The sequence below is a fragment of the Quercus robur genome, chromosome 3 (assembly GCF_932294415.1).
Source record: "Quercus robur chromosome 3, dhQueRobu3.1, whole genome shotgun sequence".
Taxonomy (NCBI): Eukaryota; Viridiplantae; Streptophyta; class Magnoliopsida; order Fagales; family Fagaceae; genus Quercus; species Quercus robur.
Window position 1 is genome coordinate 64593013 of NC_065536.1, and position 125375 is coordinate 64718387.

Sequence of the window (125375 nt, forward strand, 5' to 3'; positions counted from 1 at the left end):
TTCCATCAAATAAATGAGGAATCAAAAGAGATTGTCCACGATCCATGACAACAGGGGTCAAGGATCACACTCAGGAAATTAAACCAATCAAAGTGTACTCACTCTGATACCACTTGTTGGGAAATTTAGATCTCGGTTGATAGAATTAACAAGTTTTAAACCCAAGTTGTTAATTAGACTTATTGTGAATAAAACTTGTTAAAACAAACAGACATCAATATCATGTCAAAATCATACACAGCGGAAAAGTAAATAAGACAAGATATGATGACTTAAGAAAACCAATGAAACAAACTAGTTTCACAGTAAAAAACCTAGGGGGAAACCTTCCCGAAAAATAATCCACTATACTAAAGAGAAGTTTCAGATATAGTACAAAACATTTGTCCCTAGACTCTACAATCCCCGTAGATGAACTTATAACAGAAACCTTTTACCACTTTAGAACCTCTGAACTCTTCAATATATGAATCCCACCCTTTTTGCACAAATCCCAGTACATGACTAACCAATGATGCACGGCTCCCAGTACGTGACTAACACACCAACTTGAAGAAGACGTTGGCTGCAAAGTTCTTCACTTCATTAACAATGAAGATCAAGAACCACTTGGTTACAAAACCTTAAGGCACAAAGACGCAGTAGCTTCTTTCAAAGAGAATAAGGCATCGGTCACCTTTTGCATATGTTCTCCTTATATTCACTTATGTGACAGCCTCTAAAATAAGTCTTATATATGTCTAGAGTTGTGAGAAAAAAAACCCTACACAAATACATAAGCATATGCCAAAAAATTAGATATGAAAATCTGAATTCTCGTAACCCTGATAGATACCTCGATAGATAGTATCTGTCAAGCCTCATTAAACCTCGATAGATAGCTATCTATCGAGCAGCTGTCGAGCTATCTGTCCGCAGGTATCAAGCTATCTGTCCAGCTTTAGTGAACAACTTTTCTTCACTTGTTTCTTGGTCCAATCTTCATGGTTTTAATATTAGACTTGAACAACATGTTTCTTGAAGTATTAAACACATCCTAGATCTACCCAAATACAAGTAAAGTGCGTTTTGTCAAAGGATTAGCCAAATACACAAAATATGTCCTTAACAAAAATTATTATAATAATCTAATTTCATAGTTAGAAAAAAAAATATAAGTTAGATAATTTTTTTTTTAATTTTACTTGATTGCATAATATTGTACAACAAAACCTTTTCATGCCTTTCAATTTTGCACATTATTATTCTAACATAAACTATATAATTAAGTGCATATTTAAATTTTACTCTATATTTAAACCCCTGTTAAAATATTTTCATATTATATTTTCTTTAAAAGATATATGTGATAACTTTATATACAAACACAACAATAATAAATGTTATTATATTAATAATTGCCATAATTATTAAATTTTATATTTGTACCAAATATAAATGAGAGAATCTAATCTTACAATACTTTATGGCATATTTCACTAGTTGAAAAAATGATTGTTAGGGTACTTTATTTTTACACCTAATTTTATTTAAGTTATACCTATTTACTTTTAAATACACACATCCTATTCTATTTAAAGTCCAAGAATACTTATGCTTGGCAATATTTGGAAAGCCCATGATTCGAGTCCATGGCAAAACAATTTTATCAATGGAATCCAAATCAATAATCAGAGCCCATGATTTAAACCCATGGCAATTTATCTATCCAAAAGCCCAATTCACATTGGCAATATCAAAAGCTCAATTCTTATTGGCAATATCAAAGCCTAATTCTCATTGGCAACATCAAAACCCAATTCTCATTGGCAAAATCAAAGCCCAATTCTCATTGGTAATATCAAATCCCAATTTTCATTGGCACTATTTTGTCAAAAAAGAGCCCAAGATGATATACTTGGCAAAGAAAAAATATCATGGTAAAATATTACCATGGCAAAAACCATGGCAATCGTCTTATAAAAAAACTCATTGGGAGTTATCTTGATGTTCTCATATTATAAACCCATGAAATACATGGACATCATTTGCATCGTGACATCCATAATATATGCCTTCAACACTCATGGTAAACATTCAAACTCACAAGATCATCATATGATGCGATTATTAGAAACCATGAACATTATTGCAACATGGAATTCATCAAAGTAAATATTATTTTCAAAAGTATTTTGAAACTTGTCCTATTGTTTCAAACATTACAACTAATTGCCCAAAGGCCCATTGCAAGTATTTATTAAAAACCTAAAAATATTTACTAATAAAAGTCCATGAGGAATGAAAACCCATGGCAGCATGTGCACACAACCCAACCCATGTGAGCAAGCCCAAGCAAAAAGCACTAACAGGAGGCAAAGGAGAGTGGGCAAATAGCCCTTGTTCATTCCTAACCAAAAAAAAAAAAAAAAAACAACTAGGGACTCATACAAGGGAACCAAGCCTTTAAGAATGGACTAAGGGCTGTCCCATTAGTTTTCTGCCACCCTCTACCTGACGTAAACAGTGCCCAAGGGCTATCCCATTAGTTTTCTGCCACCCTCTACCTGACGTGAACAGTGCCCAAGGGCTGTCATATCAGCTGAAGTCAAATGGATGAAGGGACTCCATCATCTTCCTCAAGACTGCACCTCCAGCGAAAAAGGAGTTGAAACCAAATTATACAAACTTCAACAAATTGATGTTATAAATGTTAAAAAACGTTCAAGATGTGATTCATGTGCCAAGCCCATGAATCCTAAAGGGGAAAAAATTGGGAACATATGGTTTGGAGGGCATAAAGGAATCTCTAACGGAACCCTCTGAAATGGGCTTAAACTTTGACACCTGGCTTGGGGTGTTGAATCCTATTTCCTAGGGTCTAAATCTCAGTTACAGCACTAGGATTCTTCCTTAATACTTGCCTTAATCCCATTGGCTAAACACAATCTTAAAAATCTTAGCATTTAATGCAAGATTACTCCAAATACTACCTTACCCAAAGAAGCAAAACAGCCACAAAAGCAAATCTCCCATTTTTAGGCCAAATCTAGGTTATTAATTCAGCTAACCTGCTCCCCTGAATGAGACCTACATTTTTTTGGATGCTTGTTAATTAATGCTTCTCTAAACTTCATTATAAAAGAATAAGCACCTTAGCCCACAAAGCGACAACCACCCCCTTCTGAGACTTTGGGGTTCATTTGCCATTTTTGCTGGTGGTTTAGCTCTCCTTAAGCTCACCACTCACCATCTTTAGCCTATACTCATCTAATCCCAGATATTCTTCTCCCCCCTTTACACAATCACAGCTCAAAAATGTCCTCCAACTAGTCATAAACAGTCCATTACTCACAAAAAGCTTCAATCTCAGTATTAATCCTATCTTACTCTCTCAAAACAACCCACATTCACCTCATTCATGCGTTATGCACACATACTCACCAAAATCTTAGTTTAATACTTGCTGCACTAAGCTGGAGATCTTTCTCTCCCTTCATTCCATCCTATTTTTCCTATTTTATTTGTAACTATGAAGCCTTTAATCCTTGTTTATTATTATGATGAAGGCCATAATGTTTTAGAAACTATGGAAGTTCTCCTTCATGTTGACTTAATAATAATAATAGAAAAAAAAAAAATATGACTTTTACCATGTAAACACACTTATTAACCTAAAATTACCCTACTGCTGAAGATAATACCGTACCACTAGAGGACTGATTTGAACTATCGGACCAGGACCATTAATGTACTAATTAAGTATTGTAACGTGTTTTTCATTGGACTTTTGTTGCTGTTTTGTCATGTACAGCCTTTGTTTCTTACTTGGATAGGCTTTGTCATCACACCGAAAGCCTTCAGGTATCATTTCAAGAGCTCATAGTCGAGTTTCGACTTGACTTCCCAACATCTTAGATAGAGGCATCAATTTCTCCCTCAACAATGATCAAACAAAATTTATTCTTGCCATATGTTCATGCAATGTCTCCATATATTTAAGAGTAGTCATTCACTACCCAATCGCACCTTGTCTCACTTCTCTTTCATTGGCAAGATTCATCAATAGACCTAAATCATGAGAACTTTCTCTACCTATATCCTTTGTATGCTTCTTCTCTTCATTTCTTGTTTGTACGCAATACATTCAAAATTTCATGCTCTTCTACTTTGCTAGTTTACATATAGTTTTGATATTTTCTGTTATTTAAAGATCAACCATCATATCTCTTTACCTTTTTAATTTTATAGGACCATCATATCTTCGTGATATTTCTCATCTTTTGTTCCTCTGTATAATTGTGGCTGTAAGAAAACTATATCATCTTATAAATAATAAATATATGAGTGTATAATTTTAATCAAGGCAAAACACTTACTTGGTACTTATATGCTGTTTCTATTTTTTATTTGGACCTCAAGTTTTCCTAACTTTCACTTTTTTTCTACTTTTTTAAAATTAGCAATCATTTTTAAAAAAATTCTTTGACACCACCGCATTGCGTCAATATCCACCATGGCAGCCCTATCTACACCACTAGGCTCCATCCTCCACCACCGCACTCCGATCTCCATGAAAGGTCTGTGTGAGAGAGAAAGAGAGAGAGAACCAAGAGAGCAGGGAGTATTAGACGGTAAGGGGAATAGAGAATGAGAGAGAAGAGAGAATAAAATAGTGATAAATAAGGAGAGAGAAAATAAAATATCATATTTTAGGTTTACCCATCTGCTACAATAAGTTGTATATGTAAGTATTTATTGTTCACAGTTGCTAAATTTTTTTAGGAACCCATACCCGGATGTAGCATATTTTTAAGGATCTAGGTTGTAAAATAGCAACTGGAGGATTTTTACACCCCCAATACTAGTGCTCTTATTGTTCATGGTTGTAAACATAAATATAAATATTTCATTTTCTCTCTCATACTTAAATCTCTCTCACTCTTAGACCCTCTCTCTCCTCTTCTCTTACACGTAGACTCCTTATCTCTCCTCTCTCTGCCTCATCCCCCTCTCTAGCTCTCTCTATCAGTCTTGTGTTCTCCATCCAATTTGGATGACCAGAGGAGAGGTGGGTGCTCCTAGGGAGTGTCGGAGCCATGTCCACCTATCTCCCCAAGGGCTCTGATTTAGATTTCCTCTCCATGGCACAACAGATTTCCTTTCCAATAAACTTTTCAACCTCACGCTTACCTTTTTGTCTCAAACAATTCTTGATCTTCCACAAACCACATAGTGGTGGGGTGGGTTTTGATCAGTGGCAAAATGTGTGTTTTGGTGGTTGTTGATGTTTGTGGTGGATGGTTATGGTGAGTTGCAACAGTAGTGGATGGTGATGGATAGCAATTTTGATTTGTTTTTGTTTATTTTTGGTTTGTGGGTATGGATATGTGATTTTGGTGGTTGTTGATGTTGGTGGTGGATGGCGATGGTAAGTCTGTTTTTTTGTGGCTGTGAGTTACAATGGTGATGGTGGTGGGTAGGTACCAGTTCCAATTTGGGTTTGGGTTTGGATTTAGGTTTTTTTTTTTTTTTTTTTTTTTGGCTATTGGGATGGGTGGTTACTTGGTTTTAATTGTTGTGGTTTGGATTTACAGTGGTAGTGGTTGGTGGTGGCAATTTTTTTTTTTTTTGGGTTATTTAATTTGGTGGTGACAAATTGGGGTTTGTGGCTAAGTTTTGGTGAAAGGTGGTTGTGTGGGTTTACTAGAGAGAGAGAGAGAGAGAGAAAGAGGAAGAAAAGGAAAGAGAGATGGAAGAGAAAAGAGAGAAACATAATTTTTTATTATTATTATTTGATTGTGTAGTTTATATTATTTTAGTGAGTTGTAAATAAAAATAGAAACTGAGATTTTGGGTGAGTTGTAAAATGAGATGATAAAATAAATAAAATAAGTTTCGAGGGTATAAAATAGAGACTGGTATGCATCCAAGATGCTAGTGCTAAAATACTTAACAAAAAAAAGTTCTACTTCTAGGTTTTGAATATTCAATTATGTACACCCAACATTAACCCATCACATAATGGTTTAATTGTTATCCCTATTCCAAGACAAAGGATGTTGCTGTAAAAGCCTATAACTTCTATTCTTTAATAAAAATGAGTATATAAATTGTGAGGTGTAAGTCAGATATTTGTTTTAATGGTTAAATACAACAACCAAACCACAGGCAACCAATTTCGAGAAGGCAACAATTTTTAGGAGCAAAAGTCAGTTATTCAAGTGAGTAAAGAATGGCTCCATAGAGGATATTTGCACGGTGCACCAACTCTCTCGAAGAGAGATTTGGGACACTCATTGTTAAGGATTTGAGAGAATGCATTAAGCCATTAGTGGAGCTCTTAAACGAGACAACTTCACTAGATCATCATCATTCTTCTTTAGAGTGTATCAATTGGGGAGGCAAGGCTAGCACCATTGTGCTAAGCCAACCAAGAGCAAAGCTAACAAAGAAACAATCCTGAAATCATATCGAAAATGTATGAGATGAACCGCTCACCACAAACCTTACGGTTATTTAATGAATTTGTGTTGAAAGCATATCAGCAATAGTTTAAAAATTGTTTACACATGCAAGACTTTTTATAAAATTTTTTTTTTTTTGGGGTAAATTACAAGTTCAGTCCCTAACAAAAAAATTTTGGGTTCCATTTGCATTTAGGTGAGGTGGAGCTCAGCTAAACTTTTAATTGACTCGGCAAGTTTAGACCACTTGGTAGTGTATACTGTATATGGCATTCTATCTGACATAAAAATAATGTTTTATTTTTACCGTTACTAGCCATGTTAGTATTTTTCATCCATCACTTAATGGTAAGGACTACTTTTATACAGTATCGAAAATTTAGAGGCTAAATTAACACATTTAAAACATTATAAACCAAATTGATACATAGCGTACACCTTAGAAACTAAACCCATAATTTACCCATTTTTTTCTAGCAATTGAATCCCCAAGGGTTAGTGGTACTATTAAGCATGAATAATATATACCTTATAAAAGATATAAGTTTTTTTTTTTTTTTTTGGTAAAATAAAATGGGGGGATTTATGGTTATATTACACCCCCGAGCAGGACACCGCCGGTAATTAGCCGACGTGTGGGAGGGTCAACTCCCACCTAGGATGCCCACCAACAGAAACCTGCAGGCAGCGAGACTCGAACCTAGGTGTGGTGCACGAAGCGCCCGAGCCTTACCCACTCAGCCAAGCCTCTGCTGGCTATAAGTTATTAGTCTGAATCTGTTCTTTCGCTTCCCTTTGTGCAAACCCAATAAACAATAAAAAAATTATATATGAGGCCAATCATGCGCAGTCATATAAATCTGTTTGATTGGAGATTTCTAATACCGTGATATGAAAACTGTAATTTAGAAAGTATATTAAAAACACATGTTTAAAATAATTATTATAATGCAAAAAAAAAAAAAATGGACCTACAATTTTCAGTATTCAAACACTAAAAACTATTATTTGAAATAACCAACTATAAGGCCCATAAGTTCTTAGGAATGACAAAATGTGTATCTTTGTGGAATGATAAAATTTAGGTATAGTACTTAGGTACTGTTTTTTATATTCTCCTTTTAAAATTCAGTCATATGAATTTTTGCATATAGAATGAAAGTATATTATTTAGTTAAATAAATATATAACTAAATTTTAAAAAGATAATTTAAGAAATAGCACTTAAAGTACTGTACTTAAATTTTATCCCTTTAGGAACTAGAGATAATTCAATTTTATTATCTAAAAACGAAATTACTTATTACATTTGATAATTATAACATATGATTTGCATTTATTACGTGGGATTTGACGTGGGGTCCTTGATTATTTGGTTATTTATTGTTCATCGAGATCTGCGCTTTTAAAACATCTTCGTACATTTGACTATTTGTGTACAGTTTTCGTTTTTAAAATAAGGATATTAATTTTTTTTTTTTACTTTTGTTAATGAAAATAATATTTTTATATACTTTTATAAAAAGAAAATCTGATTTTGTACAAATATCTAAAAAAATAAACACGATTATATCAAATTTATGCCGATATATCAATAACGTATTAAAAAACATAATCAATTTTTCAAAAAATACATATTACGACTTATAATTAAATATTTATTATGTGCCCTTACAACAACCTAATTTTTTTGATAAAAAGAAAACTAAGTGTGTTAATTAGAAAATGGCAAAAGTTGACAACATTTTTTAGAAATAGATGCAGATGTGATTTATTTATTTGCTTTCAATTATGTTGTGTATAAACCTTATATTTTTTGAGAGAATTTCAACTTATGGCGTCTGTTCTTGATGATAGCACTTTGTCATCAGACCAATACACTAATCAATTTTTTGTGTAGGCGGGGATTGAACTCCAGATCTCTTATACAACCATCAGAAACTTTACTAGTTGAACTAATTAGAACCCACTCTATAAACCTTATATTGAAACAGTAAAACCCCTTTTAATAAATTACGTAACTCTTGTAAAATGCACACATATTAATGTCTTAAATAGGTCTCATTTGGTAAAAAATTCAATCTTGACATAAAAAATATAAACATGGATAGATGTCTATTGGAAATATTGACACGTGTGTATTTTTACAGAAGTTACTACAATTTAATTTATAGTCAATCCTTACTTTTTATTTTATTTTATTTTATTTTAGAAAAATGTTAACAAATGCTCTTAGAACTATTTTTATAGAAACATTTTATAATAAAATAATAAAATAATTAATTTTTTTAACAACTTTTTAATAGAGTATTGTTCTGTAATTAATATTATGAGCATGTTTTTAACTTAAAAAAATTGAATAAAGTTTGGTGCTCTACTTTTATTTATTTTAGACATTAATATTCGTGGTTGAAATTAATGGGGGATGTCGGAGGTTGAGTTTTTTTTTTTTTTTTTTTTTGATAACCAGCTCTTGTCAGCTGCTTTCATTAACTAGAAATAAAATTACATTGAGCTACATCCAACTGAACCTGATCAGCTATACTGGGAGGAGTATCCTCAACCCAGATATTACACATATTCAAACATTTGGCTTGCCTAGCCAGAATATGAGCAGCATTGTTGCCGCTCCTACAGGTATGATTGACATCCCATGCATTGAACTTTCTTAAGTCCACCAAAATTCCTTCGACCACCTTTCTTATAGAATTCGGCATTTCACTCTGTTCCCCCAAAGAGTTTGTCACCAACTGAGCATCGCTTTCAATAATGATATCTTTTAGACCAAGGTCCCAAGCTAAGGCCACACCTTCCTCCACAGCCTTTGCCTCTGCTTCCAGACCACCCAAAGGCAGCTCAAAACTCTTGCTTAGAGCCCCCATTAATTCACCTCTTTCATTTCTGATGACCACCCCGACTCCACAGCTCTTTATGTCTTCGAATGTAGCCCCATCGGTATTAACTTTGTACCAACCCCCCTTTGGTGGCTTCCACGTTATCACCTGAGGAACATTGTAGTTTTTAGTGGGCTGGTTTGCTGCCTGGAATTCCTTTAAATACTCAGTCGCCTCCTTTACTATCACTTCGTGCCTCTTACATTGTCCCCCATGACGCACTTGGTTTCGATTATTCCATAAACCCCACACAGTAGTAGCAAACAGCTCCCAGTTGACCCCTAAACACCTTTCTTTGATTTCCCACACAATGTCCAAAAAGTCTCTAGGGGGGTCTTGAAAGCAGGGAAGTTTTAACCGGGTACCACACCAAACTTTCTCAGCCAAACTGCAGCTCCACAATGCGTGCCCCGACGTCTCCTCCAAACCACACATATCACACCTACCATCCTTACCTACACCCCGGGTTTTCAGGCTAAGTTTTGTGGGTAGTATGTTTTTACATGCCCTCCAAAGAAATTGCTTGATCTTGTTTGGACAATTCAAACGCCACACCATCTTCCATATTCCTCTCATTCTCGAGCTATCTGAGCTGCCCCCTTCATCCCCCCTTCCTCCACCTTCTTTCAACACTTTTTGGGCCACAATGTAAGCACTTTTAACTGTGAACTTACCATTGGAAGTCCATGCCCATGTGAGTGAGTCTTCCGGCAGCTTGGAGCTAATGGGAATACTCAAGATCAAATCAGCCTCATGAGGAAGAAACATGTTTTTCACTTTCCCAACATCCCAACCCCTTCTCTCCTTATCCACCAAAACCGACACCCTTTCCCACTCCAAATGGGAACCAACTGGGCTTGTCACTTGGAAAGAATCCGGAGACGGGATCCATCTATCTTTCCAAATCCTAACTCCTTCCCCGTTTCCAATACACCACCTAGAGCCCCTATCAACCACCTTTTTTGCATTCCATATACTTCTCCATGCATATGAAGGCCTTCGACCCAACTCCGCTTCACTCGCCACACCATTCGGAAAATATTTCGCTTTAAGAACTCTATGTACAAGAGAGTTTGGATTTTTCTGCATTCGCCACCACTGTTTAGCAAGAAGCGCCATATTGAAAGCTTTTAAGTCTCTAAACCCCATCCCCCCTTCCGCCTTTGGGATGCACATCTTCTCCCAAGCGACCCAAGCCATTTTCCTTTCCTTCTCCTTTTGACCCCACCAGAAATTTCTCATAAGGGAATTCAGCTCTTTGCACAACGTATCCGGGAGTTTGAAGCAGCTCATCGTGTACGTTGGCGTTGCTTGAGCTACCGCCTTGATAAGGATTTCCCTTCCTGCATGAGAAAGGAGCCTACCCTTCCAACTTGCTATCTTCCTCCCCACTTGGTCCTTGATTCGACTAAAGGCCTTTCTTTTCCCTCTCCCCACAAGTGGAGGCAGCCCCAAATACTTTTCATGGTGTTGAACAACTCTTGCTCCGAACTTCTCTTGTACATACTCCCTTATCACCCTACTAGTATTCTTACTAAAATAGAGGGATGTTTTTTCCTTATTGAGTTTTTGCCCCGAGTCCCCTTCATAGTCTTCAAGAACTTTTATGATCCTATCACAATCATCCCTCGTGGCTCTACAAAAAACAATGCTATCGTCGGCAAATAACATATGGGTTATGCTTGGGGCTCTTCTACTCACTGCTATCCCCTTTAAATGCCCCATCCTTTCCTCCTTTTTAAACATAGCCGATAGCCCCTCCGCACATAGTAAGAACAAGTATGGAGATATTGGGTCACCTTGTCGTAAACCCCTTGATGGAATGATTTTCCCTTTTGGCTCACCATTAATTAACACCGAGTATGAAACCGTGGTTACACACATCATTATTAGGGAAATCCACCTCTCATCAAATCCCATCTTTTTCATCATAGCTTCGAGATACACCCATTCAACTCTGTCATATGCCTTACTCATGTCGAGCTTTATGGCCATAAGCGCTTCCTTCCCTTTCTTCCTTTGATCAATACTATGCATAGTTTCAAAAGCAACTAGCACATTATCCGTTATAAGTCTACCCGGGACAAAAGCACTTTGCGTCTCATCAATCACCGCATCCAACACCTTTTTCAGTCTATTAGCTAGGACTTTTGAGATTAGTTTATACACCACATTGCATAAACTAATTGGCCTAAACTCCGTGATCTTTTGAGGAGATTTCACCTTTGGGATGAGGCAGATATATGTGTCATTCAGTTTACAAGGCAGCCTGCCAGAATTAAGGGCAGAAAGAACACAATTGACCACATCGGGCCCAACAATATTCCAATAGTGTTTAAAGAAGATTGGTGACATACCATCCAGACCGGGGGCTTTTGTTGGGTGCATTTGCTTGAGAGCAAACCAGACTTCCTCAGCCCTGAATTCTGCAAGCAAAACTTCATTCATATCTGGAGAAACCCGGGTAGTGATTGCACTTAAACTAGCTTCGAACTTGGTTGGCTGGTCGGACTTGAATATGGTCTCAAAATATTCCACAATGGATCGCTCTATCTCTTCTTCACCCTCCTGCCAAACTCCCTCCCGGTTTTCCAACCCTACAATCCAGTTTTTCCTACGCCTTTGACTTGCCGTGGCGTGGAAAAACTTTGTATTTTTATCTCCCCCTTTCAGCCACAGCGCTCTTGACCTTTGATTCCACATCATTTCTTCCCTAATCTGAATCTCATTAATCTCATATTTCACCCTCTTAATTTCCTCTATCTTCCCATGTAAACTGTCCCATAACACCAGCTGCTGAAGTCTCTCTTTTTTTTTGTTTCAACACCTTATTGACATTACCGAACTCAGCCCAATTCCATTTCAGAAGTTGTTCCTGACATCTTTTAAGTCTTCCCATAATGCCAACCCCCACCTCCATTCGCCCCGGATTCCATGCCCCTTCTATTATTTCTCTACACCTTTCATCCCTTATCCACATTACTTCAAAGAAGAAACGTTTTTTCCCCTGTTTTTTGGGCTGCCTTCTTGAGAGAGAGAGCATTAATAAACAATGATCCGATATGGACATCGCTACATGCCTCACACTCGCCTCCGGGAATAACCTCATCCACTCCTCATTCGCAACCATTCTATCCAACCTGACCTTAGTCCGCTGCTAACCCCCCCTTTCATTGCACCATGTGTATTTCTGACCTATGAAGCCTAAATCAACTAGTTCACAACGGTTTAGACAATCTCTAAAATCCGCCATCTGATTTGCATCCCTATCTAACCACCCACTTTTCTCATTTGACCACATAATTTCATTGAAATCCCCAAACACTATCCATGGCATAGTATTCAGATTTTTAAGGAAATCAAGTAATTACCAAGAGATGAAACGTTTACCTACATCAGGATGCCCATAGAACCCCGTTGCTCTCCATGGTGTTGCTGCCGATCCCTCATGGATTTCCACATCAATGTGGGAGTTGGAACAGCTTCTCAGCCTGATATCTGATCCTTCTTTCCACATCATGGCTAGCCCTCCGCTTCTTCCATCACTCGGCACTGTTATACCCTGCGTGTACCTCACCTTATTTCTAATTCCTTTCATTTTACTCTCCCCTGTCTTCGTTTCTGTTAAGAAGACTAGCAGCGGGTCTTTTGCTCTCACCTCATCGGCGAGAATCCTCCCTGCCAAGGCCGACCCCATGCCTCGGCAGTTCCAGGCCAAGATCGTCATGAGGCTCGGCGGTGCTGTCTCGCAGCAACCGCCTCTCCGCCATCCATTTTCTTTTCCCCCTTTGAGCTACTTCCATTTTTTTTACCGTCGATTCTCTCTTCTTTCCTGTGTTTGGTGTCCATCACATTTGGGTCTAAATCACATAAGGGAGTTGGGCCCTCCCTTTTCAAGCAGTTAGGCCCTTTGTCCTCACCTTTTAACTCCTTTTTAACCTCACGGGCCAGACGTTTCCAATGTCTGCTGTTAAGGCCCAATTTCTCCCCACTCCATCCCTTTTCATCATCATATATCATGGCTATAGGGCCCGGATTGATCTCCAGCCCATTTGTGCTTTCTAGTCCGTTTGTAGGCCCAACACTTGGAGCCATATTTTCATCCGACTCTGCCTTTTTCCTCTGGTCAACGTCTTTTTCCCACGTCATGCTCTCTGTCTCCAATATCTGGGATTTTACGTGATCTGCTTCCATCCCTACCCGGATTGACTTCTTGCCCACTTTCTTTTCAGACTTCTCATCACACTTCCCTTTTCTGTGTAACAGATCTTGCTGGATTTTGGCATGGTTCGATGCTTCCCCTGTCAAAACCAGTCCCTTCTCAACTTTTCCTTCAGCCATCCCGTCCCCCCTTCCTTTTTCGTGTAAGACATTTGACACTTTTACACCTTCCCCATCTTTTCCTCTGTTCTGTGTCAGCGGGTTCACCGCCCAGCCTTGCTGACTCGAACCATGCGCCCCACCAACCCCCACTGAGATCTCATCCAGCCTGGAAATTACCTTTCTTTTTTCCGTTTCAGCTCCGGCGTTCCACCGGTGTGTGTCTGCATCCATTCCTCTTCCCGTGCCCATTTTATATTGATCTTGCGCAGCTCTTCTCATAATATCGCCTCTCAACCAAGCTCCGTATTGAAGCATCTCCCCATCTTTTCCATGATTTCCTACACCGTTTTCTGGGCAATCCCTTAATGCGTGGTTCAGCAGTCCGCACCGATAGCAGAAGTTCGGCAAGCGTTCGTACTTAAAGTTGACCCATCTGCACTCCCCCCCCCCTCTACAGTGATCTTTTTTCCCCTCACCAATCTCTTAGTCACATCTACACACACCTTCACCCTCAAACACGTTCCCCATTGAACCCCCGACTCCTGAACATCAATCTCCAACACTTGCCACCGATTGCTTGTCCTATCTCCTTCGTCCTACAGTTCAATGGAAGGTTGAAGATTTGGACCCAAAAAGGTGCCCACTTCATCTCAACCTCTCTCGGGGTAAGTTTTCCGTCGAACTCATGGAGAAGGACCAGCTGCTTTTCATAACTCCAGGGACACATATCCAACACTTTTTTCTTGTCCCTACCATCCCCAAATTCCACCAGGAATAGATCTTCATCCACCTCAGATATCTGCACATTCTTGTTTGGTTTCCAAAGCATTCTCATATTTTTCCTAAGTGCTTCGATGCTAATACTTTTGTGGGCTAGTATTTTCATTAACACACAGTTCTTTCCAATCTCCCTAGCTGTCCTGGTACAGTTGGAATCTATTTCAATACCTTCATCCTCTTCCTCCGTAAAGGACAACTTTCTCCAGAGCCTTTCCAGTTCCTCCGCCATCCTATGTTACTACTTGATAGAAGATCAGCTATTCTAAACACCAGAAGATTCCTCTCAAAACAGGAGAGGACCACCACACACCCTCACTCACGGGGGTACACAACCTCTTGCAAGTGGCTGCAAGACATCAACTGCATCTACATGCGCCAAGGCACGAGAGCACCCGCGTCGGAGGTTGAGTTGACAATGAAGGAAGCAGCAGTTTCTTCTCATAAATATGAAAATAAAAACCAGTCAAACTCCAACTCCAAAAAGAAGCTTCAATCCTTCATCAACAGCAAAACTAGTACCATCTCTTAATGCCTTCCTGCCTTTTTTGTCCACCCCGCTGGTACGAACCCCTCCACACCACACTTTATAAATGGAGTATTAGATTATGATTGGATTGAGTTTTTTTAAATTACTGACATTACCCCCCACGCGCTTTGAATTACTAGGTAAGTATTTTGTGCGAAGAGACTTTTTTTTTTTATTTTATATTTAATATCAAAAATTTCCAGAAAAATAAAAAAGAAAGAAACAACTAAAAATTATATACAATAATCAAAATCATATGGGTTATTTCTATCAAAAAGAATAATCTTATGAGCAATGAAATGATGAAAAATAGCACTAAAAGAATTGCTTTGGTAAGAAATGATCACTCCTCCTTATGAGAGACAAAGAAATAGTTTTTTATTTTTTATTTTTTAATGATTAAACAAAGAGAGGTGGTACGTCCACAATATTTTCACAACAAATTATAAATAATAAGTTGTTATTGGTAATACTTTGAATCCACAACTTAAATTACATTTTTGCTCACCTATAACGATCGATAACAACCTACTAATACCACTTATGATTTATTATAAAAATGTTACCCTCTATAAACAAAAGAAGAGATATATCTATTTAGGTTTGATTTTAATAACTTGCTTACCGTTCGAAGAGTGAATAAAGAAAAATGAAAGTGGCTAATTTTAAGGGCTGTGGATAAGGGGTTATGATTGAATTAAAATAAGTTAGCTAAAAAAAACTTATATAAGAGAGATAGAGTGAGAAAAACTTTAATTTATTTAAAATTTAGGAGTATTTAAATTAATAATTTTAGATATTTAACCTTATTATTTAAACTTTCTAAACATTTGAATTTGAATTTGAGAGTATTTTAATATCCTAAATAATAAAATCTAAATATATTAGTATTTAGTAGTTTAAATTATTATTTTTATAAATAAAAAGTCTGTAAGTTAAAACTAAAAAGTTGCTAGATGTTCCTTTAAAATAATGGTCCATATGTGATATGATTATCCAGATAAAAAAAAAAAAAACCTCCTTATAAAAGGTGTCAGATAGAATCTCCTTTTTTTTTTTTTTTAACGTTTAAATTGACTATGACAAAAGATTGAAACAATTGAGTATTGTTGTAGTATTATTTGTATAGAAAATTATACTGCCAAGTCCAGGACCATCCATCCGCTACAAAAATGTCTACATCTCGATTTACAAATCATTATCAAGATAGATAGATCGGCACCCTTTCCGCCATTTCATTTGCCTTTGTTATTTGAATTTGAAAAGCTATATGTTACAATACGAGACACAGCGTGTACTATAATTGTTATTTATTTGTGAATTTCAAATTTCCAATAAGCTAATTTGAACGCTATAAGTTAAAATTTAATATTAAAAGTCTTGAAATTTAATTAGCATTGCGCTATTCACTATATAGAAAGTGCTTGAAGGTAGGGGTGTCAATTCGGGTTAGCGTGTCAGGTTCGTGTCGTGTCGAGGTAGGGGTATTCGACTAAATGACTTAACCATAACCCGACCCATTTAATAATCGTGTCATGATCTTTCAACCCTAACCCGACCTGTTAAGAAGGCGGGTTGGCCTGATCTGTTAAGAAGGCGAGTTGACCTGACCTAACCCATTTGACACGCTTAATAAACGAGTCATGTTGGGTTGACACGAATGTAACACAATCCATTTCAACCTGCAAAAATCAATGCATACACTTCAAGTCTTCAACCCACATTCAAAATAATATAGTTCAACAAAAATATAACATTCATCTAGAAATAAGTTCTTTACACTCCAAAAGAAGTGTATACACTTCAACCCAAATTCAAAATAAAAAAGTTTAACAAAAATAAAATAACATAGTTCAACAAAAATATAATATTCTTGGAACTCGCTAAATGCTAAGTATCAATATTGAAAAACTTTGAGCAAACAGTAAACTAATCTTGATTATGACCACGATTATCATCCATAGATTCTTTGTTGATGTCCAAATTCATAACATCTTCCACAAGTTTATCCAATTTCATTTGTGCAAGTTCTATGCCAAAAAAAAAAAAGTATTAGTAGTTATAGGGTCTGTAAAGTTTTAATTTCCAATTATATCCCTTGTAAATTTTTGTAATTAATCATTTTTCTTTACAAATTTAAAATATATGTTAGATATAAAATGTATTTGACAAATCTAAAATAAAATAAATATTTATTTATTATACGAGTTAAACAGGTTGTATTAAGTGGGTCATTTCGGGTTGACACAAATAAATTGATGTGTCAAACGTGTCTATTGCGGGTTATGCGGGTTGACCCGCTTATGACACGTTTCTTATCGTGTCGCTTTTGGGTCGACCCATTTATGACCCAAACCCATTAAGGCCCAACCTTAACCCGAAAAAACCCATGTCGGTTCGTGTCGTGTTCACGGGTTAGGTCGAACATTGACACCTCTACTTGAAGGTCTAAAAAAAAAAGGATTTGAGTTGCAAAATTAGCAGCATTGATATCAATTTACCAAATTTGTTTTCCTATTTTAGAATAAGATTTTATTTTCTCTATTTTAAATTTTCCTTTTTACCACATTAAATTTTCATTTTGAACCTTATTTTAGGGCATATATTAATCATTTATTTTATGAAATTTTTTAAGAGAAATTGAGAAAATTATCAAAAAATTAGTTATATTTTCATTTTTTTCATAAAAATAATTTACTAATATATACCCTTTACATGTTAGTAAAACCCATATGAAAATAGACGGATAATCTAATGTGAGTTTTTTTTTCTTTTTCTTTGTCTTGTGATTTTTGGTTTTTCTATATTTATTTATTTATTTATGAAACTAGTTTTTCTTTACCTGTAATGTATAAAAAATAATCCAAGTCCGTTTGCATTACCCATTGTGTTTAAACTTTTTAAAATTTGAATGAATAATCCCAAAGTATGTACTATTATATGTGTGTGAAAATGGGATTTTTTTGTTCAATGAATAAGACTAATCAATACCAAAACACATGAGCTTAACAATCTCTCTCTTTGTCAATTCATGACAAAACCTCAAGTACGAAAATAATTATAAGCCCAATACAATAATAACCCAAATACAATGAATGATCCCATATTCAAATACACTAGCCTATCTAAAAACAACTAGTCTTGAGAAACCATAGCATGAACTAGGATTGGCTATTTTGATTGGCTTCATACCTATCTTTTCTGAAATCACTTAACAAACATGCTATGCGCACCATGTGGAAAACAATGACAAATAATAAACAAGTAAATTGTATTTTGTCATAGGATAGGCCAATTTCATAAAAATATGAACCTAATAATCTCCTTCTTTGGCAATTTGTGACAAAACCACAAGAATACATTGATTACAAAATAAGTCTAGTCTAAAAGATCTGAACCTTGGAAGTTGCTACAAGAAGGAGGCTTGGAATCTTGATTTAGGTTTAATTTGTCTTTCCTGAAAGGCATTAAACAAGACGCATCAAGGTACAATGTGGAAAATAATGACAAGTTAAATAAACAAGAAACATGTGTATAAAGTGAGAAAAGAAACAACACATATAAGATAAAGAGTGAAACACATACATCATCATCATATATAGAAACAACTCATGATGTATGTAAATGGCTACAAAACCAAAAGATGAACAACACAAAAAATTTCAATATTTTTTTTGATAACCTTCAATATATTCCATTAAACAGAAAGAGACAAAGCATGGACATCTCCCAAACAAACAGAAGTCACAGAGGCTGGGAGATTGTCTGCACAAAAAGAAAAAGAAGAACAAGACTGAATTGTGTACTTTGCTGCTTCATAAGCAGCAGCGTTTCCACTTCTTTTAACCCAAAAAACAAACAAGAAACAAAATATTTTTCTAATAGCCAAATATCAGAAACAAGAGAGGAGATAGCCCATTGGTGGCTGGCTGTGTGGTCAAGGATAGAGTCAATACAGATTTTTGAGTCACTTTCCACAATGATCTTCCTCCATTTCTTGCCATTGGCTAGGTGCAATGCCCACAAGATAGCTTCCGCTTCCGCTGCAATTGGAGACCTCTTTGGCATAATCTTGGACCAGGCCATCAGAACCGCTCCTTGTTCATTTCTGGCTACTACTGCAAGCGCTGAGGTGTTTTGAGCAATAGCTGCATCCACATTGAGCTTGATAAATTTCGGAGGGGGTGGGGACCAACGGATCACAGGTTGTGCCATTTTAGAGTTTTAAGGATGAGAAAATACTCTTGTACATTCTTTAAACTTTTCCCCAATTCTGCCAATGGATGCCTTAAGGTCAATGGTACCTTTTTGATGAATGACTGCATTACGGATGTACCATATCTCCTTTAGAGTGAGCGCCATCTTAAGTGATACCAGCCAGCGATCTTGTGCTTGACAAGAGGTTTTTGGTGGTTCTAGTATGAGCTTAATGATGTCCCAAGGTTGTACTAACTGAACATCCTCTGATCTGAAGCCCCAACATGCTGTAAACCAGAGCGCCTTTGCAGCAGGGCATTTGAAAAATAGGTGAGAAGCAGATTCCACCTCCTGATTACAGAGTACACACCATGGCTCAGTAATGTCCATACGGGTCATCAAATTTTCCCTTGTAGGAAGTGTATTGGCAACAAATCTCCAAAGAAACATTTTGATTCTTTCGGGACCCCTTATTTTCCAAATTTTGGACCAAATTACAGCAAAGGATGCTTAGGAAGGGGTGTTTGATATCATCTGATTATAGGCTAATTTGATAGAAAATAAACCTTTGGAGTCCGTAATCCACATGAGCTTGTCTGGGCACGGTGTGGAAGGGATGCGGATGGAGAGAATAGCTTGAGCTGATGGAGGGTTGAAGATATTTCGTAACAAGGATGTTCTCCAGGTATGCTGTTCAAAGTCAATGAGCTGAGCTACCTTCATTTCCGATTGGACAATTGATCCATCTTTTGGTGTGGGGATGAAGCCATTTAACCAGGGTACCCATGGGTCCAGCCATACATCAACTGATTCCCCGTCACCAATAATCCCTTCCGAACCACTTCCCTAGCTTTCTCTATAGCTTTCCAAACAGGGGAGGCATGTCTAGCTACATCTGATCTCAACCATTCATCTTTTACCCTATATTTTGCTCTGAGAATCCTCATACAAAGGCTATCTCTTTTGGTTGCGATCATCCAAGCCAACTTTGCCAGTAAGGCAAAATTCATGGTTTTTGATTTTTTGAACCCTAAACCACCCTCACTTCTTGGACAGCATAAGCTATCCCAATCTTTCCATGCTAGAAATCTGCCTTCACGTTTGTTTGGGTTCCACCAGAACCTTCGTGTTAGGGCATCCATTCTGTTACACACCTTGTTTGGAATAGAGAAAGAGGACATAGAGTAGATTGGTGTTGACAGCACCACCGAGTTTATCAAAGTCCTTCTCCCTGCCCAAGAAAGGCATTTGCTCCTCCAACTTGATAGTTTCGCTTCAATCTTATCCTCTAGGAATGCAAAGTCCTTAGAAGGTGCCCTTGACATGAACATTGGCACTCCTAGATAGACTGCTTCCTTTTTTAGATTTTTAACTTGGAGGATGCCTTTTATGGACCTTCGAACATGGCTATGGGTATGCTTTGAGAAAAAAACCCCCGACTTCCTTCTGTTGATAGCTTGGCCTGACCACCTACAGTACTTCTCCAATATTTTCACTAGGCTTTCTACATCTTTTCTGGAGGCTTTTGAGAACAACACAATGTCGTCGGCATACATAACATGAGAAATAGTGGGACCACTGATACTAGTCTTTATGCCAGCAACATTTTTAAGCCTGAGATTGTGCTCTTTAAGTCTGGATAACATTTCTTGTCCCAATATGAAAAGGTAAGGGGATAGTGGATCCCCTTGCCTAAGCCCCCTACTAGGCTTGAATCCCGCAGACTTGCCCCCATTTACAACCACTTCAAATGTGACTGAAGATACACAAGACATGATCCAATTTGTGAAAGTTTCATTGAATCCAAAGTGAAGAAGTACAGTAAACAGGAATTTCCAATTCACTCTATCATATCCCTTTTGAAGGTCAAGCTTGATCACCATGAGACCTGGCTTTGTCTTGTGGGTCTTGAAGCTGTGGAGTAATTTCTGAATAATGATTTGGTTTTCCGCTATCCACCTATTTGGTATAAAAGCCGATTGGGAGGGGGAGATCAACTTATCCAGTAGAGGTCGAAGCTTTTCCACAAAAAATTTCAATATCAAAGTGTATTAAACTAACTCTCCCCCTAAGTTAGTTACATCAAAAAAATTTCTTCCCTTTAACATGAAGTTCTCCCCCTAAATCTATTACTCCCCCTGAGGAATGACATTCAAATCTCAAATTTCTCCCCCTTTTTGACATGATTGTCATAGGACGTAAAAAACCAAAAAAAACTTGACCGGAGATAGATTGAAAACTGACCTAGAAGGAACAAGGATAACAAGGAACCATAGACCTACAAGAAGAACATGACAACAAGATGCTATGGACACAAAAGAAAAAAAAAATGCAAAACTCAAATCTCCAAAAGACTTTTTAAAGCAAAAACACGAAAAAAAAAAAATTGCTTTTTTTTTTAAATACTCACACTAGTTCAAGAGTAACTTTAAATTATCAAATCATATTGTACCTGTACATTATATCAAGAGTAGCAAAAAGAATGTGTGTTGTGTGTGAAACTTTTGCAAGAAAGCATAAGTCTCATTATAAACACAATTTGGCATGGTTGACAATACCAAAACACATGACCCTAACAATCTTCCCCTTTGTCAATCCATGACAAAACCTCAAGTATGAAATTAAGCCCAATACAATAATAACCCGAATAAAATGAACAAACCCATATTCAAATATACTAGCCTATCTAAAAACAACCAATCTTGAGAACCATAGCATGAACTAGGATGGACTGTTTTGACTGGCTTCATACCTATCTTTTTTGAAAGCACTTAACAAACATGTTATGTGCACCTTGTGGAAAACAATGACAAATAATAAACAAATAAATTTTGTTTTGTCATAGGATATGTCAATTACATAAAAATATGAACCTAACATACAGGATGGTGCACCTAGCACCCCACCATGTCAGATGAGATGCAAATATTGTATATGTCAAAATATGAATGGATCCTAAAAGGTTTCTCCACATTCACAATAACATGACCATCCTTTTTAATTGTCACATGGTAGGACCGTAGGAGGTAATTCTTATAAATGTCATGCATAAAGAGATTAGGTTTTTTTTTTGAGAATGATTAGATTTGTTTTAATTGTTGGTGATAGGTGCATGAAAATTAGGTCTTCCAAGTGAATGGATGATCTAATATTGGGTTGACATGTGACTTGATACATTCTCAAATTTCTTTTTAAAAAAATCAGACCTTGAAATATCATTAATGTTGTTTACGAAAAAAGAAATTGAACATTTTTTTTAATTTTGGCAAATAATTTCACAAACAGCTTGCTTCCAATATAAAAGGGTGCATCAAAAGGAAGATGCCTATTATCGTTGTTGATGCTTTCCTTCTGAGTCAGTGTTAATGTATCATGGGATGTAACTTAAAAACGTTTGGTTTAGAATTGGCATATTCTTTCACAAAAATGAGTTTTAAGTTGTGTTTGTTTCGACGAAAATTGATTTCCAAAAAAAAAAAAAAAAAAATTCCTCATTTGAAAATGTTAATTTGGGACAACTAAAATTGTTGATCAATCAGAAACTTTTTTTTTTTTTTTTACCGTAAAATAAAAGCAGTTCTAGCGGAAAATGTTTTACACTTTTATTACTTTTATTTGCAGTCCTTTCTTTTTTCATCTTACTCAAAACTCATCAACCAAACCTCCACCCTCACTATTAGTCATCCAACCATCATCCACTGGCACCACTAATGTCCCAAGTCACTTACCATTGCCGCCGATCATAATTATTTTGATCTAAAAATCTCATTTTTGTTATATATGTGCTTGGAAGATGAGAAAATGTGAAATAGTAGTAGAAAATATATTTTTCGTAACATTTTCAAGAATGCAACCAAATACTTTAAAATATTTTCTTTTTCAAAAAATATTGTCACTTGAAAATATTTTATGGTTGGAAATTTTTTTTCCATAAAACCAAACACAACCTTAATTTAATCTCTTGATTTGATGACTTTTCAGGCTTGTATCCACTGATATGATGATGAAATGCTTGGAAAGGAATATCAAACTAATACTATTTCATCAAGGCTAGTTCATACTCATCTAGACGGGATATTCATGAATCATATCCTTGAATCAATGTCAACAACATTGTAGGGAGAAATAAAAAACTTTTTGGCTCATTGTTTTGACTTTCATAGAATTCAATAGCAACACAAAATTCAAGAATGAGGTTTTATAAATTCAAACAAAAGTGCACACATTATAATTATAAGTTGTAACCAAATACAAACAAGTTTTTTCTAACTCAAATCAATTGGGACAAGTATAATTTTGGTTAGCAATGCTAGAATTTTTATTATTTTATTCTTAATGAACAAGTTGATTGGTTGATTTGAGGCTATGAGCTCTTTCTTGAAATAGGTGAATCTAAATTATACATTTTACACTAAGTAATTTGCTGCAAGATATACTAAGTCAGAAATACATGTTTTTCTCTTTAAAAAAACATGTGAAAAAAATAAGGGTCAACCCTAACCCAACCCATTTATAACTCATTTAAGATGATCCATTTTTACCTGAAACTGATTGGCCTCATTTGCTACGTCATTTTTACTTGACTAAGTTCAGGGACAGGCTCAGGATTTCAAGTTAGAGGGGGCTAGAGTATAAGAAAAAAATACTCCAAATAGACATCCATATAGTATTAACAAATTATAAATATACAAAATCGTTATTTCTTAATACATTGAGATGCAATCATCTACCAACAAAGATAAAATAATAATAATAATAATAATAATAATAATAATAATGTTTTTTTAATACTAGGTTGGCTAGGATTTTTTATTTTTACTTTTGAAATTAGAGCATTCACAATAGTGGTGTGCACCTCAAAATGCTATTTTATCTATTTTACCACCTCACTTTACAATACAATCAACATCAAATGTTCTATTTTTTAATAAAAGAAGAGAGAGAATTTGAGTTTTTTAATTAAAGGAAAAAAGATAATCTTAATAAAATATTTTATTTTATTTTATTTTATTTTTAACAACTTACTATAGTCAATTGGTATTATACCAGTTTACTTACTATAGTCAATTGGTATTATACCAGTTTACTGTAGTTGCAAAAAAATTAGTTTTAACTTCTCTAATAACACATGATTTTTTTATACTTTGGTGGTAAAATAATTTTTTTTATAAAAAATTAATGTGACTACATAATATAGTCTACATCTCAATTCTCAGCATCTCCCAAGAAAATGAAGAAAAAAAAAATCTATTGTAGTTTCTAGAAAATTTTAACTTTCTTATTTCTCTTTAGTCAATTGTCTCCTGTAATTTTACTTGACTATGTCCGCAGTTTGTCTGCTAGTGAGTGGTGTCCAAGTCTGGTCCTCGTTACCTACCAACTTTTTCTTGTAGCTAGGGGGCTTAATTTAGGGATTTAGGTTGAGATTATACCTAATAGGACTGGCCGTTTGACACAAGTCATATCCAATTGAGTGAATTCCTCCTATCATTAATAAGACTTAACAAAATTGGACCCGATCTGAAAATTCATCCTAAACCCAAAGGAAAAATACCCAATACAAATTCGAAATTTTAAATTTAGGGTCTGTTTGAGATCCGTATATTTTGCTAAAACTGAAAAATTTTTGCTAAAAGTACTACAGATAAAGGTAAATGTTAGTTGAAATAGTGCAATGAGACCCATGAATAGTATCAAAAAATGTAGTAGGACCTATAAATAACAGCAAAAAAAAGTTGAATAGTAAAATAAGTTGGCAAAAAATAAGCTAGCCAAACAGACATTTAGTGCACGTTTGGATAGCGTTTTTAACAATGCGTTGCGCATTTGTGTCTCCACAGTGGGTTTCATGCACTATTCACAGGACTCACAAACCTCTTTTTTTAACAAATTTTTTATTAAAACTAGGTCTTACAACATTATTCAAATATTTAAAAATTATTTTGCTACAGTATTTTCAATTTTCAGCAATAAGCGTTATCCAAACAGACTTTTAGTGTAAAAACGAGTTGACCTATGACTTGATACATTTTTTTTTTAAATTGTAGGTTTTTTTTTTTAATAATAAATTCAGCCTTGAAATATCATTAACTTTATTTATGAAGAACAAAGTGAACATTTAAAAAAAAAAATTGGTAAATAATTTCATAAATAGCTTGCTTCCAATGTAAAAGGGAGCATCAAAAAGAAGATGCCTACTGTTATTGTTGGTGATGTCCTTTTGAGTTATTGTTAATATATTATGGGATGTAACCTATAAAAGTTTGATTTAGAATTGACATGTTCTTTCACTAAAATGTGTTTTAGGCTGTGTTTGTTACGATGGAATTGGATTTATGGAAATAAATAAATAAATAAAATTAAAGAAAAATACTGCATTTACAAGTGTTAATTTGGAGCAACTAAAATTATTGGCCAATTGGAAATTGTTTTTTGTAAAATAAAAGCACTTCTAGCAGAAAAATATTTTACACTTTCATTTGCGGTCCTTTCATTTTCTACCCCACCCAAAATTTATTAACCGAACCTCCACCTTTCCCCTGCCCCCACTGTCAACCACCTAACCACCACCCCCTGCTAACGTCCTTAATTGCCAACCATTGTCACCAGTCGCCAATCTCTTTTTTTTTTTTATCTAAAATTTATTTATTTAGTTATTTATTATATATATGCTTGGGAGATGAGAAAACGTGGAAAAGTAGTAGAAAATATGTTTTCGATAGCATTTTCATGAATGAGAAAAAAAAAAAAAGCAATTGAAAATATTTTCCAAACCATTTTCAAGAACTCAACCAAACAGTTGAAAATATTTTCTTTCTCAAAAATATTTTCTCCTGTCGAACCAAATGTAGCCTTAATTTAATATCTTGAAATTAGGTGACTTTTCCAGGCTTGTATCTATTGATATGAAGATGAAATACTTTGGAAACGAATATCAAACTAATATTTCATCAAGGCTCATACTAATCCAGATAAGGGATATCCATGAATCAATGTCAACAAAATTGTAACAACAAAAAACAACTTTTTGGCCTATTGTTTTAACTCTCATAGAGTTCAATAGCAAATCTACCTTTCCAGTCAAAAAAAAAAAAAAAAAAAATAGAGTTCAATAGCAACACAAAATTCAAGAATGAGATTTCATAAATTTTAACAGAAAAGTGCATGCATTATAATTTGTTTACTAAGTAGCAAATACATGTTATATAAATATATATATATATATATATATATTTATTTATTTATTTATTTATATCATGTGAAAAAAAAAATAAGGACACAGCATAACCGAACCTATTTATAACCCATTAAAGATTACACGTGGAATAGTTTCGCCTTTTTACTTGACAAGGTTCGGTGTTGTCTGCTTGTGTCATAGTATGTGAAGGGAGGAATACATTCATAATAGTGTAGAACAACCTTAGTAAAAAAAAAGCAAAATTTTTGTTACAATTTTTTTTATGAGGTCAGGTAAATTCCAAGAATTATGGGTTCTTGTAATGTAAGATTAAAATCTATTACTATTATTTAGGAAAAAAAAAACATAATAATTCAATTTATCAACATAAATACATCATGTGAGACTGTCATGGTCATGGACTGTCTTCACAAAAAAATTAATGCGCCTCCATCTCAATTCTCAACATCTCCCAAGAAAAAATGGAAAAAAAAAAAAAAAAAAAAAATCCACTGTAGTTTCTAGAATAATTTGAACTTTCCTTGTTTCCCTTAATCTTTTATATATATATATATATATATATATATATATATATGCACAGATGTATTGTAAATGAAAATAATGTAAAGAACTTGAAAGTAAATAGCTTTAAAGTAAATGACTTGAATGTAAGAACAATATTAAGGCGGTAGAACCAGCCAAGCAGTATATCAAAATAATTTAAAGTAAATAAGGACAATAGTTCAAAATAAATGAAAGCAATTTAGAACCATCCGGTATGGCGGTAATCCGTCCAAGGTGGTGGTAGCAATAAGTAAAGTAATGAACATAGAACTGAAAATACTTGTTATTGAAAGTAGGATAAACACTTACAGTAGTAGTAGTCAATACAAGATCTCAACAGTTATGGGTTAACAAGTACAAAGCTTGAACTAGTCCTAGTTACAAGGTTTGTAGGATTACAAAGTTTGTAGTAAACAAGGATGAGTAGTAGAAGTAGGGTGAGTTCTTTCTCTAAGAAGGCTAGTTCTAAGGGAAAGGAAATCAGAAACCAAACTTGACTTGAGAAGCCCTAAGGGACAACCCCCCTTTAATAGGCAATATTTTTTTAAGTAAACAGTACTTGTGAATAGTGAAAGTTAACAGTGAAAAGTGAAAGTTAATCTTGATGTGACTAAAAGTCGCGGGAAACATGGAGCATCATCTTTTCAGAGCATTGCACGGGAAACATGGAGAATCATTATCATTAGTGGTAGAAATCAACAGTAGATTAATATCAGACCATTGCATCATTTTTGGCCATTATGCAGGCCAGACAAATAGGGGAATCAATCTTCCAATCAATCATTTGCTAAGTCATCAGCATCTTCTTCATCATGACCAAACAACTCTTGATTGTAAGGGTAGTAAGGGTCTTTTGAAACAGAGGCTTGAGAGGATCGCTCATCATCTGAATCAGCAGTTTCTTCTTTAATCATTTTAGAGAGCAGGGCATATAAAGCATCAGGGTCTTTGCGGATTGCATTCAAAGGAGAACTCTTCTTCTTATTCTTTGCAGGTGGCTTACCCCCTTTAGCGGATGAGGAAGCATGTGTGTCAATTACCGCGTTTTGCATGGGAGTAGTGATTCGTAATGGGGAAGCACCCGGGGAAGGGAAATCTCTGGCAACATTGGTAATGATGGATTGGGTATGGGCAAACTTATCCCACCATTTAACATAACAACAGCGAGTGAGAACATCACCATCTTTAACATACTGCCATTTTAGAATCCAAGGAACCTTGTATTTTTTAGTGAAATGAAGTAGGGGAGTGAACTTAGCTCCATGATCATCAGTTCTGAATCTTAATGTAAAATTTTGGAAAGAATCCTTCAATGGCACAGGGAATATTTCAATAATTGAACCAAACTGGGTCCACCAACGGAAGAACCAGAGGGGGAGTTCAGAATCAAACTCTTTGTCAAAATTAATAAACCATGAATGGGACATATTTTCATTTTGGTGGAGCATGAATCTGAACCAGGCAGTAACATAATCATGATATGAATAGGGAATAGAGAAATTTGGTAAACTTCTTGTGGCGGCAGGATTGGAGCCCCACATTTCTTCTGAAATAATATTTTTGATGTAAGCACTGTGATAAATAATTCTATTGTTATTATTAGCCCTATCAGTTATGGCTTTGATAACAATAGAATTCTCATGTCGAAGCATTTCAGAATAATATTGGACAGTCTTTTGGCTATGTTCTGGAATCCAATGGAAATCTGGAGGAAAATAACTGGTGGCAAGCCTAAAAGGGTTAGTGATGGAGGCCCTATTTGGCTCTACGGAGAACAGGTTTTGGATATATTGTTTTCTAACATACTGGGAAGCATTGGAAGCATTAGGGTAAATAGTTCTAACAGGTTGGTGAACAGTGGTTAAAGCATAAGGATCATAATGTGAAGCTAAAACAGAAGAATAATTAGGTTTGGGAATGGTACCTAGGGGAGTAAAACGGTTAACAATATCCAAAGAGGAAACAGGTTCTTTTTTAACAATTGAATTAGAAGTGGCAGGTGACTTGTCATTCGACCTTCTACTTGCCATTGGGACACTGCAGAAATTCACGGGTAAGGAAATCAGGGATAGCATTTTGAGATCCTTTAATATATTCAATATCAAAATCAAAAACACTTAAAATAGCTTGCCATCGGGCAAAAATATGTTTTGAAGCAATATTTTCAACATCTTTTTCAATAACATATTTAGCACTTTTGCAATCAATACGTAACAGAAACCTTTGGTTTAACAAATCACTTTAAAATTTTGAAATACATAGTACTATAGATAAAATTTCCTTTTTAATAGTACTATAATTTAACTGTGCATTATTCCAAATACCAGAATAAAAACGAACAATTTGTTCAGGTGACTCAGAAGAAACTCTTTGTTTTAGAATACCACCATAACCAACGTCAGAGGCATCGGTTTCAACAATTTTGAAGGCACCGACAGTAGGAATACCAAGACAAGGCAATGTCTTAACATGAGATTTGATTTGTTTAACAAGAGAAGTATGAACATCAGACCAAAGAGGAGGATTACTTTTTAACCGATCAAACAAAGGTTTGCATTGTTTCCTCATATCTTTGTAAAAATCCGCAACATAGTTTAATGATCCAAGAAATCTTTGGAGCTGTGTTTTGTCAATGATAACATCAGGAAACTTGTCAGCAAATTGGATAGCTCTATCTATAGGGCGAATTTGTCCTTCAGAGATATCATAGCCAAGAAAACGAACTTTGGTTTGAAATAGTTTAATTTTCTTGGCTGAAACAACAAGACCATTTCTTTTAATAATGTCTAGAAACGAATTCAAATGTTTCCAGTGTTCGTCAATGGAGCTAGAGTAAACAAGGACATCGTCAATATAAACAATGGTGAAGTGACTGAAAGAGTTAAAAATGTCATTCATGATATTCTGAAATTCACTTGGAGCATTTTTAAGGCCAAATGGCATAACATTCCACTCATAATGACCAAAAGGAGTGGTAAAAGCAGTTTTATACCTATCATCTTCACTAATCTGAATTTGCCAGAACCCAGATTTCATGTCAAACTTGGAGAACACAACAGCTCCACTTAGCCTATGGACAAGGTCATTCTTATTGGGAATAGGATACCGAATCCATTCTAAAACCTTATTCAAAGGTTTGTAGTTAATGACTAATCTAGGGGTTCCTCTTTCAATCTCGGCATTTTTTTGGACATAAAAAGCTGAACAAGACCAGGGGGACTTGCTATTCCTAATCAATTTTTTCTGCAACAAATCGTTGATTTCTGTTTTGCAAAATTCAACAGTTTCAACATTCATTTGGATAGGACGGGCTTTAGTGGGAATATTTTTCTCATCAAAATCTTTGACGTATGGTAAATTAACAATATGTTTCTTCCTATGCCAGAAAGCATTAGGAACATCTGAGCAAACATCATCAATCAACATTTTCTGAAAATTACCAATTTTGGAATGCAACAATTTATCAGAAATCTGTTCAGCAATTTTCTTGTATCTTACCTCTTGCTGGAGAAATTTAAGATGTTTAATTTTAGCATGAATCATGTTTGAAGTAGTATTAGTATCAATATCAAACTTTGAAGCAAATTTGAACTTTACTTTTTGTCCAAAAGGATCAGTAGTAATTCCATCATGTTCAACAAGAAAGGGATATAAAGCTTTTATAAAAGGCAAACCAAGAATCACTTTATCAGTCATATTCTTAACAAGAACAGATGGAATCTTGAAACAGACATTAGCATGGCATACATGAGCATTATTCAATTCATACTTTATTTGCATTTGCGAACCATTAGCAGAAACTAATCTTTCAGTAGATTTTTCAAAATATTTTGAAGGAACCAGTCCTTCTTGGATACAGTTCATATCCGCCCCCGAATCTATCATAGCAATAACAGTAAAATGATAATCAGGAGAAACAACAATTTTAACTTTTGTAAACCATTTTGGAGGAACTATTTTATTAACAAGAGCAAGTTGAGAAATAGTGACATCATCATAAATACTTTTACTGGAAAGAAGAGTTTGTTGACAAGATTCATCTCCATCTTTATGCTCAAGTTCTTGTTTAAGGTTATCTTTGTCACTTTTAATAGCTTTAGAATCATGTTTTAATTCGCTTATCTCATGTTTAACAATATTAATTTCATGTTGTAAATCATTAACAGTCAGTTCTTTAGATTTCTTATTATTGAATTTTTTTTAAAGTTTTATCCTCTTTATTCTTGGTGAGGACATTGGTTTTAATAACATTGCAGCAAGAACCTCTACCACTAATTTTAACATTAGGAGAATTATCAATATTGAATTTGTTTTTTAAATTACTAGGTTTACAATTTTTATTAAAGCATCCAGATTTTCCGTAGTTAACACGTCTCTTCTTAACATAGAAATAATTAGGTTTAACAAAGTTATGTCCGTACCTTAATTGGTGTTTTAACAATTTTTTAGTATTACACCTATTGGTACTAAGTTTTTTAATAGTACTGAAAATATCTTCATAGGTTAAATTATTATAATTAATAGAATCATTTTTAGCTATTAATTCTTGTTTTACCTTATGAGCAAAGATAGGAGGCAGACCATCAATAAACTTTTCTTTCCAATAATACTTATGACAGTCTTTCCGGAGCATTACTCTGGAAATAAAAACATCTTGATACCATTTGTATTCAGACATAGTTGAACAACCCAAATCATTTAAATAATCATGAGATGAAATATTGGATGGAGTACCAACAAAGTGTTTGAGAATAGTGTAGATCAAGGTATTGACGCTATTACAAACAATACTTTCATCAAGAATAGGCAAACATTCATCATTCTTATTAACAGTATGTTTAATAGATTCTCTGGATTCTTCAGTGAGATAAGAATTCCACCATCCACTAAGAGCACCAGAAAAACCAGTAACAAGCAAGTTAATAATATCAGGTTGATCAAGATCATGGTTATTTTGATAAGCAATACTAACCATAGACATGTGAATCATTTTATTAACGATTTCTAGTTCAGTCAAACCATCAATATTCCATTCATAAAGTTCATCAGTAGACACAGTATCAGAATCTGTATTTTCTTCAGGAACACTTTCTTTTTTGGAAATAATTTGAGTAGTTGGAATACTTGTAGAAGTATCGCCAGTTTTAACTTTTAAATCAGAAAGCATTTTTTCAACAATTTCAAGGGTAGTCAAAGGTTTCTCGGTTTTAGCAAGAACAGATTTTTCATCAATTTTTTCTTCAATACGGTCAAGCTGTTGACTAATAGTATGCAAAGATTGATTAATGAAATTGTTTTGTTCAATAAGGCTATCAATGGAAGTTTTATCAGTCTTAACTAAATTTGATTTTTTTATCACATTCAAATGTTGTTTTGAAACCTCATTATGTGGAACATAATAGTTTTCAAGAAAATCAAAAAACAAAATATGTTTTTTCAATTGATTCATCATTTCCAACCATTTTCTTTTAACACGGTCTTTATCAGACTGAGCAAAACTATCTTGGAAATATTTTCTCTTGGTTTTGTTTGAAGTAAGCATAAACTCATTGTACAAAGAATCCCAATCAATTTCAAAATCATCATTTAAATTAGTCAAAACTCTTAATTGATTTTGGTAAACAGGAGGAGTTTCAATAGGGGATTCAAAATCAGATGGATTAAGAGAAACAGTATCTTCCTCATCTTCATTAGCAGTTTTACTAAATGGAGTGGAAGTTTCAGGTTTAGTTGAATAGTAAACAGAGCTAAATTGGGATTTATCACTTGAAATACCTTTTAGTTTTAAATCAGAGGATGTTTCCAAATTCTTTTTCAAAAATTCATTGATCTCGTGATCTCTTTTTGAAATACTTTCAGATCCAGCAAAGGAATGTCTTCCTTCGTTGATCCTCAAAGGTGGATTGTTTTGAAAACTTATTTTAACAGTACTGATGACGTCGAAAATTGTCACCAATGGGTCACACCGTACTCGCGACTCGAATCGAACCTGCACGACAAGAACAATCGACGGACGTCCTTCACAGGGCACCGGTGTGGTGCCGGCCAAAGGTTCTCCGACGGTCAAGTTAGAATTATTCTTGTTTTTACTTAGAGCGTTAGAGAGGGTCAATTAAAGCGTACCTCGATTACTGTGGGTATTAGACCTTTTATAGTGATAGAGGGTTGACTTTTCCTTTTTGGTTTTCACATCTTTTCAATGTGGGACTCTAGTCCCAATTCTTCTAAGCGTGGTGAGCAAGGATTCCCGTTTCCGGATCATGGGCCCTTATTGGGCCTGTCAGCGATGGACCTTCAACGCGCGTGGGATAGCCCTTGCACAGGCCCAACAGTCCCAACCCGTCAGGCCCGTTCAGGTAGCCCTTCAAGAACGGCCGTCAGGCCCGTTCAGGCGGGCCCGTCAATCAGGGCCGTCATGCCCGTTCAGGTGGACCCGTCAAGCAGGGACGTCATGCCCGTCCAGGTGGTAACGTCATGTATTCCGCATTTATAACCGTCTTCAGTTGCCCCCTTCACCCCAATGGTCCGCCAGTTTTTAGGATATAGGATCAATGGGGTGACGATCCTAAAGTGAGGGTATGACGGGTATTTTTACGACGGAAGGAGGCTCATGTGATGGGGAGTTCAAAGTTGTCATAATGGGTTTGACGGATCAACACAAGATAGGATGACGGTTCAAATGAGGAGTCCGTCGATTACACCAATTACAGACAGGCTGTACGAAGGTAATTAATGCCGATGACACGTGTTGCAAGCTGATTGGACCTTGTCTCGGATCGAAGCGACGCTTCGACTTCCGTGCATCTCTCTTATAAATAATGGAGAGATTCCTCTCATTTCTTCAGATTCAGTAGAAATCAAGCTGTCAGAGCTCACCCGTCACCCTTGTCAGAGCGTACCCGTCGTAATTTGCTGATCCGTTCATTTACCTTAGTCGTCAACGCCGTCCTTCGTCACTTCGTTGGGAAAACAGGTAAGTGCTCTTCTTAAAACTCATACTTGTTTTAATTTTCCTTACAATCCACATCCGTTATAGACACATAGACCGTCAGAGTCTTAGGCTCTTGTCATTTCGTGTAGGAAATGTCTAGTGCGTCGAGTAATCAGTCAGTTATTCGTGACGGGGTGGATTACGAGGAAGTATATCCGTCCAGTCAACGAGAACAAGGTAGTCCAGATGATAGTAGTCCGTCCACATCTTCCTCGTCCTCAACATATGAGGATCTGGAGGTGGTTGATCCAGACGAGGGACGTGGTGTTGGTGAGGATCAAGTTGTCAGATCCGTCATTGGTGCTGATGGGCTTAGGAAGTTCGTCATGCTACCAGAGTGGACGGTGAATTTCTTCACGTCCGTTATCAAGGAAAAGCACTTTAAGACATTTAGAGATAATTACCAACTTCCAGAGAATGTTACGATCCGTCTACCCTACAAATCAGAGAGGTGTTACTATGACGGGGTAGAGGGAGTCGGGGTGTATGAGCAAATGTTGAAGGCCGGACTTAGATTTCCATTGAGTTCGCTTCATCGTTTGCTCCTCCGTCAGCTGGGGTTATCTGTGAACCAGATTTCCCCTAACGCTTGGAGAGTTTTTATAGCGATGGAGGTACTGTACGGTGCCATGTCCAACGGAGAAAGGAGGCTGACGGTTAGGGAGTTTTTCCACTACTACCGTCCGGACGAGATTGACAAATCCAGGGGGATTTATAGCTTCGTCCCTAGGAGTCCGTTACTGAAAGTAATCTATGATACGCCGGACTCGAATAGGGATTGGAAGAGTCGGTTCTTCTTCCTAGAAGGCGACGGTTGGATGGGTCGTCCTGGGGAGACAGATTTCATGCCCGTCGACACTACTTGGGGCATATTGGATCCGTCTAGTATGGACTATCCTCCAAACTCTAACATTACTAAGTTTCTTTTTTTTTTTTTTTTTTTTTTTTTTTTTTGAATATAATCTAACCGTCCTCTTTCTTCTTTTGCAGTTAGACGACGGCCCCAAATTGATCTTGAGGAGTTTGCTTTTATTGAGAAAATCCTTAAAAAGACCAAGCCGGAGGAAAGGACTTGGGCGAAGCTGGTAACACTAAATACCATTCACTGGTATTGCGACGGACCGGAACCTACAGCGGCTGCCGTCAAGTACGAAACACAGATAAGGAGACGTAAGTTCGTCACCCTTTAGTTAAAGAAATTGTGCATTTTATTTTTTGTTAATTAACTCCCCCGTCCACGTTTCAGAGATGGACGATGCCAAGAGAAGAGCCTTGATTCGGTCAAAGGCTGCAAAGAAGACTGCTGACGACACTCCTCCTGCGACGGGCCCAAGCAATCCATCTGCTAAGCGGAAGACTCAGCCCAAAGCGGACCGTCAGGCCAAGAAGGCAAAAGTGTCTCTAGATCCCGTCGTGGGACTCATGGCGGAGCCCCCGAAGACGGTCACTCCAACCAAGCACGGGGTTGGCAAGGGTTTGATGAAAGGCCCGTCGAAGGTTGACGAGAAGCCGCCCGTCCTTCTTCGAGAGGATTCTAAGCATGCCTTAGAACAGATTTCCTCCATCATCTCGGCGGAGGATTATGAAGACTTAGGCAACCACTCGACGGAGGCCATGGGGGAGACGGGCCTGTTTGCCATCACACAGGTAAGATAGTTCGTCTACTATTCAAATGCAACTTAAATCATCTGTCGAAAGTTTGTTTTATAACTGTTGTGATTTTTCAGGCAATGGTCATGATGAAGGGGCTGATGGGACGGTGCCTCAGCCAAGAGACGGCCTTGGATCGTGTACGGGCCAAGGCGGAGAAGACGGGGGAGGAACTCCTCCAACTGCGAAACTGGAGACCTAAAATAGAGAAAAAGCTTGAGCTGTCGGAGAAGGCAAGGAAGAGCCTTGAACAGACGACGGAGGAGGCAAAGAAGGCTCTAGAGAGCAAGGACAAAGAAATAGCCGAGCTGAAGAACGAAGTCCGTCAGGCTAAGGACGCGGCGGTCCGTGAATACCGTGACTCCGACGCCCTAATCACTGAGCTGGGCGATTCTTTCCATCAGGGCTTCATGGATGCCCTCCGTCAAGTCAGGCAAGCTTATCCAGACGTGGACCCTTCCAAGTTCAAAGTTGAAGACCCGGTCCAGTCATCCGTCGTGCCTGTTGCCTCTGAGGATACAGACGACCTCTTTGATGTCGACGACGCCGTTGTTGACGGGGCGCCTGCACCAGCAAAAGATGACCAAGCTGAGGCTGACACGGAGACAGTTCCACAGCCCGTCGATAACGCGGACAAGGCTCAGTAGAAGGATTTTTATTTTTATTTTATTATTTTTCTTTTTGGAACAATTCTCATCTGTTGTTGATGATGTGTAAACATTGCCGTTTAATGGCCTATTTTGTTAAATGAATCCGTGCACTTAATTTTATATGTTTTGTCGTTGCTTGACCTTTTTACATCTGCTTGCGTATGAGTATGCTTTTGATCTTAAAAACTTATTCTTTGCAAGACCTGTGGAATGCTCCGTCCATCTTTTTGATACTACTTTGTTATGTAAGATGATTAGTCCGTCTTCTTTGCTTCATCTTAATTCCGTCCACGTTGTGGACGATCCGTCCAACCTGTGAACTTTAAGTGGTCATTTTGTGGACTAAGTTATCCCCATTTAGTATAGTCCGTCCACCTTATGGTGATCGTCCATGTAGGATGATCCGTCCATCTTGTGGACTTAAGGTGGATTTGAAGTGGTCGTCCATGCAGGATGATCTGTCCCTCTTGTGGACATAAAGCGATCGTCCTAGCAGGATGGTCCGTCCAGCTCGTGGACTTATATTTTTCATCCGTCCATCTTGTGGACTTAAGGCTATCATCCGTGTAGGATGATCCGTCCACCTTGTGGATTTAAGGTTGTCATCCCTGTGGGATGATCCGTCCACCTTGTGGACTTAAGGTTGTCATCCCTGTGGGATGATCCGTCCACCTTGTGGACTTAGGGTGATCGTCCTTGTAGGATGATCCGTCCATATTGTGGACTTCATATTGTATCCGTCCATCTTGTGGACTTTAAGGTTATCATCCATGTAGGATGATCCGTCCACCTTGCGGACTTAGGGAGATCGTCCACGTAGGACGATCCGTCCATTTTGCGGACTTCATAGTTTATCCGTCCATCTTGTGGACTTAAGGTTATCATTCCTGTTGGATGATCCGTCCACCTTGTGGACTTAGGGTGATCGTCCCTGTAGGACGATCCGTCCATCTTGTGGACTTCATAGTGCATCCGTCCATCTTGTGGACTTTATTTTCTGCTCGTCCATCTTGTGGACTTATGGTTATCACCCCTGTAGGATGATCCGTCCACCTTGTGGAATTAGGGTGATCGTCCTTGTAGGACGATCCGTCCATCTTGTGGACTTCATAGTGCATCCGTCCATCTTGTGGACTTTATTTTCTGCTCGTCCATCTTGTGGACTTATGGTTATCACCCCTGTAGGATGATCCGTCCACCTTGTGGACTTCATTTTGTTTCCGTTAACTTTGTGGACAATCGCAATGACATACATTCAAGTAGAAGATCAAAATTGCATCTGACTATAGAAATGCGTAAAGGAAAAGTGCCTGCCCCCTTGGGCTTAAAAAAGGCACGTCAATATTGTAGCAAAAATATAGTTAAGCAGTTGAAAGAAAAGTTAATAATGCCAAAAAGTCTTAAAAGAAAAACTGGTTGTCGTGTCGCTATCACTGGTAGTATTTCCTCAAGTGCTCGGCATTCCACGGATGTGGTAGCTTTTCTCCGTCTATTGTCTCCAGGTGGTATGTCCCTTTCCTTTTCCACGACGTAACTCTGTAGGGTCCTTCCCAGTTGGGGCCTAGTTTTCCCTGTGTAGGGTCTCTAGTTGTACCCATGACCCTCCTGAGTACGAGGTCTCCTACTTGGAAGCTTCTCTGTCGGACCCGGGAGTTGAAATGTCTGGACATGCGATCCTGGTATCTAGCGATCCTCTGCTCTGCTGCCGACCTGACCTCATCTATAAGGTCCAGCTGTAGCCTCATGGATTTGTCATTCCTTCCCTCGTCGTGGTTGTGAACCCTGTAGCTTGTGAGCCCAACTTCCGCTGGGATGACTGCCTCGCTCCCGTATGTCAGTCGAAACGGTGTCTCTCCTGTCGGAGTCCTCGCCGTTGTCCTATATGCCCACAGTATGCTTGGCAGTTCTTCTGGCCATATGCCCTTTGCCCCCTCGAGCCGAGTCTTGATAATCTTTAGCAGGGATCGGTTTGTGACCTCAACCTGACCGTTAGCCTGAGGATGGGCGGGGGACGAGTAGTGGTTTTTTATTCCTAGCTGTGAGCAGAAATCACGGAAGGGGCCGTTATCGAACTGCCTCCCGTTATCTGAGACAAGGACTCTAGGAATACCAAACCTACATACTATGTTTCGCCAGACAAAACTTCTAATGTTCTTTTCTGTAATGGTGGCCAAGGCTTCCGCTTCTACCCATTTCGTGAAGTAGTCAATGCCCACTACCAAGAACTTTAGCTGCCTTATCGCCGTTGGGAAAGGTCCCATGATGTCCAGTCCCCACTGAGCGAACGGCCATGGAGCCGTTATGGGGGTTAGCTCTTCAGCTGGCTGTCCGATAAAATTGCTGAACCTCTGGCATTTGTCGCATCTTTTAACGTAGGACTCAGCATCCTTTTGCATGGTCGGCCAGTAATACCCAGCTCGTAACAGTTTGTGCACCAATGACCGCGATCCAGAATGATTCCCGCATATTCCTTCGTGTACTTCCCTCATCACGTAGTCTGCCTCTTCAACCCCGAGACATCTTAGGTAAGGACGGGAGAAACCTCTCTTGTAAAGAATGTCTTTTATCAAGACGAACCTTGCCGCTCGGACTTTTAACTTTCTCGCTGCCTCCTTCTCTTCAGGCAATATCCCGTCCTTTAGGTATGAAGTTATCTGCGTAGTCCAGTTTCTTTCGGAGCGTATCTCCTGCATGTTGTCGGGGTCTATTAGCGGAAAGATTTGAACAAAGGAAAGCACATTACCCGGTGTTATCATATGTTCTGCTGAAGCGGCTTTGGCTAGCCGATCAGCGGGCTCATTGTCTCCCCTGGGGATCTGGACGAATATTGCTTTTAGCCCGTCGACTCTAGCCCTCACTTGATCAAGATATCTCTTCAACCTTTCCCCTTTGCATTCATAATCTCCATTTACTTGATTGGTCACGACTTGAGAGTCGCAATGCACGACCACACTTTCAGCTCCGGCGGCTTTGACTAGGTCGAGTCCTGCTGCCACCGCTTCGTATTCTGCTTCGTTGTTGGTAATGGGGAAGTCGAGACGGACCATAGATTCAATCTCGTCTCCTTCAGGTGACAGCAATATTATGCCGGCTCCTCCAACTCGCTTATTGGATGATCCGTCGGTGTAGATGTTCCACTGGGGGGGTTCTTCTGCCCCCTTGTCCGCGTCATGCGTAAACTCTGCTATGAAGTCGGCTACAGCTTGTCCTTTAAAGGCCACACGTGGGCGGTATTTGATGTCAAACTCACTCAATTCTATTGCCCACAGCGTCAGTCGACCTGCGGCCTCAGGATTACTTAGTGCCCTTCGCAAGGGCTTGTCGGTCATTACGTTCACGGTATGGGCTTGAAAGTAGGGCTTGAGCTTGCGAGCCGCCGTGACCAACGCAAAAGCGAGTTTCTCCATAGGTTGGTATCTTTCCTCGGCACCGCGGAGCGCCCGGCTGGCGTAATACACGGGCTTCTGTGCCCTGTCCTCCTCTCTGATTAAGGCCGCGCTGACGGCCACAGTGGAAACGGCCAAATAGAGGAAGAGCTCTTCACCTGGTTGCGAGGGGCTCAGTAGAGGTGGTGAAGATAGATAGGTTTTTAACTCCTCGAATGCTCGTTGACACTCGTCCGTCCACTCGAATGACTTTTTCAATGTTCGGAAGAAAGGTAAACATTTGTCCGTCGCTCTCGACACGAATCTATTCAATGCCGCTACCTTGCCGTTAAGGCTCTGTACTTCCTTCACGTTTCTCGGGGGGGCCATCTCCATTATGGCTCGGATTTTGTCCGGGTTAGCTTCAATCCCCCTTTGAGATACCATGAATCCTAGGAATTTTCCTGCCGTTACACCAAACGCGCACTTTCCTGGATTGAGCTTCATGTTGTAGGATCGAAGTGTGCCGAATGTTTCCTTGAGATCTTCCAAATGGTCTTCCTCCTTCCGGCTCTTCACCAGCATGTCGTCGACATAAACTTGGACGTTCCTCCCTATTTGCTGTGCGAACATCTTGTTCATTAGTCTCTGATATGTTGCCCCTGCATTCTTCAGACCGAATGGCATTACTTTGTAACAGAAGAGACCTTGACTGGTTACAAACGAAGTCTTCTCCTGGTCGTCCTCGTGCATGCGGATCTGGTTATAACCCGAGAAAGCATCCATGAAGCTTAACAATTGGTGTTGAGCCGTCGAGTCCACTAGGATGTCGACCCTTGGAAGGGGATAGCTATCTTTGGGGCATGCTTTGTTAAGATCGGTGAAGTCCACGCACATCCGCCATTTGCCACTCGTTTTCTTCACCATTACCACATTCGCCAGCCAATCGGGGTAGTAGACTTCCCTGATGAAGCTTGCATCTTGGAGTTTGCGGACCTCTTCCGCTATTGCTTGGTCTCGTTCCGGGGCGAATACTCTCTTCTTTTGTCGGACGAGTGGAAACGAGGGCAACACGTTCAACTTATGTACCATGACCGAGGGATCGATTCCTGGCATATCGTCATGGCTCCAGGCGAACACATCCTTATTGCTTCTCAAGAAAGCCACGAGCTCTTGACGGATTGCGGGTTTTGCAAGCGTTCCGATCCTGGTGGTTCGGTCTGGATTGGAACCGTCGAGAGTAATCTCCTCTAGCTTCTCTGTAGTTTCTGTCGTCGTTCGGTGTTCTTCTATGTTCAAAGCCTGGATCTGGTCTTCCACCTCCATCATAGCTACGTAGCATTCTCGTGCGGCAATTTGACTTCCGCGTAGCTCTCCTACCCCATACTCTGTTGGGAACTTGATCATCAGGTGGTAAGTTGATGTTGCCGCCTTCCACGAGTTGAGCGTGGGTCGCCCAATAATAGCATTGTAGGCTGACGAGCAATCGACCACCAAGAATGTTACGTCCTTGGTGATTTGTTGTGGGTAATCTCCTACCGTCACCGATAACGTGACCGCGCCCAAAGGGAATATTCTACTCCCTCCGAAACCAACGAGCGGGGTGTTTGTTGGTATCAGCAGCTCCCTATCAATCCTCATTTGTTGGAACGCCGGATAATACAAGATGTCGGCCGAACTACCGTTGTCGACCAACACTCGGTGGATGTTGTAATTGCCTGCCCGCAAGGTGACGACGAGGGCATCGTCGTGTGGATGGTGTAGGCGCCTTGCATCCTCTTCCGAGAACCCGATGATAGGGCCTTCCCTTCTTGCCATCTTTGGCACTGTGCCTGCTAATTGGACATTCTGTACCATCCGAAGATATGTTTTGCGAGCCTTTTTTGACGATCCGGCCGCACCTGTTCCTCCAATTATCATCCTTATGTCCCCCAATGGGGGCCTTGGTCGCTCGTTCTCTCGGCGGGGGTGTTGTTCTTGTGGGGGTTGATCCGTTCTCTCCTTACTAACGAACTTCTTCAATTTCCCTTGTCGGATAAGGGTTTCGATTTGTTGCTTCAAATCATAGCAGTCGGCCGTGTCGTGACCATGGTCACGGTGGAAGCGGCAATATTTGTCTCTGGACCTTTTGTTGGGATCACTCTTCAGCTTTCCCGGAAACGTCAGGGATCCTTCGTCCTTAATCTGCATTAGGACTTGGTCTATCGGGGCGGTCAACGGAGTGAAACTTGTGAACCTTCCGCCCATTGGTTTTGGGCGTCTCTCCTCCTTTCGGTCTCCCATCCGTCCTCTCTTCCGCCCCTGGTCCTGTCGGGGGTCCTCTTGTCTGTCCCTTTTCTTGGGTCTGTCTTCTCGGGCTAACAATGCGTCTTCAGCGTTCATGTACTTGGTGGCCCTGTAAAGCACCTCTGACATGGTCTTTGGGTCGTTTTTGTATAGGGAGAACAAAAACTTACCCCCTTTCAGCCCGTTCGTGAACGCTGCCACCAATATCTTGTCGTCGGCTTCGTCGATCGTGAGCGCTTCTTTATTGAAGCGTGATATGTAGGCCCGTAACGTCTCCTCCTCTCTCTGCTTGATATTCATTAAACAAGCTGTGGACTTCTTATACCGATGTCCTCCGATGAAGTGCGTAGTGAACTGAGCGCTCAGCTCCCTGAAGGTGCCGATGGAGTTTGGTGTCAGCCGGCTGAACCAAATCCTTGCCGCGCCCTTCAGGGTTGTAGGGAATGCCCTACACATAATTGCGTCCGCCACTCCCTGAAGGTGCATCAGGGTCTTGAAGGTCTCTAGGTGATCGAGGGGGTCCTTGATTCCGTCATAGCTTTCCATGCTCGGCATGCGGAACTTACTCGGCAGGGGGAAGGAGTTGACGGACGCCGTAAATGGCGAGTCAGTCCGGTTGACAAGGTCGTCAAGATCGCTGGACACTCGCCCCTTGAGAGCGTTCATCAGGACTTCCATCTGTTCCTTCATCGCCTGCATCTCCGCGATGATGGGTTGTGGAGCTGTGTCCGTCACTGAGGGGATGCTAGCGTCCCGTCGCACTTGTTTGCTCGGGGCGTTACTCTCCTGTGGTCCGTCATTATTTCTCCTTTCCTCACTGTTCCCTTCTTGATCTTCTCCTTGGCTATTCACCGCTGCACTCTTTTGATTCAGCTGCTCTGTCAGGTCGTGGTTTTGTTTGGTGAGGCGCTCCACGGCTGCGGCGAGCGTCTTGACCTGTCTCTCAAGGGCAGTCGTAGGGACTTCTTCTTGGACGTCATTTGTGGTTGCCATCGAGCCCGTGAGTACCATGTAACTCCTTTATCTAGGAAATGTTACCGTATCCGGTCGTCGTCCCCACAGACGGCGCCAACTGATGACGTCGAAAATTGTCACCAATGGGTCACACCGTACTCGCGACTCGAATCGAACCTACACGACAAGAACAATCGACGGACGTCCTTCACAGGGCACCGGTGTGGTGCCGGCCAAAGGTTCTCCGACGGTCAAGTTAGAATTATTCTTGTTTTTACTTAGAGCGTTAGAGAGGGTCAATTAAAGCGTACCTCGATTACTGTGGGTATTAGACCTTTTATAGTGATAGAGGGTTGACTTTTCCTTTTTGGTTTTCACATCTTTTCAATGTGGGACTCTAGTCCCAATTCTTCTAAGCGTGGTGAGCAAGGATTCCCGTTTCCGGATCATGGGCCCTTATTGGGCCTGTCAGCGATGGACCTTCAACGCGCGTGGGATAGCCCTTGCACAGGCCCAACAGTCCCAACCCGTCAGGCCCGTTCAGGTAGCCCTTCAAGAACGGCCGTCAGGCCCGTTCAGGCGGGCCCGTCAATCAGGGCCGTCATGCCCGTTCAGGTGGACCCGTCAAGCAGGGACGTCATGCCCGTCCAGGTGGTAACGTCATGTATTCCGCATTTATAACCGTCTTCAAGTACCATCAAGATATTGTTGAATATGGGTGAGATCAAGCTCATCAAAAATGGGTTTAGTAGGAGGGGTTTCATGTTCTAACAACCAATCCTTAGGAAGATTAATATCTTGCCATTGAATCATTTTTGGAACTTGGATTTTAGCATCAGGAGTTGAACATTGAATTAACATGGTTTTACCTGAAGGTTCTCTAGGCATTAAAGCACAAGGATTCATTTGAGTACCCATTAGTTTGTAATAAATGCGATAAATCAAAGCAAAAGGCTTACTACCCTCTTCCATGTAATATCCAGATGAAGCAATATTCAAAGTTAAAGCTTTAACAATATTAGGATCATCCAAAGCAAGAGTAAGATCAGGATAACAATTGAAATAAACAGGACCATCATACAAAGAAGCAGTGATCATTCCAAGAATGATATCTTTAAAAATCTTAAATCTAGCATCTCTTAAACACATAAGAACAGAAGCATTAATGCCCTTGCGGGTGAGTGGTTTAATAGCAACTTGAACCATACCAATATGCAAATAATAGAATTTTTTAGCAGCAAGGAAGTCATTAATATTCTTTTTAGTGAATAAGCAACATTTTTCATGAACTTTCGAAATAGAGAAAATTTGTTCAACAGTTCTAGCTTTATAAGCAGAATGAAAAGTACTTTCAACAAAACTAGTTTTATAAATGGTTTTAGTATCAACTTTAGGAATAGTCCATTTACGAAAATCAGGAATCATCTCATTATCATCAATAGTGTGATCTTCTTCATTTACAATATCGGGAGGACAACTAGTCCTGGAGCTGATAGAGGAGTTGGATCTCCACAACTTATCCATACTATCCTAGGTTCAACACTCAGTTATCATGTTTTTCTCACAACCGTTGCATTTCGTAACACATACCCCAATCAACCTCATACTCTCATGCCCTACACGCCCTCTCTTGGCTCAAACGGGCCTTACAGCTAGGTCCTAGGAATTCACTTTACAACTAGGGTGGCGCCAACGACGGTAAGAAGGGAACACAACAACGGAATATCATGCGTTCGGGTAGACACGGACAAGAAACAAAGAACACAACCACACTACAACCGGCCAGAAAAGAGTGGCTCTGATACCATAAAGGGGGAAGGGGACGCACAGATGAAGAGAAGGAGAAGGAAGCACAGATGTATTGTAAATGGAAATAATGTAAAGAACTTGAAAGTAAATAGCTTTAAAGTAAATGACTTGAATGTAAGAACAATATTAAGGCGGTAGAACCAGCCAAGCAGTATATCAAAATAATTTAAAGTAAATAAGGACAATAGTTCAAAATAAATGAAAGCAATTTAGAACCATCCGGTATGGCGGTAATCCGTCCAAGGTGGTGGTAGCAATAAGTAAAGTAATGAACATAGAACTGAAAATACTTGTTATTGAAAGTAGGATAAACACTTACAGTAGTAGTAGTCAATACAAGATCTCAACAGTTATGGGTTAACAAGTACAAAGCTTGAACTAGTCCTAGTTACAAGGTTTGTAGGATTACAAAGTTTGTAGTAAACAAGGATGAGTAGTAGAAGTAGGGTGAGTTCTTTCTCTAAGAAGGCTAGTTCTAAGGGAAAGGAAATCAGAAACCAAACTTGACTTGAAGAGCCTTAAAATTTAAGGGACAACCCCCCTTAAATAGGCAAAATTTCGGAGTGAACAGTGTCATGAACAGTAAAAGTGAACAGTGATCTGTGAACAGTAATCCGTGAACAGTAATCAGTGAACAGTAATTAGTGAACAGTAATCAGTGAACAGTAATCAGTGAACAGTTATTTTTTTCCACTTTTTGAAATAAAAACTTCTGAGCTTTTGGCTTCCATTTGGTCCAACATGTCAGGAGAATCATGGCAAAAGGCAAAAGGAAAGCATGCATGTCTTCCACCAAGTACTTGGATGCTTCATTCTTTTCTAAAAAGACTCCAAAGGTGGCATGGTTGGTCAAAAGGAGGCATCATATCTTCACAATCTTCACAACCATCATGGCTTGTGTCTTTCAATTCTGAATATTGTAATAGATGTGGCCGTTGTTGTGTAGGCTAGAGAAATAGTGGCCGTTGTGCAGGCTAGACAAATAGTGGCCTTTGTGCAGGCTAGACAAATAGGGGAATCAAAATCTTCCGCAAAATCCGGAATATCACGAGTTAGTTCCGGATTTTCCGCAACATATTTGTGAATGACAATAAAATATTTTGGCTGTTGTGCAAGCCAGACAAATAAAGTAACACCAGTCTAGAAATAGTAGTGACCTCATCAATCAGTAGAGGGAGCATCGGAGGGATAACCATCAAAGGGATCAAAAGGACCTTGTGGAGAATCACATACATGATCGTGGTAAATAGCATACTTATTACAGAATCCACAATATAAAATTGGCTCAAGCTTTGGAGTTTTTCCTGGGATGAGGAGACTGTTTAGATTAGGATGATCTTTTGTTTGTAGGTGAACAAAGGCGTCAGCATAGGGTTTGGGGCCAAAAACAGCAATTCTACTTGTGCTTCCTATGAAATGATAATTTTTCCATAGATTATGAGCAACTTCACGAATTTGATTATTAAAGTAATTTCTCCAGCATTTTGCAAGAGTGGCTTTAAGGGACAACTGAGAATTTCCCTCGAACCATGGCCCTTGGTGGGTATAGCCATTAATGAGGATGAGATGCTTTAAGGGTTTAACATTCATCCAGTTATTTTTCTCCCATTTTGGTAGAGTGCTCCAGCATCTGATGGTAACAAAAGGTCTAGTGGAAGAGTTTTCAAACCCTTTAATAGCATTCTGAATGATCTGTGGAAGTTGGCTTGCCTGTTTATGACTTGTCAATTTTACAAACCTAACAAAGCCATATTCAAACATTTGGGAAAGCCAGCTAGAATTAGGATCCTCATCATCACTATCATCTGAATCTTCATCAGTGAAATATGAACCAGTATCAAAATTAATAAGGAGACCAGGAAATGGATGTTTCTTTTCATATACTCTGAGACTGCTCCCAAAGTGGTCTTCCCATTCAAGCTGAATAAAGACATTATCACCTTCGTCTATTTCATTAGGGTCAGGAATAGTAGCAGTAACAAGTTTTCTGAAATATTTGGACCATCGGTCAAAAGACCGAGACATAGCCTTGCAATCCAGAATACGAGATTGTAAATCTGAAGGCAAGTTGGCAACAGCACTTCTTAACATAGACTGGGTCTTAAGACTCAATCTAGCATAATCGGTGCCCATTATAGTCGTTGTATCCGTGGAATGGATTTCCTCTTTGCCAAAGAGTTGACTAATGTAGGTTTTAAGACGGCTCACAAGAGCCTCATTTTCTGAAACAAGGTTATTTTCTGGAACAAAGTCAATATTTGAAGCAATGTCATTATTTGGAATAAGGTTATTGTAATGGCTCATGTAAATTTCGTTTTGAGCAGTAAGGTTAACAAGGTGGATTTCAAGGGCTCTAAGGGTTTTATGAAAAACATTACTGTGGTTTTTGGTGAAAGCAAACTGAAGGTTATCAAGAATGAATTTAATGGAATCTGGTAATTCTGAGTAGGTACCATTGTGGAATTGTAGATTTTTTGACAAGACTTCTTGTAAAACAATTAATATATCACCATTGGAGTATGTCACCTCTGCCGGGACATCTCCTTGAAGGGATGTTGATCCACTGGGTTTTATACCAGAAGATACGCCTTCATGCATTTTAAAAGGTCGTCCCGCTGGGAACCTTTTGCTTTGGGAATAGTCATGCGCAGGAGCTTTTCCCTTGTTTTTTCTTTCCATGATAATCCACTTACTAGTGGTATAGATATGAATATTATTATTATCCCACTTATTAGTGGTTTTTATCCACGTATCATTATCCGATTCCTGCAAAGAATCATTAATATTGTTAGGATAATGGATAGGTTTTAATATTTTAGTGTTATGAAAATCACCTTTAAAATCATCAGAATTCATTATCAATTCTTGAACAAGGTCATTCATGGGAGAGTCTTTCTTATAAGACAGATTATCAATATCAATTTCAAACTTTGAAGCAAATTTGAATTTTACTTTCTGTCCAAATGGATCAGTAGTAATTCCATCATGTTCAACAAGAAAGGGATACAAAGAGTTAATAAATGGCAGACCAAGAATCACTTTATCAGTCATATTTTTGACAAGAACAGAAGGAATCTTGAAACAAACATCATCATGGCACACTTGAGCATTATTCAATTCATACTTAATTTTCATTTGAGAACCATTAGCAGAAACCAATCTTTCAGTAGATTTCTCAAAATATTTTGAGGGAATTAATCCTTCTTGGATACAGTTCATATCTGCACCAGAATCAATCATAGCAATAACAGTGAAATGATAATCAGGAGAAACAACAATTTTAACTTTTGTAAACCATTTTGGAGGAAATAATTTATTAACAAAAGCAAGTTGGGGATTAGTGAAAGTATCAGGAGTACCTTTATCAGGAAGAAGAGCCTGTTGACTGGAATCATTTCCATCACTGTGCTCATTTTGTTCGTTACTGGATTTATTAAGATCTTTATCAAGTTTTAGCATTGTTAATTCTTGTTTGAGATTATGATTATCACTTTTCATGCTTTTAAATTCATGTTTTAATTCATTTATTTCTTGTTTAACAATATGAATTTCATTTTGGAGATCATTAACAGTTAAATCTTTAGATTTCTTTTTATTAAATCTTTCCAAAGTTTCTTCAAAACTTATGGTTGATTTTGGTTTTTTACTAATTTCATCTCTTATCAAGTTTTTCTTAAATCTGTCCAAATAATCTTTCTGGAGTTCAGGGTTTTGAATTTGATTTATTAGCTGAATTATCAGTTTTTCATCTTCTTCACTTTTTGTGAGAGTATTAATAACATTGCAACAGGAATCTCTACAACCAATTTTAATATTAGGAGAATCAGAAGAATCATCAGCAGATTGATAGCAAGAATCAGATGAAGAAGAAAAATCATCTTCCAAAGAATCAGACGGATTGTTTGATTCAAGGATTCTAAATAATTCTTCTTGCACATTATCATCAATGTTTAACATGTTGAACTTGTTTTTTAACTTACCAGGTTTTTCTTTACAATCTTTACTAAAGTGTCCCGGTTTACCACAGTTAAAGCATTTACCTTTACTTGGGTTTTGTTTAACATGTTTTTTAGAAACATTTTTCTTCTTAGCATAGAAATTATTAGGTTTGAAAGTATTTCTGTATTTTTTATGGCTTTTATCATGTTTTTTACTTTTCTGCCTAGAAGGAGCAATAGGAGGCAAACCATATTGTTCACAGAAATTTCCCATTTCATATTTAGCTTTTCTTTTATTCTTTAATTGGTGTTTTAACAATTTTTCATCATTGCACATATTAATACCAAGTTTTTTAATAGTACTGAACATATCACCATAAGTTAAATTATCATAATCAATAGAATCATTTTTACCCATTAATTCTTGTTTTACCTTATGAGCAAAGATAGGAGGCAGACCGTCAATAAACTTTTCTTTCCAATAAGGCTTATGGCAATCTTTCCGGAGCATCACCCTGGAAGTAAAAACATCTTGATACCATCTGTAATCAGACATAGTTGGACAACTCAAATTATTTAGATAATCAGAAACACGGGATGAAATATTGGATGGAGTACCAACAAAATGTTTGAGAATGGTATAGATCAAGGTATTAACACCATCAGGAATACCACGACCAATACTTTCATCAAAAATAGGCAAACCTTCTTCATTCTTTTTAACAGCATGTTTAATAGACTCTTTGGATTCTTCAGTGATGTAAGAATCCCACCACCCACGAAGAGTACCAGAAAAACCAGTAAGAAGCAAGTTAACAATTTCAGGTTGATCAAGATTATGGTTGTTTTGATAAGCAATACCAACCATAGACATGTGGCTCATTTTATTAATGATTTCCTGTTCAGACAAACCATCAATATTCCATTCATAGAGTTTATCAGCAGAGACAGAAAACTGTGTTTGAAAAGATCTTTCTTCAAACTGCATATCAGGAGGAGTGGGTTTTGGATACCAATTTTTTGTAAAAAACATGGGTTTGGAGTTTCCAACAAATCTTTTAATTTCTGGGAAATCATTATCAAAGATTCTTTTTGCAGGAACCGAAGAAACAGAAGAAACAGTATCAGAATCTGTATTTTCATCATAAATAATTTCTTTTTTGGAAATAGTGAGAGCAGTTGGAGTTCTTGTAGAAGTACTAGTACCCTCAGATTTAATCTTTAGATCAGAAAGCATTTTGTCAACAATTTCAAGAGTCTTGGACTGAGAGGTTTTAAACATAACTTTTTCTCTTTGACTGGGTAAATCAATCAAAGGTTTCTCAGTTTTAACAGTAACAGATTTTTCAGAAGTAGAAACAGATTTTTCAACAAATTTTTCTTCAATACGGTCAAGCTGTTGACCAATAATATGCAAAGATTGATTAGTAAAATTATTTTGTTCAATAAGGCTAACAATAGGAGTTTGATCATCAGCAATTTTGAAAGGAGAGGCCTTCACTTCCTCTTTTGTCACTTCATCTTTCTTAGTTGTTATCAAAATTGAATCAAGAGGAGGATGACTGGACCTAACAATGGTTTTATCAATCTTAACAAAATTTGATTTCTTTATCACATATAAATGTTGTTTTGAAACCTCATTATTTGGAACATAATGGTTTTCGAGAAAATCAAAAAACAAAATATGTTTTTTCAATTGATTCATCATTTCCAACCATTTTCCTTTAGCATGGTCTTTATCAGACTGAGCAAAATTATCTTGGAAATATTTTCTCTTGGTTTTGTTGAAGCAAGCATAAACTCATTGTACAGAGAATCCCAATCAATTTCAAAATCATCATTTAAAATAGTCAAAACTCTTAATTGATTTTGGTAAACAGGAGGAGTTTCAATAGGAGATTCAAAATCAGATGGAGTAAGAGAAACATTATCTTCCTCATCTTCATTAGCAGTTTTACTAAATGGAGTGGAAGTTTCAGGTTTAGTTGAATAATAAACAGAGCTAAATTGGGATTTATCACTTGAAATACCTTTTAGCTTTAAATCAGAGGATGTTTCCAAATTCTTTTTCAAAAACTCATTGATGTCGCGATCTCTTTTTGAAATACTTTCAGATCCACCAAAGGAATGTCTTCCTTCGTTGATCCTCAAAGGTGGATTGTTTTGAAAACTTATTTTAACAGTACCATCAAGATATTGTTGAATATGGGTGAGATCAAGCTCATCAAAAATGGGTTTAGTAGGAGGGGTTTCATGTTCTAACAACCAATCCTTAGGAAGATTAATATCTTGCCATTGAATCATTTTTGGAACTTGGATTTTAGCATCAGGAGTTGAACATTGAATTAACATGGTTTTACCTGAAGGTTCTCTAGGCATTAAAGCACAAGGATTCATTTGAGTACCCATTAGTTTGTAATAAATGCGATAAATCAAAGCAAAAGGCTTACTACCCTCTTCCATGTAATATCCAGATGAAGCAATATTCAAAGTTAAAGCTTTAACAATATTAGGATCATCCAAAGCAAGAGTAAGATCAGGATAACAGTTAAAATAAACAGGACCATCATACAAAGAAGCAGTGATCATTCCAAGAATGCTATCTTTAAAAATCTTAAATCTAGCATCTCTTAAACACATAAGAACAGAAGCATTAATGCCCTTGCGGGTGAGTGGTTTAATAGCAACTTGAACCATACCAATATGCAAATAATAGAATTTTTTAGCAGCAAGGAAGTCATTAATATTCTTTTTAGTGAATAAGCAACATTTTTCATGAACTTTCGAAATAGAGAAAATTTGTTCAACAGTTCTAGCTTTATAAGCAGAATGAAAAGTACTTTCAACAAAACTAGTTTTATAAATGGTTTTAGTATCAACTTTAGGAATAGTCCATTTACGAAAATCAGGAATCATCTCATTATCATCAATAGTGTGATCTTCTTCATTTACAATATCAGGAGGACAACTAGTCCTGGAGCTGATAGAGGAGTTGGATCTCCACAACTTATCCATACTATCCTAGGTTCAACACTCAGTTATCATGTTTTTCTCACAACCGTTGCATTTCGTAACACATACCCCAATCAACCTCATACCTCTCATGCCCTACACGCCCTCTCTTGGCTCAAACGGGCCTTACAGCTAGGTCCTAGGAATTCACTTTACAACTAGGGTGGCGCCAACAACGGTAAGAAGGGAACACAACAACGGAATATCAAACGTTCGGGTAGACACAGACAAGAGACAAAGAACACAACCACACTTACAACCGGCCAGAAAAGAGTGGCTCTGATACCATAAAGGGGGAAGGGGATGCACAGATGAAGAGAAGGAGAAGGAAGCACAGATGTATTGTAAATGGAAATAATGTAAAGAACTTGAAAGTAAATAGCTTTAAAGTAAATGACTTGAATGTAAGAACAATATTAAGGCGGTAGAACCAGCCAAGCAGTATATCAAAATAATTTAAAGTAAATAAGGACAATAGTTCAAAATAAATGAAAGCAATTTAGAACCATCCGGTATGGCGGTAATCCGTCCAAGGTGGTGGTAGCAATAAGTAAAGTAATGAACATAGAACTGAAAATACTTGTTATTGAAAGTAGGATAAACACTTACAGTAGTAGTAGTCAATACAAGATCTCAACAGTTATGGGTTAACAAGTACAAAGTTTGAACTAGTCCTAGTTACAAGGTTTGTAGGATTACAAAGTTTGTAGTAAACAAGGATGAGTAGTAGAAGTAGGGTGAGTTCTTTCTCTAAGAAGGCTAGTTCTAAGGGAAAGGAAATCAGAAACCAAACTTGACTTTAGAAGCCCTAAGGGACAACCCCCCTTTAATAGGCAATATTTTTTTAAGTAAACAGTACTTGTGAATAGTGAAAGTTAACAGTGAAAAGTGAAAGTTAATCTTGATGTGACTAAAAGTCGCGGGAAACATGGAGCATCATCTTTTCAGAACATTGCACGGGAAACATGGAGAATCATTATCATTAGTGGTAGAAATCAACAGTAGATTAATATCAGACCATTGCATCATTTTTGGCCATTATGCAGGCCAGACAAATAGGGGAATCAATCTTCCAATCAATCATTTGCTAAGTCATCAGCATCTTCTTCATCATGACCAAACAACTCTTGATTGTAAGGGTAGTAAGGGTCTTTTGAAACAGAGGCTTGAGAGGATCGCTCATCATCTGAATCAGCAGTTTCTTCTTTAATCATTTTAGAGAGCAGGGCATATAAAGCATCAGGGTCTTTGCGGATTGCATTCAAAGGAGAACTCTTCTTCTTATTCTTTGCAGGTGGCTTACCCCCTTTAGCGGATGAGGAAGCATGTGTGTCAATTACCGCGTTTTGCATGGGAGTAGTGATTCGTAATGGGGAAGCACCCGGGGAAGGGAAATCTCTGGCAACATTGGTAATGATGGATTGGGTATGGGCAAACTTATCCCACCATTTAACATAACAACAGCGAGTGAGAACATCACCATCTTTAACATACTGCCATTTTAGAATCCAAGGAACCTTGTATTTTTTAGTGAAATGAAGTAGGGGAGTGAACTTAGCTCCATGATCATCAGTTCTGAATCTTAATGTAAAATTTTGGAAAGAATCCTTCAATGGCACAGGGAATATTTCAATAATTGAACCAAACTGGGTCCACCAACGGAAGAACCAGAGGGGGAGTTCAGAATCAAACTCTTTGTCAAAATTAATAAACCATGAATGGGACATATTTTCATTTTGGTGGAGCATGAATCTGAACCAGGCAGTAACATAATCATGATATGAATAGGGAATAGAGAAATTTGGTAAACTTCTTGTGGCGGCAGGATTGGAGCCCCACATTTCTTCTGAAATAATATTTTTGATGTAAGCACTGTGATAAATAATTCTATTGTTATTATTAGCCCTATCAGTTATGGCTTTGATAACAATAGAATTCTCATGTCGAAGCATTTCAGAATAATATTGGACAGTCTTTTGGCTATGTTCTGGAATCCAATGGAAATCTGGAGGAAAATAACTGGTGGCAAGCCTAAAAGGGTTAGTGATGGAGGCCCTATTTGGCTCTACGGAGAACAGGTTTTGGATATATTGTTTTCTAACATACTGGGAAGCATTGGAAGCATTAGGGTAAATAGTTCTAACAGGTTGGTGAACAGTGGTTAAAGCATAAGGATCATAATGTGAAGCTAAAACAGAAGAATAATTAGGTTTGGGAATGGTACCTAGGGGAGTAAAACGGTTAACAATATCCAAAGAGGAAACAGGTTCTTTTTTAACAATTGAATTAGAAGTGGCAGGTGACTTGTCATTCGACCTTCTACTTGCCATTGGGACACTGCAGAAATTCACGGGTAAGGAAATCAGGGATAGCATTTTGAGATCCTTTAATATATTCAATATCAAAATCAAAAACACTTAAAATAGCTTGCCATCGGGCAAAAATATGTTTTGAAGCAATATTTTCAACATCTTTTTCAATAACATATTTAGCACTTTTGCAATCAATACGTAACAAAAACCTTTGGTTTAACAAATCACTTTGAAATTTTGAAATACATAGTACTATAGATAAAATTTCCTTTTTAATAGTACTATAATTTAACTGTGCATTATTCCAAATACCAGAATAAAAACGAACAATTTGTTCAGGTGACTCAGAAGAAACTCTTTGTTTTAGAATACCACCATAACCAACGTCAGAGGCATCGGTTTCAACAATTTTGAAGGCACCGACAGTAGGAATACCAAGACAAGGCAATGTCTTAACATGAGATTTGATTTGTTTAACAAGAGAAGTATGAACATCAGACCAAAGAGGAGGATTACTTTTTAACCGATCAAACAAAGGTTTGCATTGTTTCCTCATATCTTTGTAAAAATCCGCAACATAGTTTAATGATCCAAGAAATCTTTGGAGCTGTGTTTTGTCAATGATAACATCAGGAAACTTGTCAGCAAATTGGATAGCTCTATCTATAGGGCGAATTTGTCCTTCAGAGATATCATAGCCAAGAAAACGAACTTTGGTTTGAAATAGTTTAATTTTCTTGGCTGAAACAACAAGACCATTTCTTTTAATAATGTCTAGAAACGAATTCAAATGTTTCCAGTGTTCGTCAATGGAGCTAGAGTAAACAAGGACATCGTCAATATAAACAATGGTGAAGTGACTGAAAGAGTTAAAAATGTCATTCATGATATTCTGAAATTCACTTGGAGCATTTTTAAGGCCAAATGGCATAACATTCCACTCATAATGACCAAAAGGAGTGGTAAAAGCAGTTTTATACCTATCATCTTCACTAATCTGAATTTGCCAGAACCCAGATTTCATGTCAAACTTGGAGAACACAACAGCTCCACTTAGCCTATGGACAAGGTCATTCTTATTGGGAATAGGATACCGAATCCATTCTAAAACCTTATTCAAAGGTTTGTAGTTAATGACTAATCTAGGGGTTCCTCTTTCAATCTCGGCATTTTTTTGGACATAAAAAGCTGAACAAGACCAGGGGGACTTGCTATTCCTAATCAATTTTTTCTGCAACAAATCGTTGATTTCTGTTTTGCAAAATTCAACAGTTTCAACATTCATTTGGATAGGACGGGCTTTAGTGGGAATATTTTTCTCATCAAAATCTTTGACGTATGGTAAATTAACAATATGTTTCTTCCTATGCCAGAAAGCATTAGGAACATCTGAGCAAACATCATCAATCAACATTTTCTGAAAATTACCAATTTTGGAATGCAACAATTTATCAGAAATCTGTTCAGCAATTTTCTTGTATCTTACCTCTTGCTGGAGAAATTTAAGATGTTTAATTTTAGCATGAATCATGTTTGAAGTAGTATTAGTATCAATATCAAACTTTGAAGCAAATTTGAACTTTACTTTTTGTCCAAAAGGATCAGTAGTAATTCCATCATGTTCAACAAGAAAGGGATATAAAGCTTTTATAAAAGGCAAACCAAGAATCACTTTATCAGTCATATTCTTAACAAGAACAGATGGAATCTTGAAACAGACATTAGCATGGCATACATGAGCATTATTCAATTCATACTTTATTTGCATTTGCGAACCATTAGCAGAAACTAATCTTTCAGTAGATTTTTCAAAATATTTTGAAGGAACCAGTCCTTCTTGGATACAGTTCATATCCGCCCCCGAATCTATCATAGCAATAACAGTAAAATGATAATCAGGAGAAACAACAATTTTAACTTTTGTAAACCATTTTGGAGGAACTATTTTATTAACAAGAGCAAGTTGAGAAATAGTGACATCATCATAAATACTTTTACTGGAAAGAAGAGTTTGTTGACAAGATTCATCTCCATCTTTATGCTCAAGTTCTTGTTTAAGGTTATCTTTGTCACTTTTAATAGCTTTAGAATCATGTTTTAATTCGCTTATCTCATGTTTAACAATATTAATTTCATGTTGTAAATCATTAACAGTCAGTTCTTTAGATTTCTTATTATTGAATTTTTTTTAAAGTTTTATCCTCTTTATTCTTGGTGAGGACATTGGTTTTAATAACATTGCAGCAAGAACCTCTACCACTAATTTTAACATTAGGAGAATTATCAATATTGAATTTGTTTTTTAAATTACTAGGTTTACAATTTTTATTAAAGCATCCAGATTTTCCGTAGTTAACACGTCTCTTCTTAACATAGAAATAATTAGGTTTAACAAAGTTATGTCCGTACCTTAATTGGTGTTTTAACAATTTTTTAGTATTACACCTATTGGTACTAAGTTTTTTAATAGTACTGAAAATATCTTCATAGGTTAAATTATTATAATTAATAGAATCATTTTTAGCTATTAATTCTTGTTTTACCTTATGAGCAAAGATAGGAGGCAGACCATCAATAAACTTTTCTTTCCAATAATACTTATGACAGTCTTTCCGGAGCATTACTCTGGAAATAAAAACATCTTGATACCATTTGTATTCAGACATAGTTGAACAACCCAAATCATTTAAATAATCATGAGATGAAATATTGGATGGAGTACCAACAAAGTGTTTGAGAATAGTGTAGATCAAGGTATTGACGCTATTACAAACAATACTTTCATCAAGAATAGGCAAACATTCATCATTCTTATTAACAGTATGTTTAATAGATTCTCTGGATTCTTCAGTGAGATAAGAATTCCACCATCCACTAAGAGCACCAGAAAAACCAGTAACAAGCAAGTTAATAATATCAGGTTGATCAAGATCATGGTTATTTTGATAAGCAATACTAACCATAGACATGTGAATCATTTTATTAACGATTTCTAGTTCAGTCAAACCATCAATATTCCATTCATAAAGTTCATCAGTAGACACAGTATCAGAATCTGTATTTTCTTCAGGAACACTTTCTTTTTTGGAAATAATTTGAGTAGTTGGAATACTTGTAGAAGTATCGCCAGTTTTAACTTTTAAATCAGAAAGCATTTTTTCAACAATTTCAAGGGTAGTCAAAGGTTTCTCGGTTTTAGCAAGAACAGATTTTTCATCAATTTTTTCTTCAATACGGTCAAGCTGTTGACTAATAGTATGCAAAGATTGATTAATGAAATTGTTTTGTTCAATAAGGCTATCAATGGAAGTTTTATCAGTCTTAACTAAATTTGATTTTTTTATCACATTCAAATGTTGTTTTGAAACCTCATTATGTGGAACATAATAGTTTTCAAGAAAATCAAAAAACAAAATATGTTTTTTCAATTGATTCATCATTTCCAACCATTTTCTTTTAACACGGTCTTTATCAGACTGAGCAAAACTATCTTGGAAATATTTTCTCTTGGTTTTGTTTGAAGTAAGCATAAACTCATTGTACAAAGAATCCCAATCAATTTCAAAATCATCATTTAAATTAGTCAAAACTCTTAATTGATTTTGGTAAACAGGAGGAGTTTCAATAGGGGATTCAAAATCAGATGGATTAAGAGAAACAGTATCTTCCTCATCTTCATTAGCAGTTTTACTAAATGGAGTGGAAGTTTCAGGTTTAGTTGAATAGTAAACAGAGCTAAATTGGGATTTATCACTTGAAATACCTTTTAGTTTTAAATCAGAGGATGTTTCCAAATTCTTTTTCAAAAATTCATTGATCTCGTGATCTCTTTTTGAAATACTTTCAGATCCAGCAAAGGAATGTCTTCCTTCGTTGATCCTCAAAGGTGGATTGTTTTGAAAACTTATTTTAACAGTACCATCAAGATATTGTTGAATATGGGTGAGATCAAGCTCATCAAAAATGGGTTTAGTAGGAGGGGTTTCATGTGTTAACAACCAATCCTTAGGAAGATTAATATCTTGCCATTGAATCATTTTTGGAACTTGGATTTTAGCATCAGGAGTTGAACATTGAATTAACATGGTTTTACCTGAAGGTTCTCTAGGCATTAAAGCACAAGGATTCATTTGAGTACCCATTAGTTTGTAATAAATGCGATAAATCAAAGCAAAAGGCTTACTACCCTCTTCCATGTAATATCCAGATGAAGCAATATTCAAAGTTAAAGCTTTAACAATATTAGGATCATCCAAAGCAAGAGTAAGATCAGGATAACAATTGAAATAAACAGGACCATCATACAAAGAAGCAGTGATCATTCCAAGAATGCTATCTTTAAAAATCTTAAATCTAGCATCTCTTAAACACATAAGAACAGAAGCATTAATGCCCTTGCAGGTGAGTGGTTTAATAGCAACTTGAACCATACCAATATGCAAATAATAGAATTTTTTAGCAGCAAGGAAGTCATTAATATTCTTTTTAGTGAATAAGCAACATTTTTCATGAACTTTCGAAATAGAGAAAATTTGTTCAACAGTTCTAGCTTTATAAGCAGAATGAAAAGTACTTTCAACAAAACTAGTTTTATAAATGGTTTTAGTATCAACTTTAGGAATAGTCCATTTACGAAAATCAGGAATCATCTCATTATCATCAATAGTGTGATCTTCTTCATTTACAATATCGGGAGGACAACTAGTCCTGGAGCTGATAGAGGAGTTGGATCTCCACAACTTATCCATACTATCCTAGGTTTAACACTCAGTTATCATGTTTTTCTCACAACCGTTGCATTTCGTAACACATACCCCAATCAACCTCATACCTCTCATGCCCTACACGCCCTCTCTTGGCTCAAACGGGCCTTACAGCTAGGTCCTAGGAATTCACTTTACAACTAGGGTGGCGCCAACGACGGTAAGAAGGGAACACAACAACGGAATATCAAGCGTTCGGGTAGACACGGACAAGAAACAAAGAACACAACCACACTACAACCGGCCAGAAAAGAGTGGCTCTGATACCATAAAGGGGGAAGGGGACGCACAGATGAAGAGAAGGAGAAGGAAGCTATTTACTTTCACTCTTATGTAGAATGTAGAAAAGAGTGGAAGCTATTTATATATATATATATATATATATATTAATTACTTATGTAGAATGTTGAAACAGCCTATTCATCTTTATATTCATCTTCGTCATAGTTGAAGGGTAGTGGCACAGACTTGAAAGCTCGGTACTTGCCAATGTTATTCAAATGTTCATTCTCCAATCTGAGCAATTATGCATAAAAATTTAGGTTAATCACAAAAATTAAAGAAGTTTTTTTACCAAAATGACTTATTAAAATCTTTGTTACCTGAAGAAATTCCATATGCCACGACGAATGATCTCTAGGCTAGCTACAATGGCTATTAAGGAATTTTTATGTAAGAAAGACACTTGGAAACCCAATACAGTCTGCATCCATGCAAACCTTAGCAACGCATTCAACACCTGCATGGTCATGAAGTTAAAATTAGTAGTGTTACTGTGTTAGATGTTGATAAAAGCTAAGAAGCCTGCACATGGAATCATGGACACTGACATAGACACAAGACAGATGGGGTTGAGATAGTTAATGATTAACATGTATCTTTGAGCACATTTTATGTTTATTTTAAGTTTTAAAAACAAATAACATCTATCAAAAGCCATGTAGATGCTACAGTTATTTTTTCTCTTACCATTGCTCCAAAATATACACTTTTGTGAGGGACTAATAGCTTGTCTCTCAACCAGCGGTTCTTAGATCGACGTTGAAGAAGCCCCCAATCTATAACAAGGTCCCAGTATGTAGAAACAATTGCTGCAATGGCTGAGAAAATCCAGGCTAATGTTTTCCAACCCATTCCCTTGTTAAGACCATAAGCAGTCCTCAAGATAACAGCCACAATAGTCAGAAAATATTTGATACCATTATATCCTTGCATAGGATCTCTCTCTTCATACAAGCGCCTGAGGCACTGAAAAAACAAATGAAAAAAAATTAAGTATGTCCATCAATCAATTATCATTCAATTTGTGCTAGCAGATGAAGAAGAGCACGTGGGAAAACAAAAGGAAATTAAGTACTCCCACAAAAAGCTTTCATAATAAAAATTTTCACAACTTTCTTAGATGTTAAGTTATAATTAGTGTTACAGCACTTTTACATTACTTCACCAATGAAACCACTTTTACATACACCAATTCCAATATGATACCATTATAGTTGTGAATTTTTTTTGTCCCTAAACTTATAAGAAGAAAAAATTTTAAGGTTCGTACCTGAAGGAGTCGAGACCAGTATGGAATTACAGCAACAATGAAATAGAAAGTTTTGTATACATCGCTTCTTCCGCAGGTGTGATGTCTGTGCTTGAAGTCTCCCCAACCATAATAGCAAATGTAGAACTCAAAACTTCTCAAGGCTTGCACCTGCAACAGAAGTAAGAATAAAATGATCAATATCATGGACTTCTGGATAGACAAGAGATGAGTAAAGCTATTAAATTTTTTACTAAAAATGGTTTCCAAACTGATGAACAATGAATGTGATAGGTGCTAAATTAATAACATTGTATAAGAATTTCTTTATTATTATTATTTTTTTCAAAAGTTAACACATTAGTTTATGAGGATTATTATTTTCTTTTTATTCTTAGGTAATCGATAAACAACATGCAACAATTTACCAACCTGGCTAGTGAGCTGATCAGCCAAGAAGAAATCTGGGAGTGTCACCTGCAGTAGAAAGAAATTCACAATGTTCATACTTCATACAAACCACCCCAGTTCAACTTACTAATCTTATGCATTACTTTTTCTTGACCCATATATTAATATACCTTGTACAAAGGAGCAAGAATACAGTGAAAGAGACACGTAAGGAAGAAGAAACGACTTGAACGATACATGATATTAAATGGGCAAAATAATATGATGAGTACAAGCTGCAGAAAAAGAGAGGAATCACAGGATTAGGTTCTGCCTATATATTCAGAGGTTAAATGAGGAAATCACCAATTAATTTTGATAATTCTTACAAAAACCAAGTTCAGAGGCAGAAGTTCGGTGTATGTTCCATAATCTTTTGTATTTGGATCCATCTTCATGTCAAGGTTTAAGAGCACACTGGCTAGTGCTAACACTGTAAGACCAAAACTGAGGAGGACAATTTCTCGATACCCCAACTCAGTTCCTTGCTTGAATCCAAATATGAAGGAATAATTGACCCAGTATCGCCTCCAGAAGAATATATTGGTAGCATACATAATCATGTGTAGAACTATTAAGCCAAACAAGCTGCAAGGAGTTCAACATGTGAAACAAAATAGTTATAGATCCCTATTGTTGGAAATGGAAGTCATGTTCATTTGAATCTATTTTTATTCAGCTAAAACGACTTAATACTAGAATGTCTTGTTTGTTTTGTTAAGTTAGAATAATGATTAAATTCATCACTTTCTCTTTGTTTAAGCTTTTGGACAAATGATCTTTTATCATGGTATTAGAGTAGAAAATCCTAGAAATTCAATTTAGGAAGTAATATACCTGTAAAGGGGAAACATGTTTTCCATGTACTTTGTTGCCTCTGGCTTATCCGTGATATTGCGTGCGCGAATGATTAAAATAAGGGCTAAAATCAGAGCTACTATGCAGCCAGCAAAAAAACCTAAAGTTTTTACAAAGACCAAATACAAGGGAAAGAAATTGATATCAAAATTGGTCCCAATTCACTATTAAGAAGTTTAATTCATCCTAATAAAAGATCTTACCAGTGGTAAATGTTGTCCTATGTCTTTCCCTCATTGCCTTGGGTCTTAAGATTTTCATGCCTTTGGTGCGACTAGAATTAGAGAAATGTTTGATGAATGTAGCTTCAACCCTTTCCATAAGTTTGGTAATCTGAAATGGCAAATGGAATATCAGATTAGAAGGAAATTAATTGACAGTAGCAACCCTTTTGTAAGCAAAGCCTAAAGTTCAAATAGTTTTGATAATGAATGGTCTGGTCTCCCCTTTATTTCTTGCATTTTGCTAATGAATAGAGAAATTTTACCTCATCAGAGCTGCCAAGGGAGGAGTTATCCACCATTTTCATGTAAGATTTTGATGCATTCCTTAAAGTGATCTGCAATGTTAAGCCCAAAACGTAAGAACCGAAATCAATGTCCAAACCCTGGGAATAAGAGTAGTGTCTATTTGCTAGTAGTTTTTTTTTAGTATCTAAACATATTTGTTTATGTAAAATTTTTTCTAAATACAACTATACTTGAACCAACTTTTCAACAATAAGCAACCATTAAAGAAAGTGAGGAAATTCTAAGGTCACTCAAGGTCTATGGAGAGTCATCAGGTCAACAACTCAACAAACAGAAAACATCACTTTTCTTCAACCGCAACACAGATAGGAGAATTCAAGAAGCAATTAAACGTAGATTTGGCGCCCAGGTTATCAAACAACATGAAACCTACCTAGGCCTCCCATCCTTGGTGGGTAGATCTAAAAGGAATACATTTGCTGAGCTCAAGGCAAGGGTGGCAAGCAAATTGGCGGGTTGGATAGAGAAATTGATATCCACAGCCGGGAAGGAAGTTTTAATCAAAGCGGTAGCCCAAACTGTGCCAACCTACACAATGAGCTGCTTTAAGCTCCCCAAGGCCCTATGTGATGAACTAACTAGCATGGTAAGTCAATTTTGGTGGGGTCAAAAGAAAGAAGAGAGGAAAATGTCTTGGTTGAGTTGGGAAAAGATGTGCCTTCCGAAGGAGCAAGGTAGCATGGGGTTTAGGGACCTAAAAACTTTCAATCTAGCACTCCTAGCAAAACAAGGATGGAGATTGCAAAATCATTCCAACTCTTTGTTCTATCGAGTCTTCAAGGCCAAATACTTCCCTCATAGTAATTTTTTGGATGCTGTCACGGGGTCCCGCCCTTCCTATGTGTGGCAGCTCATTTTGGTGGCCCAAGGAATTGTGAGGAAAGGCTTAAGGTGGAGAGTTGGTAATGGGGAAAGAATTCATATATGGCAGGACAATTGGCTACCCTCTCCAACAACATACAAAGTATCCACCCCAGTGAACTTCCTACCAAGTGATGCAAAGGTGAGTGTGCTCATTAATGCTGAAAAGGGGGAATGGGAAGCGGGTTTGGTGCAACAGACTTTCTTAGCCCATGATGCAGAGACTATTCTAAGCATACCGCTTAGTAACCGACTCCCTCCAGACAAGGTTATTTGGGCTGCCAACAGGAATGAAAGATTCTCTATTCGAAGTGCCTACAAACTAGCAATGGTGGAAGTTTGGAAGGAAAGAAATGGAGATAGCTCAGATTGCTCAACAATGAAACAGGTATGGAAAAGGGTCTGGGGATTGGAGACTCCAAATAAAATCCGGAACTTCACTTGGAAAGCCTGCCGTAATATACTAGCCACTAAAGAAAACTTAATGAAGAGGCACATCACTACAGATGACAAATGTGAAGAATGTGGAAAGGAGTTTGAATCCATCTGCCACTTGTTTTGGTTTTGCGATAAAGCAAAGGAAGTTTGGGCAAACACTAAACTAGTTTTCCCTTTCCAAATAGGCCGGACATGGAGTTTTGTGGATGTGGTTTGGCAGATTGTTAGATGTGATTCGGTCTCACCCAGTCTATTGGAAAAGGTTGCTGCAATTTGCTGGGGCATCCGGAAAAATAGGTGTGAGGTGCGGCATGGAGGACATCATCGTTCAAGTAGTGATATTGCCCGCAGCTCTCTTGTCTTACTTGAGGAATTTCAAGCGGCAAATGAACTGTCTGCTTCCCCCATTGCTAAAGATAACATTAAGTGGTCCCCCCCAGCTTTAGGCCGATACAAATTAGACGTTGATGGTGCAGTATTCTCCCAATTCAAAGCAACAGGTATGGGTATGGTCATTCGGGATGATGCGGGGCAGGTTGTTGCAGCCATAAGCAAGAAGATTTCTATCCCGTTGGGCCCGTTAGAAGCTGAAGCGAAAGCTATGGAAGCTGTTATTCAATTTGCAATTGATATTGGGGTCAGAGAAGTTACTTTTGAGACTGATTCCCTTCTCCTATACAATGCCCTTCAAGGTAACACTGTAGTTGCCTCTTCCTTCGAGAATGTAGTCTCTGGTATACTCCTTCAGATTCAGAACTTTAGATCAACAGATTTCTCTCATATCAAAAGGCTTGGCAACATGCCTGCCCATGTACTGGCTCAGCATGCTAAACATGTTGAAGATTTTGTGACTTGGCTGGAGGAAACTCCTAGCCTTATTGAGCACATGCGTGCACAAGATGTAATCAACCTGTCTTCTGTTGTTAGTTAATGAAATTTCCAGTTTTCATATATATAAAAAAAAAAAAAAAAAAAAAAAAAAAGGTTCTCAGTCTCATCCAAATACACGCTATATACAATTTTTTTTTTTTTTGGAGGGGAAATACCTTATCATATTTCTTCATGATCTTTGAAAATGCCAGAATATTCAAGAAGCTGTATCATTCAAAGCAAAATGATTTACTGCATTCATTTGAAAGAAAGACAAGCAAATCAATCCAACTAAATTTAATAATAAACTACCATATAGTACCTGTAGTTCTTTAGAAGCCTAAGCTTCTGGTAAAATTCAACAAAAGCTTGCTTAAGTTGATCTTCAACTTTCCTCAAATTTTCCCCGGTAAAATTCAGCTCAATCTGCATAGGGTAATTGAGGAAGCCCTTAATGGTTGAACAAGGAGTCTCTAGAGTGTTGTTCATTTTCACATGACTAAGTATTTCAAGAGAAGCTGGTCTAGTTCCCTTCATGTTCTTTAGCCTCTGTTCTTGAACCATTTGGTTGACAATTTCATTATCTTTGTCATCACTTGATTCATCTGATGATGGTCCATGGCTACTCGAACCCTCTTCAATCACATCCATGGACATGGGAACTCTTCCCGATCATGGAGCATTAGATTTAGTTATTGCAGAGTTCTACTAATTGATATCATTTTGCAAACACTTGGATATTCTTGGCCTTATTATGAATATGAAACTAGTGGTCATAACAAGCCACTATTTTAGTAAAATAAGTTCACACTACAAACACGTTGCATATCTAACCAAAAACACTGTCCCAAAGTGATATTACAGTTGCTACAACTTTTATTACATAAACCATATAAATTGATTTACTAATATACTTTTTTTTACAATTCGATAATTATAATAATGAGAAAGGGAGATTCGAACCCGTTTTCCTCCTAAAGAAAAGTGCCAAGAAGCTACAAGACTCATGGTGATACATCATTTTTTTAATACAAAGTAAATAAATAAAAGTAATTTAGAAATTTATTTTGTGTTATTGATATGGGCACTAATGACGTCCATTATTAGTTTAATTTGTAAGCTTTTTACAGTAAAATTAATAATAATTTTAGTATTTTTAAAAAAGTGTAACACTAGCAGTTAACAACAGTACGAAAAGGCTTCCAAAAAAAAATTAATAAATAAAAAGGTTCAAAAAACTTACTGCTTGCTCTGGCTCCTTTTGGTGTAGAAGCAGCAACATCAGAAGCAAGACGAGTCATCTCCACAGACCTATCAAACCACCCTTGAGGATTCTCCACTTTGATCCTAAAAGCAATCATAGCATCCATTTGTTTGTTCAACATAGCTGCTTCCTTCATCACCTCCTCCACTTTAGCCTCGTAAAACTTGTTCACTTTATTGAATTCGTCGTCAAGTCTCCTAAAGTAAACCAATTCATACTCGCCACCTTCATCGGAGGACATGCGAAACGTAGTTTGATAACTTTGTGAGCCACCATGGTTCACAGAATTGACATGAATGGCTTGGCTTTCAATGTCATCAGAAGCTGATGATGGGCTTGTGGGGTGGTTGTATCTTTGTGTTAAGCCACTAAAAGCTCTATAAAGTGTGAGCTTTCGTTTGAGGTCAGCTGGGGTTGCTGGTGGCTTGGTTCTTTGCTTGAAGCGTTGGATTTCTTTCAAAAGGGATTTAAGTTGATTGTAATCCATGTATGCTTCTTGCCATTCAGGCACCATTTGTGCTGTGAATTCCTTCCCAAATTTCATGGTTTTTGTGCCTTTTATTGCAGCACAAAATGAAGAAATATATAGTGAGCTAGTTGCTATCATCGTTGATAGTAGCTGGGTATTAAGTCAAGAATGAATATTTTATTAAATAAATGTTTAGAATAGATAAACTAATGTGAGGGTTTTGTAAAAATAGATATAAAATAATAAAAAAAGTATGTTTTTTCTTGTAAAATAGACAGAAATTATGCATCTACTGATGTGGATGCTCTAAGACTACTTAAAAGTGTGTATGGCATTCTATGTGACATAAAAATAATTTTTTATTTTAATCGTTAGTAACCACTTTAAAATTTTTTTTCTATCATTTAATGGTAAAGACTACTTTTATACAGTATCGAAAAGTTATAGACTAAATTGACACATTTAAAATATTATGAACCAAATTGAGACATAGCATACACCTTAGGAACTAAACCCATAATTTACCCTTTTTTTTTCCAGCAATTGAATCCCCAAGGGTTTTCTTTTCTTCTTCTTTTTTTTTTTTTTTTTTTTTTGGCAACAATTGAATCCCCAAGGGTTAGTGGTACTATTGAGCATGAATAATAGATATAAGTTATTAGTCTGAATTTGTTCTTTCGCTTCCCTCTGCCCAAACCCAATAAACAATAACAAAATTATATATGAGGCCAATCATGTGCAGTCGTATAGATTTGTTTGGTTGGAGATTTCTAATGTCGTGATATGAAAACTGTAATTTAGAAGGTACTGCAAGAACACACGATTAAAATATTTTTTGGACCTACAATTTTCAGTATATAAACATTGAAAACTATTATTTGAAATAACCAACAATCTAGCTCATAAGTTCTTAGAAATGACAAAATGTGTATATTTGTTGAAGGGTAAGACTAAACTATTATTTGAAATAACCAACAATCTGGCCCATAAGTTTGTAGAAATGACAAAATGTGTATATTTGTTGAAGGGTAAGACTTAGGTACAGTATTTAGATACTGTTTTTTAAATTCCTCTTTTAAGATTTCACCATATAAATTTTTATACATAAGATAAAAATATATTTTTTAATTAAGTAATTATATGGCTGAACTTTAAAAAATGAACCTAAAAAATACTCCCTCTGTCTCACTTTGTTTATCCTCTATTCCATTTTGAGATGTCCCAAAATATTGTACTATTTCTAAAAATAAAAATCATTAATTTACTAATGTTCCAGTCATATCCCTATTAATTTATTAATTCAATTTTTTGATAAATTTATTTAAGTGTAGTTTTGGAAACTAATATATTTTTAAAAGGTAGACAAGATAATAAATGATGTTCCCTTAAAAAGTTTGACTTTTCAAATATGACAAACAAAATGGGACGGAGGAAGTAATATTTAAATTCAATCATTTGTGAAAATTATAAATAATTCAATTTTATTATCTAAAAAAAATACTTATTATATACATTTGATAATTATAAAATACGATATGCATTTATTCCGTGGGATTTGATGTGGGGTCCTTGTTTATTTGGTTATTTATCGTTCATCGAGATCTGTGCTTTTAAAACAACTTCGTACGTTTGACAGTTTCTGTTTGTGTGATAGTTTTCGTTTTTTAAATAAGTATATTAATTTTTTTTTTTTTTTACTTTTGTTAATGAGAATAATATTTTTATATACTTTTATAATAAAAAAAAATCTAATTTGGTACAAATATCTAAAAAAATAAACACAATTATATAAAATTTATGTGTATATGTCAATAAAGTATTAAAAAATATAATTTATTTTTCAAAAATTAGATATTACGTAACGACTCATAATTAAATATTTATTATGTGTCCTTATAACAATTTAATTTTTTTATAAAAAGAAAATTAAGTGCCCGTCTGTTTGCATTTTTAAAAGGTAAAAAGCGCTTTTTAAAAGAAAAAAAATAATATGACCGTTTGGTTAGATTTTAAAAGCAGTTTTAGCTAAATGCTGCATTTTAAAATTGTGAAGAAAGAACACTTTGGCAGTAGGCAGCTCTTCAGAGCTTTTGCAAAAACTAATGCGCGTTTACCGTTTGAGGCAGTGTTAAATTACCAAATTGTCTACTGTGCTGCTACAAAGGTCCTCTTCGTGCTGCTCTGCTACAGAACAAGCCTCCCCGTGCTACTACAAAGGTCCACTCCGTGCTGCTGCAAGGGTCCTCTCCATGCTGCTCTGCAACAGAACTCACCTTAATTGATTTTTAATTAAATTAGAGAAAATGAGAAGCAGAAAGAAGATGAGATGCAGAGAAAGAAGATGAGGATGGGAGAATATAAAGGTGGAAGAAGATAAGGGTGAAAGGAAACGTGTGGTTGAGAAAAAAAAAAAAAAAAAAAAAAAAAAGTAAAAGGAAAAGGTATAGTGGGATACGTGTCCGAGCAAGGAAAATTAGAACACAACAAATTATAACAAAAGTTTCGAAACAATTGAGGTATCAAATCTTTTATTAGGTTAGGGTTGACCACAACTAAAAATAAATATTGTGAAAATATTGTCACATTTTATTATATTTCTAGATTTTTAAATTAGTGCTATTTTCTTTAGAAAAAAATTGTATTATTAACACAATATTTTCATAACAATCTCATAATAAATTTTACATGATAAGTTGTTATTAGTTCTCATTTAGACATACTAGTGATATTATTATTTTTTTATCTACCATTAACAACTTATCATATAGACTTTATTGTGAAATTTTTGTAAAAACATTGTGTCCATAACTTGCATTGAGAGAGATAATTAAAACAAAAAAATTCTCTTATATATATATATATTGTCATTTTTGGTAATTTACGACTCAAATAGCTCTCTACTTTTATAAGGACTAGCCGAACACACAACTTTTTCAAAAAACACTTTTTAACAATTTTTACAAAATACTCTGCTTTTTCAAAAAGCCCAGTTTCATACCGCACTTTTTGAAAACTCCACTTTTTCAAAAAGTCTAGTTTCAAAAAGTTGAACCAAACTCACCTAAGTATGTTAGGTGTGGTTTGGATACGGGTGATTTCGCATTTGCGGTTTTTGCTTCTTCTTTTTTTAGCGCCTCTTGCACTGTTCATGTCCCATGAATAATGGATTTAGGCTTATGAACAGTAACCTGCACTGTTCATGTAATTGGATTATACTGTGCAAGAGATATTATGCACTGTTCATGAAACCCACAACCACTTTATTTAGAAAAAAATTATTAAAAATAAGTCTCACAGTACTATTTACATATTTAAAAATTATTTTGTCAATGTTTTCAATTTTCAGTAAAATAAATTGTATTAATTAGGAAATGGCAAAAGTTGACAACTTTTTTGTAGAAATAAATGCAGATGTGATTGTGTATTTGCTTTCAATTCTGTTGTCTATAAACCTTATATCGGTCTCATTTGGTATAAATCTGGATAGGTGTTTGTTCGAAATATTGACACATGTACATTTATACAAAACTTACTGTAATTTAATTTATAGTAGGCCGAACCCTACCAGTCAGGAGAAAAGTAGTGCCTACTTTTGATGTGAGGCAGTGTTGTCCTTTTGCAATAAGATAGTTAGCGTGCAAGGGAGATAGCTAGTTCCTACTATTGCAGTGGGACAAGTGTTTTCCTTTTCCAAGTTAGATAGTTGCGTGTAGGGGAGGGTGTTTTCTTTTTGGGTCACTGTTATGGAGAAACTGATGGGTTCGTGGGAGAAGATGTCTCTTTCGGAGTCTGAAGGGAACAAGTTTGCTATTAGGGATGATCGAGAGGTGGAAGAACATTTTTTGGCAGCAAAATTTCTCACCAGAAGAGTGCTCAACATGGAGGCAATTGCTAAGACATTCACATTATTGTGGAAAACCAGGAAAGGGTTCGAAATAAGAGACATGGGAGACCACAGAGTTATGTTTGCATTTCCAGAAGCCTCGGATATTGACAGGGTATTGATGGGAGAGCCTTGGACTTTTGATAGGCACTTGGTGGTGCTAGAAAGAATGAAGAGAAGTGATGCCATTGAAGAGGCGAAATTTAATCAGACAAGCTTTTGGGTGCAAGTCCACAATTTACCAGTTCGACGCTCGTCACTAGATGTTGCAATGGAGATTGTATCAGTGATGGGGAGAGTTGATGGGAGAATGTCGTCAGAAGGGGGGAGTAGCAATTTCAATTTCTTCAGAATTAGAGTCAGTGTAGACATCACTAAACCCCTATGCCGTGGGCAGAGGATTGCTTTGGCCAGTGGAAAGGAGGGGTGGGTGAGTTTCAAGTATGAGAGACTACCCAATATTTGCTATTGGTGTGGTAGACTAACGCATAGTGATAGAGAATGCCAATTGTGGGTCAAAAGCAGAGGCACTCTAAAGGTGGAAAACCAGCAGTTTGGAGGATGGCTGCGTGCAGTCACACCAAACATGTCTCGGCGAACGGTGATTCGGGTGGCGGGGCTGGATGAAGAGAATAATGGAGATGAAGATGGCCAACGGAATGATAGTGAAGGGGAGGAAGGAGATATCAGACCAGGGAAGAGGAAAGAGAATACGGCGGAAGATGCCATGGCTACTCGACACGGAGGAGTTGACAGTGACGTGTCCGAAAACATTAATGAAGGAGCTGCTGTTACGGAAATCCCACTAATTCCGGATTCCATTAAAGAGGGTCATCTAAGCGTGGATATAATTCCTAACAGTCTAGCTCCATTAAACTCGGACATAAATAATCAACGGGTAGCATTCTCGGCACAGTTACAGGATATTGATAATGAAATCTCAAAATTTGATAACGTACAAGTCAGAGAGGAGGAAGTTCAAAAAAAAGTCAGAGAGAAGGAATATACGGATAGTACATCTAATGGGCTTGGGGGCCTACAAAGTGAGTCTATGGGTATGGACCTGAAGCCATGGGCTATCAGTCAATTCATAATGTAGTTAAAGGAGAAGGCTTAACTCAAAAAAGAAGTTGGGTCCGTAGGGAGCAAAATAGAGGTGAGCCCAGTGGCAAAACATCCTCAGTTTTGAAAAAAAGAAATTCTAGGGAGCCTGAAGCAGAAGACGGGATAACAGAAGGGAGTAGAAAAAAGATGACAAAAGAGATTCTTGTAACATCGGCGGAGGCTGGTTACCAGCTCCGCCGGGACCAATGAAGCTCATAGCATGGAACTGCCGGGAGCTTGGGAACCGCCGTGCAGTTCGAAAGCTTGTAGATATCGTACAAGCACAAGGTCTCATGATCGTTTTTCTGTCGGAAACATGGTCAGGTCGTGAACGAATGAAATGGGTTCGAAGTCAGTTGAAATTCGATGGGTGCTTTACTGTTCCTAGTACAGGGTGGGGAGGTGGATTAGCTCTTTTGTGGAAAAATGAGGATATGGTATGGGTGGACAGCTTTTCAAACTATCATATTGATGCTATTGTGCATGGAGGTTCGGAGAACGCGTGGCGGTTGACAGGATTTTATGGAGAACTAGAGACAAGTAGACGTAATGAGGGTTGGAACATGCTAGGGATGCTGAGCACAAAGTCGAAGCTGCCATGGTGCTGGTTCGGTGACTTTAACGAGTTATTGGAGGTGGCGGATAAGAAGGGAGGTGCCCCACGTTCCCATAATCTAATGCAGGCATTTCGGGAGGTATTGGATGATTGTGGATTTATTGATTTGGGTTTCTCAAGACCAGACTTTACTTGGCGTGGGAAAAGAAGAGGAGAGTTAGTGTGGGAGAGATTAGATAGAAGAGTGGCCAACTTTGACTGGCTGAATAGGTTTCCCACGGGTAGAGTTCATCATCTACATTGTTTTACATCAGATCATAGACCCTTGCTACTTGCTCTTGATCCAAATGGGGAGAGTCATAAGTGGAAGAGGAAACCATTTAGGTTTGAGGCTATGTGACTTATGGATCCTGGTTGTGGGGAAACGGTGTCTAGAGCATGGGCTCACTAAACTGAAGGCACTCCTATGTATCAAGTAACACAGAAGTTAAGGAAATGCAAAAAGATGTTAAAGAAGTGGAGTATGGCCCATTTTGGTAATGTAAAACAACAAATAAAACAAACTAAGGAAAAGCTTTGGCAAGCAGAGGTGGCTTCGGTAAGGGATGCGAAGGATGAAGAGGTCGTGAGGTTGAAGGCTGAGTTGAATACATTATGTGAGAAAGAAGAGCAAATGTGGCTTCAAAGATCAAGGTTACAATGGATTCAAAGTGGAGATAGAAATACCCAATTCTTTCATGGGACAGCAACTCAAAGGAAGCGAAAAAATTTCATTAAGGGGCTTAGGGATAGTGAGGGGAGATGGCAGGCAGAGGAGGCCATTTACACAAAAATACTTGTGGACTTCTATGCGGATTTGTTCACAACATCCAATCCTCACAACCTTGATAGCATGATGGAAGGAGTGCAGGAAGTGGTCACAAAGGAGATGAATGCAAAGCTTACAGCCATGTACACAGTAGAAGAGGTGGAGTTGGCAATTAAGGAGATAGCACCTCTTAAAGCACTGGGCCCAGACGGATTGCCACCACTTTTTTATCAGACTTATTGGACCGATGTGGGTATGGATATTTCTCAAGCTGTACTTTCTTGTCTAAATTCAGGTTCTCTTTTAAAGTCCATCAATCATACTTTTATTACTTTAATCCCAAAAGTAAAAAACTCGGAAAAAGTATCTGAATTTAGACCAATAAGTCTATGCAATGTAATCTATAAAATTGTCAGTAAGGTTATAGCTAATAGGCTTAAACCTTTTCTAAATAATATTATCTCAGAAACACAAAGTGCCTTCACTGCGAGTAGATTGATCACTGACAATATTTTGATTGCATTTGAATCCTTGCATCACATGAAGACTAGCTATGCAGGAAACTCTAGGTATATGGCTTTAAAATTAGATATGAGTAAGGCGTATGACAGGGTGGAGTGGTTTTTTCTGGAAAAAATTCTCTTGAAGTTGGGTTTCCAAAATTCTTGAGTTTCTTTGATTATGGAGTGCATCACTACGGTGACATATTCTATAATGGTTAATGGGGAGCCACAAGGTATGATTACCCCAACTAGGGGACTTAGACAGGGGGATCCACTGTCTCCTTATCTTTTTCTTTTTTGTGCAGAGGGCCTGGATGCTATCCTTCGAAGGGTAGCTAATGATGGGGAAATCAATGGTTTCTCACTTTGTAGAAGGGGGCCGAAGATTACTCACCTCTTTTTTGCAGATGATTGCCTTTTGTTTTGCAGGGCAACCTTGGCAGAATGCGAGAAATTAAAAAATATATTGAACATTTATGAGGCTGCCTCCGGTCAAATGGTGAATAAGGACAAGACTACTCTATTCTTTAGCAAAAACACAAATAAGGCTACCCAAGAAGCAATCAAAGTCTCCCTTGGTCTCCCGGCTATCCAACATTATGAGAAGTACTTGGGATTACCCTCCTTTGTTGGTAGGAACACGAAGGCTTGCTTTACTCACATCAAGGAAAGGATTTGGTCCAAGATGCAAGGATGGAAAGAGAAGTTGCTATCTCAAGCGGGCAAAGAAGTCATGATAAAAGCAGTGATCCAATCAATACCGGCCTACTCTATGAATGTTTTTAAGTTGCCGGTAAGTCTATGTAAGGATATTGAGGCAATGATCCAGAAATTTTGGTGGGGAAGTGGTGAAGGAAAAAAGATTCATTGGGTAAAATGGAGTACACTTTGGAATTGGGAGGTGCTACAGAACTCATTCTACCCGTGGGAAGCTGAAGCAATAAGGACCATTTATGTTAGCGAAAGGTGCAACACTGACTGCCTTATGTGGCCCAAAACAGCAGATGGATGTTACTCAGTTAAGTTCACATATCAAATGCTTGCAACAGAGGCGATCAATGAAGCGCCATCATCGTCGAATGGGGAGAAGTCGAAGGTGTGGAGGAGTATTTGGAAGATCAAAGCACCTCCAAGAGTTAGACACTTCATGTGGAGAGCAACAAGGGACTCTCTACCTTCAAAACAAAATCTAGCTCGACAGAAAATCGCTTTGGACGAAACGTGTTCACTGTGCGAGGAGCAGCAATAATCGATCATGCACGTGTTATGGCTGTGCGACCAAGCCAAGGCTGTATGGATGTCCGTCCCTAGCTTCTCCAGGTTGTACCAGACTGGGTATCGGACTTTTTTTGATCTACTTGAGGCGGTGCTTGTTTACGAATCAGCTTTCACAGTTGCTCTGTTTTCAACCATAGCCTAGAGTTTATGGCAGCGGCGGAATAAGATTCGGGTACGACAACAATCATGGCCTTTACATGAAATTAGCAAAAAAGCGAAGGAATTAGTGATAGAGTTCTTCGACATTCACAAACAACCCCCTAGGCCAGCGGTGCAACATCCCCAGGTGCGATGGATAAAGCCTCCACAGGATGTTTACAAAGCCAATTTCGATGCAGCTCTCTTTGATAGCAGTAACATGGCAGGTATTGCAGTGGTGATTAGAGACTATAATGGAAGCGTTATTGGTGCTCTAAGTCAGAAAATAGCTTTGCCTCAATCAATAGAACATGCAGAGGCACTTGCGGCATCTCGGGCTGTGGCTTTTGCGAAGGAACTATGTTTATTCGAAGTAATATTTGAAGGTGACTGTTTACGGATAATAAAAGCTATTAACACAAAGGAGCCTTGTCATACTCTGTTTGGTCATATCATTGAGGAAATATGGAGTTTGAGTTCCTCTTTAAGGATGTGTAGCTTCCAACATGTAAGAAGAGAGGGCAACAATTTGGCACACGCCTTAGCTAGACGAGCAGTTGTATTTGCAGATACTGATGTATGGGTGGAAGAACTACCCTTGGATTTGGATGATGTATTCAATCTTGATTTAGTTTAATAAAATTCACTTACTGGATTCTAAAAAAAAAAAAAAAAATTTATAGTAAGTACTTTTTTTATATAGAGAAATGTTAATAAATACCATAAGAAATGTTTATAAAAAACATTTTATGAGAAAATAATTAAATAATTAATTTTTTTGACAATTTTTTATATTTACTATAAAAATAATGTTAAAATTTTTATTCTATGTTTTATTAACAATTACCCGTCCCAACATTGTTTGTAATAGATTATTGTTCCGTAATTAAGAGCATCAACGGGTGTAAAGATGTGTATAATACAAAAGTGTCCAAATTTACACGATTTTTCTTTAAAATTATCCACATAAGTGGGTGTAATGATGTGTATATTTATACATTTATTACAGTAACCGTGTATATTTACACAGTTACGGTAACTGTGTATAACAATATTTTATTATTTTTTCTCTTTCTCCATCCTTATTCTCTCTTTCACCATTCACCAACCCAGAAAAAGAAACACAGAACAAACACAGCATCCCAACGGACACAACAATCCAGCAAAAGAAGAATAAAAGAAGAGGAGCACCACCCAACCACCAACCTAACACCACCACTACATTACATTTTCAACAGTTGATAATCCACCACAAAATTGACCTAAAATCAACTGAAAATCAAACCAAACCATCATAAAATCCAACTTAAAATCAAGCCAAACCCACCGTATCTGCCACCGTTGCTGCCGTCAGATCTGCCACCGCTGTTGCCGCCGCCGATCTGCCTTGCTGCTGCCCGGATCTGCTTGCTTCCGCCGCTGGATTTTCTGCCATGTGTGAGTTTTGGGTTTGATATATGAGAGAGGAAGAGAGGAAGAGAGTACCAGACCTTTTGGTTTGAGACATGAAAGAGGAAGAGAGTTGAGGGAGTCCTAGAGGCAGAGAAGAAACACGGTTGAGACTTGAGATGAGGATAAGATGAATTAGATATTAAAAAGATAGATATTAATAAAATAATTAAAAATATATTATTTAAATGAAAAAGATCATAAAATAAATAAATTAATGTGAGTAATTTGAAAAAATAACAGTGTAAAAATAAATAAATAAATAAACACTTGTAATAAAATAAACAGAAAAATTTGGCCGGACTAAGAGGTGTTATGAGCATGTTTTTATCTTTTAAAAAATTGAATAAAGTTTGGTACTTTATTTTTATTTATTACGATTTATTTACGTGTGTTCTTAGGCATACGTTACTTTTTATGAAAAATAAATAAGTAATTTACTGTTTTAAGTTGTGTTTGTTTCGACAGAAATTGATTTCCAAAAAAAAAAAAAAAATTCCTCATTTGAAAATGTTAATTTGGGACGACTCAAATTGTTGGTCAATCAGAAACTTTTTTTTTTTTTTTTACCTTAAAATAAAAGCAGTTCTAGCGGAAAATGTTTTACACTTTTATTACTTTTATTTGCAATCCTTTCATATTTCATCTTACTCAAAACTCATCAACCGAACCTCCACCCCCACTATTAGTCACCCAACCATCATCCACTGGCACCACTAATGTCCCAAGTCACTTACCATTGCCGCCAATCACAATTATTTTGATCTAAAAATCTCATTTTTATTATATATGTGAAATAGTAGTAGAAAATATATTTTTCATAACATTTTCAAGAATGCAAATAAATACTTGAAAATATTTTACGAAATATTTTCAAGAACGCTACCAAATACTTTAAAATATTTTCTTTTTCAAAAAATATTGTCACTTGAAAATATTTTATGGTTGGAAATTTTTTTCCGTAAAACCAAACACAACCTTAATTTAATCTCTTGAAATTTGATGACTTTTCAGGCTTGTATCCACTAAATTTTTTACTAAAAATGGTTTCCAAACTGATGAACAATGAATGTGATTGGTGCTAAATTAATAACATTGTATATCAATTTCTTTATTATTATTATTATTATTTTCAAAATTTAACACATCAGTTTATAAGGATTATTATTTTCTCTTTATTCTTAGGTAATTGATAAACAACATGCAACAATTTACCAACCTGGCTAGTGAGCTGATCAGCCAAGAAGAAATCTGGGAGCGTCACCTGCAGTAGAAAGAAATTCACAATGTTCATACTTCATACAAACCACCCCAGTTCAACTTACTAATCTTATGCATTACTTTTTCTTGACCAATATATACCTTGTACAAAGGAGCAAGAATACAGTGAAAGAGACATGTAAGGAAGAAGAAACGACTTGAACGATACATGATGTTAAATGGGCAAAATAATATGATGAGTACAAGCTGCAGAAAAAGAGAGGAATCACAAGATTAGGTTCTGCCTATATATTCAGAGGTTAAATGAGGAAATCATCAATTAAGTTTGATAATTCTTACAAAAACCAAGTTCAGAGGTAGAAGTTCGGTGTATGTTCCATAATCTTTTGTATTTGGATCCATCTCCATGTCAAGGTTTAAGAGCACACTGGCTAGTGCTAACACTGCGAGACCAAAACTGAGGAGGAGAATTTCTCGATACCCCAACTCGGTTCCTTGCTTGAATCCAAATATGAAGGAATAATTGACCCGGTATCGCCTCCAGAAGAATATATTGGTAGCATACATAATCATGTGTAGAACTATAAAGCCAAACAAGCTGCAAGGAGTTCAACATGTGAAACAAAAGAGTTATAGATCCCTATTGTTGGAAATGGAAGTCATGTTCATTTGAATCTATTTTTATTCAGCTAAAACGACTTAATACTAGAATGTCTTGTTTGTTTTGTTAAGTTAGAATAATGATTAAATTCATCACTTTCTATTTGTTTAAGCTTTTGGACAAATGATCTATTATCATGGTATTAGAGTAGAAAATCCTAGAAATTCAATTTAGGAAGAAATATACCTGTAAAGGGGAAACATGTTTTCCATGTACTTTTTTGCCTCTAGCTTATCCACGATTTTGCGTGCACGAATGATTAAAATAAGGGCTAAAATCAGAGCTACTGTGCAGCCAGCAAAAAAACCTGAAGTTTTTACAAAGACCAAATTCAAGGGAAAGAAATTGATATCAGAATTGGTCCCAATTCACTATTAAGAAGTTTAATTCGTCCTAATAAAAGATCTTACCAGTGTTAAATGTTGTCCTATGTCTTTCCCTCATTGCTTTGGGTCTTAAGATTTTCATGCCTTTGGTGTGATTAGAATTAGAGAAATGTTTGATGAATGTAGCTTCAACCCTTTCCATAAGTTTGGTAATCTGAAATGGCAAATGGAATGTCAGATTAGAAGGAAAGTAATTGACATTAGCAACCCTTTTGTAAGCAAAGCCTAAAGGTTAAATAGTTATGACAATGAATGATCTGGTCTCCCCTTTCTTTCTTGCATTTTGCTAATGAATAGAGAAATTTTACCTCATCAGAGCTGCCAAGGGAGGAGTTATCCACCATCTTCATGTAAGATTTTGATGCATTCCTTAAAGTGATCTGCAAGGTTAAGCCCAAAACGTAAGAACCAAAATCAATGTCCAAACCCTAAGAATAAGAGTAGTGTCTGTTTGCTAGCAGTTTTTTTTTTTTTTTTTTAGTATCTAAACATATTTGTTTATGTACAATTTTTTCTAAATACAACTATACTTGAACCAACTTTTCAACAATAAGCAACCATTAAAGAAAGTGAGGAAATTCTGAGGTTACTAAAGGTCTATGGAGAGTCGTCAGGTTAGCAACTCAACAAACAGAAAACATCACTTTTCTTCAGCCACAACACAGATAGGAGAATTCAAGAAGCAAGTAAACGTAGATTTGGTGCCCAGGTTATCATACAACATGAAACCTACCTAGGCCTCCCATCCTTGGTGGGTAGATCTAAAAGGAATACATTTGCTGAGCTCAAGGCGAGGGTGGCGAGCAAATTGGTGGGTTGGGAAGAGAAATTGTTATCCACAGCCGGGAAGGAAGTCTTAATCAAAGCAGTAGCCCAAGCTGTGCCAACCTACACAATGAGCTGCTTTAAGCTCCCCAAGGCCCTATGTGATGAACTAACTAGCATGGTAAGTCAATTTTGGTGGGGTCAAAAGAAAGAGGAGAGGAAAATGTCTTGGTTGAGTTAGGAAAAGATGTGCCTCCCGAAGGAGCAAGGTGGCATGGGATTTAGGGACTTAAAAACTTTCAATATAGCACTCCTAGCAAAACAAGGATGGAGATTGCATAATCATTCCAACTCTTTGTTCTATCGAGTCTTCAAGGCCAAATACTTCCCTCATAGTAATTTTGTGGATGCTGTCACGGGGTCCCGCCCTTCCTATGTGCGGCAGAGCATTTTGGCGGCCCAAGGAATTGTGAGGAAAGGCTTAATGTGGAGAGTTGGTAATGGGAATAGAATTCATATATGGCAGGACAGCTGGCTACCCTCTCCAACAACATACAAAGTATCCTCCCCAGTGAACTTCCTACCAAGTGATGCAATGGTGAGTGTGCTCATTAATGCTGAAAAGGGGGAATGGGAAGCGGGTTTGGTGCAACAAACTTTCTTAGCCCATGATGCAGAGACTATTCCAAACTTCCTCCCAACAGGAATGGAAGATTCTCTGTTCGGAGTGCCTACAAACTAGCAATGGAGGAAGTTTGGAAGGAAAGAAATGGAGATAGCTCAGATTGCTCAACAATGAAACAGGTATGGAAAAGGGTCTGGGGATTGGAGACTCCAAATAAAATCCGGAACTTCACTTGGAAAGCCTGCCATAATATACTAGCCACTAAAGAAAACTTAATGAAGAGGCACATCACTACAGATGACAAATGTGAAGAATGTGGAAAGGAGTTTGAATCCATCTGCCACTTGTTTTGGTTTTGCGATAAAGCAAAGGAAGTTTGGGCAAACACTAAACTAGTTTTCCCTTTCCAAATAGGCCGGACATGGAGTTTTGTGGATGTGGTTTGGCAGATTGTTAGATGTGATTCGGTCTCACCCAGTCTATTGGAAAAGGTTGCTGCAATTTGCTGGGGCATCTGGAAAAATAGGTGTGAGTTGCGGCATGGAGGACATCATCGTTCAAGTAGTGATATTGCCCGCAGCTCTCTTGTCTTACTTGAGGAATTTCAAGCGGCAAATGAACTGTCTGCTTCCCCCATTGCTAAAGATAACATAAAGTGGTCCCCCCCAGCTTTAGGCCGATACAAATTAAACGTTGATGGTGCAGTATTCTCCCAATTCAAAGCAACAGGTATGGGTATGGTCATTCGGGATGATGCGGGGCAGGTTGTTGCAGCCATAAGCAAGAAGATTTCTATCCCGTTGGGCCCGTTAGAAGCTGAAGCGAAAGCTATGGAAGCTGCTATTCAACTTGTAATTGATATTGGGGTCAGAGAAGTTACTTTTGAGACTGATTCCCTTCTCCTATACAATGCCCTTCAAGGTAACACTGTAGCTGCCTCTTCCATCAAGAATGTAGTCTCTGGTATACTCCTTCAGATTCAGAACTTTAGATCAGCAGACTTCTCTCATATCAAAAGGCTTGGCAACATGCCTGCCCATGTACTTGCTCAGCATGCTAAACATGTTGAAGATTTTGTAACTTGGTTGGAGGAAACTCCTAGCCTTATTGAGCACATGTGTGCACAAGATGTAATCAACCTATCTTCTGTTGTTAGTTAATGAAATTTCCAGTTTTCATAAATAAATAAAAAAAACAAGGTTCTCATCCAAATGCACGCTATATACAATTTTTTTTTTTTTTTTTTTTTTTTTTTTTTGGGAGGGGAAATACCTTATCATATTTCTTCATGATCTTTGAAAATGCCAGAATATTCAAGAAGCTGTATCATTCAAAGCAAAATGATTTACTGCATTCATTTGAAAGAAAGACAAGCAAATCAATCCAACCAAATTTATTAATAAACTACCATATAGTACCTGTAGTTCTTTAGAAGCCTAAGCTTCTGGTAAAATTCAACAAAAGCTCGCTTAAGTTGATCTTCAACTTTCCTCAAATTTTCCCTGGTAAAATTCAGCTCAGTCTGCACAGGGTAATTGAGGAAGCCCTTAATGGTTGAACGAGGAGTCTCTAGAGTGTTGTTCATTTTCACATGACTAAGTATTTCAAGAGGAGCTGGTCTAGCTCCCTTCATGTTCTTTAGCCTCTGTTCTTGAACCATTTGGTTGACAATTTTATTATCCTTGTCATCACTTGATTCATCTGATGATGGTCCATGGCTGCTCGGACCCTCTTCAATCACATCCATGGACATGGGAACTCTTCCTGATCATGGAGTATTAGATTTAGTTATCGCAGAGTTCTACTAATTGATATCATTTTGCAAACACTTTGATATTCTTGGCCTTATTATGAAGATGAAACTAGTGAAGCATGGTCATAACAAGCCACTATTTTAGTAAAATAAGTTCACACTACAAACACGTTGCATATCTAACCAAAAACACTGTCCCAAAGTGATATTACGGTTGCTGCAACTTTTATTACATAAACCGTATATATTGATTTACTAATATTCTTTTTTTTACAATTCGATAATTATAATAATGAGAAAGGGAGATTCGAACCCATTTTCCTCTTAAAGAAAAGTGTCAAGAAGCTACAAGGCTCTTGGTGATATATCATTTTTTAAAACAAAATAAATAAATAAAAGTAATTTAGAAATTTATTTTGTGCTATTGATATGGGCACCAATGAAATCCATTATTAGTTTAATTTATAAGCTTTTTACAGTAAAATTAATAATAATTTTAGTATTTTTCAACGAGTGTAACACTAGCAGTTAACAACAGTACGAAAAGGCTTCCAAAAAAAATTAATAAATAAAAAGCTTCAAAAACTTACTGCTTGCTCTGGCTCCTTTTGGTGTAGAAGCAGCCAATGCAGCTGCTGAAGCAGCAACATCAGAAGCAAGATGAGTCATCTCCACAGACCCATCAAACCACCCTTGAGGATTCTCCACTTTGATCCTAAAAGCAATCATAGCATCCATTTGTTTGTTCAACATAGCTGCTTCCTTCATCACCTCCTCCACTTTAGCCTTGTAAAACTTGTTCACTTTATTGAATTCATCGTCAAGTCTCCTAAAGTAAACCAATTCATACTCGCCACCTTTATCGGAGGACATGCGAAACGTAGTTTGATAACTTTGTGAGCCACCATGGTTCACAGAATTGACAAGAATGGCTTGACTTTCAATGTCATCAGAAGCTGATGATGGGCTTGTGGGGTGGTTGTATCTTTGTGTTAAGCCACTAAAAGCTCTATAAAGTGTGAGCTTTCGTTTGAGGTCAGCTGGGGTTGCTGGTGGCTTGGTTCTTTGCTTGAAGCGTTGGATTTCTTTCAAAAGGGATTTAAGTTGATTGTAATCCATGTATGCTTCTTGCCATTCAGGCACCATTTGTGCTGTGAATTCCTTCCCAAATTTCATGGTTTTTTTGCCTTTTATTGCAGCACAAAATGAAGAAATATATAGAGAGCTAGTTGCTATGATCGTAGATGGTGACTGGGTATTGAGTCATGAATGAATATTTTATAAAATAAATGTTTAGAATAAATAAATTAATGTGAGTGTTTTATAAAAATAGATATATAAAATAAAAAAAAGTATATTCTTTTTACAAAATGAACAGAAATTATACATTTATTGATGTGGATGCTTTAAGACTGCTTGGTACTGTATATGGCATTTTATGTGACATAAAAATAATTTTTTATTTTAACCGTTACTAACCATGTTAGTATTTTTTATCTATCACTTAATGATGAGGACTACTTTTATACTGTATCGAAAAATTATAGACTAAATTGACATATTTAAAATATTAAGAACCAAATTGAGACATAACATACACCTTTGGAACTAAACCCATAATTTATCCCCTTTTTTTTTTCCAGCAATTGAATCCTCAAGGGTTAGTGGTACTATTGAACATGAATAAAAGATATAAGTTATTAGTCTGAATTTGTTCTTTCGCTTCCCTCTGCCCAAACCCAATAAACAATAACAAAATTATATATAAGGCCAATCATGTGCAGTCGTATAGATTTGTTTGGTTGGAGATTTTTAATGTCGTGATATGAAAACTGTAATTTAGAAGGTATCGTAAAAATACATGATTAAAATATTTTTTGTACTTACAGTTTTTGGTATATAAACATTGAAAACTATTATTTGAAATAACTAACAATTTGGCCCATAAGTTCTTAGGAATGATAAAATGTGTATCTATGTTAAAGGATAAGACTTATATAAGTACTGTTTCTTAGATTCATCTTTTAAAATTCTATCATGTGAAATTTTACACATGAAATAAAAATATATTTTTTAATTAAGTAGTTATATGGTCAAATTTTAAGCAGTATACTTAAAAAACAATATTTAAATTCAATACTCTGTGAAAACTAGAAATAATTCAATTTTATTATCTAAAAAAATACTTATTATATACATTTGATAATTATAAAATACGATATGCATTTATTCCGTGGGATTTGATGTGGGGTCCTTGTTTATTTGGTTGTTGTTCATCGAGATCTGTGCTTTTAATACAACTTCGTACGTTTGACTATTTCTGTTTGTGTGATAGCTTTCGTTTTTTAAATAAGTATATTAAATTTTTTTTTTTACTTTTGTTAATGAAAATAGTATTTTTATATACTTTTATAATAATAAAATCTAATGTTGTACAAATATCTAAAAAAATAAACACAATTATATGAAATTTATGCGTATATGTCAATAAAGTATTAAAAAATATAATTTATTTTTCAGAAAATAAATATTATAAAACTTATTTTTAATGAAAAAATTAAAAAAAAAAAGTAATTTGTGAGTTTTGTAAATAATGTACTGACAACTGCGGCTTAAAAAAAAAAAAAAAAAAAAAAGAAACGTGAATTATGATAGACAGACGTGCAATAACGTAGATCCAAACGAACAATAACTCATAATTAAATATTTACTAGTCGCTAACCCGTGCGATGCACGGGAAAACTATTAGAAAATAATAAAGCATGCATATATTAAAAGACAATTTAAGTTCATGTGTGCTTGCAAGGGATACATACCTAAATAATTCTTGCAGTAGAAATAAAAGCCTTATCTTTGAGATAAAGAACTGATGTAAACAAACGAACTTTATATAAAACAAATTAAAAAAAAAAAAAACATAAAACTGATGTCATGGGAAATTCAGCCACATAGTAGTAATATATAAATCTCTTAAAATCTAAACCTAAACCTAAACGTAAGGACTAAATATTTATGCGCCTTCTCTTGCTTTCTTGATGTATTTGGTTAAAAACATAAAACTGATGTCATGGGAAATTCAGCTACATAGTAGTAATATATAAATCTCTTAAAACCTAAACCTAAACCTAAACGTAAGGACTAAATATATAAACAAACTAACCTTACAAAAGCTGAACTTTATAAGCTAAAATCTATACCGTGAGTTGTTGATCTTAAATGCTATACCGTGCGTTTAGGGCTTCCTACATCTGGAGAGAGAGAGAGTTTGCAGAAACCAAAGAAAATCTCTCTATAGCTTAAGAAACACAATATACTAAAATCAAAGAGATAAAATTTTCAGAGGACAAAATATTATAGATAATTTAAAAGAATTTTGGTTTAATTCTTAAACACCGCAACTCCATAAAATTCATACTAATAATAATATTTTATGATAGCGCAGTTAGAATTTTGGTTTAATTCTTGAACACTGAATTGGAAATTGATTATATGAGTATTCAATGGTGAACAAAGTGCTATGTATTAATTAATATATAAACAAAACTAACCTTACAAAAGCTGAACTTTATAAATTAAAATCTATACCGTGCGTTGTAGATCTTAAACTTTATATTTCTTAACTTGAGAGAGGGGTAAGGTTGCTAGGGTTTTGAGGAGTTATAATTTTTATTTATTTTTTATTTTTTAAATATTGTGCTGACGTGAAAAATTGTGGTGCCAGCAAAGGTTTCGATTTTATATATATATATAGATTATGTACCCTTATAACAACCTAATTTTTTTGATAAAATGAAAACCAAGTGCCCGATTGCACTTTCAGAAGGCAAAAAGCACTACTTTTGAAAGAAAAAAATAATATGACCGTTTGGTTAGATTTTAAAAGCAGTTTTAGCTAAATGCTGCGTTTTGAAATTGTGAAGAAAGAGCACTTTGGCAGTAGATAGCTCTTCGAAACTTTTGCAAAAGCTAATGCCGTTTACCGTTGGAGGCAGTGTTAAATTACCAAATGGTCTACTGTGCTGCTACAAAGGTCCTCTTCGTGCTGCTCTGCTACAGAGCAAGCCTCCCCGTGCCACTACAAAGGTCCTCTCTGTGCTGCTGCAAAAGTCCTCTCCATGCTGCTCTGCAACAGAACTCACCTTAATTGATTTTTAATTAAATTAGAGAAAATGAGAAGCAGAAAGAAGATTAGGATGGGAGAATATAAAGGTGGAAGAAGATAAGGGTGAAAGGAAACGCGTGGTTGAGAAAAAAAAAAAAAAAAAAGTAAAAGTAAAAGTAAAAGGTAGAGTGGGATACGTGTACAAGCAAGGAAATTTACAAAATGAAAATTACAACAGTATTAGAACACAACAAATTATAACAAAAGTTTCGAAACAATTGAGGTATCAAATCTTTTATTAGGTTAGGATTGACCGCAACTAAAAATAAATATTGTAAAAATATTGTCACATTTTATTATATTTTTAGATTTTTAAATTAGTATTATTTTCTTTAGAAAAAAATAGTATTATTGACACAATATTTTCATAATAATCTCATAATAAATTTTACATAACAATCTCACCTAAGCGTGTTGGTTGTGGTTTGGATACGGATGATTTTGCGTTTGCGGTTTTTGCTTCTTCTTTTTTTAGCGCCTCTTGCACTGTTCATGTCCCATGAACCGTGCATTTAGGCTTATGAACAGTAACTTGTACTGTTTATGCAAGTGGAATATACTGTACAAGAGACATTGTGCACTGTTCATACACTGTTCATGAGACCCACAACCACTTATTCAGAAAAAATTATTAAAAATAAGTCTCAAGGTACTATTTACATAATTAAAAATTATTTTGTTAGTATTTTTAATTTTCAATAAAATAAGTTGTATCTACATATACCCGTAATTAGAAAAAGGCAAAAGTTAACAACTTTTTTGTAGAAATAAATGCAGATGTGATGGTGTATTTGCTTTCAATTCTGTTGTCTATAAACCTTATATAGGTCTCATTTGGTAGAAATTTGGATAGATGTTTAATTGAAATATTGACACATGTATATTTTTACATCACTACAATTTAATTTATAGTTAGTACTTATTTTTTTTTATATAGAGAAATGTTAACTAATGCCATAAGAGCATTTGCTTAAGAACTATTTTTATAAAAAACAGTTTATAAAAAAATAAAAAAATAATTAATTTTTTTTGACAATTTTTTATATTTTCTATAAAAATAATGTTAAAATTTTTCCGTCCTAACATTTTTTGTAACAGACTATTGTTCTGTAATTAAAAGCATTCGTATCAACGGGTGTAAAGATGTGCAATAAAAAAGTGTCCAAATTTACATAATTTTCCCCCAAAACTACCCACATCAGTGAGGGTAAAGATGGGTATGTTTATACACTTGCTACGGTAACAGTGTATAACAATATTTTATTATATTTTTTCTCTCTCACCATTCATATTCTCTCTCTTTCACCATTCACCAACCCAGCAAAAGAAACAAAGAACAAACACAGCATCCCAACGGACACAACAATCCAGCAAAAGAAGAATAAAAGAAGAGGAGGAGCACCACCCAACCACCAACCCAACACCACCACTACATTACATTTTCAATAGTTGATAATCCACCACAAAATTGACCTAAAATCAACAGAAAATCAAACCAAACCATCAGAAAATCCAACTTAAAATCAAGCCAAACCCACCGGATCTGCCACCGTTGCTGCCGTCAGATCTGACACCATTGTTGCCGCCGCCGATCTGCCTTGCTGCTGCCTGGATCTGCTTGCTTCCGCCGCTGGATTTTCTGCCATGTGTGAGTTTTGGGTTTGATATATGAGAGAGGAAGAGAGTTCAGAGAGTACCAGACCTTTTGGTTTGAGACATGAAAGAGGAAGAGAGTTGAGGGAGTCCTAGAGGCAGAGAAGAAACACGGTTGAGACTTGAGACGAAGATAAGATGAATTAGATATTAAAAAGATAGAAATTAATAAAATAATTAAAAATATATTATTTAAATAGAAAAGACCCATAAAATAAATGAATTAATATGGTACTTTGAAAAAAAAAAAAAAAAAAAGTAAACACTTGTAATAAAATAAACAGAAAAATTTGGCCGGACTAAGAGGTGTTATGAGCATGTTTTTAGCTTTTAAAAAATTGAATAAAGTTTGGTACTTTCTTTTTATTTATTACGATTTATTTACGTGTGTCTTTAGGCATACGTTACTTTTTATGAAAAATAAATAAGTAATTTACTGTTTTAATAATTTTTTAAATTTTTCATAATTTTTTTTTTTAAAAATGAAAGGTTTATGTGTGCCACGGACCCCAGATTTTAGACATTAAATATTCGTGGCTGAAATTAATGGGATGTCGGTGGTTGAGTTGACAATGGAGAAAGCTTCTCATAAATATGAAAATAAAAAACAGTCAAACTCCAACTCCAAAAAGAAGCTTCAATCCTTCATCAACAGCAAAACTAGTACCATCTCTTAATGCCTTCCTGCCTTTTTTGTCGACCCTTGCTGGTACGAACCCCTCCACACCACACTTTTAAAATGGAGTATTAGATTATGATTGGATGAGTTTTTTTTATTACTAACATTACCCCCCACGCGCTTTGAATTATTAGGTAATTTTTTTGTGCGAAGAGACTTTTATTATTATTATTATTTAATATCAAAATTTTCCAGAAAAATAAAAAAGAAAGAAACAACTAAAAATTATATACAATAATCAAAATCATATAAGTAATTTCCATCAAAAAGAATAATCTTCCATCAAAAAGAATAATCTTATGAGCAATGAAATGATAAAAAATAGCACTAAAAGAATTACTTGGTAAGAAATGATCACTCCTTATGAGAGACAAAGAAAGAGTTTTTTAATTTTTATTTTTTAATGATTAAATAAAGAAAAGTGTTATGTTCACAAAATTTTCACAACAAATTATAAGTAATAAGGTTTTTTTTTTAATAAGTTGTTATTGATTATAATTTAAATCCACAACTTAAATTACTTTTTTGTTTACTCATAACATAACGATTAATAACATCTACTAGTACCACCTATGATTTGTTATAAAAATATTGTAAACATACCATCTCTTCTTAAACAAAAAAAGAGATATATCTATTTAGGTTTGATTTTAATAACTTGTTTAGCGTTAAGAGAATGAATAAAGAAATATGAAAGTGGCTAATTTTAAGGGGTGTGGATAAGGGGTTATGATTGAATTAAAATAAGTTAGCTAAAAAAAACTTACATAAGAGAGATAGAATGAAAAAACTACTTTAATTGTGAGTTTGGATAGCACTGAAAATGAATTTTCAACTGTGTTTGGTGTTTTTTGTGAGTCCCGTGCACTGTTCACGGGATTTGTAATTACGAATTTTAGCAAACTTTTCTTTAAAATTGGGTCTCATAGAACTATTCACATATTTAAAAATTATTTTACTATAATATTTTCAATTTTCAATTATAAGCGATATCCAAACAGACCCTAATTTATTTAAAATTTAACTGTATTTAAATTAATAATTTTAGATATTTAACCTTATTATTTAAACTTTTTAAACATTTAAATTTGAGAGTATTTCAATATCCAAAATAATGAAATCCAAATATATTAGTAGTATAAATTATTATTTTTATAAATAAAAAGTCTGTAAGTTTTTTATTTATTTATTTATTTATTTATTGAGAAAGCAAAAGTCTGTAAGTTAAAACTAGAAAGTTGCTAGATAGTATTTATTATTATCTCCTTTAAAATACTGGTCCATATGTGATATGATTATCCGGATTAAAAAAAAAAGTCCGTATAAAAGGTGTCAGATAGAATCTTTTTTTTTTACGTTTAAATTGACTAAAAGACTAGAGATTGAAACAATTGAGTATTGTTGTAGTATTATTTGTATAGAAAATTATACTGCAAGTCCAGGACCATCCAACTACAAAAAAAAAATAAAAAGTCCAGGACCATCCATCCACTACAAAAATGTCTACCTCTCGATACAAATCATTATCAAGATAGATAGATAGATAGGCACCCTTTCCGCCATTTCATTTGCCTTTGTTATTTGAATTTGAAAAGCTATATGTTAGAATACGAGACACAGGTACTATACTTTAATTATTATTTATTTGTGAATTTCAAATTTGCAGTTAGCTAATTTAAACGCTATAAGTTAAAATTTTATACTAAAAGTCTTATAACTTAATTAATATTTCACTATATAAAATTAAAATGCTTAAAGGTCTAAAAGAAAAAAGAGTTGAGTTGCAAAATTAGTTGCACTGATTTCAATTTACCAAATTTGTTTTCCTATTTTAGAATAAGATTTTATTTTCTCTATTTTAACTTTTCCTTTTTACCACATTAAATTTTCATTTTGAACCTTATTTTAGGACATATATTAATAATTTATTTTATGAAACTTTTTTAAAAAAATTGAAAAAATTATCAAAAAATTAGTTACACTTTTATTTTTTTCATAAAAGTAATTTACTAATATATGCCCTTTACACGTTAGTAAAACCCATATGAAAATAGACGGATAATATAATGTGAGTTTTTTTTTCTTTCTTTTTTAAGTGATTTTTGGTTTTTCTATATTTATTTATTTGTTTATGAAACTAGTTTTTCTTTACCTGTAATGTATAAAAAAAATAATCCAAGTCCGTTGGCATTACCCATTGTGTTTAAAATTTTAAAATTTTAATGAATAATCCCAAAGTACGTACTATTATTATATGTGTGTGAAAATGGGACTCTTTGTTCGATGAATGAGACTAATCAATACAGTGCCTTGTAGCAGTATTTTATTGACATGTATGTCGGCATTCGAGACTACGACCTTTCTATTCTAGCTGTGTCACTGTATACTGCCTATTGCTCTCATTTACTTCTTTGTCACTCCTCACCCTATTAACAATCTCTTCGATATGCGTGCATGTCTTATTTTATTTGGATTCAACACTTTTATGTACTCACTCTTTAATCTCTTCTGCACACTCTCTCTCTCTCTCTCTCTCTTACTCTCACGATAGGACCTTCTGGGCTGTGATCCGGCGATGATGGGCGGTAGATTGGAGCCTCTCGGTGATTCTTGGAGCAGAGTGACGTCGGAGATCGGAGATCTTTTCAGGCCACCTTTTGGTATGGTTTTTGTTACCATGGTCATGAATTTTTTTTTTTTTTTAATATGGATTTTGTTTGTTAGCTGAGAAAATGTGGTGGTTATACTTTTTTATTTTAAGAAAATCTTGTTATACACACTCTTTTGGTGGTTTGAAAACACAATTTCAGTTAAAATTATGTTCTTGAAATCGTGTTAGAAGTGTGTGTACGATGAATGTACAATAATGATGATCATTATGCTTTTTAAGTCAAGAGTATAATTATGTTTCTGGGTCAATGTTAGATACTTAAATGAGTATCTGTACCTTATTTAGTTTTGTATCAAAGCAACAAACTTGAAACTTGGAACTGTTTTAAGGACTGTGTGTGTGTGTGTTGTGATAGTTATAATGGGAGCTCAATTTTTAACATTCAAAAACTCTGGTATGTGTGTGTGTGTGTGGTGGCAGATTTGGAGGAGAGGATGAAGATGCTGGTATTGAACAGTGCTGAAAATGGTGACACGTTTGCAGAACGTGCTGAATCTTACTACGAAAAGCGACCTCAGCTACTGGCTCTCTTGCAAGACCTCTACAATGGTTATATCACATTGTCTGATCGCTACATTCAAACATTGGCCAAACATCATCAGCATCAGCATCATCATCATCGGAGACAATCTTCTCAAATCTCAACCACTGATTATGATTGCTATGATCAAGAAGACGATGCAGAGAGTTCCCTCTCTTACCAACAACCTCAGTCAATGCTTCCAAACAAGGGTGTGTTGGAGTGTGATGCTGATGCTGTTAATGTAATTGTTGCTGACTTAGTGATCAAGAATGTTGAGTACGATGTGTTAGTGCACGAGATGAGCATTATGGAGAGGCGAACTAGTGAATCATCAAGAAAAATGGAGTTGCAGAAGAACTTGCTTGAGGTTTTGGAGTCTGAGAGACTCATTCTGTTGAATGAGAATGCAAGGTTGGGGTATAGAGTGACAGCATTGGTGGAAGAGAACAAAGGGTTGGCGTCAGAGTCTATGTTCATGAAGAGGAAGGCAAGTGAGCTAGCTAGGTGTGTGCTAAAGATGAGGGAGGATCATAGGGTATACATGCTGAATCGCAAGATTGAGGATCTTCAGGGGCAGATTTATGGGTTGGAGAAGAGGAACAAGGAGTACTATGAGCAACTTGTGAAAAGAGACCAACATGTTAAACAAGAGAAAGCTAGCATTGATGAGAAGAAGAATGTTCATGATTTGAGCTTGGATGGTTGCTCTAAAATGGAGGTGGTGGTGGTCAATCAGAGGTTTAAGAAGAGGGGTAGTGCTAGTGTTGGTAAGAAGAGTGGTTCTAGATTGTGGGAAAGGGTCAAGAACATGGACTTGTTTCTATGTGGGCTTGACCCAACTTGTACTTGATAGTGCCTTCATATATATATTAGTAAAGTTTAGACTAACAATTAATTTGCTATTCGGAAATATAATTTTGTTGTTTTTGCTTTCAGTTATTTTTATTTTCGCATAATCAGGAATATATATTAGCTCAAAGAGTTCAAGCTAGAAGTGAACACGGGTCAGTGTAGCTGATTTCTAGAAATATTTTGGGCCACATTGTGGGGATCAGTATTTTAAAATCCCAACCATTGTTGCACCGCAGGGTTGAAATTTCGACCCCATCGGCTGACAATGTTGTCGGTGCGGTAGTTGGCTTTCGAGAAGTAAGAAAAAGAACAAAAAAACCCACGAGCAAGTCTTGTGGGTGTTTTTTTCTTTCAATTAAATCCTCAGTTAACGCGCAAAAAAATAAAAAACCTACAACCACAAACAGAGAATAAATCACAACAAGTTTACTCACAACTAATCAAAAACCCATAGGTCATAGCACTAGAATCTCAAATCTCAAATTCAAATTCAAATTCAAATTCAAAAAAAGAAAAAAAAAAGACTTTTGTGTAGATTTGAAACCCTTTGGAGCATGTCTCTTTGATTTGGAGTTTGGAAGCTTTGTTTTCTTTGAGTTGAGTGTGGGGTAATAGAAGTTGAGGAATGGATTGAAGGGACTGAAATGGACAAAGTGAATCAAAATAGGTTGAAGGGACTAAATTGAACCGAAGTGGACCGTATTGGACCAAATAGACCGAAATGGATCAAAGGGACCGAGGTGGACCGATATGACCCAATAGACTGGCGTAGACTGAAATGGACCAAATAGACCCAATGGACCTAAGTGGACTGAAATAGATTGAATTGGACCTAATTGGACTGAATGGACCGAAGTAGACTGAAAATGAACCGAAGTGGACTGAAATAGATTGAATGGACCAAATGGACAGAAGTGGACCAAAATAGACTGAAGTAGACCGAAATGGACCGAAGTAGGCTTAAATGGACCGAAGTGGACTAAAACTAAACCGAATGGAATGAAATAGACCGAATTGGACCAAAAGAATCAAATAGACCGAAACAGACCGCATTGGACCAAAATGATTTGTAGTGGACCTAATATGATCTTCAAAAAGAAAAAAAAAAAACATAGGGGTATTGAAGTTACATGTGTGCAACAAGATATAATTGTGTGTGCATATTTTATGTGTTATCATGGTAGGTTTAACATGTGCGTCATCAAGTAGGTGTAGAGGTTGTTAAAAGGATAGGTAAGTTTGCATTTTGTAGGGATGGACTCAGGGGGAGAGGTGGTATACTATGCATCAGACGTATATTTCCTCCCTCTTACATGGAGGTGGACCCCATACATGTGGGGTCCACCTTCTTGTGAGAGAAAGAAAACATGCGTCTAATCCATAGTGTATTTTCTCCCTAGATGGGAGCCCGGGCCCTCTTAGTCCTTTTTTTTAATTTAATTTAATTTTTTTATACTTATTTTATATATATATATATATATATAATTTTTGTAGTTGCTCCCCTTCCAAAACTTTAGGCCCCCTCCAACTAGCAACTATCCAACCCAAAAACTTAACAAAAACAATAAAAACATTCACAATAATGATTGTATTTTAGCAAAAAAACTATTTTACCACCAAAAAATCATGTGTTATTGGAGAAGCTAAAACTTTTTTTTTTTTTTTTTTTTTTTGCAACTACAATAAACTGGTATAAATATTTTATTAAGATTATCTCTCTACTTTCAATTAAAAAACTCAAACTCTCTCTCTCTTCTTGTATTATTTTACTGAGTTGTTTATATTATTTTAAATAAAGTGGTAAAAAATAGAACATTTGATGATGGGTGAGTGAGGTGATAAAATAGATAAATTAGCTTTTTGAGGTGCTAAAAGCTAAATTTTTTAGCACTACTACTGTGAATGTTCTAACTTAAAAAAATATAAAAAAATCCTAGCAAGCCTAGTATTAAAAAAAAAAGCATTATTTTTTTTTTCGTCTTTGTTGGTAGATAATTACATCTTAATGTATTAAGAATCAATGATTTTGTGTATTTATAATTTGTTAATACTATATAAATGCCTATTTGGAGTTTTTTTTTTTTTTTTTTTTTTTTTTTTTTTTTTTTTTTTTTTTTTTTTTTTTTTTTTTCCTTATACCCCGCTCCCCTCTAGCCTAAAATCTTGAGTCTATCCTAGGTGCAGTGCTTGCTTTTGGTTCGTAGATACTACTTTCCCAATGACTTCGAAACTAATTCCCATGATAAAATTAAAAAGGGATTTACTAACGTGTGACCTTACAGCATACATTAGTAAACTATTTTAGGAAACTTTTTATAGAAAAACGAAAAAATAATTAAATATTTTGACAATTTTTTTTAATTCCCATAAAAACTTTGCCAACATAAATGGTAAAAGAATACACTTGCCTCTTGGTTTTCCCAAAGCATCATATGATAATTTGAAATTTGAATTGGTATCACCAATCTTTTGACACGTGGGATTGGCATTTATTGAATTAGGTGGGTGTTTGATTATTTAATAGTTTTCACTTTTATATATTCATGTTGATACCTCCATCAAAGGAAATTTAAAATGTTGCCAAAGTGATATATTGAGTTATTAGAGATATAACTTTAGATATTGTATAAAATAGTAAAAAATAGCAATAATTTTGAAAATGGTACACTAGTATTGAATAGTATCGAAATATTTCGTTTTCCTAATCAATTTGAAATAGCTTCCGGTACCGTATTGACTTCCTTAATGTGTTCCCTTAAGACATATATTAATAAACCATTTTAAGAAATTTTTATGAAAAAATGAAAAAATAACTAACTGTTTTGACAGCTTTTTCAATTTTTTAGGGCACATATTAACTGGACCCAATTAAAAATAATTTTTCAAATGTTAAATTATATAATATTATGTATGATTATAAAAATAATTTCTTATAAAATATTTTAAAATAAACTTAAACTGTATTGCACATCGCACGAGAGATTATATTAGTGGTTGCACAAAAAGTTAAGGTTTCAATGCAAAATAAAAAAAGTGTTTATTTTTTTTATGAGAAAAAAGGGGGCGAGGGTAATTATGTGTGACTCACCTCCTTAGGCGTGACTACAGGAGTACCCCCGCTAGGAAATATTGAATTGAGTCATAGCTACTGTGACTGAGATGCCACAGACCTCACCCTAACACCCTAAGAGAGCACAATGCATGAGTGCTCCCACCTCTCATTCACGGTATCTGCCAAAATTCGAACGAGGGATCATTGCGCATGCACACATATCCTTACAGCTAGGCCACCCCTCCTGAGGCAATAAAAAAGTGTTTATGGTTATGTGATTTGACTGGTTTTAATGCAAAATAAAAAGGTGTGTATGGGTATGTAACAACTAGTGTGAAAAAAACATTAACCATGTAATAAAATGAGAAAGAAATGGTAGGATTCAATTTTTTTTTTTTTTTTTTTTTGGGGGGGTTAAGGGTAGGATTCAATTGCTAAAGCGCCTGTGTATCCAGATGTGATAAGATTATATATTAGCTAAAAAAAAAAAGCAAAAGCCTATCCACAACCACAATCTATAAAATCCAAGTAAAACCAGCCCACATCTCATCTCGACACAGAGAGAGAGAGAGAGAGTCAGAAGTGAGAAGACAACAATGATGACTACCTTCACTACTCTATCTCCATCCTCTACTTTCATGATCTCCCCCTTCATCAAAACCTTAAAAAACCCAACAAAAACACTTCCACACTTCAAAAGAAGCAGTTATCTCACACTCTCTGCCACTCTCAGCACCCCCACAACCACCACCACCACCACCTCTCTTCAAAAACCAGTCTCTGACTCAGTCCAGACCTTCTGGAAATGGCTAAAAGACGAAGGAGTAGTGTCTTCAAAGACTCCAGTGAAGCCTGCTGTAGTTCCTGAAGGTCTGGGACTCGTTGCCCAGAAAGACTTGGCTAGAAACGAGGTCGTTCTGGAGGTCCCCAAGAGGCTTTGGATAAACCCAGATGCTGTGGCTGCCTCGGAGATTGGAAGTGTGTGTAGTGGGTTGAAGCCTTGGTTGTCTGTGGCTCTGTTTTTGATCAGAGAGAAGAAGAAAAACGACACGTCGTCGTGGCGGTATTACCTTGACGTTCTTCCTGAGTACACCAATTCTACTATATTCTGGTCAGTTTGGCTTAGTTTTGATTGCTTCTTTAGTTTTAGGTTTAGTTTTTGTTTTTTGTTTATAATTGATTCGAAGTATACTACAAATTTACTGCGCAAGCTTTACAATTTGACATGTGAAGTGGCACCAATCAATTTTATTGCAATTGTAGAACTTTTGTTGTAAAAATTTGTAACAACTTTCGCTTCTTCTTTTTTTCTTTTTGGTTTTGAAATTGTGGGGTTGATATATGTGGTTTAATGGTTCCAGAATTCCAGTGCAGGTCAGAAGAAGAGCTGGCTGAACTTCAAGGTTAGTGTATGTTGTTGCTGTTTTATTCATTGATCTTTGTAAGTTCTTGTTTTTATGTTATTTTTAAAGCATTAATTTTTCTAGCTACAGTTGTACTTGTGACCAGCTTATGTTTTAGGACAAAACTTAGGTTAATGTTCCTTAAGTTCTCCAATTGAAATAAACCATATGGTTGTAATGACCAATGAAGCAAAAACAGTGATACTATATAATATATTTTCCAAGGAAAATTAAATTCAACCATATGGTACATTAGTCAATGCAACCACATAGTTGAATTTAATTGGAGAACCTACTTTACAACATCTTAAGAACTGTACCAAAGTTATATTTGTTAAGCCCAATAAATCAATGAAAATAATATATTCAAATGAGCACTAAGGTTTGGATCTAACAATGGAGTGGTTCTCAATATTTAATTTTTGGTATTTCCAAGTTTGGTTAGTGGGCTAGTTTGGCTCGAACTAATTTTATTGGTGTAAACAATTTGATGGTGGCCTTAAGCTAGAAAAATAATACTGGTGCAAATTGCTTCCTCAGTTTGAGCTTATGGATAGGATTTATAACGTGTATACACATATGATGATGATGACTATAAAATCACATTCAAAATGGTAATATTTTCCTCTTACAGATCCTCTATTCAAAATGTAAATGCACTGGTATGACACTCTAGATAAAATTTATGCTGAGGGTTTTTTTCTTTTTTTCCTTTTTCTTTATGAATTTTGATTGGTAATTGACAGAGGGAGGTGGATAGTTAAAACTGTTTTTTTAAGATCCTTGGGGAACTTGAATCTTTTGCAGGAGTGATCCAGGCCTTTGTAGCCAAACTAATGGCGTCTTCTAAGTTGTAGAGACTATATTATATTCATTGGAAAATTTTTAATGTGCTTACCATGGTCACAATCACATTGTTTTAGCTGTCCAATGGATTAAGTTCATCTATGCTTCCTTAGGCAATGTATAAGACCATAATGTAGCTTTGATGATGGCAGATGTGATAATCTAGTCTGCAAACTGTCTTGCTTCTTTCCATTTTTCATTGGAATTTGGTTGAACCGACATTTTCAGGAACCCAACTTTTGAGCACAACATTGAGTGTGAAAGATTATGTGCAAAATGAATTTCTAAAAGTGGAAGAAGAAATCATAGCCCCTAACAAGCAGCTTTTTCCTTCTCCTATAACACTGGATGACTTCTTTTGGGCATTTGGTATACTCAGATCAAGGGCATTTTCACGCTTACGTGGTCAAAACCTTGTTTTGATTCCCCTTGCAGACTTGGTGAAGTATTTTTCCCCTCTTCATATAAGTTTTCAGTGTCAGTTTCTCTGATTTATGAATTGTTAATCACACTAATCTGTTGGAAAAAGTGAAGAAAGTCTTACCCTACAATGTGTCATGGACCCTTAGTATTGTATTACATTTATTTTTTCACCCTGATATTTAAGAAAAGATTCTTCAGGATATCCTGGAATTAATTCTTTAATAATAAAAGACTAATTGTTCATCTCCATGAGGGTGAAGCTTATCAAAATTGATTGGGTAAAAGCTGCTTGGGCATCCCATAATGCATGGCTATGGAACGCCTCTAAAGGCATATAGAATTTAAACTTACAAGGTTGTACTGTATTTAATTCATGCATCTGAGTACTTGCAATTGAAATTTGGTGTCAAGGAACTGTCCTATAAATTTTCTATTAAATTTGACTTTACTAAGACCAAATTTATGAATCAGATAAACCACAGCTCCAGCATAACCACAGAAGATCATGCATGGGAAATTAAAGGAGCGGCAGGTCTCTTCTCTTGGGATACCTTATTTTCTTTACGGACCCCTGTTTCTGTCAAGGCTGGTGAGCAGGTGAACTAGTCCAGCTTTTGAGATTTCCTATTGTACTTGGTTCCATTTTGCATCCCATAAATCTAAACACACACACACATATATTGTTTACCATTTGACATAAATGGTAGGTTTTTAAATCATCCACAAGTTGGACAAAACTGATGTTTGAGTGTTCTATGAACTCACCTCATTTGTTGACTCCATACAATACTATCATATCAAGGATATGTTCTATTACAAGTTATTGAGCCCATAAATCTATTCCCTTTTGTGTGCATATGTGTTTGTGTATGATTCAGTGGATTGCCAAATACAAAATTAAGAGCTATTTTGTGTCAATATGAGGTGAGGTGTGCCAAATGAAGTGGCAACATTAATCACTGCTAATATTAAGTGAACTAAGAAACACTGCTTTTTCCCTGAAATCCATGACTTCTCCTTCTAAGTTTACATTGTTAGCAACTTCATCTCCTTTTGAATGAGTTCTTATTGGAATTTTTTTCAACAGGTTATGATTCAATATGATATCAATAAGAGCAATGCTGACTTGGCTCTGGACTATGGGTTCATAGAATCCAAAGCAGACCGCAATGCTTTTACTCTAACACTCGAAATATTGGAGTCAGACCCATTTTTTGGGGACAAGCTGGACATTGCTGAGTCGAACGGTTTGGGTGAGACTGCATACTTTGACATTGTTTTGGACCGTCAAGTTCCACCAGCAATGCTTCAATATCTGCGGCTGGTAGCGCTTGGGGGAACTGATGCTTTCCTGTTGGAGTCTATTTTCAGAAACTCTATCTGGGGCCACCTTGACTTGCCTATAAGCCATGCCAATGAAGAGCTCATATGCCAGGTGGTCAGAGATGCCTGCAAATCTGCTCTTTCAGGCTATCACACAACCATTGAAGAGGTAAACCCTTATCCTCCATGTAAGTTTGCACTACTAATTACTTCTCTTGTGATGTTATCAGTTCTTGTTATATGTGCTATGCATGTGAGGTATATGTAGAAAACCCCTTGTTAAATAGGTTCAACATTTTAGGACTTTACATCATAAGGATGTTAAAGTTCATCTGAATAATTGTGTGGCAATCATGACAAGTTAATTCATTTGAATCCCCTGAACTCAATACTTTAGAACGTATGGGCTTCTGTTTAGTAGGTCATCATGTTTGGCAACTTAACTATTCACCTTTTAGCCATCCGGAGAAGGTAATTATGCTGCAGATTGGTTAGTGAACAGATTGTCAAAATGTCTCTGTACAACAGCTCTCGATCTGGTCTTGACAATTTCTTTTCAATGATGTTATTCAGGTTATGGCCCCAAAACTATGTAATATGTAGTTTTGAGGTTATACCTGTTAGAGTTATTTTCTTGTTACTTGTTCTATTAGCATATTAATAAGGGTATTTGTGTAATTATGTTATAAACCCTAATATAAATGTATGCTAAGGTGGAGGCTGACAGATTAATGCCTAAACCTTATTTTCTTCTCTGTCACTCTCTCCCTTTATTTTCCCTTTCTTCTTACTTCTCTTTAACTTGAATTTCCATAGTTTACAATTTAACTATACCTTTCTTGAGGAGAAAGTATCTTTTGTAACAGTCGTACCTAGTCATCCATGTAACAAACCAATGAGTGAATTTTTTTAATCCAATGGATGAATATTATATGGGAATTTGGTGGAATCAACTCTTAACAAAAGAGAATAACTTGAAACACATGGTGTTTCACTCATCGAGTTGTTACATGAGTGACTTGGTATAACTGTTACAAAGAGATACTTTCTCCTTCCAAAGATCCCAAAGAAAAACTCAGCTCAGCAAGCCCCAGCTACAGTCAGCTACTCAAGTCCATTGTTTCTTCCAATACCCAATACATATAAACTCATAATAACTAAATAGAAATGTGAATTGCAGGATGAAAAGTTAAAAGGAGAAAAGCTTGATCCAAGGCTAGAAATCGCAGTTGGAATAAGACAAGGGGAGAAGAAGGTGCTCCAGCAAATTGATGAGATCTTCAAGGATAGGGAATCAGAATTAAATGAGTTGGAATATTATCAAGAAAGGAGGCTCAAGGATCTTGGTTTGTGTGGGGAGCAAGGTGAGATCATCTTCTGGGAACCCAAGTAAGGCCAAGTCTTCAAATGCCACTGCTATACTAAGAAACACACATTTTGGAGTTCTCTGAGAAGAGAGAAAAGAAAACACCCAACAGAACCTACTGGAGTAAACTCTCTTCAATTGTCTCAAGTAGATGTGGGATTGAGTATTCCACTAAGGTTTAGTTCTGCAGCACAGTTTCTACTTGTACTTAAAAGAGCAGCAAGATGTACCTGGTTGAGCTACAATTTGTCTTGATGGTTAACTTAACGTAGCTAGTGCTCATTCTTGTGTATTATAGTGATTAATTTTGGCATTTTTATGCACTATAAACTTAATGCTTGAATCACTCTTTCCTGACCAAGAAAAAAAGTTAAACATCATGATCTTCTGAGTGAAGTTCACATGCATATAGCTGCATTAATTGTCCTACCGATTTTTTTTTTTAAACTGTCCTACCGATTTTTTTTTTTATCTTCCCCCCCCCCCCCCCCCCCCCCCCTTTCTTTTTATGCTTGTTGAGGTTTGAGAGTTTGCTTTCATCATCCAGGAAAAATGAAGTAAATTTATTGCCAGAAAGAGCAACTCTGTCCAACATTTAGTTTCTCTAAACAATTCGTAGCGGGCAACTTTTCTAACAATGATCTACAACATTTGATATGTTTCTATGTGGAGTTATATCAAAACCACTAAACACATCAACTAGAAGAAGAACCAATAAATATATAAACAAAAAAATTAATAACAATAGAGACCACATCTTTTGACAGCCAAATGGGGCATTAAAGTGTTCTTTTCTGCTGTTTCGTGCAAAACTCTGTTTCAAGTGTGTATATTCATAGTCATTATGCCTACTCTTCCGAAAGAAGACATAAATCCTGTCCACCAAATTACCACAGAAAAATTCAGTGGAACGTTATCAACGATGATGTAGAGTTGTTCGCTTGCAGTCACTGCGTTTTACTTGAGTTCCCATGCCCTAGCAAGTCACAATTTGTTCCCTCACAAAGGCACTCCTGTGGGTTTGCATAGAAATAATCTTCCTCCTTCGGCTTATCTACAATAACCCTACGATGAGTTGGCTGTCCCATTCTTTTCTCATGAACCAATGCAACAGCAGCTACAAACTCATTCCATGAAAGTGTTCTATTGTGATGCATATCCAGTAACGGTACAAGACTTTTCCGATCTAGCAGGATGGTTTTTTTAAACCCAAGATACCTGCAAATCAGAAAAATCTTCAAGATCTTTCAGAAATGCAATAGTTTAGCTGTTTTGCCATCGAATAAAATTAAAGCCCACCTCATCATGGTGGGTATACAAACCTGCGATGACCTTCCACAACTTTTGCCATGTTTCCATCGTAGGTGGGAATGAAAGTGTTACTGGCAACTGAAACCATAAAATCTAAAGCCGCCATTTGAGACGAATGATTCTGGAATTGTTGCAACTCTGCTGGGGCCAGCAGCATTTCCTTTTTCACCTGAAATTTTTATGGGATCTCAAATTTTAGAAGAGTCATATGCAGACAAACACACAACAAGCCAACGAACTACTTTCAGAGTAGCTTATCATTAAAGGGAAAATGGTGAAGATACATGTATCAAATGAGGAAAAAGATGCATATTCTTCTCTTTTTTTGTCGGCAAATATACATGCATCCAATGGGTTTCAACTTTTAAACCAACAACCTTGTGCCCCACCTTGCTCTTAAAAAGGAAGAAGATGCTATTTGTTAAAACGCACATATTAGGCTCAATGAGATATCTATCAAAATTAAGATCTGGGAAAATGATCTAAATTGTTTGTCAATTATATGGGTAAATCACCCTATCACTTCTCAACTATTCAAAGACAGTAATATCATCTATTAAGTGATAACTTATAAAGGCTGAAAGGAAAAATGAATCCTTGATCATCAGCATGTCCCACAAGCACCAAACAGTTGGACAGTTTTCAATATATTACAACTGGGGACCAAATCAGAATAACAGCCAGACACTGGGCAAAAGCCAACTAAAATTAAAAGATGATAATATCACAAGTTGCAAAATCACAGGACAATAAGGCAAAATGCAGATTATTAATACACTCACAATATTTGGAAATGCAGCTCTTAACACTGCTAGTCGACGTTCACTTCCATAAATCTCACCAGCTGCAATATAAATCTGTGTATCCTTACCGAAACCCAATGCCTGCAAAATTAGTGCTGCCTCCTCCGGTGTAAGAGGACACAAGCCTTGAGATCTCCTCTCTTCAGACACTATCTCTTTCTCTCTCCACCATGGGTATTGATACCTGAATGAAAGATAAAATACAATGAAAGTTATATATGAGTGCACACCACAATAAATGGACGAATGCAAACTATTTTGATCATAAGATACTTCCATAGATTTGAGTTAAAATAAAAAAAAATAAAAAAAGTTCCAAGTGCTAATAACTGAGTTTGTTAGGTTAAGAAACAAAAAGACAGGAACCATCCTTATCACATTGGCCAGGAAGCTGTCCCATTTGGTCATTTCTAATTATCCTATTGGAAAATCATCACACATGTGGCATCCCTTCAATATGCATTAGGCATTAAAATATGGAAAAATCTTTTGATAATTTGACTACAATCTATTACTGAACTAAGTTTCTTTCTCCTTTGTTCTATAAATCACCTAGTAAAGCATACTATGCTTATATAGAACATTTGTCAGGTTATTGAAATGATAATTCCACAACAAACCTCATCTGCTTGAGCACCTCAGCTTCTTCCTTAGTGCAGCCTTGAGTACAACCTGAGAAAGCCAACATGTCCATCTCGTATCTTAGATGCAGAGCCACAAAAGGTCCCTTTTCTCGAAGCATGCGAACCAATTTGTACCCCAAAGTCTCAATCTGAGGAGTGAATTTCAGTGCCTGGAAATTAACACGACACCTGAGTTTTTGAAGATCCAATGGGATCCCATTGTTTGCCAAACGTGCATCTGTTTTGTTGAAATGTAACACTTTATGCTTGCCAAAAAGTGGAAGAATCTGCACAATGGGATTGAAGGCATAGGATCAGAATGAATCACTAAAACAAAATGTATGAAACATATCAATTCCTTCATTCACCAAAAGACTTAAAAGTTTACTTTTATTATTTTATTCTTTTTTTGGTTGGGAGGAGAGGGGGGGGGGGGGGGTGGTTGGGTTAAATTGATATCCCATTTTTTTAATTTTTAGAATTAACACCTTTAATACTGATCATGACCTTAAAAGGTGTTCACATTATAATTTGATAATGCAAGCCCCACCACTACAGATAGATTCACTAGAGAAAGGAAGCATGCCATAAGTGATCTCGCCCACTGTTATAAGGAATTCCTCACAACCATCTTTTGCACCTCCAATAAATTCAGCAGAAAAGAATGCACCTTCAAAAAGAGTAAATAAAAACAGGCTTTTCAACCTCCATACTAAATCACTCTTTGATCTATAGGTGGATGAAGGTTTTAGTTTTGGAACAAATCCACTCAATTTATAGTTATGATGCCAAGAATGTCCTCAAACAGCACTTAGTTTTTTCTTATTTGAAATCCTCCCTCTACAGTTATTTAATTTCCACACTAATAAGATTGATAACTGCCTTCATCTTCATCTCTCCCTTTCTGCTAAGAGACTGGAAGTATGTCAAAGTCAGATGGCAATTTTTTTCTCTTGCCCCAATTCATATGTCAATATTTTTATTTTTGATAAATAAGATGATATTAAAAATTCTATAAGTGCACACATTTATGGATGTAGGTACATATTGACCTATACAGTTACCTTAACCGTCAAATTATGAGCTTATGTGTACATACATTCAGACACAGTCCACCTAGAGCAAACCAAGGAGCAGAACTATTTTTTATAACAGTAGCAATAAATCTACGTACAGGCCTTCAAGTTAATTAGCAAAATAGATGTTCATTGCTTAAATATACAAATTAGTAAAAACTACACAAACCTGTTGTAAGTAATATTTTTCATTTGACCAGCTAACAGGAGGCATCTCGAGAGGAATGAATCCATGTTTCCTGTTAAACCTCTTTGGAATCCTTTTTATGATTCGAACTTCATCTCTCAATGAATCAATAAAATGTCTCACATCAAAGATGTCATTAAAATTGCTGCAGCAAGAATGTCAATGGTTAACATCTTTTAGAAAGGACATTAAAGCAGGTAATTAAGTCACATTTGCAGCTGCAGGAATGCTAAGAGCAAAAAGTATTAAAATAACCATAAAAGAAAGTATTTAAGCCAGTTTTTTCAGAACAATGAATACACCTAGGGTCAGCCCAGAAGGATGTCTTATCAAGCTCTGGAACAACCAAAGTGAGATTCAAAAGCCGAGCAACAGTCACCATGTCACATATCTGAAATGCCAAACTAGCTGAATCAACCATTTGACATATGATAACAAAAACAGCCAAAGAAAAGGGCAAAAGGTACAAACCGCTGCTCGCATTTGATTCAAGCCTCCATTGCAGGACACTCTAAGAAAACCATTGCTTGTATACTTTCCTGCAACATTTTAGGAGCTAAGTTCTTATTTGCAACCAAAAGGCAAATATCATATAAACTTTCATCAATTAAAAAACATGAGCTTCATATCCTAAAATACAATAATATTTTAACCATGAGAGAAAGATATTCCGACCTCTAAAGTAACCACACAATTCACAAGCTGATTATGGTCTTGACATGGACATCAGAGTAGGGAACAGATGTGAATGCACGTAACGCCACTAGTGTTTCAGGAAACTAAAAGACAGGTGCACAAGTACATGCTTAGAAGTTACTTAATCACCTAAACTCTAATTCCAAGAATGCAGAAGTTGTATTGTCATATTAATAATTCAATTTTCACAAAATCTGACTGTCATCCGATGTTGCTTAGAGTATAGCTTATGCTGCTCTCATTATTCATTCTAAAACAACTTATTGCCGTAAGTCTTTTCCCTTTCCCTAATCAAATCAAACAATGCACCCAATCGTTCACGCTTAGATGTCATAGTGCAATAAAAGCTTGTTCATTTACAATTTCATCTACATCATAGTACTAAACCAAGACAAACTGTGCAGTGACTATAACAATAATCCTGATCACAACAATAATCATAGTAAATTACTAAAAGACTAAATTGCAATTTGCACCCTTTAAAGTTTTGGGTCATTTTTTATTTTACCCCCTAAAGCTTAAAATTTTACATATCATTTGGATTTAAGCCTTTCTGTAAATGCATCGTGATGAAGTGCTCAGCTCAAAACGAGCTCGTTTATTATTCAAAACTACGTCTTTTTGAACCCTATTAAAGCCACATTAGATATCATTTTGACTAATTGCTAGTTTTCTTAATTCTAATCAAATCAAAAAAATGTATCGAAACTTTCACGCTTACAATATCAAAGTCCAATACAAAATTCTTCATCCAAAATTTCATCTTCAACAGCCAGAAATCTTACACATACAGTAACCAAACCGAGCCGAATTGAGCAGTTTAACTACAACTATAATCTTAACAATGCACACAAAGTCTAATCGAAAATCGAGCAGTTTAACATTACAGAGATTACAAAGCAAACTCACTTGGAGGAACAAGAGGCGGCGGCGGCGGCGAAGAAGAATGTAAACGCGCCTCTTCATCGACGTTAAGCTCCGCGGAACTCGAAATCCGGCTGGTGATTCCGGCGAGCAAATGCGGGTGCCACAGCTCACAAACCGCGACGAGCTGAACCAAACAAGTCCAAAGCACAATGCTCGAGCAAACGCGAATGAACCAGACCTGCAATCGCGTCCTCGCGATCGCAGGCACGGGAGGAGAACCACTCGCTATCTTATCGCCGATGATACGCGCCGCGTCCGATGATCTAACCTCCATTCCTTTCCTTCAAAAAACCTCATCGCCGTAGCTTCATCGATCAATCCAAAACCCTAACCTCCTCCACAACCACCTCCACCTCCACCACCACCACCACCACAACCACCACAGTCAATTTCGCAATTCAATGATTGAATTTCAAACACATTGCAAAACCCTAGCTTACCTACACAATTCTCGTTAGCTTTCAACAACCACAGCAAAAACCGTTAAGAGAATTTTTTTTTAACTTTTCCGGGAAAATTTTCTTTTTTTTTTTCTCTGAAACTTTCTTTCAGATGCTAGAATATTAAAAAAAGTAAATAAATAAATAAATAAAAATTTTCTTTTTACTTTATTATTTTTTCACTCTCTCTCTCAGATGTGTATATATATAGGTGGAAGGCAGGGGGGGGAATGTGAAGGAGATCTCTCTCTTCCGGTTCTGACGGCTGCGATTGATCCCAACGACTTTTTTTAAAGCCCATTTCTGCATATGGAAACATGCCTGTTAAATATTATTTTATTTTATTTTATTTATTGTGATTTAATTATTAAACCAACATTTTTACATGTGGATTCCAATTCTTGTGTTCCACAAAGAATATAATTTTTTTTTATTTAAAGAAACTCATTTAATTTTTTTAATGACAATTATGGCTGAAAATCTATTTAAAGCTGATTATATAAAATTATTTATATGTACTATTTAAACAAAAACACGTAATTAGAATTGCATGTTTAGAATCAAACTTTTTTTTTTTCTTTTCTACTAAATAGGAGGATGTGTTGGTCAATTCCAAGGTGTCACAAGAAGCCCTCAGATGCCATAAGCTAATTAGTGATTAACATTGCTTATGAAGTAGATATTATAAATATTATAGTTTCAAATTCGCACTTTTGTATTAAATGAACGATTTTGTTTATAGAAAATGCTTTGATAATATCACTAACAAAAATGTCTAAACAATTTAATGTTATATTTTGTTAAAAATTTTGTAACTTAATTAGTACTTCTTTATGTTTTCGATAAAGATGTTTAAATTCAAATATTTCATCTTTTATTGTATTTACACGGTTACACCAATGTGAATATGTGTGTATACTTTGAATCTAAGCATTTGTTAAAACATAAGTTTAATTTCAAATTACACCTAATTTTAGGTATTTAAAATATAATTTAACTTCATTTTTTTGGTTTTATTTTTTACATTTTGGGATATTTTTTGAAATTATTTTATTTGGACTAGCCTACTATGGGCTATGGTCCTATGGACAGGGACATTCTGATTCTTCATGTTGTCTTGGTAATACTTTTGTCCGTACAAACAATTTATGAGTTGTAATTTCCAGACCACTTGGGTTTCCCTTCTTTTTTTTTTCTTTTTTTTTTTTTTTAATGATAAGTGCTGCAAATGTCAGTGTAATAATTAGATCACTTAAGTTAATGTACGGATAAAATGATAATGGCATTTTAATTGAGATATTGAAAGTTTTAAGACCAATAATAATTAAGAATAAAAAATAAAAAATCGATAGAGATTTTATTTTGAAATATCCTAAAATATTTGTCTATTTTAAAAAATTAATAAATACATTTTTTTTTTCATTTTCTTTCTTAATCATCCATTGGTTTACTTGAAAAATCAATACTTGTTTCTCATTTCTTTAATTTGAGGTTTAATTTCAGGTAAATAATTTCATATTACATTGCTCCTTATTCATCCATGGAGTTTCCTCATTCATCCATTGTAGTTTCTTTTGATTGTTTCTTATAATTCTTTTATGAATCATTAAAATTTTCCCTTTAAATGATACTTTTGCAAATCTTTTGGGCGACAAACATGTGAATATATTATCATCTTATTAATTAATCAAATCTAAACATATTGACTAATCGCCCAAATTGAAAATTTGATCCAAAAAGCTCACACAGTTGACTAATCACCCAAATCCACTAAATTTCATGTAAGAGAGAAATTTCAATCCAGTGACTTTTCATTTTTCAATAGACACTTTTACATTCAATAGGTATATTTTCGGTTAACGGACACATTTTCATTTAATAGGGATCTTTTTAGTCAATAGGCATTTTTTGGTATATCTAATACGAAGGGTTATGACATTTCAATAGACACATTTTCATTCAATAGACACATTTTCGGCCAATAAGCACATTTTTTGTCAATAAGCATATTTTCATTCAATAGGTACATTTTTTTACTAATAAGCACTTTTTTGGTCAATAGACACCTTTTGGTATATCTAATATGAGATGTTATGACATTTTAATAGACATCTTTTGGTAGGCACATTTTCATTCAATAGATACATTTTCGGCCAATATGCACATTTTCAGCCAATAGACACTTTTTGGCATATATATTACAACCTATCTTATATATACCCGTCATGTGGCTACATAAATTAATGTCAAGTATACATTTAAAAACACCAAATAGTTGTGACTTTTCATTTTTCGATAGATATTTTTTTATTTAATAGGCACATTTTCGGTCAATAAATACTTTTTTCATTCAATAGGCATCTTTTCGGTTAATAGACACCTTTTGTTAAGCACATTTTCATTCAATAGACATATTTTCGGCCAATAAGCACCTTTTCAGTTAATAGACATATTTTCATTCAATAGGTACCTTCTCGACCAATAGGTACCTTTTCGGCCAATAGGCACATTTTTGGTCAATAGGCTCATTTTGGCATATTCAATATGAAGGATTATAACATTTTAATAGACACCTTTTAATAGACACATTTTCATTCAATAAACACATTTTCGACCAATAAACACATTTTCATTTAATAGGCACAATTTTGGCTAATGGGCACTTTTTATCATATATATTACAACTTATCTTATATATACCTAATATATACAACACAAACTAAGTTAGAGACGCAACAGATGCAACATTCTGCCTCTAATAAACAACATTACTTTGTTCTGTCTAATTAATAAAACTTTTTGCTATTTCTTTCAATATATATGTGTGTATATATATATATATATTTAATTTCATGTATTTTTGCTTACTACTTCAACTAAAAAATAATGGTGTTTTTTTCTTGAAACTTGTTCAATAACTATTTTTGTGTATCCTTATCAAAAAAAAAAAAAACTATTTTTGTGTATCGTACGAGTTAAGTAGTAGTAAATTCTAATAGTCAATGCTGAGAGGAAATCCATTCAAATTGTTCCCCTGCTTGCTTTTCTTTTCTTCTGCTGGTCCCAACAAAGCTATTAAAAAAGTCACCTCTCTTGTGCATATATACTCAAATATTTGCAACGTGTACATTGTGATATAAAAGGAATGCAGTGAGTTTGTGTTTGAAGACTTGTCTTCCATAGAAAAAAGTCAATAAAATCTTTTGATAGATATACAAGTAACACAAATACCAACAAATAAAAAAATTGAAAGAATTTATAGACATTTATGGATATAAAACACATGCATATGTCCACGTGGCACTTGCACATGCAAATTAATCGTAAACAAATTTTAAAAGATAATCTTTTTTTTTTTTGGCTTAATAAAAGATAATCATTTTTACTTTGAAGAGACATTGCTCTTCATTTTCAATAAATTAAGAGCCCGAATCAAAGTCAAATATTCAATTTTGTAAGAAATTTTCTTAAAAAGAAATTTCAAGATTGTTATTTATAGTTGGTGATTTTACTGTATCCTAAAAATAAATTGCTCTTAATTTGACGTCAAACTCTTTTGCATAGAGACAATTATTACCTTAAAAGTAGTATTTAATACACGTCTTAATCTCAAAGCCGGGATATCTTTTCTAATCATCATATCCTACTCAATTTCCCTAACATGCATGATATCATATAAACCTAGATTATTAGGATTGCCTTTTTCATTTTGTAACTTGCATATTGTACAATGTAAAACTCACTTCTTCATTTAGAGTACAATTTCTATCTAAAAAAAAAAAAAAAATTTAAAAAAACCCTTCCCTTACACGTAAAGCTTCAAGGGAAGAGGCAACATATGAGTGAGGCAATAATATTGTGGATCATATGTTATTTGAAACAATATCACGATGCGTAAGGAATGAACAAATTTGAGTGTGTATATATATATATATATATATATATATATGTTATTCAAGGAACCCTAAATAGTAAACAGTAGCTAATGTTATATGGTGCAGTGATGTATGGTCTTACCTCATCCCTTATAGTCTTCCATTACTCCCCTTCTTTTTCAATACCAGAACCATTAATTTACTTAGGTAGGTTTATATTCACAATTGACTTGTATTAATTTACTATGCTATTGGTGCAAGGTCAAATTGCATAATGTAGCAAAAAAAAAAAAAGTGTTCATGTTCATAACATATTGCTTCTGTCACAATCTAATAATACCAATATAATAATTTTGGTTGAAAGATTTTATAGAATTGATTTAGAAGTTCTGCTTATTTGGAGGAAAAGTCAAACAAAATGTTATTCAAGTTCCTTAAAGATTTTTTAATTAATCATCCATGAATAATGCTGGTGTCACATAAAATAGCACAACTTGTGAGTTATAGCATAAGTTGTGCCATTTTATGTGGCACCAGTATTATTCATTATCAATAGCAAGCTCATAACTGTGCTCCCTAAAGAACTTATATGTTTACTTCAATTTTTTTTCCTTATGGTTTATGGTCCACCTTGACAGAGTCATGTTGAGGAATGTGGAAGATCCGGCTTTGAATATATATTCACATGATGGTGGACAAAGAAAATGAGGATGAAGAAAATGCTTCATAGTGGGGAAACCTCATAAAATAGTTTTATATAAATGCAATGATAGATGGAGCTGAGATTCATGGGCAATGGTTTATTTATGTATGTCTGAATTTGGGTTTATTTTATTTATTTGACTCGGTATAATTGTCTAAAATTTCAGTACAAATATGCTCATCTAAACTAATTCTTAACATGCATTAATTAGTAAACCTTTTTGTTTTTAACTTGCTTATTTATACATAACTTTGAAAAGTCTCTCACTTTTTTAAGTACAGCCATTCTTTAATCCATTTTCAACCAATCAAGGTTAATCCAAATGCACTATTAGTAGTTGATGTCATTGCTGATTAGTGAGAAGAGGGCTGAGCTTACTATTATAAGTAGTAATTTAAACTATGGTCAATACGTGCTTGTTGTGCTAAGTTTAGTTACAGTGTCGGTCACCGACCCATGACATTAATGGCTGTGCCCAGATAATCATCATTATCAATGTCTTTCCAGTTTTCATAGGTTATAATATTATATTAGTAACTAAAATTTGTGGCACCATCATTATGAAAGTGCCAACAGGCCCCACTAAACCTATTTGGTATACTATTCAGCTAAAAAAAAAAAAAAAAAAAAAACCTATTTGGTATACTACCTTTAGTTTACTCAAGTCAATCTCCTTAAAGAAAGGATTAACAAGTTAGGCCTTATTGGAAATTTGAAAACCAAATTACTAGTGAGGAGTTGTTGGTAACATAATTTAAAAACAATTTTCAGTTTTTAAAACTTGAAAAATGGTGAGTCCCACTTTTTAAATCATGTATTTGGTAATTGAATTGTGAATACCGTTTAATAAAATTCAATGTTAAAAACTTATATTCTAAAAATAATCGCATCTTCTAAAAATATATTTCAATGACATTACGGTAAATATTTCGAAAAAAACGGATCCCACCAAAATTTAATATGACAACACCTTTAAAAATATATTTCAATGACGTCACAATAAATAATTTAAAAACATGGATCCCACTAAAATCTGACATGACAACACTTAATGGAAATAGATTTTCATTTACCTACTCTCTTTCTATCTCTCTCTCTTCAACTCATCTCTCACCCCATATCTCATTTAGCCCCTATTTCTTGATCTAAAAGTCAATACTCTCTCTATGTTTTCTTTTCTTATTTTATTTTATTTTTTAATCTTAGCAGAAGGTTGGGTTTGTGGGTGTTTTTCTTTGGTGTTAAGTCTTAGGGTTTTGGAGGTTTTAGGCAAGCGATGGTTAACTGAATTTTTTTTCGAATTTGAGGTTAATTTCAACATGGGTTTTGTTGTACATAAGTGTTAGGTATATCTCCTTTGAGTAATCTATACACTGTGTGGGTATGTTTTCTATGTTAGATTGGTAGATAATCGGGTGGGTTTAGCAACATGGAGAGATGGGAAGAAGAGACAAAGAAGTTGTCGTCGGTTCTTGTTGAAAGAAAGAGAGAGATTTCACTATCACTTTTGCTTTAATAACTTTATGTGTTTTGTCATAAAAAATACTTTATCCTCAAAATTGAAACGTGGTCCAAAACAAAACTTTTGTGTTTTTACTTTTTAGTTCTTAAAATGTTTGATACAGTAAAATGGTACTAAATACACATTTTTACTCTTACCAAACACAAGCCCAAAGTGAAGGAAGCAGGTTTAAGTGTTTAAGTGTCTGTTTGGGATCCGTTTATTTTATTGAAATTGAAAACTTTTTACTGAAAGTAGTGTAAATAAATGTAAAAGTTAGTTAAAATAATACAATAAGATTTATGAATAGTATCAAAAAATGCAGCAAGACTCATGAATAATAGTAAAAATAAACTGAATAGTAAAATAAGGTGGATTTTTGCCCAACCGACACTAATGTACACAAATTTGAGTCCATAAAATTGTCTGATTATCCGAAGGTAAAAGAGGAAAGCAGAACTATGGCAACGTAAACGTTGCAGTATTGGGCTTTAAGAAAAGCCATTTAAAAACACGCCATTACCTAAACTAGACCAGCTGAAATTGGGCTGTCCTTAGTCAAAACCGAACCCAAATGGCACTTGATTGAAATCTCTTTTGGTCTCAGCTCTACAACCTAGAAAAGGTGTTTCTCCATTCACTTAATATGGGCCTCTAGGAGTCCAATCACTCAATATTCCCCACTTTTCAAATCTTTTTTAGAAATTAAAGCTTCAAGTGGAACATATTTTCGCAAGTGATGTTGTGATATATTTGTGATTGATATATATAATAAAAGTGGTGTTAGTGAGAAATTTATGTGAAAGTCACGTTATTCTAATCACAACTTGTTATTTTAACAATACTTAAAGGGTTAGTTTAGTTGTTCACAAGGTCTTGTAAGATCCATGAGGTTCTGAATTCAAAACTCTTAACCAACACTTTGGAATCACCTTAAAGATTCCTCCATGTAGGTGTGTATGAGATTGGAACATTACACACACCAGGGTGTAGCTATGTACAAGGGTGGGGGGGCCATGGTCCCCCCAAAATTTTGAATTTAAAAAAAAATATATATAATTATTTTAATGTTTTCAAAATTTAGTCTACAAAAATAAGAGTTGGCCCTCCAAAATATTTAAATTAGTCCAATGACACTCTTGAAATAAATAATTGGTCTAATAGTTATAGAGACATAATTTTATCTTTCGCAATTCTATTTTTTATTGTAAAATGTTTTCTTATAACTGTTAAATATTTGATAAAATTTGGCACCAAATATGTTTAAATTTATCATTTTCAACCCGTTATGTGGTGATTAACAAGTCATTGACTCATTAAAAAAATCATGTCACTAAAACTACACATGAAATGTCTCTTTAGTTGCCACATAATGGGTTAAAGCAAGTTTCAAATATGTTTGGAACCTAACTTATTCCTCCAAGTTTTGGATCATTCATGTTTTTGAAAATTTTATTAGTTCAATTAAAATATTTTTTACTTACTTTAGTATAAAATTTGATAATTTGTATCGAAAATGAAACTTTTTAAGAATTTCATTATGAAAATGGTAAAAATAAATTTTATTTGTGAAAGATCGCCATCAAACATAATTTTGATTGAAAATACTAAGCTCTTTTATCTTTTTTGGGTGTGTGTATATATAACTTATCAAATAAAAAGGTGTGTATATATGTGTTTGTGGGGGGTTGTCTCGATAAATATATTAGCATTGCAACTTGGCCCCCCAAACAAAAATTCCTGGCTCCACCCCTGATGCACACCTAAGAGAATAGTCCAATGCTCAAAGATAAAGCCTAAATTACAATTTACAACTTTAAAGTTTTGGATAATTTTGATTTGTCCCCTAAAGTTTCAAAATGTAGATTTGTACCCCTAATAATTACTACATATAATTTGGATTTTAAGTTATTTCGTCAATGTGTTGTTTGAGATGTCAATTAAGTGCCAACAAAAAATTATAATGATTGAATCTTTAAAGTTACTTGTGGGGCCAAAGAATTTGACAATCCTGACCCATTTTATACTGAGCCCAAGACCCACGCCGAGGAGGGAGAAATGGCCGAGGACGAACAAAGAAAGCCCAAATAGCCTAGAAACGTTGCCGAGGACGATCCTGTTCTCGGCATCCCAAATCCCAGGAGGAAAGAACAGCACGTCAGTAAAGGCAGCCTCCTAGAGCGCCCCCAGGAGAAGGACAAGTACAGTAGGATACCCATGGACATATGGTGTAGGAGCAATTCAAGGAGAAACTGTCACCTCTGCATTGAATGCACTCAACTAACGTTCTGGCCGCATTAATGAGGAAATGACCCCTGAACAGTGCGGCCTTGGTTGCCGCAACTCACAGAGGGTTTGAGAAGATGGCTGATGAGACGAGCACTCGAGTAATGACCTGCATGATCAACAGGTGGAGGGTCAAGATCGACTGAAAAGAAGTATATAATGTAAGAGACCTTCCAAGAATTGGGAGAGAGAAAAAGAAGAGGAGGAGAGAAAAAGGAGAAGACGGTAGTAGTCTGCATGATTTTGGAAACCTCTGTAACCTAGTACTGAAGAAAGAAGAAAAATAATAAGTTCCTCGGATGAAATGCCCAAGGACAAAATTAAACGCTTTAACCCATGTCCTTGTTATTTAGCTCGCATGTAACCGTGTCTAGTTGTTATAGTCCAAACTAAGACCTAGTTCTTAAACCCATTATCTACAAATTTATTGTATTGGGCTAGTTGGGCTTGAGACCATTCACCCAACAGTAGAAGTGCTCGAACCCAACACCTACAATTGGCGTCGTTTGTGGGAAGAACTTGTGTGTTAGTAAGGGCAACAATTAGGCATGGTAGGATCAGGCCCTCATCAAGCAGGCTCCCATCGCCCGAACCAGCCAAATCCCAACAGCAGGGTAATTTTCCTAACCCTGAACGTGATTGAAATGAAGAGAATGGAAGGTTTCGAGAGGGAAGCATAAACACCACTCAAACCAGCAAAAGCTACTCTCGCACGGGCAACTACGTGCTTTAGAGACAAAATAACAACCGGGCCCCGCAACCACGGGAAGTTAGAAGCCATATATCTAAGAAACAGAACGATAAGGGGGCTATACAGCAAAAGATAGACGATTTGAAGAGAAAACTGCACCATGCACAGCGAAGACAATCTCGTTCTAGGCCTGACATGCCCTCTGACAATGAAAGTGACGATGACTATAGACGAAGATTGAGGACTCCCCCAAGTGAGACCTTTTCTCATGAAGAAGAGCACTACCAAAGGCGTAGGCGCAGAAGCCCATCTTCTAGGGGCTTGGGAAACGATGCCATGAGCAGGGCATTGGATCAACTCTCCAAGTCGCCTTTAACGCATCACATAGAAGAGGCCATACTTCCTCGACGGTTCCAACAACCAACTTTCGCCATTTACAACGATAAAACAGACCCTGTGGAGCATGTGAGCCAGTTCAACCAAAGACTGGCTGTCCATTCTAAAAACGAGGCGCTGATGTGCAAGATCTTCCCATCTAGCTTGAGACCAGTGGCGATGAGGTGGTTTAATGGCCTGAAGACGAATTCCATAGATTCATACAGGCAGCTGACCCAAGCTTTTGGCTCCCGCTTCGTTACAAACAGCAGAGCTCCTCGGCCTTTGAGTGTTTTGTTGTCGCTATCCATACATGATGGAGAAACCCTAAAGGCCTACTCGGACAGATATTAGGAGATGTATAATGAAATGGAGGACAATTTTGACGATGTCGCCATTATCACCTTCAAAAATAGTCTTCTAGCCGACCACGGCTTAAGGAAGTCTTTGACTGGAAAACCTGCCACCAGTATGCACCAACTGATGGATCGGATCGATAAGTATAAACGAGTGGAGGAAGACCAGTTGCAGGGTAGAGGAAAAGAGAAGGTTATCCCTCAGAAGAGGAGGGATTTCAAGTTGGACCAATATAACAGCAACCGCCCGAGGAGAGATTTCGTAGGGCAACCCGGAACAACCAACACACAGACTGTCTATGCTGTATTCCGAGAATCAATACATTGGGTGCTGGAGAAAATCAAGAACAAGTCATACTTTAAGTGGCCGAATAAGATGGCAGGAGAGTCCTCGAGGCGCGATTAGAACTTTTATTGCCAATACCACCAGGACCACGGACATACCATGGAGAATTGCAGGAACCTTTGGAATTACCTGAACCAGTTGGTCCAAGAAGGAAAGCTAAAGCACTTGCTGCATCATTCCAGTGGTCATCAAGGCCAGGCCCATCAAAAAGCCAGGAGGGATGTTACCCTAAGGCCACCCGTAGGGACGATCAACGTAATCGTGGCCGCACCGAGAAGAACAGGCACGCGCCCCTCATGAGTGTTATCGGTGGCTCAAGTGCCTGTCGAGGAGTCCCAGCCAGGGCCGAAGAGGGCTAGAATGAACCTTCGTCCCGTCTTGAGTTTTTCAGAAGAGGACAAGATTGGAACCATCCAACCTTATGACGATGCGCTGTTGATCACTCTCAGAATTGGGAACTACGACGTGAAGGGAGTTATGGTAGATGGCGACAGCGCGGCCGAGGTTATGTACCCTGACCTCTACAAGGGGCTAGGGTTAAAATCAGAAGATTTGACGCCCTATAACTCCCCTCTGATGAGCTTCGACGAGAAGCTTGTCATTCCAAAGGGCATGATTAGGTTGCCAATTCAGATCGGCCCAGAGATAGTGGAGGTGAACTTTATCATGGTGGACACTTACTCCCCCTATATAGCCATCGTTGGTAGGCCTTGGCTTCATACCTTAGGGGTTGTTGCCTTCTCGTTGCATCAGAAGGTGAAATTCCCATCAGGGGACCAAGTTCTCGAAATCCGTGGTTGCCAACCCACGGCGAGGCAATGTGTGGTAGTGGCAGTCTCACATCGGCTCGATGCGGAATCCTCGACCTTCGCTAAGAAGAATTTATAGCAATCAAGGGCCCCGATTTTGCCCCCTGACACAACTGCCAAGGAGGTGAAATGCGAGGATTTAGAAGAGGTGATCATTGGCAGTGACCCGGAGAAATTCTTTCGGGTAGGGGCTCAACTGCCTCTTCAGAAGAAGGAGCTGATTGAGTTTCTTAAAGAAAATATTGATGTATTTGCATGGGATGCCTACGATTCTCTCGGGATCGACCCAGCCTTCATCTGTTATCATCTTAATGTCAACCCAACCATCACCCCCAAGAAGCAACCACCCCATTGCCCATCAAGAGAGCATGCCGATGCGATTGGGGATGAAGTGGCGAAGCTTAAGCGTGCTAGGGCCATCAAAGAGGTCTTTTACCCCGAATGGTTGGCCAACACTATGGTGGTCAAGAAGAAAAGTAGGAAATGGCGGGTTTGTGTGGACTTCACGGACCTAAATAGGGCGTGCCCAAAAGACCCCTTCCCCATGCCTCGAATAGACCAGTTGGTGGATGCGACAGCAGGCCATCCTCGGATGAGCTTCTTAGATGCCTTTCAAGGCTACCATCAAATACCACTAGCACTGGAGGATCAGGAGAAAACAGCCTTCGTGACACCAACTAGGAATTACCACTACAAGGTAATGTCGTTCGGTCTGAAGAACGTAGGGTCCACTTATCAATGGATGATGACAAGAATGTTCGAGCCACAGTTGGGCAAGAGCATCGAAATCTATGTCGATGATATGGTGGTGAAGAGTAAAGTGGTGTCCAAGCATTTAAGGGACCTTGGCAGCACCTTTGGCGTCTTAAGGAAGCATAAGTTGCGTCTAAATGCTTCCAAATGCTCATTTGGCGTGGGATCAGACAAGTTTCTAGGCTATATGGTTACTAATAAGGGAATCGAGGTTAACCCCGACCAGATCAAGGCTATAAATGATTTAAAACCACCGCAAAACGCAAAGGAGGTCCAAAAGCTTACTAGGATGATTGCAGCCCTCAATCGATTCATTTCCAGATCGGCGGATAAATGTAGACCATTCTATCTCTTGATCAACAAGTGGAAGGGGTTTAAGTGGTCCGAGGACTATGTTGTGGCCTTCTAGCAACTCAAGGAATACCTATCCCAGCCATTTATCATGTCCAGCCCCGAGGCCAATGAAGTACTATACGCCTATATTGCTGTGGCCCCCTATGCTGTGAGCTTGGTGCTAATACGGGATGACAATGGCCTTCAAAAGTCAGTCTATTACGTAAGCAAGTCGCTGCATGAAGCTGAGATCAGATACTTACCCTTGGAGAAGGCCATACTGGCTGTGGTCCACACCACGCGAAAGCTTCCCCATTATTTCCAAGCCCACACAGTGGTTGTTCTAACCCAACTACCCTTGAAGTCTGTGCTTTGAACTGCCAATTACACTGGAAGGATTGCCATATGGAGCACAATTCTGGGAGCTTTTGACATCAAATACATGCCTCGGACCTCTATAAAGGGCCAGGTCCTGGCTGACCTGGTGGCCGAATTTGTTGAACCACCAGTAGAAATAGTAGCAAAGGAGCGGAAAATGGATGGAAAATCGGTTGGAGTAATCTCTACGCCTGGACCCCCATGTTTGAAGGTGTACGTTGATGGCGCAGCAAATTAAAGGGGGTCCGGAATGGGGCTAGTTCTAATATCCCCTGGGAAAACCATCATAGAGAAGTCCCTGAGACTTGGGTTCTCGGCCCCGAACAACGAAGCCGAGTATGAGGCCTTGCTACAAGGAATTGCCATGGTGCAGAAAATGGGAGGAAAAGCAGTGGAGATGTTCTTGAACTCGAGACTAGTAGTGGGCCAGGTGAAGGGAGAATTAGAGGCCAGAGACGCAAGGATGCAAGAGTACTTAAGCCAGGTCAAACGCTTGCAGTCGGATTTCGATCTTTTTAGCTTGTCGCATGTCTCCAGAAGTGGAAACACTCATGTAGATTCACTGGCCACGCTTGCCACCTCCTCGGCAGGGGATTTGTCTCGAATTATTCTCGTCGAGCATCTGGATAGAGCGAATGAAGTAGCTAAAGGCATGGTCCATGTCCATAAGGTTAGAGTGGGCCTTAGCTGGATGGACCCTATGGTGAAGTTTCTCAAAGATGACATCTTGCCCGAGGAAAAGTCGGAGGCTGAAAAAATACGAAGAAAAGCTCCTCGGTTCTAGTTGTCTGAGGACCACAAATTATACAAGCGCTCCTATTTCGGGCCATATTTACTGTGTGTCCACCCTGAGGCATCAGAACTACTGCTTGAAGAGCTACACGAAGGGATCTGCGGGAGTCACACGGGAGGAAGGTCTCTGTCGCACCGAACCATTACCCAGGGATATTGGTGACCAGGGATGCAGAAGGAAGCCTTGGAATATGTTAAAAAGTGTGACCAATGCCAAAAGTTCGCCCCAAATATCCATCAGCCAGGCAGGACCCTTAACCCTCTTTCCAGTCCATGGCCGTTCGCCCAGTAGGGCCTGGATATTGTAGGCCATTTCCCAAAGGCAGCAGGGAATAAGAGATATCTACTGGTCGGCACAGATTATCTTGTTGATAGCTTCAGCTTGCCCATTTCCTTGAGGATAGGCTGGAGTGGAATATCTATTCTTTATCCCCAGATCAGAACAGTATTGCCTAAAGGCTTTGCTATCAAACTGAAGGCCATTATCCGAGATGAGGATATGGGGAACCCCGAATCGACTAACGATATTCTTCTAGATAAATCTTTTGACATCTACATCTCTGATATTAGCCAAAGGTTCAACTTCGACCCACTTGGTGAAATAATCTGTGCCGACCAACAGATACTTTTTGTTTCCTAGTGCTTTAAGAAAAGGACTTACAATATCCAAACCCCATTGGGCAAAAGGCCAAGGGCTGGAAAGAGGATTAATAACTCCTCCAGGCTGGTGAATGTTTGGAGCGAATCTCTGACATCGATCGCATTTTCTAACATATTCTTGTGCTTCTTTCTGCATGCCTGGCCACCAGTATTCTTGAGTAATGGCCCGGTGAGATAGGAATCTTCCCCCTGTGTGACTTCCGTAGATTCCTTCATGTAGTTCCTCTAGGAGTGACTCTGATGTCTCGGGATGTACACAAAGTAGATATGGCCCAGAAAAAGAACGTTTATACAACTTTTTGTCCTCGGACAACCAAAACTGAGGAGCTTTCCTTCGTATTTTCTCAGCTTCTGCTTTCTCCTCAGGCAATATATCCCTTTCAAGGAATAACAGTATAGGGTCCATCTAGCTTGGTTTTAAATTGATTTGATGGATCTGGAGCAAATCTTTCTTCGTTGGGGTAGGGATGCATAAATCCTCGACAATTATCACTTGGGGCAAATTCTGTGTTGAGGACGTGGCAAGGGTAGCCAAGGAATCTGCATGGGTATTTCCACTTCTTGGGATATGTGATAAGTCAAAGAATTCAAATTTTGTTTGTATACACCTAACTTGACCCAAATATTCTTGCATTCTTGTATCTCGGGCTTCCAGTCTTGAATCTGAGAACATTTCCACTGCCCTTCCACCCATTTTTTGGACCATTGCCATTCCCATCAGCCAATCTTCATATTCCGCTTCCTTATTTGTAGCTGAGAATCCCAACCTCAAGGACTTTTCAATGGTGATCTTTTCAGGAGATACCAGAACTAGCCCCACTCCTGCTCCCCGTTGGTTTGCTGCTCCATCCACATATACTTTCCAGGATGAGGAGTCTTGTGTGGAGATTAGGCCAACCGATTTTTCATCCATGCCATGTTGCTTCACCTTTGCTTCTTCTAGAAGTTTAGCAAACTCGGCTACTAGATCGGCGAGGACCTGGCCTTCCATAGAGGTACGAGGCATATATTTGATGTCGAAAGCCCCTAGAATCGTGCCCCATTTAGCAATCCTCCCGGTATAATCCGTACTCCGAAGTATGGATTTGAGTGGTAATTGAGTTAGAACAACCACGGTGTGCGCATGGAAATAATGAGGGAGTTTTCGTGTAGCATGCACTACTGCCAAGATGACCTTTTCCAGTGATAAATACCGCACCTCAGTTTCATGAAGTGACTTACTTACGTAATAGACTGGTCTTTGGATGCCACTGTCTACTCGTATAAAAAAAAAAACTTATCGCATGAGAGGCTACCACCAGGTAGGCAAACAAAACCTCATCCACCTCAGGACTAGACATGATGGGCGATCGAGATAGGTACTCTTTCAGCTGCCGAAATGCTACAGCACACTCCTCAGTCCATTCAAATCCTTTCCATTTATGCAGTAAAAGGAAAAAGGGTTTGCACCTATCAGCTGACCTGGAGATAAATTGATTCAAAACAGTAGTCATCCCTGTCAGTTTTTGGACCTCCTTGGGGTTCCAAGGTGCTTGCAAGCCGTTAATGGCCTTAATCTGATCTGGGTTCACCTCAATTCTCCTGTGAGTCACCATGTAGACCAAGAACTTTCTGGAGCCTATACCAAATGAATACTTTGAAGCATTTAGACATAACTTGTGCTTTCTCAAAATTCCAAAAATGTTCACAAGATCTCCCACATGCTCAGACACCACTTTGCTCTTTACAACCATATCATCGATAAAGACTTCAATGTTCCTGCCCAATTGTGGTTCGAACATTTTAGTCATCATCTGTTGATAAGTAGACCCTGCATTTTTCAAACCAAATGGCATCACTTTATAGTGATAGCTTCCAATGGGAGTGACAAAAGTTGTCTTTTCTTGATCGTCCAATGCTAACGGTATTTGGTGATATCCTTGAAAGGCATCCAAAAAACTCATCTGAGGATGACCTACCGTTGCATCCACCAACTGATCTATCCGAGACATAGGGAAAGGGTTCTTGGGACAGGCTTTATTGAGGTCCGTGAAGTCCACGCATACACGCCATTTCCCAGTCTTCTTTTTCACCACCACTGTGTTGGCTAACCATTGAGGATAAAAAACTTCCTTGATAGCGCCTGCCTGTTTGAGATTGGTTACTTCATTTCTGACAGCCTCGGCGTGCTCTTTTGACGGACGCCGAGGTGGCTGTCTCTTTGGGGTGATGGAAGGGTTAACATTTAGATGATGACAGATGAAACTTGGGTCTATACCCAGGGCTTCATACGCATTCCATGCAAACACATCAACATTTTCTCTGAGGAATTCAACCAATTGCTCCCTCTCCTGCAAAGGCAGTTTAGCTCCAACTTGAAAGAACTTCTCCGGATCATTGCCAACGATTACCCTCTCTAAATCTTCACATTTCGCCTCGTCGACTAGTCCATTGAAGGGCAACGCCAAGGTTTCTGATTGCTATAAACCATTATCAGCGATGGCCGAGGTCTCCGCCTCAGGCCGATGTTGGATAGCCGCTACCAGGCATTGTCTGGTTGCAGCCTTAATAGTACCTCCTGATTAACTGGCCCCCACAATATTTATTTTGAGAAAAATTCTTAGTTTATATTATACTAACAATGTAAGATTTATATTGTAAATTAAACAAATGTGTACTGTAAGGGTGAGTTTTGGATCCTAAGCCTAAAAGAGAAAAGGATTAAGGCCCAAAGAGCCCAATACAATGAATTTGTAGAGAGTGTGCTGAAAACTAGGCTTCAATTGCTTGGATAATACTCACAATAGATTAAAGATGATAAGAAAACAAAGACAAACAAATTTTGTGCAAGGAAATTCTTCCTTGGCAAAGTCCAAGGAGAGTAGTTCTTGAATATATTCCTCTTAAGCTTGATTACAATTCTAATTCTTAGTGCTAAAGTCTCTTTCTTATATATTCTCAGATACCCTCTTGTAATTAGGTCTTTCTTCTTTATATTGCCCTATTCGCTTCATCTCAACCCTCCACGTGTAGATCAAGCTGCTAACTTTTATCCTTATCCCATCAACACCTTCCTGAAGTCTTTGAGAATAGCTATAAGGCTAAATATTACTGTTCAAGTATCACTTCCACATTAATGCGGCCAGAGAGTTAGCTGCAGAACTTTTAATGCAGTGATAGCAACTTTCTCTTAGATATTTCTTAACTTCCCTCTGTCCTATTCCTTCCTGATGTTTATCCTTACCAGTAGAATTGTCCAGAGCGTAGCTCCTAATGGTAGACCAAACTTTCTGACCCTCGCTTTGCCTAGTCGAGGAGGCCTTTCTCCTTAGACATCCTTACCAAACCTTTAGGGCCAAAATCCTTCCATAACTTACCGATTGGTACATTTCCATTAAAGCCTACCTATCCTCGGATTGCTAAATGTCCTCGGACAAGGCCCACGGCCCAATATTCCGGTGGACTATTGTCCCCTAGGTGGAGAATGTGGAGCAGCTATATTTTAGAGATGGAAAGATGTATCAGGAAAAGGATGGCAAATTCAGAGCTCTATATGCCTCTACCTGTTTGATCAATTATGTTTATAAAGAGATTGGATATGGTTTTTTTATTCACTCATAGACAAATCATCAGCCGCATGACTTTTGTTTTTGGAGGAAATTAAATGAGGCTATGAAGAGGTAAATATATGTGGAGTTCATTTCTTGTGAGAGGATAGATGAGAGAATAGATACATATATCTATTGGTACACTGCACCATGGTCCAGCTCATTTGTAAAAGACATGGCTTAGGCGTGTTGGACACGCTAAGGAGAAAAAGAGAAAAGAAAGGGATTGATGCATTAAAGGCTATTCGGCCTAAGGGAGGGTTGAAGAAAAGAGAAATTGGCTGAAGGCAAGTGAATTGCATTTATTGTGATTTGATGTCAAGAGTGTGAAAGGAAGAAAAGAAGGAAAAGATGAAGAAATAAAGAGAGAAGCCATTCGGCCAGTGAGTAAGAAAAGAAGTCCTAATGAGTGAGATTGAGGACAGTGTAGTCTTAGAGAATTGCGTGAGTGAAAGCAGGCAAAAGAGAAGAGAGAAATATAGAGAGTAAGAGAAAATTGTGAGAGATACACAGCAAAGAAAAGAGCAGTGAGTGAAAAGAAAAAAAAAAGAGTTTTTTCTTTGCTCAAGTTGTATCTCTAAGTATTGTAATCTCTATTTAATATAGTGAAATTATTCGAAGTATGTCCCGTGGTTTTTCCCTTCAAGGAGAAAGGATTTTCATGTAAATTTTTGTGTTCTTATGTGGTTGTGCTTCCACTGTGTTTGCTAAAATTTATTTTCACTTATATAGAATTTTTCCCAACAATATCTAGAGCGTAGTTAGGATTTTTCACCTGGGGGGCCGAATCGTATCTATTTATACATTAGTCATAACTTATAACTAATAACTATATTTTATTATTGAAATATATCTATAACTATGATGATAATGAGGGGGAAAAAATACTACGAGGAAAACAAATTGATGATATGAGAAAAATATAAAATTTTATGAAAAAAAATGATGATGAGAGAAATAAATAAATGAAATTTGAAGACTAAGAATGAAAAAGAAACACACACAAATTCGAGCAACGCACATTGCATTTTACAGTTGAAAACAATTTGTATTCTTAGAAAAAATAAAAAGAAAGGCACTTGGAGGCTAGGGATTTATTAGGTTTTGGTAAAAGTGTGTGTTATGTTTGGATGGAGTCCACTTGAGAAACTAACTAAACATTGGAATTGTAAATGGCTAATGCAGTCATTGTTAGATTTTAAAGGGAAAAAACATAAAAACTAACAATAGACTGACCTCTATGATATTCATTTTTTAAGGGAAGTCATAAGATTTCATTATCCAAAAATAGAGTACAACAAAAATAGAGCAAAACAACAGTAAAAAAATAGCACGAACTGTGAAGATAATGAACATCCTTAGCTAATTGGAACTTTAAAACCAGGGACTATCTTCTATCCAATAGTTTGGAAACTCCAAGTTCTTGACATGTTATGCAAGTAGGTGAGCCGCTTGGTTATCGTCTCTTTTAGTAAGATATGATTTAAACTAAGTTACGAGTAATCTTGCCTCATGTATTAGGTGGCCTATGCAACTATCCCAGGGACGAAGTTAGGACTTAGAGTTAGGAGGGACAGAAGTATAAACAATATATATATATATATATATATATGAAACTCAAAATAAGCATTCATTTAGTATTAGTAAACCATTAACAAAGACAAATACACAAAATTATTGTTTTTTAATATATTACAATGTAATTATTTATGAAAATAGAACTCGCCATTTTTTTAAATCTTCGAAATTATCTATAATTGAATTTGTACTAATTGTCACAGTGATGTCGCTTTCAATGAATAACATCATTACACAAAACAAACAAGCACTATGCACACAAGCGCTCAACAACTAACTAATAAATTTCAAAGTAGCA

At 36.5% G+C, this 125375-nt stretch overlaps 5 protein-coding genes across 11 annotated transcripts; 2 read left to right on the forward strand and 3 right to left on the reverse strand.

Moving 5' to 3' along the window:
• Positions 1 to 8935: 8935 nt before the first annotated feature.
• On the reverse strand, positions 8936 to 13037 carry LOC126719941 (uncharacterized). Its single transcript, XM_050422438.1, has 2 exons — positions 12712 to 13037; positions 8936 to 12116 (listed from the first exon to the last, which is right to left on the reverse strand). Exons 1-2 carry the CDS (start codon positions 13035 to 13037, stop codon positions 8936 to 8938), a joined length of 3507 nt encoding a protein of 1168 aa, XP_050278395.1.
• A 45958-nt stretch (positions 13038 to 58995) lies between these two features.
• On the reverse strand, positions 58996 to 82297 carry LOC126718895 (phosphate transporter PHO1 homolog 3-like). 7 transcript variants are annotated; one of them, XM_050421273.1, is made up of 13 exons: positions 81629 to 82259; positions 80704 to 81049; positions 80558 to 80606; positions 78204 to 78275; positions 77920 to 78049; positions 77696 to 77816; positions 77188 to 77446; positions 76990 to 77094; positions 76847 to 76891; positions 60190 to 60339; positions 59607 to 59885; positions 59240 to 59376; positions 58996 to 59153 (listed from the first exon to the last, which is right to left on the reverse strand). In XM_050421273.1, the coding sequence occupies exons 1-13, from the start codon at positions 82212 to 82214 to the stop codon at positions 59054 to 59056; spliced, it is 2379 nt and encodes a 792-aa protein (XP_050277230.1). In that variant the 5' UTR covers positions 82215 to 82259; the 3' UTR covers positions 58996 to 59053. The 7 variants fall into 7 exon arrangements, with proteins under 7 accessions (XP_050277230.1, XP_050277231.1, XP_050277228.1 ...); XM_050421274.1 differs by lacking the exon at positions 76847 to 76891 and adding an exon at positions 60601 to 60645 and having other exon boundaries at positions 81629 to 82256; XM_050421271.1 differs by lacking the exons at positions 76847 to 76891; positions 76990 to 77094; positions 77188 to 77446; ... (2 more) ...; positions 78204 to 78275; positions 80558 to 80606 and adding exons at positions 60601 to 60645; positions 60750 to 60854; positions 60948 to 61206; ... (2 more) ...; positions 61964 to 62035; positions 64352 to 64400 and having other exon boundaries at positions 81629 to 82242.
• A 7594-nt stretch (positions 82298 to 89891) lies between these two features.
• LOC126718902 (kinase-interacting family protein-like) lies at positions 89892 to 91661 on the forward strand. The gene is made up of 2 exons (XM_050421295.1): positions 89892 to 90192; positions 90624 to 91661. Exons 1-2 carry the CDS (start codon positions 90108 to 90110, stop codon positions 91574 to 91576), a joined length of 1038 nt encoding a protein of 345 aa, XP_050277252.1. The 5' UTR covers positions 89892 to 90107; the 3' UTR covers positions 91577 to 91661.
• Positions 91662 to 95126: 3465 nt separating this feature from the next.
• LOC126718904 (ribulose-1,5 bisphosphate carboxylase/oxygenase large subunit N-methyltransferase, chloroplastic) lies at positions 95127 to 100337 on the forward strand. Its single transcript, XM_050421297.1, has 6 exons — positions 95127 to 95741; positions 96005 to 96033; positions 97108 to 97319; positions 97774 to 97899; positions 98390 to 98794; positions 99806 to 100337. The coding sequence occupies exons 1-6, from the start codon at positions 95227 to 95229 to the stop codon at positions 100016 to 100018; spliced, it is 1500 nt and encodes a 499-aa protein (XP_050277254.1). The 5' UTR covers positions 95127 to 95226; the 3' UTR covers positions 100019 to 100337.
• A 196-nt stretch (positions 100338 to 100533) lies between these two features.
• LOC126718903 (rhamnogalacturonan I rhamnosyltransferase 1) lies at positions 100534 to 106240 on the reverse strand. The gene is made up of 8 exons (XM_050421296.1): positions 105597 to 106240; positions 104463 to 104530; positions 104294 to 104382; positions 103974 to 104136; positions 102726 to 103015; positions 102085 to 102289; positions 101314 to 101471; positions 100534 to 101209 (listed from the first exon to the last, which is right to left on the reverse strand). The coding sequence occupies exons 1-8, from the start codon at positions 105886 to 105888 to the stop codon at positions 100939 to 100941; spliced, it is 1536 nt and encodes a 511-aa protein (XP_050277253.1). The 5' UTR covers positions 105889 to 106240; the 3' UTR covers positions 100534 to 100938.
• Between the last annotated feature and the right edge of the window lie 19135 nt (positions 106241 to 125375).

Bases quoted from the DNA above. Each gene is read 5' to 3' on its own strand.
- LOC126718904 (XM_050421297.1), top strand. From the start codon at position 95,227: ATGATGACTACCTTCACTACTCTATCTCCATCCTCTACTTTCATGATC. The intron at 95,742-96,004 runs GTCAGTTTGGCT...ATTCCAGTGCAG, and splicing joins ACCAATTCTACTATATTCTG to GTCAGAAGAAGAGCTGGCTG. The intron at 97,900-98,389 runs GTGAACTAGTCC...TTTTTTCAACAG, and splicing joins CTGTCAAGGCTGGTGAGCAG to GTTATGATTCAATATGATAT.
- LOC126718903 (XM_050421296.1), bottom strand. From the start codon at position 105,888: ATGGAGGTTAGATCATCGGACGCGGCGCGTATCATCGGCGATAAGATA. The intron at 104,531-105,596 runs GTGAGTTTGCTT...AAAATGTTGCAG, and splicing joins GCCGCCTCTTGTTCCTCCAA to GAAAGTATACAAGCAATGGT. The intron at 102,290-102,725 runs GTTTGTTGTGGA...TCTTTCATTCAG, and splicing joins GAGGTGCTCAAGCAGATGAG to GTATCAATACCCATGGTGGA.
- LOC126718902 (XM_050421295.1), top strand. From the start codon at position 90,108: ATGATGGGCGGTAGATTGGAGCCTCTCGGTGATTCTTGGAGCAGAGTG. The intron at 90,193-90,623 runs GTATGGTTTTTG...GTGTGGTGGCAG, and splicing joins TCTTTTCAGGCCACCTTTTG to ATTTGGAGGAGAGGATGAAG.
- LOC126718895 (XM_050421278.1), bottom strand. From the start codon at position 66,046: ATGATAGCAACTAGCTCACTATATATTTCTTCATTTTGTGCTGCAATA. The intron at 62,036-64,351 runs GTATTTCCCCTC...TTAACATTGCAG, and splicing joins TCATGAAGAAATATGATAAG to ATCACTTTAAGGAATGCATC. The intron at 59,377-59,606 runs GTAAGAGAAAAA...ATGACCATGCAG, and splicing joins GTGTATATTTTGGAGCAATG to GTGTTGAATGCGTTGCTAAG.
- LOC126719941 (XM_050422438.1), bottom strand. From the start codon at position 13,037: ATGGGGTCGGCCTTGGCAGGGAGGATTCTCGCCGATGAGGTGAGAGCA. The intron at 12,117-12,711 runs GTAATTACTTGA...GTTATGGGACAG, and splicing joins GGTAAACGTTTCATCTCTTG to TTTACATGGGAAGATAGAGG.